The following is a 144,179-nucleotide window of genomic DNA, read 5'->3' on the forward strand; positions in this document are numbered from 1 at the left end:
ACAATCACCACCTCCGCTCGACGATCCTCGCTGCTCCAAGCCGTCTAGGTGGCGGCAACCACCAAGAGTAACAAGCGAAACCCGCAGCGAAACACGATCACTAAGTGCCTCTAGATGCAATCACTCAAGCAATGCACTTGGATCACTCCCAATCTCACTATGATGATGAATCAATGATGTAGATGAGTGGGAGTCCTTTTGCTAGGCTCACAAGGTTGCTATGTCAATGAAAATGTGCCAAAGATTTGAGCCACAGCCGGCCATGGGGCTATAAATAGAGCCCCCATCAAATAGAGCCGTTATACCCCCTTCACTAGGCAAAACGCGCTCTGACCGGACGCTCCGGTCATACTGACCGGACGCTGGCCCTCAGCGTCCGGTCGCCCGATGGATGCCACGCGTCACCAGCTTCCAACGCTGTTCATCAGATTCCAACGGCTACGAAGCTGACCGGACGCTCCGGTCAAAACTGACCAAACGCTGAAGCCCCAGCGTCTGGTTGTTTCTAGTAAGCTCCCCGAGGCATGTTTTTTCCGACCGGACACAGACCAGCATCCGGTGCTCAACCCTACCCACTGTGCCATCTGACAGCTCGACCGGACACAGCCTTTCAGTGTCCGGTCGCTGAGTGACCCAGCGTCCAGTCAGTAGACTGACGCCAGCATCATTTCGACCAACTCCATTTCAACTCTAACTTCTTCACCCTTGCTCAACTGTGCCAACCACCAAGAATTTTGCATCCGGCGCAATAGAAAATAGACATATCATTTTTCCAAAAGCGCCGAATCCCACCTCGCAAGCCCGACGGGAGGGAGAGAGGGACTTTGATAACCGCATTCTGATACGAGTTTCACCCCTCTTAATAGTACGGCTATCAAACCTAAATGTGATCACACTCTCTAAGTGTCTTGATCACCAAAATAAAATAGCTCCTATGGTTTATACCTTTGCCTTGAGCTTTTTGTTTTTCTCTTTCTTCATTTCAAGTTTAAGCCCTTGATCATCGTCATGCCATCACCATTGTCATGCTATGATCTTCATTAGCTTCTTCTACTTGAAGTGTGCTACCTATGTCATGATCACTTGATAAACTAGGTTAGCACTTAGGGTTTCATCAATTCACCAAAACCAAACTAGAGCTTTCAATTTCCCCCTTTTTGGTAATTGATGACAACCCTTACACAAAGATATGAATTGAAATTCAATTGAATCCATGTTGCTTGCCCAAGCATATTTACTATGTGTAAAAGGATATGGACAAGTTTCATGAACCCTAAGTGGTAGCAATTGCTCCCCCTACATATGTGCTAAGAGTTTGGATTGAAGCTTGCACATATGCTTAGATAGGAAATGTAGGAGTCAATGTCTACCATATGATGCTAAGGTATAAAAGATGGACCTTTGAAGCGTGATACCAATCGGAGTGCACCAATATACCATCCTTAGCATCATGGTTAGCTCAATACCACTTAGAAATATTTGGAAGTGAAATCACTAGATATCCTATACATGCTAGTTTGCATTTCATCATTCAAACCTACACCTAGCATACATCACACAAGCATGGATATTATAAATATGGAACTTATGCCATGCAAGCAAATATATGAAATGCACGTTCAAATGCACCATACAAGTTCATGAGCTTGCTCCTCCTACTTGTGTGCTCAAAATTTTAGTTGATCCCTTTCCTTTGTTTCTCTTATCCCCTTTATCTTTGTTTCTCTCCCCCTTTGTCGTCAATGACCACAAAGGTTCTAAATAGACTTACTTGTAGGGTCAAGATTATCAATGTCAATCAATGGGGTGAGGGTCATTTTCCCAAATTTGGTTCAATTCTAGATTATTTCCCAAAGATATTTAACTCGGTTTGATCCAAGGACAAGCTTCTTCACACCTCCAAATAAGGGTTATCTTGTACCATGTTGAGTTAAACACTTATAGTTCATTTTCTAGATTAAACACTAGGTTTACAAGCCCATAAACATGTCATATGCTATCACTAGATCAAATCAAGCATAGAAGCAATAGTGATACCATATAGACATCAAAATCATTTGATTTTCATGAATGAGCCTAATAAGATAGAACCATTTGCAAGATCCTAATGAGATTGAAAATATGACTAAATGCACTAAACATGTCCTTAGCAAGGATGTATGTCATGCCAATCAACTTTTACCTTAGATTGCTCGAAGGAGAGGCATGTCATATGAGTGGGGGTGCATCAACACATATTTGAGAAATCTAATATGTTCAACTCATTCCTTAGCTTGCAAAACCTTTTCTCATCCAATGGCTTGGTGAATATATCGGCAAGTTGATCTTCGATGCCTACACTCTCAATGCAAATGTCCCCTTTTTATTGGTGATCTCTTATGAAATGATGGCGAACATCAATGTGCTTTGTTCTTGCATGTTGCACCGGATTGTTTGTCAACTTGATTGCACTCTCATTGTCACATAGCAATGGCACCTTTTTGAACTTGATTCCAAAATCACTCAAAGTGGTCTTCATCCAAAGTATTTGTGCACAACAACTACCGGCGGATATGTATTCGGCTTCGGCGGTTGATAATGCAACACTATTTTGCTTCTTTGATGATCATGAAACAAGTGATCTTCCCAATAATTGACATGTGCTCGATGTGCTCTTCCTTTCAACCTTGCATCCCGCATAATCCGAGTCGGAGTAACCAACTAGCTCAAACTTTGCTCCTTTGGGATACCACAAACCAACATTTGGTGTATGCTTCAAGTACCTCAATATCCTCTTTGTAGCCTTCAAATGACTTTCTCTTGGTGAGGCTTGAAATCTTGCACACATGCATATACTAAACATGACATCCGGCCTTGACGCGGTCACATAGAGTAGGCTTCCAATCATAGACCGATACAACTTTTGATCCACCATGTTTCCACTTGCATCACTATCCAAGTTGCCATTAGTTCCCATTGGTGTGCTAATGACTTTGCTATCAATTATTCTAAACTTCTTGATCATGTCCTTGATGTACTTGCCTTGACTCACAAATGTACCATTCTTCAATTGCTTGATTTAAAGGCCAAGGAAGTAACTCAACTCTCCAATCATGGACATCTCAAATTCATTAGCCATCATCTTACCAAACTCATCACAAAATTCTTGATTGGTTGATCCAAATATGATATTATCAACATATATTTGCAACACAAATAGATCTTTTCCAATCTTCTTGATGAAAAGAGTGGTGTCAACCTTGCCCATAGTGAACCCTTTAGAGAGTAGGAAGTCCCTCAATCTCTCATACCATGCTCTAGGTGCTTGCTTCAAGCCATACAATGCTTTCTTTAACTTGTACACATAGTTGGGCTTCTTATCATCTTCAAAACCGGGAGGTTGCTCAACATATACTTCTTCATTGATATAACCATTGAGAAATGCACTCTTGACATCCATTTGATAGAGCTTGATGTTGTGGGCACAAGCATAGGCTAGCAAGATTCTAATTGCTTCCAATCTAGCAACCGGGGCATAGGTTTCTCCAAAGTCAAAGCGTCCGGTCGCCCGATGGATGCCACGCGTCACCAGCTTCCAACGCTGTTCATCAGATTCCAACGGCTACGAAGCTGACCGGACGCTCCGGTCAAAACTGACCAAACGCTGAAGCCCCAGCGTCTGGTTGTTTCTAGTAAGCTCCCCGAGGCATGTTTTTCCGACCGGACACAGACCAGCATCCGGTGCTCAACCCTACCCACTGTGCCATCTGACAGCTCGACCGGACACAGCCTTTCAGTGTCCGGTCGCTGAGTGACCCAGCGTCCAGTCAGTAGACTGACGCCAGCATCATTTCGACCAACTCCATTTCAACTCTAACTTCTTCACCCTTGCTCAACTGTGCCAACCACCAAGAATTTTGCATCCGGCGCAATAGAAAATAGACATATCATTTTTCCAAAAGCGCCGAATCCCACCTCGCAAGCCCGACGGGAGGGAGAGAGGGACTTTGATAACCGCATTCTGATACGAGTTTCACCCCTCTTAATAGTACGGCTATCAAACCTAAATGTGATCACACTCTCTAAGTGTCTTGATCACCAAAATAAAATAGCTCCTATGGTTTATACCTTTGCCTTGAGCTTTTTGTTTTTCTCTTTCTTCATTTCAAGTTTAAGCCCTTGATCATCGTCATGCCATCACCATTGTCATGCTATGATCTTCATTAGCTTCTTCTACTTGAAGTGTGCTACCTATGTCATGATCACTTGATAAACTAGGTTAGCACTTAGGGTTTCATCAATTCACCAAAACCAAACTAGAGCTTTCAATTTCCCCCCTTTTTGGTAATTGATGACAACCCTTACACAAAGATATGAATTGAAATTCAATTGAATCCATGTTGCTTGCCCAAGCATATTTACTATGTGTAAAAGGATATGGACAAGTTTCATGAACCCTAAGTGGTAGCAATTGCTCCCCCTACATATGTGCTAAGAGTTTGGATTGAAGCTTGCACATATGCTTAGATAGGAAATGTAGGAGTCAATGTCTACCATATGATGCTAAGGTATAAAAGATGGACCTTTGAAGCGTGATACCAATCGGAGTGCACCAATATACCATCCTTAGCATCATGGTTAGCTCAATACCACTTAGAAATATTTGGAAGTGAAATCACTAGATATCCTATACATGCTAGTTTGCATTTCATCATTCAAACCTACACCTAGCATACATCACACAAGCATGGATATTATAAATATGGAACTTATGCCATGCAAGCAAATATATGAAATGCACGTTCAAATGCACCATACAAGTTCATGAGCTTGCTCCTCCTACTTGTGTGCTCAAAATTTTAGTTGATCCCTTTCCTTTGTTTCTCTTATCCCCTTTATCTTTGTTTCTCTCCCCCTTTGTCAGTCAATGACCACAAAGGTTCTAAATAGACTTACTTGTAGGGTCAAGATTATCAATGTCAATCAATGGGGTGAGGGTCATTTTCCCAAATTTGGTTCAATTCTAGATTATTTCCCAAAGATATTTAACTCGGTTTGATCCAAGGACAAGCTTCTTCACACCTCCAAATAAGGGTTATCTTGTACCATGTTGAGTTAAACACTTATAGTTCATTTTCTAGATTAAACACTAGGTTTACAAGCCCATAAACATGTCATATGCTATCACTAGATCAAATCAAGCATAGAAGCAATAGTGATACCATATAGACATCAAAATCATTTGATTTTCATGAATGAGCCTAATAAGATAGAACCATTTGCAAGATCCTAATGAGATTGAAAATATGACTAAATGCACTAAACATGTCCTTAGCAAGGATGTATGTCATGCCAATCAACTTTTACCTTAGATTGCTCGAAGGAGAGGCATGTCATATGAGTGGGGGTGCATCAACACATATTTGAGAAATCTAATATGTTCAACTCATTCCTTAGCTTGCAAAACCTTTTCTCATCCAATGGCTTGGTGAATATATCGGCAAGTTGATCTTCGATGCCTACACTCTCAATGCAAATGTCCCCTTTTTATTGGTGATCTCTTATGAAATGATGGCGAACATCAATGTGCTTTGTTCTTGCATGTTGCACCGGATTGTTTGTCAACTTGATTGCACTCTCATTGTCACATAGCAATGGCACCTTTTTGAACTTGATTCCAAAATCACTCAAAGTGGTCCTTCATCCAAAGTATTTGTGCACAACAACTACCGGCGGATATGTATTCGGCTTCGGCGGTTGATAATGCAACACTATTTTGCTTCTTTGATGATCATGAAACAAGTGATCTTCCCAATAATTGACATGTGCTCGATGTGCTCTTCCTTTCAACCTTGCATCCCGCATAATCCGAGTCGGAGTAACCAACTAGCTCAAACTTTGCTCCTTTGGGATACCACAAACCAACATTTGGTGTATGCTTCAAGTACCTCAATATCCTCTTTGTAGCCTTCAAATGACTTTCTCTTGGTGAGGCTTGAAATCTTGCACACATGCATATACTAAACATGACATCCGGCCTTGACTGCGGTCACATAGAGTAGGCTTCCAATCATAGACCGATACAACTTTTGATCCACCATGTTTCCACTTGCATCACTATCCAAGTTGCCATTAGGTTCCCATTGGTGTGCTAATGACTTTGCTATCAATTATTCTAAACTTCTTGATCATGTCCTTGATGTACTTGCCTTGACTCACAAATGTACCATTCTTCAATTGCTTGATTTAAAGGCCAAGGAAGTAACTCAACTCTCCAATCATGGACATCTCAAATTCATTAGCCATCATCTTACCAAACTCATCACAAAATTCTTGATTGGTTGATCCAAATATGATATTATCAACATATATTTGCAACACAAATAGATCTTTTCCAATCTTCTTGATGAAAAGAGTGGTGTCAACCTTGCCCATAGTGAACCCTTTAGAGAGTAGGAAGTCCCTCAATCTCTCATACCATGCTCTAGGTGCTTGCTTCAAGCCATACAATGCTTTCTTTAACTTGTACACATAGTTGGGCTTCTTATCATCTTCAAAACCGGGAGGTTGCTCAACATATACTTCTTCATTGATATAACCATTGAGAAATGCACTCTTGACATCCATTTGATAGAGCTTGATGTTGTGGGCACAAGCATAGGCTAGCAAGATTCTAATTGCTTCCAATCTAGCAACCGGGGCATAGGTTTCTCCAAAGTCAAGACCTTCAACTTGTGTATAGCCTTGTGCTACCAATCTTGCTTTATTCCTTACAACTATCCCATCTTGATCTTGCTTGTTTCTAAAGACCCATTTGGTTCCAATCCCATTGTGCCCCTTTGGTCTTTCTACCAATTCCCATACTTGATTTCTTATGAAGTTATTCAATTCTTCATGCATAGCATTCACCCAATCAACATCCTTCAAAGCTTCATCTATCTTCTTTGGTTCAATGGATGACACAAAAGAGAAGTGTTCACAAAATGATGCTAATCTTGATCTTGTTTGTACACCTCTTGAGATATCACCAATGATTGTATCCAAAGGATGATCTCTTGCAATACTTGTTGGTTGAAGGATTGGAACTTGATTGCTTGCACTTGCTTAGATCATTTGGTTGAGATGATGTACTAGCCATTGATCTTGATCAATATCATGAGAGTCACTTGCACTAGCTTGATTTGTATCATTTTGCACATTAGAGTTGGAGAGCACTTGCACTTGATCATCTTCATCATCAATCACTTGCCTAGGCCTCAATTCACCAATATCCATGTTCTTCATGGCATTTGAAAGTTGAATGCCTCTAACATCTTCTAAGTTCCCATTCTCTTCTTATGAACCCTTGGTTTCATCAAATTCAACATCATGAACTTCCTCAAGAGTACCACTATCCAAATTCCAAACTCTATATGCTTTGCTTATGGTGGAATAACCAAGTAGGAATCCTTCATCACATTTCTTATCAAACTTGCCCAATCTTGTGCCTTTCTTCAAGATATAGCATTTGCAACCAAAGACCCGAAAATATGCAATGTTGGGCTTTCTACCATTCAAGAGCTCATATGGTGTCTTCTCTTTCAATCGGTGACAATAGAGGCGGTTGCTACAATAGCAAGCCGTGTTGATAGCTTCGGCCCAAAAGATTGACTCACATTGTACTCACTAAGCATAGACCTTGCCATATCAATGAGTGTTCTATTCTTTCTCTCAACAAGGCCATTTGATTGAGGTGTGTACTTGGCCGAGAATTGATGTCTAATTCCAAATTCATCACACAACTCATCAATTCTAGTGTTCTTAAACTCACTACCATTGTCACTTCTAACTCTCTTGATGGTTGTTTCAAATTCATTGTGAATGCCTTTGACAAATGATTTGAATGTTGCAAATACATCACTTTTGTCCACTAGAAAGAATACCCATGTGTATCTAGTGTAATCATCCACTATCACAAATCCATATTTGTTACCACCAATGCTAGTGTATTGTGTTGGCCCTAAACAAATCCATGTGCAATAACTCAAATGCTTTACTAGTGCTCATCATGCTTTTCTTAGGATGGGTGTTTCCAACTTGTTTGCCGGCTTGACAAGAACTACAAAGCTTATCCTTTTCAAACACAACATCTTTCAAGCCTTTAACTAAGTCATGCTTAATCAATCTATTCAATTGTTTCATTCCAACATGACCAAGCCTTCTATGCCATAACCAACCCATGCTAGACTTAGTGAACAAGCATGTAGATAATCTAGCTTCACTAGCATTGAAATCAACCAAGTATAGATTCTCATATCTAAAGCCTTTGAAGATCAAGTTAGAGCCATCTACACTTATGATCTCTACATCATCTATTCCAAATATGCATTTGAATCCAAGATCACACAATTGAGCTACGGATAGCAAATTGAAGTTCAAGCTCTCTACTAGCAACACATTGGATATGCTCATGTCATTGGATATTAGCAATCTTACCAAGCCCTTTGACCTTGCCTTTGCCATTGTCACCAAATGTGATACTATCATAGCCATCATTGCCATTGGTGTTGATTGAGTTGAACATTCTTAGCATCACCGGTCATGTGTTGAGTGCACCCACTATCAAGAACCCAATGCCTTCCTCCGGCTTTGTAATTGACCTACAAAAGAAGATCAATTCTTTTTAGGTACCCAAACTTGCTTGGGTCCTTGAAGGTTAGTAACCAAGCTCTTTGGCACCCAAATGGCTTTCTTCTTTGAGCCCATCCATGGTTTGCCAATGAACTTAGCCTTCACACCATTTGTACCCTTAACAAGCATATAGGAAGAATTAAGCTTAATGGAGGATACATTAGCATTTTTGCTTTTGTTGGTGCATTCATGCTCTCTATGACCAACTTGCTTGCAACTAGTGCAAAACCGACCATTGTTCTTCACAAAACTTGTCTTGTGAGGAGCAAAGGCCGCCTTGCCTTTCTTGGGGGTATAGCCCAATCCCTCTTTGTAGAGAGAAGCTCTTTGGCTACCCAAGGCCATAAGCAAGCGGTCCTCACCACCATAAGCCTTAGCCAAGGTGTGAGTGAGCTTAGTTACCTCCTTCTTGAGGTTCTCATTCTCAACCACTAGTGAGGTATCACAAGTGTGACCATCACTACTAGATGAGGTAGAAGTGGAAGTGCTACAAGAAGGGTTAGTTGGAGGAACAATGATAGGCATAGATAGTGATGTATCAATTAAATCACAAGTTAAACCTACATCACAAGTTTCAACATGCTTCTTTTTATCTTGTTCATTAAGCAAAGTGGAATGAGCTTTTTCAAGCTTTTTGTGAGCCTTGCCAAGCTTCTCATGGGCATCCTCTTGCCTCTCATGAGATGCATTGAGCTCATCAAATGCTTGCTTAAGGGCTTTTAGTTCCTTTCGCAAGCTTTTGCATTCCTTTCTTGAGATGTCAAAGTGTTCTCTAGCATCTTCTAGCATGTCAATTAATTCATCTTTTGTAGGTTCATCATCATCATTATCACTATCACTATCATGTTCACTATCACTTCCATCATCACAAGTTTGTACCTTAGTGGCCTTAGCCATGAAGCATGATGGAGAGTCGAAGAGAGAAGGCTTCTCATTGATTGCTATACTTGCAAGAACCTTCTTCTTGGTGGTCTTGTGATCATCACTATCATCATCATCATCACTTGAGGAAGCATCACTATCCCAAGTGACCACATATGATCCACCCTTCTTCTTCTTGAAGAATGTCTTGTCCTTCTTCTCCTTCTTTTCTTTCTTGTCCTTCTTCTTGTTCTTCTTGTCATCATCATTGTCGCTATTATATGGGCATTGAGCAACAAGATGATCTTTGCTTCCACACTTGAAGCATCTTCTTGACTCATCTTTGTTCTTGGATGAAGACTTCTTTCTTCTTGCACGGTAGCCTTTCTTTACCATGAACTTGCCAAACCTCTTGACAAAGAGAGCCATCTTCTCATCATCACTATCATCCCATGAATCATCATCCTCACTTGATGTTTCTTGCTTTGCTTTGCCCTTGGATGATGTGGCCTTGAATGCCACGCTCTTCTTCTTGTCATCCTTCTTCTCATCTTTCTTCTCCCTCTTTTCTTCCTTCTCATCATCATCTCTATAAGCATCATCGGTCATGATATCTCCCAAGATTTGATTTGGTGTCATTGTGTTCAAACCACTCCTCACTAGCAAGGTGACCAACATTTTAAATCTCCTGGGCAAACATCTCAAGAACTTGTTTGAGAAGTCCTTGTCCTCTATGTTCTCACCAAGTGCTTTGAGATCATTTACAATCACCTCCATTCGGTGGAACATGTCCGGCACACTCTCATCCTCCTTCATCTTGAAGCTTGCAAACTTTTCTTTGAGGATGTATGCCTTTGCACCCTTCACGGCTTGAGTACCTTCAAATGATTCTTCCAACTTCTTCCAAGCCTCATGTGCCATCTCAATATTTTTGATTTGCTCAAATGTTCTTGCATCAATTGCATCATGAATGGCACTTAGAGCAATATCATTGTTTTGGAGAAGTACTTCTTCGGCGGCGGTGGGATTTTCCGGATTACCAATCTCAATTTTGGTTTCTACCACCTTCCACACCTTTCTATTGATTGACTTGATATGTGTGGCCATCTTTGACTTCCAATAAGAATAATTTGAGCCATCAAATTAGGGGTGGCTTCTTGGTGTTGTTGATTTGAGCCATTTTAACACCGAAGGTTGTTAAGCCTCAAATAACGGTGACCTCAGCTCCGATACCACTTGAAAGGTTCCTAATGGCTAGAGGGGGGTGAATAGCCTAATAAAAATTTCTACAACAACACTTAACCAAATGGTTAGACAATTATGAGGCGAAGCGAGTGTTGCGCTAGCCTACTCAAAATGCAAGCCACCTACCACAATTCTAGTTTAGATAGTGTCAATTCACACAAGATCAATGACACTACCCTATGTTAGTGTGCTCTCAAAGGCTAACTAAAGAGCCACACCAACCAAGCATGCAAGCTCTCACAACTAGCTACACTAAAGAGCTTGTCAACTAGTTTGCGGTAAAGTAAAGAGAGTGATCAAGAGGGTTATACCGCCGTGTAGATGAATGAACCAATCAATCACGAAGATGAATAATAATGATGACCAATCACCTCGGAATCAATAATGAAGACAATGATTTTTACCGAGGTTCACTTGCTTGCCGGCAAGCTAGTCCTCGTTGTGGCGATTCACTCACTTGGAGGTTCACGCGCTAATTGGCTTCACACGCCAAACCCTCAATAGGGTGCCGCACAACCAACACAAGATGAGGATCACACAAGCCACGAGCAATCCACTAGAGTACCTTTTGGCGCTCCGCCGAGGAAAGGTCAAGAACCCCTCTCAATCACCACGATCGGAGCCAGAGACAATCACCACCTCCGCTCGACGATCCTCGCTGCTCCAAGCCGTCTAGGTGGCGGCAACCACCAAGAGTAACAAGCGAAACCCGCAGCGAAACACGATCACTAAGTGCCTCTAGATGCAATCACTCAAGCAATGCACTTGGATCACTCCCAATCTCACTATGATGATGAATCAATGATGTAGATGAGTGGGAGTCCTTTTGCTAGGCTCACAAGGTTGCTATGTCAATGAAAATGTGCCAAAGATTTGAGCCACAGCCGGCCATGGGGCTATAAATAGAGCCCCCATCAAATAGAGCCGTTATACCCCCTTCACTGGGCAAAACGCGCTCTGACCGGACGCTCCGGTCATACTGACTGGACACTGGCCCTCAGCGTCCGGTCGCCCGATGGACGCCACGCGTCACCAGCTTCAAACGCTGTTCGTTAGATTCCAACGGCTACAAAGCTGACCGGACGCTCCGGTCAAAACTGACCGGACGCTGAAGCCACAGCGTCCGGTCGTTTCCAGTAAGCTCCCCGAGGCATGTTTTTCCGACCGGACGCAGACCAGCGTCCGGTGCTCAACCCTACCCACTGTGCCGTCTGACAGCTCGACCGGACGCAGCCTTTCAGCGTCCGGTCGCTGAGTGACCCAGCGTCCGGTCAGTAGATCGACGCCAGCATTATTTCGACCAACTCCATTTCAACTCTAACTTCTTCACCCTTGCTCAACTGTGCCAACCACCAAGAATTTTGCATCCGGCGCAATAGAAAATAGACATTTCATTTTTCCAAAAGCGCCGAATCCCGCCTCGCAAGCTCGGCGGGAGGGAGAGAGGGACCCAAACCCATCTCAACCCTGCAAACACCTTGTGCACATGTGTTAGCATATTTTCACAAATGTTATCAAGGGTGTTAGCACTCCACTAGATCCTAAATGCATATGCAATAAGTTAGAGCATCTAGTGGCACTTTGATAACCGCATTCGATACGAGTTTCACCCCTCTTAATAGTACGGCTATCAAACCTAAATGTGATCACACTCTATAAGTGTCTTGATCACCAAAATAAAATAGCTCCTATGGTTTATACCTTTGCCTTGAGCTTTTTGTTTTTCTCTTTCTTCATTTCAAGTTTAAGCCCTTGATCATCGTCATGCCATCACCATTGTCATGCTATGATCTTCATTAGCTTCTTCTACTTGAAGTGTGCTACCTATGTCATGATCACTTGATAAACTAGGTTAGCACTTAGGGTTTCATCAATTCACCAAAACCAAACTAGAGCTTTCACCTGGTTGTCCTTATATAGAGTTCGGGGCCAGGACATGTACAAAGAAGAAGGTTCTCCGAACAGAGGGGTCGTGAGCCTAAGGGAGGGGCTTAGCTAACTTGGCTTCCAAGCTATGCAGTCTTGTGGAGCACATCAGGGCGTGGTTGCCATCATGGTCTTGTGCCTACGTCGCGGTAAGGTGTGGCGTGGTGCTACTATGTCGGCCGTTGCGGCACTGTAGGCATGGTGGTGGTTCGCCAGTCGTCCTGCGCGACGTGGTCTTTGTCGTGGCCTTCATCATTGCCTCCTGTTCTCCTGGGGGCGTCACACAAGAGTTGGTAGCTGCTCTCCGGGTCGACGATCTCCTGGTTAGCTTGTGGAGTCAGTGGCCATGACCCCGTGCTTCGGAATCTTGGCTCCCGTTGGCTTGGATGGCTTCTAAGTCGAGGCCTCCATCGTGGATGTCATCCCGTAGTGGGTAGAATCGTACATATATCTTGTTGGACCGTATTTGAACGGTGGGTCGCCGTACTGGGCGTCACCGTTGTGCCGTGTTGTCTTGTCTATGCTGCGTGGCGCAGGGATGGCGTCTGACCGGACCGAGGTGACTGCTATCCCATCGGTCCTTGCGGAGTCAGTGTGGCATGTCCGCTCTGATCAGAGCGGACGCGCTTGGCGGAGCTCGACCTCTCTCCGTTCCTCCCGGGGGTCGGGACGGCGGAGAGGTCGTGGATCCTTGTGCAGCGTGCGGCTAAGCTAGAAGGGGGAGGTCGTGGCTGACCCGTCCTTAGCCTGGTCCGCCTGACTTAGCTGAGCCTCAATCGTTTGGGCTTTCGCTAGTTGGTGTGTCGTGGACCGCTCGGTCTGCTAACTAATCGGTGTCTTGAGACACCTGGGATCATAACCCCGATAATAAGATTATTGATTCTTCACAGAAAAAAAAAAAAAGAAGGTTTTCAATAGGTAACGGGTGATGATCATCACGAGCTGAGCCGATCGATTGCATGCGTACACCCGGTACCCAAGGGAGTATGATCGCAAAGCAGGTGCTCCCGATGGATGGAGGTCGTACGTTTCATTTTATATATGATATATTTGCTTTATCGTGGATCCCTTGCCTTATGCGAAAGATCTCTTTAACAGTTACTAGTAAGATATTATGTCACTTTCTAGATAGTATCGAATCCTTTGGCGGTTGGCACACCGTGATGGGCCTTCTATCAACTTGGCCCTTTCCTCATGGTTGATTTATTTCCGAGAAGCTGGCTAGAGTTTCTGCACGAACTGTTCTATCAATTTGAGATGACTCTGGGCTTTCATGTATCCAACTCAATATATATGTGTTGGGCTAAATTTCACACTCATCCACCATAACACACATGGATTGAGATAGATAGACAAACAAGACCTTACTGAACCATGACAAGGAATATGTAACAATGACACGAGATATTTTACACGGCAATGCGTGGTCCATTTACTTCTCTCCACGAAAATGACCGATATCTTTGAATCCCCACGCACGTCTCCTCTCGTCCTATCCTATTAGTCGTGTACTTCTTGACATGCGCTGCTGGTAAAAAAAACTGACACGTTGTGCTCCTCATGTATGTACACCCTACCCAGCCAAGTTGATGTGGTACATCCGTGTGCGGCACGCGCACTCTGCAAAAAACAAAAAAAAAACCTAACACGCTAGCATGGACGGCCCAATGTGCGCCTTAGGATGGCCTGGCCCAAGACTGGCATAGGATGGGTAAGGCCCATCGGGCCACGCCAAGGGCCCTTCCAACCCTACACGACCGGCAGAGCTTAACCATGTTGTGCCAATAAGGCGAATAGAGATGTGCGGTAGTATAACCTATAAAATTGTTTATATACGGGTTTGCGAGTTAGCCCACTCACGTCTCAAATGGCGAGCCGAACCGCCTCATCGTGTCAAGGAGCGGTGGTAGTGGCAGAAGAGAAATCGATGAGGCGCTCCTCCCTGCGCCCCCGCTACCCCTTGCCACACAATCACAAGTCTACGAGCACCCTCTAACGCCCCATCCGCAAGCTCAGGAGATTGATCCTCGCGTAGACAAGGATCGGCACCCTCCCCCCCCCCCCCCCCACACACACACACACACCCACACACCCACCACGGCATAAGATTGTGGCACCACTCCCGCGTCGCCGCCAAAGCGGGGCATGCTCGAAAACCTCGCTCTCTGGCTCCTTCGCCACGCTCCACTCTGATGATCCCACCCCGACATACCCCACCCAGCACCAGCAGCTAGGCTCAGCTCGCGCCACCCACACCCGATGCTCAAGCCCCTGTGACTCCTCCCACAGCTACATGCTCCCCAAGCTCGAGGCCATGTGCTGGTTGGTTTCCCAAGCGTGGTGGCTGGCTAGAGGAGTACTCTCTCCACCCAAAAATAAAATGTCATTCCCACTCTTCAGGAAGATAAACATTTTAACTTTGACCAAATTCATATAAGAAAGTATTGATATTTATGGTATACAATTAGTATCATTAGATAAATCATTCAATATTTTTTTAAAAATCAATTTATTTGAATATACAAATATTGCTAACATTTTCTATAAATCTAGTTATATTTAAAAAAATTTGATCGGCACGAATAAATGAGACGGAGGGAGTACTGGGCTGCCCACTGCAAGATTTGATGCCTCGTGGTCGGTTGTAGAAGGCAGGGTCCAGTCAAGGCGGTGCCAAAGCCTGGCCGATCTGACACCTTGGATGCGATGAATCCGAAAAGTCCAGGTAACATTTTGACCGAAACGGTAGAGGAATCCCCTACATTTTTTATGCTTTTTCATTAAAAGAAAGAATGATATTTACATGCACAAAATTACAAGGCAGCTAGGCCCAAAAAGAAAAACAACTTATACAATGTAGCTATCTCTCCAAAGATAGGTAACATGGCAGTTTTGAATATGGAGAGTGCCAATTTTACATGGTCTGTTGGACTTGCCCAGCTTTTTTGGGTGTGCTCATTTTAAAGAAAAGCTAAATTAGTAATTTTAGAACTTTTTTTAGCCAATCTCTTAGACTTTCTCTGAACTCTCAAAATAGTTTAAATACCGTATGATCTATTTAGTAGGAGTGGTTTTTCAAGGTGGTTTTATTATTCCATGATTTTTTTTAAAACACTTGAATAAGGTTTTTAAATTGTGAAAAATCAAAATAAATTTTAGACTTTTTTGCATTCATGTTGGTTCCATCTCGTGTTTACGTTGTTGTTGAAAGTTTGGGAATACGTTTAGACTTTAATTAAAACCGTTTGGTAACTTTCATTTTTTTTTTTTGATATTTTCCTAGAGCTAAATCTAATTGTTGGAAACTTTTAGATATAATTTTATGATTTCTAAATTTTTGTTTGCATTTTTTTGTCCAAGTAAATATCTTGAATTTTTGTTCATGTTTTTAGAAACTTCGAGATTATTTTTGTGGTTTATAAGGGTTTATAAGCCTTACTTGAGGCCTTTTTTAAATTTAAAATTACAAAACCACTTCTAATAACCAAAGTAGCTAGGGAGGTATCTTAAACGGTTTTGAGATTGTGAGAGTTCGGGGAGATAGTTTGCCCGGTTTTAGTGTCGAGTTGAGAGTTGAGCAAGGAGTTAGCCCGCAAGGCGTGAGGGACTGTGGTTAGGTTTGGTCGTGAATTGAACAGGGAACTAGGGATTGATTGATAATGCTACTAGGATTTTAGGGAATATACATGTGCCGACGTTTAAAGAGGTCATGCCCACGCCGAGCCTCCGGCCGAGACAAGCCACACATTGCACATTATCTTGTGCTTATACTCCCTTCATTCCAAATTATAAGTCGCTTTATTTGATTATTATTTTTTTTTGTACTTTGATTTTACTATGTATCTATATATAACATATGTCTAGATACATGGCAAATTCTATGTACCAAAAATGACTTATAATTTGAAAAAAAAATACTTTTCTTCAGGTGTCCACACCGTAATCAAAATCACAAGTACAAAACTAAGGGCCATATTCGCTACAGTTCCTTGCAAAGGAAACCAAATAACCACCCACGCCCACACCGCACGTACCAGACACACAAACGGACCTCGAGCCCTTGAATGGACCTTGCTGAGGCTCGTTGGAGCTGGGAAAGACACAACTAGGTCACGTTCTTTCATCGCCCAAAAATAGTGATGGAAACCGATAAAAACAAACCTCATCTTGGAGACTGACGCCCTGTGAGTCCAGCATAGAAGTATCAGCCGATGATCCATGCGACAGACCGGAAAGTGGCCTCGTGGAAGAACGGAAGTCCCTAGTGTCGTCAAATTTCTTTCAGTTTGAGTGTGTCTTCAGAAATAGAGATTATAATAAGGCGGCCCATGCTTTGGCGGCTTCGGGTTATGAGTGTGTCGAGGGAGTTGAGATTTTCTCTACCTCAGTTCCGTGTGATGTTCATGTAATTGTTGCTGCCGATTCTTTAGCAGCTGAGTAATGGAAGTCACAGGTTAAAAAATACAAGGTACCAAAACATTCAAAATATATCATGAATTATAAGAGATTATAAGTGAATTAATTCCTCTACTTATTTGTTACAGTCAACACGCCCTAGTTACATGTGTATCTATCATTGAAGTCTATTATCAACCCAACCATCTGGCTCAAAATACGCGGTAAGCAAAATATCTTCTTAGGTTAAGTAAGGATTATATCCATCATTTCCTTTATCTCATAGTCTGTCCTATATAATTTCTATGATAACATTATATTTTTGTCTGCTGGCACCTTGAGGTACAAGCAGAGCAGAAGTTCGAGAGCAATAAAATAGCATGACTATATGTGTGTAGCAAGACAGAAGCATCCATTTCAAACAATATTTCACTTGCCTACCGTCAAATCAGCATGCACGATAAAGCAAAATCATTGTTCTTATAATAAATTTATTGTTATGATAGGCATAGATTCGTAAAATATACATCCAGAGTTGACCAATGTCACCACCCATTTCATCATCCTACTGTCTAGACTCCAATCTAATCCAATCCTTATCAGAGGCCCTTGCCAAGTCCCCTGACATAGACATGTTTAATATTTCAATTAGCATCTTGCTTCCATGATTGCAGATTATAAAAAGCACAAAACCAAGTGTATCATAAAAAGATGGGTTTTCCCCAATCAGAATTAGATGGCAGAAACAAAAGTTTCGATTTCCAGCCACAAAAATATTGAAACTACGCCTAAGACCTATCTAGCACGTACAATTCTTGGTATAGATGCCCAATATCATGGCAGGAAACAAGTTGAACTAGTAGCCGGCGTGTCATCTTGGGCCACCAGCGGTGAGCTCAAACCTTTTCGGCGGGAGCCTCGACGACGTCACGCCGGCAAAGCGGGCAGGTAGCATGAGAGCGCAGCCACAGGTCGATGCACTCGACGTGGAATAGGTGCCCGCACGCCGGCAGCAACCGCACCGTCTCCCCGTCCCGCACCACGGCGAGGCAGATGGCGCACTGCGCCCACCCGGCGCCAGCGGCGGCGCCGGCGCCCCTCCGGTAGGCGAGCATGGGGATCGCCGACAGCGCGGACGGCGCCAGCCCGCACCGGCTTCTGCCGTTGGCAGCGGTGGCTCCGGCGCCGTTCGCGGCGACGGCGGCGGCCGCGTACCCGTTGGCGAAGGCGCGGCGGAAGCAGATGGCCACCGTGAGGACGATGAGGGCGGAGGCGGAGGCGAGGCAGACGAGCACCACCGTGTCGCACACCCGGTAGCTGCCGCCGCCGGCGGCAGCAGCTTCCATCGCGTCCGCCGGGGCGCCGGTGGGACAGTAGGACGACATGGCCGGGCAGCTGGGTGCTTTGTGGTCTCGTTGGTTGGTGAGGCGCCGCAGTCAGGGCCACCGCGAATCGCCCTGGTGGCCTGGGTTTAGTAGACACGGGCTTTAACTTTTGAGGGTTTGATGTGGCTTTTTTTTCTCCAAAACACGGACAGTTACCCGTTTCCTGTTTTTTTTTCAACTAACGGGCACTCGGGCAGGAGCGGTGCCCACCGTTTTTTAAAGAAAAAAAAAGCCCATGTTAATAAAATGAAAATACTCCCTCCATCCCTAATTATAAGTCATTCCAATTTTTCTTGAAAAGTGAAAACATTGACCAAATTTATATAATAAAATAATAATATTTATGATGCTAAATAAGTATCATTGTTTTTTTTCATAAATTATATTTTCATACTATACCTATTTGATGTCATAAATCTTTGTAATTCTCTTAATAACTTTGCTCAAACTTGAGATGATTTGACTTTCCAAAAAAGTTAGAATGATTTATAATTTGCAACGGAGGGAGTACTTGGCAAGGGCGTCCGGACGATCAACTTTCTGTCGGTCCGACGTTGCATCCAGTGTTAACAAGTTTCATCACTTGAGCTTCTCAGCCCAAACACACATGCTGATTCACTCGCTCGTTGTCCACCGTGAGGGCTCGCTTGTTGTGTCGCCGCCTCCACCCACGTCCTTCCTCATCGTCGTGCCCATCCATCTTTCTCCTTCACCTAGTCGTTCTGTACGCTGCCACCTCTACCCGCATATCTTCTTTGTCGTCATGTCCGCGCATCTTCCTTCTCGGTGATCCCACCAACCTCTGCTACCTTCCATGAATGGCCTTATAAAGTATGCTCTGCACCTCACTCTTCGGCTCCGGGGACTCAATTGCTGCTATCCTCGTGCTCCAAGTCTAACAACTTGTGCTGCTCGCCTGCTCCGAGAGGCCCAAATCCACACCCTCCTCTTTGGATCTCTTGGGCTAAGGTTGCTTGCCAAATGATTTTTGGATGTTGCATTTGTTACTTTTCTATGTTGCATCAGAAGATTTCTTATATTTCTGTGACAAATAATTCACATGTTTCACTAGATGATCTCTTATGTTGGCGCAACAAAACTAACATAGTTACGTAAATGTTTGGTGTTGTAGTAAGCGATGATTTTTCATATTGATTAGAGATGTCTCATCTCCTTTATTTCTCATGTTGATTAGAGATGCCTCATCTCCTAATTTATTTTCATGTTGCAGTAACTAGTTGTTGGATGTGTTGCACTTTATTGACTTTCCATGTTGCAACAAACAAACTGAGATCTTTGAATTGATAATTCCTCATATTGCAGCAACAAAACTGAGATGTTCCACTATATAACGATTGATGTTGCAGGAACATATGGTCTTTCCTATAGATTAAGGATGTCTCATCTCCTTTATTTTAATGTTGCAGTCATTGAATGTTGAATGTTGCACTTCATTGATTTCCTATGTTGCAGCAACAGATTGAGATGTTTCAATAGATCATTTCTCATGCTGCAACAACAAAACTAAGATGTTCCACTACATGATGTTTAATATTGTGGTAATATATGATTTCTCTTCTGATTTGAGATGTTTCATCCCTTTTTTATTGAAGTAATTGATTATTTGATGCTACATTTCGTTAAATCTATGATTTGAAAAAGATTTCCAGAGGGCTTTTTATTTAATCTCTTGTGGAAGTTATTGTTGCACCTTTGACTTGCGTTGCTTCTTCAAGTGACGTGTAGTTGGCCAACAATGTTGTCCTCATATAGATGAGTTAAAGAGACATAAGCGACTATACGGATATGCAAAGCACAGTATTAAAAAGAAATTAATAATTAATGGGGGCACCTATGGGGAAAACTTTTTTGTACAGTGGATGTACTAAACGTCTGATGTATGTGCTATGTCTGGACGTCCGAGTGGTAGCATTACCAAAGCTCTACACATATAAGGGTACACAAGAGATTTTGAACCCTTACAATAGTAATTGCATTAAACAAAGCAACAGGAAAACTAGAGAAAACGCAAGATAAAAAAGATGGTTCAATTCACTCCGTGAATTAGTCGCTGAATTTGAAAGTCTCCCTCAAACTTCAATACTAGACAATATACACATATGAACTTTTAAAACCAGACAAAATGCCCCTTTCACCATTTCAAAGTGGTTTCTTGGGTGGTTTTGCTGACGCGGCAATGCAGCCCACATGTCATTTGGTCTCTCTTTCTCTTATATAAAAAACATAACTTTTTCATAAGAAGATGTATGAATACATACTTTATATTTTAATTTACCAAACTTATTTGATTTTTTTATTTTTTCCAATAACCTCGGATGTTAACATAGTCTATATCAAAGTTGTATTTTTCAATAAGATCTACAACTTTGTAGTTTACAGTTTTTTATTTAAAATCATTTACAAGTGCAAATAATCATTTTAAGTTCTCTAATTTTGAATTTAATTTGTTTTGATTTTTCGAACAACCTCATATGTTGACGTGGCCTACATCAAAGTTGTAGCTCTCAACATGATCTATAAGTTTGTAGTTGATAATATTTTTATCTGCGTACCATGTTCTTGCCTACCCTGTATGTTGTTGATGACTTCATACACTGTTTGATTTTTACGGTTGAAAACTCTATAATTTCGTTCCCTCCATACCGCCCTAATTGTTAGGATTACTGGGGATTTTGTCCTACACCTAACAATGAAAGGCCACTTAAAGGACAATGAGTATGCTACACTAGCATAAATAAATCTACTTTGTTCAACCAAGATATCATGCAAGTAGGAGATGATAGATTGTTATTACTAGAAGAGCAACATAGTGAAAGAATGATTGGAGCAGCTCGGTCCAACGTTGTGCGTCAATGTAGTGGAACATGATCGTCAAAATATCTCTATATCTATGATCCTTGAAACATGATCATCAATCAATACAAGTTCTTGTCTATAAAATCTTTATTGTCCTGCATAATGGCATAAGACTGGGGATCTTTTGAATAAAACTATAAAAACAAAGGGCTTCACGAATAAGTCACATACTTGCCAAAAAATGTAAAAATGATAATTCAAGGTTGAATAACACTTTATTCGAAACACATAAACATAACACGCCATACAATCATCTCCCACTCACATTGTAGTCAATCATGTAAGTATCTAATGCCTATTGCACTTGTGTCGTGTTTCTCATGCTTTGGTCATAGAAGAAGCTTCATCAATGTATCAACGACATTCAAATCCATGTGCACCCTACAAATATTCACATCACCTATATCATTGATCTCACGAATAAGGTGACATCACTGAAGTATGTGTTTAGACTTCTGCTATGACCTTGGCTCCTTAGGTTGTGTGATGGCACCACTATTTTCACAATAGAATTCCAAAGGGCTTGGTGCACTAGGAATGTTATCCAACTTAGAAACAAATATTATGGTCCAAACAACCTCCTTGGCAACTTTCGAAGTTGCGATGTACTCGTCCTCCCTGCTGGTATAATTAAATACCATCTCTAGCATGGAACTTTCCTAGCTTGCCCCAAATCCATTGAGGTAGAACACAAAATCAGATTGCTACTTGTTATCATCTCTATCGGTCCGGAAGCTACCATCGATGTAACCACTTACAAACTCAACCTCATATCCACAAATCAGGAACATATCCTTAGTCCTTCATAAGTACTTTAGGATATTCTTTATAGCTACTCGGTGAGCTACACCGGGGTTAGATTGGTACTTGCCTATGTTGACGATGATTTTGTCAACATTTTGGATGGTCAAAAATGTCACAAAAGTGTCACATATGAAAGGACATAAGCCAACCATGAATGATTTTGGTTCAAATAACTTTGTTCTACATGTGCATGCTCTCTATTTGAATATAGGTACAAAGTGGATGAAAAATCAAGCTTGGGGGCCCAACTTGACACGTTGGGTGACCACCCAAGTATGGCCAATTGACCATCCAAATACATCATGATGATGGGCAATGCTTCTAGAAGCTACATGCAAAAGATGGGCCTAACTGGCAAAAATTGACACGCCAGCTGACGATCATATTTTGGCCAAATCAGCTTAACTTTGGTATGGAGTGAGGTAACATTGTCCCCGCCAAGAAGGTGTGGCCCACTTGTCATAGGGCTAGCATAGGGGGGTCGGCTAACCCTCAAACTTCCACCAAACCACTTCATACCCACTCAAGATCAAGAGGAGAGGCCACACAAGCAAGGGGGTGGCCCACCTGTTATAGAGATCCTACCTTTTCTATTCAAGGTACTTGGAGATTCCATTTTCTGATAAAAATGTCATAAAACCATAGTGTCACATACTCCTCAATGGTGAGAAATTTCCTACCAAAGCCAAATGATATGTTTATACATGCTCAAAACCTTCTACTTATGCTACTTGTACTTGTGTTGAGTTTAGTCAAACCTTGTTGACCCTTGTTGAGAATTTTGTCATGTTCCCAAGATCATGATCACGTACATGCCACTTATACATGATGCTTATACACTAGAAGTACACAAAAACATGCCTTTCACATCCATCAAATAAATGCTCCAATGTTCCTATAGTGTGATCTCTCTCTAAAAAGTTCTTGCAAAAGAGACATGGGCTATGGAAAAAAAATGTAAAAAAAGAAAATGGACGTGTAAAAGTCCAAGCATAGAAAAATGATGAATGAGCAAAAGAAGGCTCATGAATTAAAAAATGAGAAAAAAAAGGATAGCCATGTCTCAAAACAATCATAAGTTATAAAGAGAGAGATCATGCTTGCTAAGGAGTAAAATAAAGTTTATCATCATGTTCCACACATGCACATCTTGATCTAGGATTATGATATTTTTCTCCTTGGATCCTTGTTTTGACTTTTCAATATATGCAATGTAAGTATGCTATCATGTTTATCCCTACCCAAGCTCCACATAAACCTTTTAGAAATAGGAAGAAGCAAAAGAAGACAAAACAATGCTATGCCTTGATAAGGAATCATACACCATTGAGTGATATGAGAGTACCATTTGAGGAGTATAAGTGAACTATGCCTTTTCTGGTGAAAACTTTGAAAAAAAAACTCGTTACTAAGATGTGAGTTTGGGAGGATGATTTTTGCTTCAAAACTGTTCCACTTTTCAACCGCTCAAGGATATATATTAGCCAATGCCAAATATCCTACTCGTAAAATGTTCGTGCTACGATGTGTATCGTTTGGGCTCACATTGGTGGTTCTTAGTATCTTATATGTATCTGAGAAATGTGTAAAAAGAAGCTTGATTAGCCTAGCTTACAATACAAAAATAGTGAAAAACATTTAACAGAGGCAGTAGAGAATTAAAATATTTCAAATGTAAAAAACATTAATAGATGCAGCAGAACTGGAAGACGAGATACCCATCTTTAAAAATACAAAATCACCGTCTCTGTTAATTGTTCATGTAGTAGTGATTACGCATTTTAGAAAAGAAAAAAAAAACTCCATCGAACTAGGTAGGTTCATCTCTTTAAAAGCGGCCTAGCTGAAACCCACTGAAACGTAGCCGGTTTCTCAAACCCACTGAAGATAAAAATGCAACCGTTGGTTGGTAGCCGCCTTTCCACATCCTACACTCTTGGCCACTGTCCAAAACTGATCTATCTGTGCTGTGAGTGTCGACCGCCACGTAGGCTCCTACGTCCTTAGTTCTGTCTCCATCGTATAAAATAGGTCTCCGCGGCGTGACATCCAACCTCCAACGTGCAGCGAATTGAAACCTCAGACTAAGTTATTCTGTAGCCAGCTACAGGATAGTAGTTGAGAGGCTATTCAGTAGCCAGCTACAAAATAAGTTATTCTGTAGCCACTTCCATTTACTATAATTTTATATACTAATTTACTATAATGTCAATACATATTTACGATAGTTGGGTTACTGTAACACATGGGGATATTTACCATAACGTTATATTAAACCACTTAGTAAGGAATTACTATAATCTCGTAAATTAACATAGTAATTATCATAACTCAAAGTGGCTACAGAATAAGTTATTCTGTAGCCAGCTACAGGATAGTAGTTATATATATATATATATATATATATATGTATGTATGTATATGTATATATGTATATATATATATATGGCTAAAGAATAAGTTATTTTATAGCCAGCTACGGGTATATATATATATATATATATATATATATATATATATATATATATATATATATATATATATATATATAACGTTATGATAAATATCTCCATGTGTTATACTAATCCAACTATCATAAATATGTAGTGACATTATCATAAATTAATATATAAAATTATCGTAAATGGAGGTGACTATAGACTAACTTATTTTGTTGCTGGCTACTAAATATACTTCATATATATATATATATATATATATATATATATATATATATATATATATATATATATATATATATATATATATATATAGAACTACTATTCTGTAGTTGGCCATAGAATAACTTATTCTGTAGCCACTTTGAGTTACGATAATTACTATGTTAATTTACAGTAACTCCTTACTAAGTGGTTTACTATAACATTATGGTAAATATTCTCATGTGTTATAGTAACCCAACTATTGTAAATATGTATTGACATTATGGTAAATTAGTATATAAAATTATGGTAAATAGAGGTGGCTACAGAATAACTTATTTTGTAGCCGGCTGCTGAATAGCCTCTCCCTATATATATATATATATATATATATTTGGAAATTATACTCCGTCGTCAGTATTGAGTTGCTTGTTGTATTGACTCCATGTCCACATAGTTTATCCCTGTTTACTGTCGTCGGTCTCTCTTTTTAACTTAACACCACTACCGAGTTGGCAATCAATTTGACATCTGGTAAAAGAAATACCTACAACAGCTATTTGCAAACAAATTAAGATCAGCTTTCTGGAATCGATATTTGTTTCACGCCAGAGTGGAATAGTACAAAATGTAGGAAAACTACTCTAGCCAAACGCGGGGGAAGCCACTTTAATTATCGTTTACCGGCAAGAGTCTCCAATTTGCTTTAGGGGCCGTTCAATTGGACGAATTGAAATTTACTTAATAAATTATACTAGTTGGTTTAAAATTTGATATTCCATAACTTTTCATAGTTTGCAAATAAGTCTATCTCAAATTTATAGTGTAGGAGATGAAAATTAATTTCTATATATCACCATTCTATATTTCTACTTTGCAACTTAATAACACGATCTTCAACTCGTTCTCCTACAGTAGAAATGCAACATATAAGTATTTCTCTCCATCTCTCGTATAGTAAACAATAGTATACAAATATAATCCATATATACAACTATATTAGATTAATTAATATGTGTCTAAATTATTATTATTAAAATAAATTTAACTTCAAGAATCAAACGGGACCTTAGCTTTGTTACTGGCAACATGAAGAACAGACGTAACTAAAATTACAGCAGATACATACGACTACTGCACTGTGAAATGCATTTCGTGTTTATGGATGGATGGACAGATATCCAAAAAAAAAAAAAAACATGACAATCGTGTTGAAGAAGAAAGAACAAGCCCATGCCTACCTGGGAATTGAAATCATTGCAACAGAAGAGGTCTTCGTCCACAATCTTGTTCATTTCTAGTACTCCCTCTATACTAAAAAAATGAAGTCATTTTAAACAAGGCTTTGATTAAACATTGAAAATATAAATCATGAATAACTTTTAAGTTGTTGAGTTTGGAAATGTGAAAACCATATGTATAGATTTGTCTTAAAAAATACTTTCACAAAAATTTACATATATCACTTTTTGATAAATATCTTTATAAAAATAAGTAGTCAAAGTTATACTTTGGAGACCGTGTCGCTATCTAAAACGACTTTATTTTTAAGTATGGAGGGAGTACGTGCTAATTAACATCGTCATCTATCAATGCCACAGAAAAGAGAAAAGAAAAAGAAATCATCACCAGCATCTACAAAATTTGCTCAGTAGCTTGACAAAAAAATACAGATAGATAAATCCAGGTTGCATATGGCAGACAAGATAATGTCCGAAATTCTAAAAATTATAACCACAAACAGGATAACGCAACATGGCACGTTTCATGTTTCAAGATATTCTTAACTAACTGAATCGTTTGCCCTTTGGCTATGTTCGCTTATATTATAATCCGTATTTTTTAGCTTGTTTTTTTAGTCGGAACATTATTTTTTTTTTGCCTCTCATCTGGGTACAGCTGTAGCATCTGTTCGTCAGTGTTTTTCTCTCACAACAAATTAGTTGGAACAGTATTTTAGTTTATTTTTTCAGCGAAGCGAACGGAGCAAATGGGAAAGACCTCCAGTTATTTAGTAGCTGAATGCATGCACAATTTGGGCACGGCTCTAGCTGCCCAAAAGGACATCTGGGGAGAACACATATACTTCACATAAATGAAATGAAAATGACCAAGATGTTGTCATGTTGAACTAGTCCTGCACAGTTGAGACTTGAGAACTTTCCGTGGATCATTAATTTGTACCACATCCTGATATCGATGTCGTGGCTTATGACTTATGAAGGTAACACTAGATATTTCCTCGTGCAGATTTTTTTTTTTTTTTACATTGAGCAGAACTGCAGAGTTATATATATACTCCTATTTCACATCAGTCAGTAGTTTTCAGCTTCACTCTTTTTTACCGCTGGAGACTTTTACTTGCACACAGCAGTGGTGACTGGTGAGAGACCATGAGCAGCAGCGGCAGCAGCTCATGGGTTGCTGCTCCTTGTGGATAGGCATCACGTTATTGTCCACTTGCTATGGATGCCCCTAGCCCAGTTCTGCCTAAATCCCATGTCCCCATCATCACTCAAATAATTTTGCTCCGTCTCTTCGGTTTCTTGCAATCTTTGGCAAATCTGAACAATTCCACAAGTCAACTTCAAAAGGACGAAGAATCCGGAGGCGCCGCCGCAGGTATGTGTTGGTACACAGAAATACGGAAACCTGCTGATGACTACAACAGTTCACTGTTTATAATGACAAAATGGAAGTACTGAGGGCCATAATGACCCCCTGAGTGGCTGGTTTGCTCGACAAATAAAGAGAGTTTGGTTCGTTAGTCGCTCCTAAAATTTATGTCACATCAAATATTTAGATACTAATAAGGAGCATTAAATATAGATTAATTATAAAACCAATTACATAGATGGAGGCTAATTTGCGAGACGATTTTTTAAGCCTAATTAATCTGTCATCAGCCCATGTTTACTGTAGCACAGCGTTGTTAAATCATGGACTACTTAGGTTTAAAAGATTTATCTCGTAAATTAGTCGCACTAAGTTACCATGCCTAGGTAAATGGATGTAGGTATCAATGATAGGTCAATCTTTAGCTCCAAATCCATGTGCCCTTTTTCCAGATCCAAATGACCAAATCCGTGTGCTGCTCAGTGCTCACTGCCACTCCAATCGCCGAACCGCACCATTCGTGGCAACAAAAGCCCGCCCTCTCTCATCAGCAGCCTGTCTCCATCCATGAGCAGTGAGAAGCACATGATGAAGCACACCAAACCACAGTTAATTAATCACATAATCCTCACTCTAATCGCTGATATGATCACAATCCACAGCTATACAAACCTCCTGACCATTCCAGACCACCAATTCGAACCCCACCATTACTCCCCAAATCCCATAACAATTCCCTGCTGGCACCAACCCGGCGACCAGCAGAGGCAGAGCTTACCCAAGAAACGCGCGCCACGACGCCCTGCTTTTGCTCTGCCTTGGCATCCCTCATCTGGTAGCTGACAGCCAACTAATGAGCGTCATGTCCACTGTGGACGCGTCGCCGGGGACTCCGCCGCCGTCGCCGCCACCGGGCCACCGTGGGTGCTGCACCTCCGGCGCGACGCTGGAGCTGGTGGGCGCGTTCACGGCGGTGTGCCTGGTGCTGTACGGGGTGATCCTGTACATGAACTACCTCTACGTGCGCTGGAGCGGCCGCGACGGCGTGCACCGGACGGACTCCGGCGCGGGGCTGCCCGCAAGGAAGAGGCCCGCGGGAGGGATAGACAAGGTGGCGCTGGCGGCCATGCCGGTGCTCAGGTTCAAGGCGGACGCGCACGGCGGCGGCGGGGACTCGCCTATGGAGTGCGCGGTGTGCCTGAGCGCCATGCAGGACGGGGACGCGGTGCGCGCGCTGCCCGGATGCCGGCACGCGTTCCACGTCGCCTGCGTCGACGCCTGGCTCTGCGCGCGCGCAACCTGCCCCGTCTGCCGCGCGCGCCCCGCGCTCCCGCCGCCGCAGCAGGCGCCCAAGGCTGGCGCCAAGGTGCCGGGGTCCTCCGGCCGGCAGCCGGACCTGGAGAGCCAAGTGTAGCCCCCGCGCGCGCCACGGCGAACTGCAAAGGTAGGTAGCTTGTAGCTGTTGCTTTCTGTTCCAGCCTTCTTCTTGGAAGTGAGTGAGTGATTAGATAGATACCCTCTAAGTACATAATTTTGGTGTTAATCTCTGTCCATTGGGACGGACAAGGACAATGTCTGTACCGTGTCATGTAATTCCGCTTGTGCATTCTTTGACAGTGAAAACCTTCTATGCAATCACTCTGCACGGTACTGCCAATTCGCATTTTAGAACAGTTTTTTTTTTTTTTGAAGGTCCTGCAGTATTTTGCATCGCATTGGAACTTGTTGCTCAGCTCAGTTTCTGTGTCAAGCTCTCATGTGAAAAAGAACAGTATGTGAAGCTTTGCTATGACTTGCTGTATTTCTCTCTGGGTTCCAGAAAGCATCCTGATCAATGGTTGTTCACTTATTCCCCAAACCTTTTCTGAACTATCTATATACAATTGGCCCCAGAGATGTGGTTTCATGAATCTTTTACTCAGATCCCATTATTCTTCAATCAAAGTATCAAACCCTTGGAACCATGAACTGACTCAGCACTGTCAACTGCGCAATCATGCGGCCTAATTAACCCAAGCAGTTAGCTTGCTGATCCAATGCCGGGCTGAAGGGGACATTGCAATACTATGTGCTGATGAAATTTTTTAGTACCACGTTCGCTTCTTGTGGCCAGGATCGATTAGATTGAGGCATCAGCAGCCAGCAGCGACATCAAATGCTTGTTTTTACCTAGTGTACGGCATAGGATACTCTTGAGCCATTATCGACAAAACAGCCTTTGTACGTACCAAGGACATTTCATCGTTGAATAATGGATCCGGGACTATCCTATTGCTCTCGGTTAGCCTACGCCAAACACATCTTTTTTTTTAACTAAATTACAGTATTATGTTTTGCAAGTTCGTCCAATTGTTTCGATAGGTACATTTCCTCGAGTCGTACTGCACTACCCAATCCGATATTTTTACAACTACGGATGGTAGTTGATGTGAATTAAATGAACAACAAGTTGCAGGAACGTACTAGACGTACTATATATTCTCTGTACAAAAAATCATAAAAGAAAAATAGGCATCAATTTGTAGTACTGATGAAGCAAAGGCATCAATTTGTAATAGAGATGGAGCAAAAATATGCACCAATTGTGCTTGAGGGAAGAACTACTCAAAAACCTTTGGCAGAATAGGTACCACGAACTAAGCTAGGCCTTGGGTTTAAAAAGATATATTGCCAAATATAGTAAAACCTAGTAGCTACCTAGATTTGAGTCTCTAAGCTGTCTCCAACAGGAGACCCAAACCTAAAATGGGTCTCCAACAGAACACCTATAGCCTCCAACAGAATACCTATATGGAAGACCCATTTTTGGTGTCATGAGAGGTATAACTCAAATCTAAGTATCCTCTCTCCTGGAGACCCATTTGCAGAAAGAGTTCTCTTTTGGTTCTTGTTGTTGGAGAAGACAAAAAATAGGTATTGAACCCTTTGCCTGTAGCGCTACCCAAACGTGGAATTGGTCTTGTATTTTGGGTAACGGTTGTTGGAGACCGTCACTTGATTCATGCACTTAAATTTTTGGCTAATTCTCTTTTAATAGTATACGACGTATCCATCAATGTAAGATTGTCAATCTTAAGATCTGATCACCCGATCTCCCGCATCTATATATGTATTATTCTATACTCATGTTGGAAAAGAAACATATTTCGGAGTACTATTCTGAATATCTTCTTTTTGCAATACAATGATCTACATATAGGATAAAAAAGCCCTCTGGGGATACAAATGGCTACTTAAGGTAGCTCTCTTGCATTGCTACTTACACCGTACCACCCAAATACAACCATACATTGCTGCGCAATAGCTCAATAGCTTCAGCCGCACGGCAATGCATGGTGAAGCGTCATAGAATACCTTATCTTCTTATCCTGTGGTGATTTAACTCAACTGTTTACCCATTTTTATTGAAAAGTACAAGAGAGTCTTCAAGCAGTAGCAGCTGAGTATTAAACGAGGCTGGAAATTATACTCACAGAAGTGTGACATCCCACCCATCCACGAGCACAAAGTGGACAAGAACCCAACTGACTGGAGACTGGTCGGCGTACTCCTAGTGCGCCCTAAAATTAACAGAGGGAGGAAGGAAATAAAGAAGTGTAATTCATACAATTAAGATGGACTTCTGCCTAAATACATACACCTCACATGCGACGTTAATCAAACAACTATAAAATTTCCCGAGTAGGCATTTATCAGTGCATAAATGGTAGGCCTAATCTAAACTCACTGTACCACAGTCCAAAATTAAAATCGAATATGGTTCGTTAAAAATACCAAAATACCGTTAGAAGGTCAGAAGGTAAAGATTTCTGATGGATGGTCTATCTTCATTTCTCGTTTTCTCAACAGAACGTCGGTCGATGGTGGGTAAATGTTAATATTAGGGTCGAGTAATCTGTCGGCACATATGGCTTGGGCTTGACCAGCCCAATTCATGCCTAATTTTCAGAGAAGTCCACTCATTAGACCAAACCCTAGCAGATCAAAACTTTACCTCCCCAATTTTTCCCTCACCAGTTGCCACAACTCCCTTTCTTGTTTTTACCTAGTGTACGGCATAGGATACTCTTGAGCCATTATAGACAAAACAGCCTTTGTACGCACCAAGGATATTTCATTGTTGAATAATGGATCCGAGACTATCCTATTGCTCGGTTAGCCTACGCCAAACACATCTTTTTTTCTGATTACAATATTATATGTTTTGCATGTTCGTCGAAATTGTTTCAATAGGTACATTACTCAAGTTGTACTGTACTACCTAATCCGATATTTTTACAACAACGGATGGCAGTTGACGTGAATTAAATCAACAACATGTAGCAGGAACGTACCAGACGCACTATATATTCTCTGTACAAAAAATAATAACAGAAAAATAGGTATCAATTTGTAATACTGATGAAGCAAAGGCATCAATTTGTAATACTGATGGAGAAAAAATATGCACCAATTTTGCTTAAGTGGGAAGAACTACTCAAAAATCTTGGTAGAATAGGTATCACGAACTAAGCTACGCCTTGGGTTATTGCCAAATATGGTAAAACCTAGCTACCTAGATTTGAGTCTCTAACTTGTAAAGGCACTTACATTTTTGGCTAATTCTCTTTTTAACAGTAAATGATGTGTCCATCAATGTTGAGATTATATATGTCGTTGTCAATCTTAAGATGTCGCATCTATATCTGTAATATTCTGTACTCGTGTGGAAAAGAAACATATTTTGGAGTACTATTCTGATATCTTATTTTTGCAATACAATGATCTTCATTTTTAGATAATGGAAACAAGTTCTGGCCTCTACCATCTTGGGATGTTACACAATCCAATGATCTATATATAGGATAAAAAGCCCTCTGGGTCTCTTGGAAGTTTTTCTCTGTTCTTGAGTCGATCTAAAACTTATTTGAATGAACCAATCTAGGTTTTAAAGGAACTAGTAGAGTGCCCATGCTAACGTTACGGCAGCATTTCAAGGATGCACATGAAAACAACCAAGTGACGATATTGTTTTCATTGTTTAAGTTTCACACAATTGTTTGTAATAGACAACAAACGGTAGTGCGCCCGTGCCAATGCTACAGTAAATATAAACCAAGATAAAATTTGTAAAAAAACGAAAATCAGATTCATTAGATTCACGTTTCGTATATCTAGTTATACAAACAGGAGAAACATTTAAATCCGGAAACACTCATGTATATCACTAGCAAGTTCAAGTCATGAAATTGCAAGCCTAGGCCAATCATAATGCATCAAGGCAATAATAAATTAATAAGTCATATCTCACCTTAACCATCTAATTTCTGATTTGCTTAAGTAGGTCATGGGGTTCTCCAGGGATAATATCTTTACATTCATTTTGCACTACACTTCAAGATGTCCACTCGTTTTAGAGAGGCACAAAGGTGGCACAATATCATTTTCTCAAATGTCCACTCGTTTTAGAGAGGCACAAAGGATTTTCCTGTAAATGAAACAGGTAAACTTTTCAGAAACACATCCAAATATTTGTCTTTTCTGTGAAAAGCATCGGAAGACATTTCTTATGCAACAAGACAGGGAGATATGATAAATCGGGACCAACCTTTTTAGGTCATCCACAGACTTTTTCATGTGTTCCACAGATTTGAGAGCATCCTCATCGTCACTTTCACCAGATTTTCCATTGTTGCTTGTCCAATCTTCATCACCTTCGTCTTGCATTTCAGATTCTGAGCCTTCATCCTCTGACTCAGCATGTTCATCATCCTCCTCACTTTCTGAGTAATCCTCCCCATAATCCTACCAATCAGGTGAAATGTGAGGTTTGCAAAGTTGCATCATGCCTTTATACTTTGTGAAAATGCAGTATCTTACATACTTCCTCTGTCCTATAATATAGTGCATTCTAGGAATTTTAGAATAAATTAAGACAGAACATAAAAGACGCATATACTCTTATTTTATTTCCTAATCAGACACTATCATCAACGTGATTGATGGTGATTGGTTGATAAATGAAAATTATTTAATGCAAAACTGGTTTTTGTCCTCTAGAATGTATTATATTTGAGAACAAATTATGAATGCTAGAATGCACCATGTTACAGGACCAAGGGAGTATGGTGCAAGAACGCTGCTATCCAGAACCAACAGCGGCACGTGCAACTCATGTGCAAGAGATCTTACAAATCTCCCCCCGGAAAACTCAGTTCCTGCATTAAACAAATTTCACAACCCAAGCATTTATAGCAACACTAAGTATCTTCATCCTAACTGCTTTATACCTAGAGAATTTTGGAGCAATATCCACCCTCATGAGGATCACTGCTATACAAACGATTTTTCAAGTCACTGTCCAAACATTAATCGAGACGGTCACAGAATCCAACCGCCTCGGTAAATGCATGGGGATTTTTGGAGGCGGAAGTTACCGCCTCGCAAAATGCATTTACCGAGACGGATATTTGATTTACAGAGGCGGTCAAAATTGTCCGCCTCGGTAAATCAATTTATCAAGGTGGTAAAAAATGTCCACCCCAGTAAATCAATTTACGGAGACGGTTAAAAATGTTAGCCTCGGTAAATCAATTTACGGAGGCGGGTGTCTTAAGATGTCTACCTCCGTAAATAGTTGCGTCAAAAAATTTAACGTTTTCTTATGAACTCGGGTGAAGACAAACTTTATATCAAAATTATAGCCCTCGACGTGATCTACAACTTTGTAGTTAAAAGGTTTTTGATTTGAAATTGTTTATGGTCCCAAAATTTTGTTGTAAGGTTATAGATTTTTAAATTTGAAATTAAATTATCAAACAACCTCAGATGTTGACATGGTCTATAAGAAAGTTATAGTTCTCGATACAATCTTCAACTTTGTAGTTGAATTTTTTTATTTAAAGTCGTTTAGAGTCCCAAATATTTGTTCTAAGTTTATAAATTTTGAAATTCAAAATTTAGAATTCCTAAACAATTTCAAATGTTCACACAGTTAATATCAAAGTTGTAGTGGCCGACCTGAGCTACATGTTTGCTGTTGACAAGTGTTTTATTTGAAGTCGTTTAGAGTTTCAAAGATGTGTTTTAAATTCACATATTTTTTATATTAAATTTTTTGAATTTTTCAAACAATCTCAGATGGAGATACATCCTATACCAAAGTTGTAGTACTTGATAAGATTTAAAACTTTGTAGTTAAAAGTTTTTTTCCTTTGAGTACATAGTAGCCAAAATATCTACTATAAAATTACGAAATATTGATATAAAAGAAAAACATATTATATATAGACATGGATGAGTGTGTGGTGCAGTGGTAGAGACGCTCTATAGTAGAGCGCTAGGTCGGGGATTCGATCCCTAGAAGATGCAAATGGCCAGGTCGTGGGTTTGATTCCCAGAAGTCCGCCCCTTAATCTAGGTTTTCTGGAGATTATTAACGGATGTCCACCTCGATAAATGCCGTTAACCGACGCCCGATTAACAGAGGCGGGCAATACAACCGCCTCCGTTAATACAGAGGCCTTTAAATGGAGGCGGTTGCAATGCCTACCTACGTTAACCAAAAATGCCCGCCTCCAGAAAATTTTATGTACCAATGGATTCCAAACGTGAGCCATACTCTGATGTGACACCCTTCTGCATTCAAAAGGGAACAAACACACACTCTCTGGTTGTCGGCCCACTAATGTTAGCTTTTTTTTTTGACCGAATCGGAGGGGAGTCCCCTACCTAATTTTTTTTTGCTTTTCAATTAAATGAAAGAATGAACAGTACAAAAGTAAGAAATACAAGGCATCCAGGCCCAAACAAAAAAACAAGAGTACATTAGGTGTAACTATCTCTCCACAAACTAAGTAGGTGCTGCCTGGTTGGCTTGGCTTTTGTACACAAGGCCAAGTTCCTCCCTGAATCTTCTTTTCCAGGTATTAATATTGGCTTGTTCATTATCGAATATGACACCATTCCTAGTGATCCAGATGATCCAACAGGCAGTGATGAAAATTTCTCTAAATATGATACTTCCAAAGTCTTCTCTGGCTTGTATTACCATGTCAAGTGGCTGCATGCTCAGGTTCCAATTAATTGGAATGGTGCTCCAACAAGTCTGACTAAAGGGGCACTGGAAGAAGAGATGAAAACATGTTTCCTCTTCCCCTGTACTGCATAAGACACAGTTATATTCATCAAGGTGCATATTTTTTCTCCTTAGTAGGTTTCTGGAGTTCAATCTATCTCTAAGCAGCAGCCAGAAGAAGAACTTGTGTTTTCCCAAGTTATCTGATGCCCATAGCCATGAGAAAAGAGGTGAAGCCTCAGAATGAACCTGCATAGATTTGTAAGCTTTTTTGCTGCCGTAATTGGAGGGCCCCCAGCAGTAGCTCCAGACATCATCTTGTTCTTCTGCAAAATCAAAATCTTGTATCTGGTTTGCAATTTCTTCTAGCTGATCGGCAGCCATCTGTGACAGTGGAAGACTAAAAAGTCGGTTTTCCTCTTGTTCAATGAAGAACTGAACTGAGCATTTGGGTTTTTTGGCAAATGAGTATAGCTGTGGGAATAGGTCTTTTAGAGCTTGATCTTGGCCTGTCCAAATCTGTGACCAGAACAGTACAGTGTCACCACTGTTGGGTTTACAGATGGCCATTGCCTGGTATTTGGCAAAGAGGCCCATGATCTCTTTCCACCAGAAGGAGCCCACAGGACTTCTAGCCTGGGGTGGTGTTTGCTTGTTAGCATATAGCTTGGACCAGGTTAATTTGACCCATGGTATGTCACTCTTGTTGAAAAATTTGTCTAGGAATTTGAGGAGGAGTGCAGTGTTCTGATCCTTGATGTCAATAATTCCTAGTCCCCCCTGCTCTTTGGACATACAAGCTGTCTCCCAAGCAACTAGACAGGTGCCCTTTCTATTGATGTCTCCTTTGCTCCAAAGACAATGTTTCCTGTAGATGTCTATCTACTTAATTACTTGTGGTGGCAACTTGAGGCTGCACATGTAAAAAGTGGGGAGAGCAGAAAAGACTGAATTCACAAGGATGAGTCTACCATTGTAGGACAAGAATTTGCTTATACCTGACAGTTTTTTTTTCAATCCTGTTGAGTAAAGGTGAGAACTCTTGTATGCTGGGTTTTGTTGTGCCAAGGGGGAGGCCAAGATAAGTGAAAGGCATGTTTCCAACCCTGCAACCAAAGGTTCTGGCAAGATGAGTGGCCCTGTCATCAGACATGTTTATTGGCACCAGAAAAGATTTTCCAAAGTTTACATGCAGACCAGTTGAATCAGAGAAGGGTCTCAACAGTCCTTTTAGGTTGAAAAGGGTTCTTGCATCGCCTGGGAGTACAAGGAGGGTGTCATCAGCATACTGTATGATAGGGAATTCTCCTCCAAATTCATCACTTAGGGGGTGTTTGATCACTTTGTCCTGCCAAGTTCTGTTAATAATTGACTGAAGCAGGTCGGCTGCTAATACAAACAGGAGAGGGGACAGTGGGTCACCTTGTCTCACCTCCCTCAAGCATTTGAAACTTTTTCCAGGTATGCCATTTAACAAGACTGATGAGCTGCCTGTGCTTAAAATGTTGTGGATCCAATTGATCCACCTCTCTGAGAAACCTTTTTTTCTCATAACTTGTAGGATCATTTGATGTTCCAATTTATCAAAAGCTTTCTCAAAGTCAAGCTTGAGAATAACTACTTCCTTCTTGGATTTGTGACAAAGGTGTAGGAATTGGAAGGACCAGGCTAGGCAGTCCTGGATGGTTCTGCCTTTAATAAAACCATATTGGTTTTCATGTACCAGCTTTGGGATGACTGATTGCAGTCTTGTTGAGAGTAACTTTGTGATGCATTTTAGACTGTAGTTCAGAAGGGAGATAGGCCTGAAATCATCAACTGTCTCTAGATTGTCCTTTTTGGGGATTAGAGCTATGATTGAGGAGTTTATACTTCTAAGGTCAATATTGGAACTGTAGAAGTCCTGGAAGAGTCTGGTGAAGTCACCTTTTATGATATCCCAGCATTTTTTTAATGAATGTGCCATTGAATCCATCTGGTCCTGGGGCATGACTGTTGGGAAGACTTTTGATGACTAAGTCAATTTCTTGTTGACTGAACTCTGAATCCAAATCCTCCAAATTATGCTCTGTTAGAATTGAGCTGAGATCATAGGATATGCTGGTGAACTCGGTACAACCCAACCTTTCTTTGTAGGCTGCCCAGAGAAGGTTGGCTTTCTGATCATGATCTGTAATATGATTTCCTTCTGAATTTCTGATGCTGACAATGAAATTTCTCTTATGTGATAAGGTTCCCATGGTGTGGAAAAAATTTGAGTTTTCATCCCCTAGGGTGACCCATCTTACAGTGTTTCTTTGCTTCCAATAGGCTCTCTTTGACTCTAGAAGTGAAGCTAGATGTGACTTGACAAGGCTTCTAAAAGCAGCTTCTAGTCTTGAAAGAGGTCTCTGGTCTACAAGACCATCCATGAGAAGCAGAACCCAATTGCTGTTATATATGAGCTTGTTCAAATTGGAGATGCCTTTGCTCCATTTTCTTAACCCAGCTCTTACATGCTTGAGCTCGGAGGATAGGTTCTGGGCTGCATTTGCAAAGACTGGTGAGTTGTTCTAGTGAAGAGTTACATTGTCCAAGAAGCCAGGGTGTTCCACCCAATAATTTTCAAATCTGAAGAGTTTTGACTTGGGTATGTCACTGCCTATGTGGATCACATAGGGAATATGATTTTAGGTTGGCCTTGATAAAGGTTGAACATGGGTTGCAGGATATGTCAGAATCCAAGTTGATGAAGTGAAAACCCAGTCAAGTTTGACCAAGAGAGGGTCAGATTGCATATTGCTCCATGTCAATTCCCTACCACTGAAGGGAATTTCAACTAGGTCTAGGTCTGATATCAGTTCATTGAACATATACATCTCTGTTGAATCATCACCAAGTTTATTTCTGTTTTCAGGTACTCTGATCAGGTTGAAATCACCACCCAAGATCCAGTCATCAAATTCAGTGGTGTCAAAATTCATCAACCAAGTAACAAAACCTTGCTTCTGTGAGGGATTTGATGGGCCATATATGTTGCTGACATGGAAGGATTTATTGTTTAACCTGCTGGTGAAATTAACAGTGACAGCATAAGAATTGACATGGGTGATAGCACCATCAAACAAGCTACTATTCCAGATAGTGATCAAGCCCCCAAAAGCACCAATGGAAGGAGAGTATGCAAATTTGTCTAGATTTCTGGGGCAGAACTTTTTGATATAAAAAGAATCAAAAGTTTCTTTTTTAGTTTCTTGTAAGCAGACTATTTGGCATGCACTTTCTGAAATCTTGTCTCTGATTGCATCCCATTTTACCTGGGAATTGATCCCCCTTACATTCCAGAATAAGACTTTTGTACATCTGTTGTTATCCATATATAACAAAAGAGCTTGGGATCAAAGTGTCTGTGCAACCAAGTGCCAGACCAGTAACCACTTGTGTGTTCATCCAGTGACTGTTAAACAACATAAGCATACACAGAGCAACTGAAAACAAGATAAATAAACAAGGAACTTGGCACTGAAGACTGACAACACTAATTGGAGAAAAAGACACAAGCAAATAGGGATAAAAAACATAGGACTGATAGATTAACTTAGATTGTTCATGATAAGCAAAGTAGCTCCTAGGGATGCTAAGGCACCAGGTTTGTCGATACATCATTTTACTTATCATCCAGTACAGGCACTGGGAACAGGAGCTAAATAGCCATCTAACAAAAGATAGAGGGTGCACTGTCAGCAAGACAGTCACACCAAGGATCCCTTCTTGCTTTCTATTCATCGTTGTTGTCTTTGTTCAGGAGGGCATCCGAGACACTCTCTGGCTGAATCTGGAGAAAACCTCTTGCAATGCCTTCCATGATCTCAACAGAAAGGTGTGGGGCAGCTTCGGTGGCTGCTGGTGGGATGACAGCAAGCGGCATGGGCTCTGTCTCCTCCATGGTTTCTTCAGCTTCTTTGGCCTTCTGAGCACTCTCTACATTCTTGTACCCTTGAAGCTTCTCAGAGATTCTCTTGCTGCGCCTCAGAAAATTGTCGTCCAGTTTCTCCTTGACTTTCAGTGTTTTCTTCCTTCTTGGTGTCATGAACACAGGTGGGGGGAGTCAAGGATCTGGATGTCAGTCTCTTCTTCAGGTTCTTCAGCATCAGCAGCAACAGTTTCAGTCTCTGCAAAGGCTTCACTCCCTGCAGCCTCAACATTCTCAATGTCCATGTAGTCTCTGGCAATTTTCTCCAAAGCATCATCTCCTAGCTGTGGGTATAGGATGAAAGCCAAATGGATGAGAAGGTGATTATCATTAAAGTATGATGGTATTGGAGTGCCATGATCAATGTTAAGTAAGGAGAGACTACTGAAAGGAAAGGACGAAGGACTGATAGGGATAAAGTTCAGTACCTGCTTAAGAAGGGATGGCACCACAGTAATCAGAGGATCCTCAGGATTTCTAGGAGCAGAGGGTCCAATGATGACTGATCTGAGAGTTGGCATTGGTGCATTCACTGCAGCACTGAACACTGGGAATTTGACAGAGCTTGGGATCTGAACTTCTTGTCCTCTGATCTTAACTGTCTGCACTAAACTTTCAGCAGCAATCTGTTTACCTTTCTAAACTTCAGTTGTTTCTGGCACAGGGTCCATGGGGGCCAACTGTTCCTCCCACCTGCTATGCCCGGCACCGTCAACCTGCATGGCAGAGGCAACATTGGACACCACCGGGGTAGTTTCTGAGCTTTCCAGATGATCTGAACCAGCCCAACGAGGGGGCTGAGGTGGGATCGGGTGCAGAGGACCTACAGTGGCAAAACCTTCTTCATCTCTGGGTGCAAAGACACTGTTAGTTTTCAGCACATAGCAAGGCAGGGTCCAGGATCGTCCCTTCTGGGGTAAGCCGGCATTGATCTTGACTGAGTCTGGAATTTTTGCATTGTCATTCAGATACACCTTAGCAACGACCCTAGCTAGATTGTTCGACTCGTGCCAATACACAAGAATCCCAAACCCTGAAACAGCTTTAGCAATAATTGGTCCATTTTTCAAATCCTCTGGGAACCCAACTAACATGACCCAGGCCTCACGATCTAAATCATAGCTGCGCACATTGTCACCCTCATCATGTTTGATCACAGTCATTGAGCAGTTGCCAAAACTAAAGACTGGCCCAAGGAACTTCTCGCGCTCTAAAGCAGTGTTGAAACGAACATAGGCGTCACCAAGGGGGCAGGGCTGAATCTCTGCTACACGCACCCGGTGCATCTCCTCAAAGAATGCACGGAGAGCGGAGTCCAGACTTGCGAAGTCGTCCTTGTGGACTGGCGGCTGCAGCTTCACGATCGCCAGGTCTTCATCGTGCAAGCTGTAGCAGCCAGCCACGTACACCTCATGTCGGAGCGGCGGACGGGACACCGGGTCTTGCAGGGTGAAGCCGCGGGGCACGTGTGGGCGCGGATCGACGGCCCAGTTCGCCATAGGAGCGAGGGGGGGGGGGGGGGGGGGGGGGGGGGGGGGGGGAGGGCGAAGTGGTGGACGGTGAAGCAGGGGCGGAACAGCCGAGAGAGGCAGCACCGTCAGAATGAATAGGCATGAGCTTTGTCCCTTCAACTTCCCCGATGGAAACAGGCCGAAAACTTCGCCTGAGTTAGGCGTTAACTTCGCCTGGGTCAGGCGTTAACTTCGCCTGAGTTATGGCTGGCTTCAAAGCCGGTTTTTTCGGCCGCCAGCGAAGAACACGCTTGGCGGAACCTTGTCCAGGGCCATGATGCACCAGGGATCCAGGAGAAGAACGAGAATCTTTGAGAAAAGATTGAGGGCTCTTGACAAAGTTTTTCTGATAGTCATGCGGATAATGAAGACGGAGGAACACTGGTTTTTTATGAACTGAGGGGCAAGCTTTGCTCAAAACAGGAGGGGAAGAACGAACGACTTCCACGAAACTTTTTTTGGATTTAGCTTTAGAACCTACTGTGGTCCATTCCGCCTCCTGTTCTAAACACCAAAGAGCATGATCACGGCGCCAATTTGGGCCACCGCCTCCCCAAAGGAAAAAAGATGGATGGCAAATTGCTTGCAAGAGAAAGTTTTCAGCTTGTAGATCATAAATCCAACTTCTTTGCAAGAGACTGAGAATCAAAACATCCATCCAGAGAGGTGGACAGCATTGAAATCCTCAGCAGTACCTCCAACAGAGGCTTGAAGGAGAAGGCCGACTGAATCTTCATTCAGTCGAATGGCAGAGCGCCCAAAGCTAGCAACAAGGACAACGCCGATGCGGATTGGGAGGGGAGGGGACTCACCGAGCGCCTGAAGCGCTGGGACACCAGCCTAGCGAAGTCAGCCCCTGGATCAAAGCATAGATCCGAGAGGCCGGCCATGGACGACGACGGCGATCAGAGGGCTTCATCGTCGGCGAGGGGGGTGGAGTAGAGCCGGGGGAGGGAGGGAGGGAGGTGGGAGGAGAGCCAGTCCGGTGTAGGCAAAATTAAGTAGCCACACTAATGTTAGCTTGCTTCAAACAAAACGTCGAACAGATGAGGTGGGCGTCTCACTTGGCATAGTAGGGAAAATTCTGCCACGAGAGCGAGTGAGTGTGGCGACAGAAACGGATTGACGACAAGGAGGCAAAATTATTATCACTGAAGGCCTGAGGATAAGTACTAGCAAGAAGCAGAACTATGCATGCGGACATGCAGATGTGTGACAGTAACAAGTGCGTACCGAGGCTGGAGGGAGCGGGGATATATAGTTTTTAATAAGTTTTTCTAATATCGAGTTCTTAGGTCAGAGTTTTTCTATGTTCAGAGTTTTTCTATGTCAAGTTTTTTTGGTATTGCAGATTTATCTTCTCTTCATCCTCTCCGACGACGGCGAGAGGACAGGGTTGAATCATTTTCTCTATGGTGGCTCTGTTGAAGATGAGGGTGACAACGACGGCGTCAGCAATTTCACCGGCACGACGACATGGGGACTTTTCTTTTCGGATAGCGACATCAAGGCGGAGGTGACGTCGCCACCATGTTCTCCGATCCCTCTTCATTTTGTTGTGGTTAGATCTGGCCATAATGAAGGACTAGGGAGAATAAGTTTCAGAACCGTCTTTCTCATTCTTCGGCGGCAGAAAGAAGAAGTTTCTCAACTCCGCCTACAGAGATGTTGGCCATCGTTCGTTGGACATCTATTTTTAGGCCTGTTGCCAAGTGTTTGCCTGAGTGGTCATCCATACGAAGTGTCAAAAAGGTTTGGTTTGGAGATTTGGAGCTATTTACAGTGTGAGTATAATTTAGATGAACGTGTTATGTACCCAATTATTATCTAATATAATTGTTCTTTGGTCGCAAACAAAAATACTATCTCTGGAATTTCATGCAAGGCAAGGAGGGGCCGGAGCTCATGATGGCCTCTACGTGGCTCCGCCAGTGCTTCAGCCACACGGCAATGGTGATAGAATACCTTATCGGAGCTCATGATGGCCTCTACGTGGCTCCGCCAGTGCTTCAGCCACACGGCAATGGTGATAGAATACCTTATCGGAGCTCATGATGGCCTCTACGTGGCTCCGCCAGTGCTTCAGCCACACGGCAATGGTGATAGAATACCTTATCTTCTTATCCTGTGGTGATTTAACTCAACCGTTTACCTACTTCTATTGAGAAGTACAAGACAGTCTTCTAGCAGGTGAGTATTAAACGAGGCTGGAAACTCACAGAAGTGTGACATCCCATCCATCCATGGGCACAAAGTGGACAAAAAACCAACTGACTGGAGATTGGTCGAAGTAGTGCGCCCTAACACAGGAAGGAAATAAAGAAGTGTAATTTATGCAATTAAGATGGACTTCTGCCTAAATACTTACACCTCACATGCGCCTTTTATATATCCTCGCTTGTGTTATCAATCAAACAACTGTAAAATTTCTAGAGTAGACATTTGTCACTGCATAAATGGCAGGCCCAATCTAAACTCATTATACCCAAAGTCGAAAATTAAAATCGAATGTGGTTCGTTAAAAATACCAAATTACCGTTAGAAGGTCGGAAGGTAAAGATTTCTAATGGACGGTTGATCGTCATTTGTCGTTATCTCAACAGAACGTCAGTTGGTATTTTTATTTTGCTTTTCAGTTGAACAGTTGGTCGGTACATATGGATTGGGCTTGCTTGGGCTTGACCAGCCCAGTTTGTGCATAGTTTTCAGAGGAGTCCACTCACCAAACCCTAGCACATCAAAAGTTTACCTCCGCAATTTTTCCCTCACCCATTGCCATAACTCCCTTTCTTTTCTTCCTCTCTTGCACACCCACTGCAATAGTGATGTCATGCATTTCGTGGTACGCAGTGCGCTCGCCCGACCTTGTCGCCGCGAGCTCATCCACCACGGCTACTATGCGCTCGCTGATCGCTGCAGCCGCCCGCCTGCCATCTCCACAATGTGCTTGCCCACCCCACCCCCAATCTGGCCATCCCCACAGTGTACTCTAGTGTGCCAACTATACTCATTCAACTATACCATCACCAATAGGTGGCTCCACACTTAGGACAAAGCTATTAATGATATGAAAGTAACAAACGATTCAAATGTTTGTCTTTTAATTAATTTTTAATTGCCTCTATTTAACATATGCCTAAGACGAATACTATAGCAAAAAATAATTTTAAGAGGCACTGCACTTCATTTACAGGTGGGAAAATGTCATCTCTATTAATGCATAGGCATAGGCACCTCATGAGTAAAATAGCCTTTGTAAATGGATTTACCGAGGCTATGGGCTAAAGAGGCCCACCTCTCAAAACTCATCTATTTTTAGATGCGGGCCTCATAAGCACCCACTCACAAAAAAAAGTTTAAGCCCATATAAGCATTCCAACCCTAAGAGCCTCACATAGTCCAACGATCCTTGATCCTTATGTTCTATGTTGCCTCCTACTACCTCTATGGTGCCCTCTCTTCACCTCCCGCGACCTCCACTCAGGAACCGCCCTCCACTCCACACCTACCCTCTCATTCACCACTCCCTTTCCCACCCCAGATCTACAATAGGGGCCTCGAGAACATCGTGGAGGAGGCCCCAATTTCCAAATGAAGCCATGGAGGAGAAAGACCCGATCGACTGAGGGTAGTGTCGCCACCATGGCTCTGAGATTCAGTGGGTTCAGCCATGCCTCTATTGCGATCTATCGGCTACACCTTCTTCAAGATTCGTCTGCATTTGTTCCTCTCCACCAGCCGCACCTTCTACTAGATCTATTGGCCTAGGGGTGATGTGCACAAGCTGGTGGAAATAAGCGTCCTATTTACTGATCTAATGAAGAGGCGCAAGTGAGATCATGATGAGAGTCTGCGCGTCCCATCTCCCTGCCACCGTGCACGGTGCGCTCATCATCAAGCCGAGAAGACTTATAAAACTAACTTGACAACAGCAAACGTAAGATCATTAGTACACTTGTTTATACAACTATGACCACAATAGCATATGACAAGGCATTTGTCGTGTTTAGTTCGTACTAAATTATTCTGCTCAAAGAGAATGCCAGCTGTAGTGATTTAATCACCCATTACTGAGAGGTCCACATCATTTTCCTTTGAAACTTGATGATTATCTACAATGTGTTTCTCCCAAAATAGAGTTTTTGGATATTTGGAAATGGTCTACATCTTTATGGTGATTACCATTCTTCACCATTTATTGACTTAGGCTGAAAAACACTCTCCACTATGCTTCTAGCTAATAGAGTATTGTAGCAGTAATACCTAGCTAATAATTACCAGATTTATTCTCAACTTAATCATGTATTGACTTAGGCTGAAAAACATGATGAACTTCTTATGAAGAATCATCATAAGTGCCTTGTTGGTTTGATGCCTCTTCCTGAGGTTCATGATCTACATAATAATGTTCAGAATAACAAAAAGTTGAATGAATCATTTCCAAGGAACAAATCCGGTAAATGCAAACACAACAAAAGGCAAAGATCTAATTCACAAAAGTGAAAGAAGGACAATGTGAAATCTAGAAATGACACCAAATGTCATAGATGTGGTGATTACTAACATTTTGCCAAATATTATCGTGCTCCTAAGCACCTTGTTGCTTTCTACCAAAAGTCCCAAAAATTTGCAAAATCGGTAGGAGAAACAACATATGAGGCACACTTCAATCTTGCTTCTGAGGCTATTCAGGAAGTGGGTTGTTCCAACCAGGCTCAAAAAGGAATCAGAGAACAACAGTGCTCTTCATGTGGAAGAGAACCTACCATGGATGAATGACATGGTTATTGACTTTGCTTCTAGTGACATGTTTGGAGATAGTGTAATCTCGATCCTTAGTTGATATGACACTTGATACATGTTATAATAATTAAAATTGTACAAACTCATTGTTGTTTTGAGTGGTACCAACCCATTATCCTTGAGAGTTGTACACACTTATCAATGTTGTTGTTAAGTTGTGCAAACTCATAGGTATTCTAATGTTGTACTCATGTACTTGATGTTCGATATATTGTGTATGTATAATTATATATGTTACATAAGGGTTTGATTAAATTCTTGTTTTACATATATAGGTCTGTTTTGATGTCAATCATAAGAAGTTATGCCTTGTACTACAAGTTCTATACTTATGGAGATGAAATATTTCCATGCTCTTAAGAAAACAGAAGGAAATATTATGACCATCATTGGATGCAATGCATTGAATAGTTAGTTCAGGTAGACCCATTATCACTCTCCCTATAGGTGCACAAATAATGATAGAGTATGCCTTGTTGTATCCTGATTCGACTTGCACCCTATTAAGTTATAGAGACATCTATAAGAATGGTTTCCATGTGAAAACATATGAGGACAATAAAGAGGAATTTCTTATCTTAATTGAGCTCACTGGATATGGCTGAAAGGATCAAGATGCCCAAGAGGGGGATGAATTGGGCTAATTCTAAATTTTTACAATAATTAAGCCCTACACTTAGCCCATTTCACCCCTTGTGTCTAAAAAGTGATTATATTGTTCTCCCAAAGTTTTGCACCCTAGGTTCCAATCCTACTCTAGCAAGGCAATTCTAGGAATGTAAAGACATAAAATGAATTGCTCAAATGTAAATACTCAAAGTAAAGAGAGGGAAAGGAACACGGCGATGTTTTCCCAAGGTATTGGAGAGTCGTCACTCCCCACTAGTTCTCGTTAGAGCACCCGCGTAAGGGTGTAGCTCTCCCTTGATCCGCGCAAGGATCAAGTGCTCTCTATGGGCTGATTCTTTGACACTCTGTCATAGTGAATCGCCCACAACCGCTCACAACTTGACTTAGGTCATCTACAAGCTTCGTCGGATGATCACCAAGCTCCTAATCACCACCGAGCCGTCTAGGTGATGGCGATCACCAAGAGTAACAAGCATAAACTCTCACTTGACCAAGACAAGCCTAATGAGTAAGGTGGATGCACACTTGCTACTCCCTATGCGCTAATGAGGTTCTTAATCTTGGATTATCAAATCCCAATCACCCCCACTAGGCTCTTGCTCTCCCTTTGCACTCCAAAAGGTGTTTTTCAGCTGAACAAATGGGCAAGAGACCTCCCATGGATGAGTGGAGTAAGTATTTATACCCTCTCATTCAAAACATAACGTTTGGAGGCTGAGTTATCACTCTGCGGGCTGACCGGACACTCTAGTCAGGGTGGCCGGACGCTTCGGTCAGTTGTACCCGCCACTGTGTCAGAGAGAGCCGTTAAGCTCTGGTCGGACTATGACCTGCGTTCGGTCAGCACCCACCGGACGTGTCCGGTCATCAAAAACCCTCTCTGGAACCTTACTGATGTTGACCGAACGCTGGCACCCAAAGTCCGATCACTTCTCTGTTCAGCATCCGGTCCGTGGTTAACAGCTTGTCCACGCTGCTATAGATATGGCTAGCGTCGTGTCCGATGAGCACTGATGTCCAGCGTCCGGTCGCACTCTAACAGCTGCTGCCGATCAAATGAACTGACCAGACTCTCCAAGCTGTGTCTGGTCACAACCAAACCAGCGTCCGGTCAGTCATTTGACTCTCCATTCACTTCTAATTCAAAATTCTTTGTGAATGAAGTTGACTTCTATCGATCTTAGGGCTATTCCAGAGCTACCTAGTGCTAAGTTTGATAAGTGCGCACCACACCTAATCCATTAGACTCACCTAGGTTAAGCTACTAGTGCATACCCCCCTTAATAGTACGGCCAAAGAAAAAATAAAGTCCTAAACTACTCTAAGTGTCTTTCCAACATCAAACGACACTTAGAACTAGTCCGTCCTTAACCTTGTCGTCCATCCTTTAAAAACCAAAATGATTTCCATTGACAGGGGCATGACAAACATGATTGCCCAATCAATTCCCATTACCATGACCTAGCTCAAATTGTCTCTATAAAACACACATTAGTCATAGTAATCTCGTATCGTCATTAATCACCGAAACCCAACTGGGGGCCTAGATGCTTTCAATGGCAAACAAGTTTTTGAAAAAAAAAAATCTTTCACTAGGTCTCGATTATACTATACAAACATTAAGCCCATACCACTTGTTGCTTATAAGATAATTTTCCAACATGTCGATGCATTCCAAACTTGGCATGATCGATTTGGGCACCCTAGAACTGGGACGATGAGCAAAATTATCGGCTATTCCATTAGTCATGCTATAAAAAATATAAAATTCCCACTATCTAAGGATTTTTGTTCCACTGCTTTTGCAGTTGTAAAATTGATTTTAAGACCATCATATCTTAAAATCAAAGCTAAACCACTCTGCCATCATGTACTTCGTAGTTTTGATAGACGCATCCCCACTAGATGGTCTCACATGTGCCTTTTGTCCATACACAACCATGCCTTTTCTAAAATGATGTCCTAACTTATGAAGTTGAAGGTACATTATTCTAAACATCGGATTCAGGGCCTGCTTGGTTGGCATCCAAAATTTGTCATGCCAAAGATTTGGCAAGCCAAAAGTTGAGCAAAAACATTGCCATAGATTTAGCAAGCCAATTAAGAGTTTGGCAAGTTTTGGTAGCAAACTAAATACTAGCCAAAATCATGGCTTGCCAAATCATTGGCATAACAAATTTTGGAAGCAAACTAATCATACCCTCAATTTATCCAAATGGATAATGTTGCTGAATTCATAGCATGTCCTAACGTGCGCACACTCACCCCTATAAACGCACGCACGTAAGCCTTACCCTTATGATCATAAGTCACCACAGGCGTCTCACTGTCAACGGAAACATCGCGTACCACTGAAAGCACAACGCCAATTAAATTCTAGAATATTTGTTCCCATGGGGAGTCGAACGCGGGATCTGATGTGCTACAGAGGCTCTTATAACTATTAGGCTATAGACCCTTTCGCATAAAACCATAGTTTCTTGATTCTCCTTTTTTGAATTTATCATCCAAACAAGTCCTAACATTTATGACATTAGATAAGTATAATTAAATTAATCATATAATACATTTTCATAGTACTATTAGCTATTTGGAATCATAATGACTGATACTATTATTATATTCTATATATTTAGTCAAACCGTAAATAGACTTATACTAGATCTAGAGGCCTTTGGAACACATGAATTCTTTTAGGGTCATATATGAATTTCGCATAAATCATTTGAATTTCATATTAGTAAAATAAAGTTAAAAATCCCACATTCTAAAAGATCTAGAATTGCATTTTCTTTTTTAATTGAAGGAGTATTTGCTCGTCCAAGAGAGAGGTGATGATTGGGTATGAGGTTTTAGAATTTGTCTTGTCACTTTTGCGCAAAAAAAAAGAATTTGTCTTTCACTGACGGGCGACGGGCATCAATCAGCATCAGCGCCAATCAGTCAGTCACGTGCAGCCGGGCGCGCCCAAATTTGGCGCAAATCCTCGGAAGTCTGGCCGACAGCGGGCAGAAAAATTTGGAACCTTCCCCAGCGTCCGGCCGAGCCCGCGAGGCAGCTGGCGCCGCACCAAAAAAAAACAGGAAACTTTGCAGCCTCTCCCTCTCTCGCTCTAGCCCGGGAACCCATACCTTCGTCGAATCCAAATCTGGAAAGCACACACCCTCCGCATCTAATCCATGGCTTCCCTCCCTCCCTCGCAAAACTCTTCTCTCCAAGCTCAAAATTTCAGAGCCATGGCGGGCGGCATGTCTTCCTCCACCACCCACCCTTGACCCATTACAAATACAACCAGCGAGCACCACCTCCTGCTCAGTGCTCAGGCGCTCAGCCATCCCGTCCCTCTCCTTCTCCACGACAGATCTCCTCCCTCCTCGCTTCCACCTTCCACCTACACCCAACCTCCGTCCGCATCTCAGAGGCATCCATCCCAGATGGCCGTTCTCAGTCTCGGCTGCGGCAGCGACGACAAGGAGAACGCGCCGCCGCCGTCCGCCGCGCGCGGCATCGCCGTCAAGCGCCAGACGATGAAGAGACCGGGCGGGGGCAGCAAGGCGCCGCGGCGGCGGCCGCCCCTCCGCGACATCACCCGGCTCTTCGTCACCGCCCCGTGCCCGCCTCCGTCGACGGCCGTCCTGCTGGCGCGCTCTGACGCGGCGCTGCCGGAGGCCGTGCGCCCGGGCGCTGGTGGCGCTTCGGACGGGGTCACCGTGAAACGGGGAAGCCACTCGCTCAGGATGGGGTTCAGATAGCTGCGCCGCCGGGGCCGGGAGATGGCAAAATGGCGCACCATTCTTTGATTATTTTTTTCTCATAATTTCTTTCAAAAAAAATATTTTTTCTCATAAAGATCTTGCTGGATGCCCAGCGGATCCAATTCCTTGGTTATTGTTGTCATACATAGATTGGAATAGGATTAGAGCAGGCGAGGCGAATTCATAAAGCTGAAACGGATTCTATTGAGTTTGGTTCATTGGTTCTTGACTGCTCTGTGCTTCATTTCTGTCCCTGCGACGGCGAGCTGTTTGATTGATGCATGGAGCGCGCTGCTGCGCTGCTTTCGATCCACTCAGTGTGAAACTGTTCCTTGAACGCGCTTCTAAAATTAGTAACTGAACCTGTGTTTGATCATGTGACTAAAATTTACGAATTATCATAAAGGTGTCGCATGTGGTGTTTGGATACTAATAAAAAATAAATTACAGAATCCACAAGACGTATTTATTAAGCCTAATTAATCCGTCATTAACATATATTTACTGTAGCACCACGTTGTCAAATCATGGGCTAATTAGGCTTAAAAGATTCGTCTCGCAAATTAGTCGCAAACTGTGCAATTAGTTTTGTAATTAGTCTATATTTAATACTCCATGCATGTGTCCAAATATCCGATGGGATAACGACTAAAGTTTAGAAGGATAAACCAAACACCCCCTAAATCTGATGTCTGAACAGGATACTCAATTTATGGATCTTTTTCAGCGGCAGGCAGGTGTCTACTGTCTATTCTCATTAACGGGTGAAATTGCTTTGGTAGAGTAGGGTGCAAAATCACGTCAACTGAACCTATATATGACCATGTAGCCCAAACCTGTCGGCCCGGCCTAAGGCCCGCTTTTTGGCCCAGCCCAAGCATGGCCCGGGCTGGCCCTGCACGGAGGAGCAGGCCGTGCCTGGGCCTTACCCCAGGCACATGGGGCGGCACGACACGACCTGCTACAGAACAGGAGGCCCGCTAGCGGCTTGGCCTCCCTCCCCCCCCCCCCCCTCGCCCGTAAAATGGCCAAAGGCCCAACAACAGCCCAGCAGGCCAACCCTAACCCCACCGCCTACCCTCTCCCTCCCCCGCCACCGCACTCTGGTCTCTCTCGGCTCTCGCCCAGTCCCTCGCCTCGCCTCCTCCCCGCTCTCGCTCGCTCCCTCTCTTCTTCGCGACTCGCCGGCGGGGTGTGCCGCCGCGGGCTCCTCTCCTCATGCCGCCACCTCCCAGTCTCCCACCTCCACTCCAACCCGCCACCGCACTCCCTACCGCTCGCGGTCGCGAGTCGGCATCGCGACTCACTCGCCACATCGCCTCCCCGCCCCACTCTCTCTCCCGCACGACTCGCCTCCCTGTCGGCCACCGCACTCTCCTGACTCGCCTCCGCGGCCCCCAGCGTCGAGCCACCGACGGTGGCTACCGCCTCCTCACCGCCCCGCACTGCCGCCGACGGTGGTCACCTCCTCCTCATCGCCACGCGCTGCTCCTCCTCCCTATGCCTCCTCTGCGCGGATCCGGCCTCCTCATCACTCATCCTCCGTGGATCCAGCCAAGTTGAGGTGCGGAGAGGTCGGGGATGGAGAGGTCGCGTCGTCCACGGCCTTCGCAACGACGCCAGCCTGGCTGGCCTCCCCCTCTCTAGCTCTCTCTCTCTCTCTCTCTCTCAGTGACTTGGTGTAGTGGGCCTTGGGCCGGCCCGACACGCTGGATTAGCCGTGCTTCTCGGGCTGGCCCAGCAGGCCGTGCCTGGGCCATCGGCCAGGCACGAAGCCCATGGCGGCACGGCCCGCAGGGCACGTCGTGCCTTGTCGGCCCGACCCCCATCGGGCCGTGCCGGCCCGTTGCCGTGCCATGCTAGGCCGGGCCGGGCCGTTGGACATCTATGGCCTGAACCATTTAACAGAGAGAATTCTAGTTATAAGCAGCTAATTTAACAGGGATGTCTCATGATCTTCAACTGCAAATGCAACACCGGGGAAAAAACATGAGATTGAGCGACCAAAAAGAAACCATTTTTTCAGGGAAAAAAGGAGAGCAGAACTTCTAATAGCAAGATATTTTCTATATTATTTGATTCAGCTAGCGAGCTGGTCACATCTAAATTACTAGCAAGCAATTCTTCTTGGCTTTATTTTGAATTTATGCCATTTTCACTTTTTTTGGAAAAGCCTTTTCACATCTAAATCACAATAGCGGTATTATACTCCGTCTCATGCAGTGTCATGTAAGATATTTTATGATATGAAGGGAAAAAAGAGATGAGAGAGAGAAAGACATCGTTGTTTCATGAAACAATCGTCTCATGAGCTAACAGCCTGTTCGGCAGGCCGTAAACGATCGTGGATTATTTACTGCTGGCTGGTTTGGTGTGAGAGAAAAATACTGTTCCAGCTTATAATCCACGATCGTATACGAGCAAACGAACATGCTGTTAATTTTGGATTATAAGACAACTATTGTAACAGTGTATGAGTTATTACTGTCATGCAACTCACAACTTTATTTTTATTCTATGCATGAATTAAAGAATTATGGGTAAATAAGAGACAACTTAAAAGACAATCATCGTATATGTTATTATCTATTATTAAGTCGTCTTAAAATTACATGACACTACATGAGACCACCAACGAGACAGTGTACCTAGGGAGTTCAGCTCCCACTTCTCTAGTTTATTGACAATCTTGCCAAATGTTAACTCCAAAAACGGCTTTGAAAGAAAAGCTGTAATGGGAAGGAGGCGTTTTTTTACCATAAAGGTAAAGTCACTTAAAAATATGGCTTCTCTAACTCTAACCTAGGTAAAGCTGGTGCCAAATATGGACCTATTGGATCTGACGCGGTTGACAAACTAGGCTCGTCAGCTAGAATTAATTTTAACCACAGTTAGCGGAGCTATAGCAAGAAATGCTAAATTATCTGTGCAAACGGACAACAAATTAGTATCAGCATCAGTAGTACCTAAATTTCAGCGAAATGAACAGGGCCAAAATCCTAAAAACGGTCTACAATCTGAGTTTCCTTGATTGATTTCTTTCTCATTTTGTCAAACAAATTTTCAATTCTTTTTATTTATGGTGCATGATGTACCTTTTTTAGTCAGATTTGGGTAGAGGCCCCTGCTAGAGCGTCAAAATTTCATTGGTCAAACAAAAATATTGGAATTTGGAAATAACTATACAAATATAGAGAAAAGAATAAAATAGTTTATCGATCGAGACTAAAAAAATTGTTCACACAAGTCGTCTACAAACCCACGGAGAAAACAAGGGCATATATGGGCCTCCTCGGTATGTAGAAATGGGTCATAGTTGTTCTAGGACAAGATCGTGGCCCTATTCATCCTGTTCGCTTAATCGTTTCTGTGGCTTATAAGCTGACTGATGCTGTTTTGTTGTGAGAGAAAAACACTGTATCATAGCTGATAAGCATAGCTGATACGATCAAGCGAACAGAATGAACCTCCTTTTATAGGATGCTTTGTACAAATCGAGCGGTGGATGGGCTGAGATAGGTCGGACCAGATGTGCACGGGATTCTTGCAGAACTGCAGGGGCCAAAATCCACACACAACTCACAATTCCACTCCCCCCCCCCCCCAGTGGAGTTGCATGGAACAATTCCATAAAAAAAATCTAGAGCAGCTCTATAAAAAACCTTATACGCTCTAGGAAAACCAGAGAGGACCAAAATCCACTTTGGTTGATGATTCAGACTATCGATGAGTGTTCGCGCGAAATGCTTTTCCGTTTCTTGCACCCCATAGGCGCCAGAGAATGGTAAGCATGATAGAGGACCATAGCCTGGTGTTAAGGGTGTGGGTGATGCAGAGGCTCCAGATTCCATCATCAATAATCGTTCCAACTACGGGAGGCCCTAGCACGGTCTAGAGTGTGGAGATGGAATTGAACTCAAATAACACATGATGCATGTCTTCGATGTTGTTGTTGCACCTACGAAACTTGTCGTCAACAAGAACCACTGCCGGATACAGGAACTTTGTCGAGTGCCAGGGGCACTCGGCGAAGCCCCAAAAACACTCGGCAAAGGGTTTGCCGAGTGTTACACTCGGCAAACGACACTCGGCAAGCCATTTTACGGCAAACACTAGTTTGCCGAGTGTTTTTTGCCGTGCACTCGGCAAACATGTTCGGCAGAAAAAAATTGCCACCACCGGCCGCCGCCCACCACGGTCGCCGCCTCCTCCAGCGCCTAGATCCACCACCACGCCGCCGCCAGCACACTCACGCCCAGATCCGCGCTGCTGCCCCTGCACGTGGCCAGGAGCGGCCACCTTGCCCGTGGATCTGACCACCACGGTCGTAGATCCGCCTGGAGAAGCCGCTGGAGGTGCTCCTCGGCTAGATCCGCCGCCGTTGGAGGTGGTCCTCGGCCAGATCCGTCGCCGAGCTCGAGGGAGAGGGAGGATCCGCCGCCGCTGGAGGTGCTCCTTGGCCAGATCCGCCACAGAGCTCGAGGGAGAGGGAGGATCCGCCACCGGGGTACGCCACCGCCCGCACCTGCGAGAGGGAGGCCGCGTCGCCCCACGTGATGCCGCCACGGGTGGGCCACCACGCTGAGGATCCGTCGGGACCTGGCCTGGATCCACGCTGCCCTGCCATGGATCCACCCGACCTCGGCATGGATCTGCGCCGCCGAGCGCTGTGAGGGCCGCTCCGCCATGATCCACGCCGGAGGGAGGAGAGAGGACGCCGCTACGGAGGGGAGGGGAGGGGGCGGCGTCGGGAGAGGGGGAGGGGAGGGGGCGGCGAGAGAGAGAGAGAGGGACAGGAGGGGGTGGCGGGGCAGCGCAAGGAGAGGGGGAGGGGAGGGGCGGCGGGAGAGAGAGGGAGGGGAGGGGGCGGCGGGGCGACGCTGGGAGAGGGGGAGGGGAGGGGGCGGCGGGAGAGAGAGAGAGGGAGGGGAGGGGGCGGCGCCGGGAGAGAGAGGGGAGGGGGCGGTGGGAGTGCTTTTATAACGTGCTGACTTTGCCGAGTGTCGGATCGAGGACACTCGGCAAAGCTGTCTTTGTCGAGTGTCAGATTACGACACTCGGTAAACTAATCTTTGTCGAGTGTCTAGGGTTTGGGACACTCGGCAAATATATATTTTTTATTTTCTTTTTTTCATAACGTGTTTTTTCTTTTTTGTTCGATGTACTTTGAAAATACCTTGTCAAATTGACTCAATAATATATATATATATATATATATATATATGATTTTTCTACGAATATAATTCTATTATTTTATGCAGTTACAATTCAAATTTAATTTATATCAATTAAAATTCTATAATTTGCATTTAATAAATTAAAATTATCAAACGAATCCAAAAAATTATCAAAATTTCACATGAAACAATCTATGTTCTCTATTGCCTATACAAAAAGTTTTAAAGTCAAACCCCAATTCGACCGTCACTTTGACTCCAAATCTTACCGATTTCTTCTCAATGCTACGATTCTTCTTCTATGATGCTTCGGTTTGTAAACATCGTACGTGACAAGTTGTGCGAAACCTTCCCAATTTTTTTACCACAGCATCCACATATGATATCATCATATCATGACAAATCTCATGATTTTCAGACTTCGTTTGTTTTTTTAGAATTTAAAAACCGTTTGGCCACACGTTCATGGTCGTGTTTTCTGAACAAGATGTTCGAAATTTCTTTTCATTTTCCGAGTGACACCTCACACTAGACTCAATAACATGAATATCATTTTTCTAGTCATTTTATTTTATTATTTGAATCACTTACAGTTCAAATTTGACTTATACGAAAAAATTCCTAGAAATACAATAAATTAATTAAGTATAGCAAAAAGATCCACAAATATACTAAATTTTAACATGAAATACCACATGTTGTATGTTGAGAGTAGAAAAAGTTTCAAGGTCAAAAGAGAAAAAAAATAAAATTATTTTATCGAGTGCCAGACAATTACACACGACAAACATATTTCTTTGCCGAGTGCCAGACAATTACACTCGGCAAACATATTTCTTTGCCGAGTGCCTATATTTGTCGAGTGTTTTCTTTCTAGTTTGTCGAGTGTCTGTCTTTGCCGAGTGTTTTTTGCATCGTTTGCCTAATGCATTTATTTTGCCGAGTGTTTTCTTCGCAGCACTCGGTAAAAAGGCTTGTTTACCGAGTGTCCGAGGAAATACACTCGGCAAATACACCCAGACACTCGGCAAAAGGCTTGTTTCTGGTAGTGAACGTTCTTGTAGAAGAGGTTGGCGGGTGCTCAGTATATCCTTGAACTACAACGGGAGAAAATTTTAACCGTGTTTGTGAATACTGACTCCCAAATCATTTTGTTCTAGGGATCTATCTCTCCTGAGCTTGGAGAGCAGTGTTCGCGTCTCGTCTTGAAACGCTTACCGGTGAGCAGCAACTGACTGAGGTAACTAGAGCCATCGAGGTAAACACCCTGCAAGGAAAGTAGGAGATCTGCATGCTCCGAGTGAGCAACACCAGTTAGCCGAGCACGTAAGTACAAATCAAACCCGCTCTGCAAAGAAAAATAGGAGATTTGCATGCTCCGAGCAAGCAACACCCAATTAGCCGAGTACGTAAGTACAAAACAAACCCGCTCTGGAAAACTTCACTACTGAGACGTCAGGTCAGGTGTGAGATGACAATGAGGCCATCAGGAAGCCAATGATCTTTCCAAAAGGAAGCAATGACCCTATTGTGGACTTCTACTTTGGTGATGGAGCGGAAGGTATCTAGTTCGTTGTCAATCACACTCCAAAGGTATCTAAATCATCAAAAGGTAAGTGAAATCTCAGCAGCCATCGAAAGGTTAGTAAAATCTCGGCAGCCATTCTTTCCAAAGAGCAGGCTCGCTCGAAAAAAATTTGTCAATAAATGTTACGAGGGGATAGATAGTCAGCTTATTCGCTTGTTAGTTTCGGCCAGCCCAAACCAGCTAGCCAGCAGTATTTTTTTCTCATAATAAACCAGCACCAGCCAGCCCAAACCAGCCCAGAAACCTACCAACAAACAGGCCGAGTTAGATAGAGATAGAAAAAGAAATAAAGAGAGTCGTAGATTTAATTAACCATGGTGAGTCGCTGATAGAGTATCTTGCGAATTCCTTTGTGAATTGTGATTATATAACAGCTGGTTATAATTAGGGTACCCATGTTAAGATATTTATTATTTACTGATGATGATGAACCCGATTAATCCCTTACCTACTGAATGAATACCGATACACGCCGCGCCAGACGCAGAGCACGCGCGTGTGTGCCACAGCCTCGAACATGTGGTGCTCGCACCTCGCAGGCCCGTCGCTGCGCATCAACCAATCACCGGCCCCCTCTCTCTCCACCCGGCACCCGGACCCGGGGCAAAGATATAGTCATATAGGCACCAGCGAGTGAGCACCAGCCGTCTTGCCCGACCCCGACCGACCCTCAGCTGCTGCAGCCATGGCGACCTCCGCGGCGCTCTCCACCGCCGCCAACCCCCACCCAGGTGAGCCAGCAACTTCCTTCTTCTGCCGCGGGGCGCTTCCCTCTCCTGGCCTTGACCCTTGTCTCATGAGTTTGGCCGAGGAGAAACAGAGTCTCTGTCCATGGCGTTACTACTTACTAGCCGTTCAATCTTGCCCACCAAAGTTGCATCTGAATCGCATATGATGTCCGTGCCTGCAATGGCAGCTCTGCCGGTCCCGCGCTTCGCTGGGCAAGCCGGTGAAGGGGCTTGGCCTGGGCATGGGCCGCGAGCGCGCCCAGCGGAGCATCACGTGCCAGGCGGCGAGCAGCATCCCCGCCGACCGCGTCCCCGACATGGAGAAGCGGAAGCTGATGAACCTCCTCCTCCTCCTCGGCGCCATCTCGCTGCCCACCGTCGGCATGGTCGTCCCCTACGGCGCCTTCTTCGTCCCCGCCGGGTGAGTCGTGTCGTCTCACGTACCCATGCATCAACAGCTAGCTAGTAGCGGCTCACTATATATCGTACATGTTACCGGCCGGCCAGCCGGCCAGCAACTAACGAATAGTACTCCGGCCCGTTGATTTTGCACGCAGCTCCGGGAACGCCGGCGGCGGGACCTACGCCAAGGACAAGCTGGGCAACTACATCACGGTGGAGGAGTGGCTCAAGACGCACGGTCCCAACGACCGCACGCTCGCGCAGGGGCTCAAGGTCAGTCATCCACCGCCACGCCATCGTCGTCGTCGCCTGCAGGCAGGCATGCCTGTTGTGTTAGTGTTGATGCTCACGGCCGGCGTGTTTGTGTGCGCCGCCGCCGCGTGCGCGCTTGCAGGGTGACCCCACGTACCTGGTGGTGGAGCAGGACAAGACGCTGGCCACCTACGGGATCAACGCCGTGTGCACTCACCTCGGCTGCGTCGTGCCGTGGAACGGCGCCGAGAACAAGTTCATCTGCCCCTGCCACGGATCCCAGTACATATGAGCTATGTATGCTTCGAGCTCATTGGCTTGTGTTCTCCGAGGGCGTCGTTGCTATAAATTCACTTGCTTCTTGCCTCCAAATTATATATATGTACACACACTGTACGAAACAAGAACAGCTGTTTCTCATCTCTTCATATATAACCTTTTGAACACTCTGAAATCTGCTGGAGTGGAATATGGACTCTCTCTGCCATCAGCTGAAAGTGATCAGCAGGGCATCACCACCTAAGCCTGGCATTCCTACACTCATTTCAATATGCCCGACGGGACAACCAGTATTTTCGATACATGTTACAAGTTCCTCATCTCCTGTCCCCCTTTTGGCAAATCAGTTTTTGTCTTTTTTGTCCAATATAAACAGTGCAACACTGACGGGTACAGAAACTTTTTATATAGACACCTCCGATTTTCTAACAGAGGCGGACGATGTTAGAAACCGTCTCTAACTAGGGTGGGGAGCACTGTAGCTCACGAACGGCACCTGGAAACTAATTTTTTAGTGGTGGTTTCTTAAGAAATGGCCCCCTAAAGACATCTTCATTTTTAGGGACGGTCATCATAAGAGAACTGCCCTTAAAAATAGGATTTTCAAGGTGGTTGTCTAAACCGAACCACTTCCTCTAGAAAAAAACAGATTTTTAGGGGTGATGTTACTAAGAGAACCGTGTCTGAAAATGATTAACAAGGGTGGGTCTCTTAGTCAACTGGTCCTAAAAAGAACTCTCTATAAATACCCTTCTTCCTCCCTGTGACTATAGCAGGTCATGCTGACTTATAGCTGTTCATGTTAGTGTTGAGTTCACTTGGAGGTGAGAAATTGGCAAAATAGAGGGGGGGGGGAGGTTTTGCCCTTAGAATCTTTGGAGTTGGGTTTAAAAGGTAAGTTTATGTCATCCCTAAAATCTTTTTAAAGTTTACTTTTACATTTCTTTCACTATTTTTTTTCTTATCTAGAGAGGCATGGTTGTTAATTTTCCTATCTTGTTAGCAATTTAGACCTATTTTTTGTCCAACTAACTTGTATGTAGTAGGCTCATATCAATCTCTAGTTAGTTCGTCAATATTTCTCTTTCTCCATAAATATAGAAGTTTTTAGATCTAGATCTAGACCAATTTATGCCAAAACTGCAGTTCATTCTTTCACTAGTTATATATGAATGATATATATCTTGATGCAATTTCGTTAAAGAACACAGATGGACAGGTCATGAATGTTCACGAAATGAAGGCATGAAGTCTCTTATATACATTATCTGAATAAATTTATTGAAGCCGCTAAAAGCCACACCTTGCTTAAGAAGACAAAGGATGTATATTGTCCTTGCTTATATATATATATATATATATATATATATATATATATATATATATATATATATATAGAACTACTGCCCTGTAGCTGGCTACAAAATAATTTATTCTGTAGCCACTTTGAGTTACTTTAATTACTATGTTAATTTATGAGATTATAGTAACTCCTTACTAAGTGGTTTACTATAACGTTATGGTAAATATCTCTATGTGTTATAGTAACTCAACTATCGTAAATATGTATAGACATTATCGTAAACTAGTATATAAAATTATCGTAAATAGAGGTGGCTATAGAATAACTTATTTTGTAGCTGGCTACTGAATATACTATATATATACTGGTCCATTCCGGCGTACCACTCCTGTTTTTATTTATTTTATGTATTTATTAATTTACTGAATTGTTACATATATAAATATTTTTCAATGTGAGAAATAACACCATAGATAAATATTGCTCATTTATCCAATAAAAGAAAACACACATGACATAGATGCTAGGCTGGCATGCTAGTTTTTGTTGCGCCTTTGCCCTACAGGTACTTATAACTATATTCAATATGATTAATCTGCGGCCACATGTCCACCAAAGGACGAATACACGTCCACGTCAACACCAGGCTTCGCCTACTGTTGGGCAAGATATACTCGAGCATCGATAGTATAGGGTAAACTCAATTGAGTATTCATTTTATGTCTGTGAATAGTGATGAGCTCCAAGATCTGAGAGTTCTGATCCAGTCCTTTGAGTTAACTGATGAAATTGATATAAGGGTTTTCTGTTGGGGAAACTCTCTTTATAAGGCTGCCAGTCTTTACAAGCTAGCTTTCCTCACTATGCAATCCCCAGCTACTTTTGGGTTGGTTTGGAAATCCAAGGTAACTCCGAGAGTTAAAGTTCTTTGCATGTTTTATCTTGCTCGATAGGCTTAACACGAAGAATATGCTAGCAAGAAGGAATTTCAATGTGCAGCCCAACAACCTTTGTGTCCTCTGTCATGATGGAAAAGAAGAGACCATTGATCATTTGTTTTTTGAGTGCTGCTTTGCCAGGAGATGTTGAAATAAGTTGAGGGTTAATTGGGTGGATGATCCTGATCTTCATAAGAAAATTGTGCAGAGTAGGAGGGCAGCGAACATGTCATTCTTTATGGAAATCTTCCTCGTTGGAATTTGGAAGCTCAGGAACCGTTTAGTTTTTGACGGTTTACAGGCCACCTTTGGTAGGTGGCTTCACAACTTCAAAGAAGAAGCTTCACTTCAATCAAACCGCATTGGGGAATCTGATAGGCTGTTAGTTCGCCTCTGGCTGGACACTCTGTAATATCTAGTGCTACGCTTTGTATAGCTCCTTCTGTATAGCTTTTTCTTTTTCTCTTTGCCTGTTGCCTTTTGATGTAAGTATTCCCTTCCCTGTGCTCTGGGTGTTTTCGCCCTTGTTTTGGTTTTATAAAAGCTCTCTTTATCACCGTGGGGAACTCCCCCACGGTTTTTGCGTCAAAAAAAGAGGTATTTATATAGGTCCTAACCTTCGTTTCCTATACAAAACCCCTCTTTCATTCAGGGGCAAATTGACCATTATATCTTCGAATAAGTGTCTTACACATCTCAAATGATTCCCAAAAGAGAAGCTGGCGGTAAGGCTTCATGTCTTGAAGACAAGTTGCTCTTCCCTTTCTTGTTTTTGACTTTGCTTGGCAGCGAAGTGTGTTAAACGGCTTCGTCCTTCGACCGACGACGAAATGAATCGGTGGCTTCGTCTCTTGCTTTTTGTCTTCATGTTCGAAAGAAGTCATACTTCTATCTTCGCTTTCTCTTCTTTGCTTCTCCAAGCGAAGGTACTTCTAAAAGCATTAACAATGAAATCATTAGTTTTAGGACGAAGCGCTGGGGACTTGCGTTTGTCTGAGGTCAAATCCCCAACACCTACCTCCTGTTCCACTTCCAACAAGCAAGCAAGGCAAATGCCCAAAGCTCCATGGTGTTCTCTCGAGTTGTTGAGCAAATCTAGAGAGGCAAATGATTTTGGAGAGAAAAGGCAATAGAAGAACGGGCTGCTCCTCTCAGCGCTACGACACGGTTCGGTGGCCATCGTGCTTCCTGAAGGACCATGGTGGAGCGCGACGAATGGGACCTCAACCTCTACAGCTCCTTCAAGGCTTCAACAACACTCGACACATCAACAGTACCTATATTAACGGATTAGCCGAGATGACTGGAATCATTGAGATGGTCGGAATCACCTGAGATTGTTGCCAGTGTGCGATGCACCTCTTAGTGTGCCGGTTTGTTTGCTGGTAAGAGGTATTCTGGTCATTCTGTCCGATACCGGAACAGAATTGATAACTATGGTCACTTCTCCTTGTAATGGCATTATAGTAATCTATTTTCTTACTCTTCTATAAGAATCTTTTGATGAAGGGTTCTCCTCTGTATTCATTAGTATTCCCTAAGAAATGAATTGTTTTTGTAGTGTTATTAGCGTGTGCGCAACCATAAAACACTACTATAAATCTAAGGGACTTGCTAGAGCCCGGACGTTCGATCCGGGGCGTTAGCGTCGGATGGTGCTTCCGCATACCAACGTTTTCCTAAACGCTAAACGGTAAACAATCGGTCACCTACCGTTTAGCCATTATTTGGGCAAAATGTCCCATTAAATGGCTAAACGGCCAATTAAACGGGGTAAACGGGTGATTAAACGGAAACGGTGCACCACCGTGTAGCGTTTACACGGTGTTTAAACGGGCTAAATGACCGTTTAGGCGAACAGTGCCGCATACACACGTAGATCCCTCACCCTGCACCAATCCCGCTCCGGAGGCCATGTCTGTCCATATGGAACTCCCGTGCTTGGGCCCCACGCACGCAACTCGCTTGCCCATGCCCACGCATGCACGGGGAGCACTCTGAAACCCACTCTGTTTCTCATGCCTACATGCATGCAACAGCAACACAAGCAGGCGGCGCGGTGACCCACGGCGGCTCATTAGCAGCAGCAGGCAGGCAGCTATGGCTAGCCACTGTCCGCCAGCTAGCACCGCCATTGTAACATTTGCTCTCCCGAGATTTACTTTTGAAACATCCAAATGAAACACTTGTAATATACGTCTAAAACAGATGAAACACTTGAAACATGTGTGTATAGCCATAGCAACATGTGCAACACTAGATCTACTTTTACAATATCCAGATGAAACATTTGCAACATACGTCTGAAACAGATGAAACACTTGAAACGTGCATTTGAAACATGCGTGTATAGCCATTGCAACATGTGCAACACTAAGATTTACTTTTAAAACATCTAGATGAAACATTTGCAACATACGTCGGAAATATATGAAACACTTGAAACATGTGCTTAAAGCATGCGTGTATAGCCATTGCAACATGTGCAACACCAAGATTTACTTTTGAAACATTCAAATGAAACATTTGCAACATACGTCAAAAACACCTGGAACACTTGAAACATAGTCTTGCAACATGCGTATTTTGTCATTGCAACATATGTAACATTCTAAATCTACTATTTGCAACATCTAGATAAAACACTTGAAGCAAAAGTCTGAAACATTTGAAACACAGCGTTCGCCGCGCGGCCGCTGCTTACCTGGTGGTGAACTACGGTAGATCAGCGAGGAGGACAGGGAGCGTATGGAGGCTGCCCTGGGGGGGCACTACAGTGTCAACGGCGAGGCCCAGCCGAGCAAGGGCCTGAGGAGGGCCGCCGCCTAGAGGGCCTAGTGAGGAGCATCATCTCCCAGGCCACCGCGATGTTGTGGGCTCGCTCTAGCACCCTCGCTACCGCCGACATCACGTATCCCATCGGAGCCGTCCGGCCGAGCTGCGACGGGGTGGGGGGGGGGGACGAACACGATAGTATGTGTGTGGGTGGGTGAAAGGTCCTAATGGCTAGAGGGGGGTGAATAGCCTAATAAAAATTTCTACAACAACACTTAGTAAACCGGTTAGACAATTATGAGGCGAAGCGAGTGTTGCGCTAGCTTACTAAAGTTGCAAGCCACCTACCACAATTCAAGTTTATATAGTTTCTATCAACACAATAGCTATGTCACTACACCAAGTTAGTGTGCTCTCAAAAAAACTAACTAAAGAGCCATACTAACCAAACTAACAAGCTCTCACAACTAGCTACACTAAAGAGCTTGACAACTAGTTTACGGTAATATAGAGAGAGTGAGCAAGATGGTTATACCGCCGTATCGAGGAAGGAGCCAATCAATCATAAAAATAAAGACCAATCACCTTGGAATCAAATGATGACACAATGATTTTTTACCGAGGTTCACTTGCTTGCCGGCAAGCTAGTCCTCGTTGTGGCGATTCACTCACTTGGAGGTTCACGCGCTAATTGACATCATACGCCAAACCCTCAATAGGGTGCCGCACAACCAACACAAGATGAGGATCACACAAGCCACGAGTAATTCACTAGAGTACCTTTTGACTCTCCGTCGTAGAAAGGTCAAGAACCCCTCACAATCACCACGTTTGGAGTCGGAGACAATCATCAACCTTCGCTCGATGATCCTCACTGCTCCAAGCCGTCTAGGTGACGGCAACCACCAAAAGTAACAAGCGAATTCCGCAGCGAAACACAAACACCAAGTGCCTCTAGATGCAAACATTCAAGCAATGCACTTAGATTCACTCCCAATCTCACAAAGATGTTGAATCTATGATGGAGATGAGTGTGAGGGCTTTAGCTAAGCTCACAAGATTGCTATGTCAATGCAAATGGCCTAGAGAGTGAGCTTGAGCCGGTCATGGGGCTTAAATAGAAGCCCCATGAAATAGAGCCGTTGTACCCCTTCACTGGACACAACAGGGGGTGATCAGACGCTCCGATTAGATCGACCGGACGCACCTTGCCAGCGTCCGGTCAACGGATGGCCGCCACGTTATCCCTTTCTTCAAATACTGAGCGCCCGATCCCAACGGTCAAGTGATGACCAGACGCAGTATAGTGCCACGACTGGACGCAGGACCCCAGCGTCCGGTCACTTTCAGTAAGGTTCTAGCTGCGACCGGACGCATTAGTTGGATCACGACCGGACGCAGGACCCCAGCGTCCGGTCACTTTCAGTAAGCCTCCACACGCGATCGGACGCATCCGGTTACGTCTGACCGGACCCACCCAGCGTCCGGTCACTCACTGACCCTTCTGTGCGCTTCCACGTCAGCAGGACCGGACGCACCCAGCCAGCGTCTGGTCACAAAGTGACTCGGCGTTCGGTGCACTATATGAAATCCTGTCTTTTATTTACAGGGCGCCGGTGGCACCGTCGGACGGACACTCCGCTGGTGAAGTTTCTTACCCTTGCTCAAATGTGCCAACCACTAAGTGTATCACCTTGTGCACATGTGTGTTAGCATATTTTCACAAATATTTTCAAGGGTGTTAGCACTGCACTAGATCCTAAATGCATATGCAATGAGTTAGAGCATATAGTGGCACTTTGATAAACGTATTTTGCTATGAGTTTCACCCATCTTAATAGTATGGCTATCGATCCTAAATGTGATCACACTCACTAAGTGTCTCGATCACCAAAACAAAAATGGCTCTTACCACTTATACCTTTGTCTTGAGCCTTTTATTTTTCTCTTTCTTCTTTTTAAGTCCAAGCACTTGATTATCACCATGGCATCGCCAACGTCATGTTATAATCTTTATTTGCTTCACCACTTAGAATGTGCTACCTATCTCATGATCACTTGATAAACTAAGTTAACACTTAGGGTTTCATCAATTCACCAAAATAAAACTAGAGCTTTCAGTGGGGGAGAAGATGAGGCACGCGGTGCGGTGCAGGATGGAGCACGATCCGGGAATGGGGAGCCAAGCGTCGCGGACGAGCACACGCATCGTGGGAAGCGGCGGTAGCGGTGAGGCGGAGTGTGGGCGCGGCGGTGATTTGAGAATGCGTACGGTCACGGCAACGATTCGTGAGAAAAGTGAACGGATATTTTTTTAATCTTTTTAGCAACACGAGCGACCGTGTGATTGATAGTTTTGGGCCGTTTGGGCGGGCGAGGCCCACCAACGTGGACTCAGACATCTTACCCACGGCTTACGGTTTTTTTCTGGAGGCCAACGCAACCACGTGCGAGATAAATTACCTAGTTAACTAGAGGATCCTTGCAAGAGATGAGTGGCTTGGTTGAGCTTGACCATATATTAAAGCCATATTTCGGTCAATTAGTCAGGTGCATAAAATTTAGAAAAATACATAAAAGACATTTATAAATCTCAAAAGAAGCCATTTTAATGTGTCACTCCTCGTTATTATACGGGAGGGTGTTCGAGCGAGCTTTGTTTTCGGAACGGGTCTCCAAATTTCTATTCTGGCCGGTGACCGCGGCCATGGGACACGTGCGGATACCCATTGGATTCCATGTTTCCAACGGCCAGGATTACACGTCCGCCTTCCCTACTGCGGCATTTCCCTCTCCGAGCCGTGCCGTCGGCCAAAACCGACGCGCGCCTGGCGCCGCCACCCGCCCACTGACCGCACGGCCGCGCCACTGCAAAAAATATGAAACTTTCCTAGGGTTCTTCGCGAAACCCTCGCCGCCCGCTCCCGAATCCCACCCAATCCGGTGGGGTCCGGAATCAGGGTTTATGCATGGCATCGACCCCGCCCGGCAATGCCGACGGCGGGCAGGAGGCGGCAGCGGGCCCCGCGCCGGTCGCCGCCTCCGCCACCCCCTCCGCCCCACCCAGATCGAGGTGGGCGTCGGAGATCAAGGTGTACTCCCGCAAGCACCCTCGCAAAAATCCTAAACCCCCTCCTCTGGAACCCGCCCCCAATCCGAATCCCCTCTCGGAAACCCTATCCTCGGTTCGTGGGTCCATTCGCTGCCCGGAGGCTGGGGCCGCTGCGCGGCCCGATCCGGCGGCTCAGAGTTCCACTCAGCCTCCGTTCCCTGATCCGGCGACGCCGAGTTCCGCTCCCCCTCCGCTCCCCGCCCTGGCGGCCCCGATCTCCTCTTCTCCTGTTCCTGCTCAGCCTCCCGCACTGGCGTTGCCTGTGGAACACACTCCCGCCTCGGGTGACATTTCCTCTTCTCCTGTTCCTGCTCCGCCTCCCGCACCGGCGTTGACAGGGGAATACACTCCCGCCTCAGGTGACATTTCCCCGGGGCTTAACCGGGACGGGAGTGCTGTTCCCAATGGCCATGACAACGGCTGGGCGGTTGTCGCTGCTGAGAAGGCGCAGAAGCGCAGGGCCAGGAGTGAGCTGCGGCGGCAGCTTGCGTCAGAGCTTGACCAGGTGCGTGTGCTCTCCAAGCGGTTGAAGGTGGCTGCTGACGCCTTGGCGCAAGAGGATTCAATGGCCTTGCCCCAGGCTATGGTGCTGCTGCCATCACAGGTGGTGGATGCTGGCTCTATGCGATCACAGTTTTCGCCAACAGGTCCGGTGACGCCCTTACCTGCCCGGGATATGTTTGCCCCTGCCCGCTCGCTGCTGCAGCGGGCACCACTAACTGTGTCAGTGGTTCACACAGAAGCCTATGAGAAGGACAAGTGGACACCTAAGGCAAATCAGTTGTACCGAAACTCAGAATTTTTGCTTGCCAAGGATAAGTTCCCACCTGCAGATCCTCATGGACGCAAGAAATCGAAGCACCACAAGAAGAAGCGCTGGACCTTAGAATCTCATGGTGCAGACTTTGACGCTGAGCGGAGGCTATACTCTCACGCATTCAAGAAATCTTCGTCTCTCTTGAGTCGGCTAATGAAGCACAAATTTGCATGGGTGTTCAACAAGCCTGTTGATCCAGTTGCACTTGGTTTGCATGACTATTTTGTAATCATCCAGCACCCGATGGATCTTGGAACGATAAGAGGACGACTCAGCCATGGGCAGTACCGGAACCCAAAGGAGTTTGCTGAGGATGTGCGGCTCACTTTTCAGAATGCCATGACATATAACCCCAAGGGGCAGGATGTTCATTTCATGGCTGGACAGTTGTTAGGAATCTTTGAGGCACAGTGGCCAGAGATCGAAGCCGAGGTTGATTATCTTGCATCATGTCCTCCACTGCCAAAGAAGTTTCCACCACCCCCTATTGACTTGCGTTTCCTTGAGAGGTCAAATTCTGTAAAACACCATGTGCCGTTGGACTCCAATTCACGGCCCATAAGCCATACTCCCACTTACAGTGCCCGCACACCATCAATGAAGAAACCAAGGGCAAAGGATCCGAATAAGAGAAACATGACAGTGGATGAGAAGCGTAAACTTAGTGATAACCTCCAAAACTTGCCACCAGAGAAGCTTGACGCAGTTGTGCAGCTCATTAAGAACAAGAATTTGTCAGTTATGCAGCATGATGATGAGATTGAGGTTGAAATTGATAGCATGGATGCTGAGACACTTTGGGAACTTGATAGGTTTGTGGCTAATTACAAGAAGAACCTGAGCAAGCAAAAGCGAAGGGCAGAGCGTGCATTGCTTGCAAGACAAGATGCAGAGTTGCGTGCACAGGATTCTGTGCAACAAATACCAGTATGAGCATTCAATCATTATTAAGTATATGCAGTAGTATAATTGTATTCAAAGCTATCATTGGTGCTGAATGTTACAATCTCATCTCATTGCAGACTCAAGAGCCTAATGTTTGTAAAAAATCTCCGAAGCAAAGTAAGATAGGTTTGCTATATTTTGTATAATCATTTTAAAACCACATTGTAAGCAAGATGGTAATTTTTTTTTGTGTGTACCAAAGATTTGACAGTGGGCGAGCAATTGACATCTTCTGCGCCAGATCAAGCTAATAATAATGGACAAAATGCAATTAGTTCAAGCAGTTCAAGCAGCTCTAGCAGCGATTCAGGGTCATCTTCTAGTGGTAATATTTCGTCCTTTCATATTTGCTTTTGCCCTTTGTTTAATATTAACTTCTTTGGTACTTTAAATTAGTATATGGACCATTGAGAAAATTTCCTATTGCATCATATCCAAATCATTTAACATTCTTTTTTTTCTGGCAGACTCAGACAGTGATAGTTCTTCTACAGATGGGCCGAGTGCGGCCAATTCATCTTGAAATATAGGTAACTTCATCAGAATACTGTGTTCCCTTTTTTGCTACTGTAGCCAGCCAACTGTGTTGTTGATTGCTTTGTGAATAACTGTGGTTTATTGCATGGACATTAATTTGCATTTTACTATTTCCTTTCAGTAGAGTTCTTTTGTTCAATTTTATTGATTTTTAATCAAATGATATTGTTTTCATACAACAACAACAACAACAACAACAACAAAGCCTTGTCCCAAACAAGTTGGGGTAGGCTAGAGTTGAAACCCATCAGAAGCAATCAAGGTTCAGGCACGTGAATAGCTGTCTTCCAAGCACTCCTATCTAAGGCTAAGTCTTTGGGTATATTCCATCCTTTCAAGTCTCCTTTTATTGCCTCTACCCAAGTCAACTTCGGTCTTCCTCTGCCTCTCTTCACGTTACTATCCTGACTTAGGATTCCACTACGCACCGGTGCATCTGAAGGTCTCCGTTGCACATGTCCAAACCATCTCAACCGGTGTTGGACAAGCTTTTCTTCAATTGGCGCTACCCCTAATCTCTCACGTATATCATCGTTCCGAACTCGATCCCTTGTATGACCGCAAATCCAACGCAACATACGCATTTCCGCGACACTTAGCTGTTGAACATGTCGTCTTTTCGTAGACCAACATTCTGCACCATACAACATAGCAGGTCTAATCGCCGTCCTATAAAACTTGCCTTTTAGCTTCTGTGGTACCCTTTTGTCACATAGGACACCAGACGCTTGCCGCCACTTCATCCATCCTGCTTTGATTCTATGGCTAACATCTTCATCAATATCCCCGTCCCTCTGTAGCATTGATCCTCAATAATGTTGTTTTCATGTAAATTACATATTATTTCCAAGAACTTCAAGAGCAGTATGTGTTATTTAGGTGAATGGTTACTTTTGGCCCTCAACTTTGGCGCTGGTTTAGTTTAAACCCTGAACTCTAGATCTGTTTAATCATTATTCTGGAAATGTCAAAACTCAAAGCTGGTGCAACTAAGCATCCTTAACCTGAAGTCCTAAACCACATATATTCGTTTTCTACTTTTCTCTTTCTCTTTTGTTTTAGTTGGTGGCTTATGTTGGGTTTCAGCTCTAGCCTACCCCAATTTGGTTGGGATTTGACTTGTTGTTGTTGTTATGGAAAGTGCAATCATTCACATCTTTGGTCTCTTACATTAGGAAAATCTGTTTTTTTATACCAAAAGTTAAACCTAACCTTATTTTATACCAGCATGCATGCTGGAAATATTTACAGTATAATACAATGTTTTGTAAAAGAAGTTATAGCTAGCATCTGTTCACTTACCCTTGCATAGTTAAACTGACCAATCATAAGGCCATAGCATCTGATATGAATATACTGGAGAGCATATTGCCAGCTATTAGGTCAACCTGATGGTTATTTTCAAAATCAGTACAAGGAAAAGAAACCCTGATATGAACCTTGATTTCATGACCTGTATTTATGCTTCCATATTTTCTGAGTTACTTTTGCTCCCAGCACAGGACTTGAAATTTCTAAATAGAAATAGTAGACAATATGGTAGGAAAGTAGTTCTCACTTCTTTGCTCTAAACATTTCATGAAATGCAGTTTGTATTTTAATAAAGCCATGGTTGACTACCTTCATGGTTGCTGGATGAAATAGGACAAGGTTTTAGATTTCCTGTTGTTCTTAAGTCTTCCCAGGGTTCAGCCACATGGCCTCTTTGTTAGTCTTGTCTTGATAGCATGAGGAAGAAGCAAACCAACTGATCAAGGTTGAGTGGCATATACTTGGCCAGGCCTCACTTATAACTTGGTGGCAATGATCCACAAGACCATGTCCTATCTGGACACACTTGGTGAGCTTGGTATGAAACAAGGTGGAAAAGTAGATATTTGCTGTCCTAAACAAGGCCACTCCGATTTCTGTGGTGTCACATTTAGATCTTTACTTTGAATTGTTTGTCCTGCACTGAGTCACGATAATAAGTTTAAAATTACTTTCACCCTGTTCGCTTGATCGTATCAGCCATGCTTATCAGCCATGATACAGTGTTTTTCTCTCACAACAAAACAGCATCAGCCGGCTTATAAGCCACAGAAACGATCAAGCGGACAGGGTGTTTATTGTTTTGCTTCTCACCTTATGCTACCAGTTGTCTTAGAGCCTTGTCAGCTTCCTCTAGCACGTTGTGGCACTGGAATCTTACCCAGCTGCCTTTATCCATCACCCAGGCATTCAATTATGGCTTCCATCCTGGATTGCTACCTTGCAGCTTGAATATGACCCACATCTAACCATGGCACAAATGAAATGTTATGGTGCTGGATTTCAGATGTTTTAGATCTTTTTAGGAAAAGATTAGTTTCCATTGATTATGCTTCTATATATATTAGAAATTGGCAGATATGTTTTTGGAAAGGAACAGGAGTGTCATCTTATGGTAAAGGAAGACGATAAGAAATGTCATGGTCTATTATGGTAAAGGAACAGGAGTGTCACTGTTTATTATTTCCTCAATCTAAAGAGACATTTAGTGGATATTTATGTGTTTTCATTATCAAGCCATTACTTTCAACAAATGTTTGTGACAAAAAAAATCCAATTTTGCTTTGAATCAAGACACTTGGTTTATTTGTTTTAACCAGATGCCCCCATTAACAAGGCATATTTAGCGTCATTACATAATGATTTTGTTGTGTGCCCTTAATATGGGATTTGATCCTTTTGTCCTTTCTGTTAGTGAGTTAGAGAGGTCCTTCCTATTTTCGTGAGAGTAGTATCATATTGCTAGTTGTTAGTGTTATATAACTCAACAAGTATAAGTGTTGTAGAGGAACTGATTAGGTGATCAGTGTCTGCAAAGTTGCTTCTCTTATTTTTGCACCACCTGTTCTTTCGAAAGGAAGAAACAACGTATTTGATATTTTATATAAAAATCAACTATTCAATCTGGTACCCGAACTGTCATATAAGCTTATTAGGTTTCATCTTCAATTATATCTTGGCACTTGCTATAATTCTTTGTGCAATTTTCCTGAGAATGAATAATTAATTTTGTCATTGAATAGCCCCTTTCTTTCTCTACGGACAATTTATTTATTGAGGGGTTTATCCCCTTGTGGCCTGTGGACCACTCGTGTTGTCCATTTTAGGTTAGTCGAATTTTTAGTTAGGAAAGAAGTGGGTCTATACTAAATAGAAGTTAGTTGTCACATCTCACGCTCCAAGTACATCTAAAAAAATGCTGATTACTCACCACAATTTATCCATGCACAAAAGGTTATCCAAGTAGTTTGTCAGATTCTTTGGCATTGCTTGTTTTATATGATAATCTCCATGCCCCATGACCTATGCTTCATTCATTGAGTATCTGTGCATTAAAATGATTCATGGAGCCTATCTGCACAGGGATTTTGAGCTAGTAGCTCTGCTTTGTTTTACACAAATCTTCAAATGCTATTGTTATGTGAAGGTGATAGGATTTCGGATCCTACCGGCGATTGGTCGGAGGTTGTAAGGGTGAGAGATCGGGAATCGAGGCTTAAACCGCGATGGAGCACGGCGGGGCGCCGTGATCTCGCGAAGGGAGAGGGTGGCGGCACTACAGTACTGGCGCTACAGTGCCGCGGTACTGTTCACGGGAGAGAGAAGGCGGCTAGGGTTTCTCCCGGCTCCCTGAGGAAGCCGGAAACAATAATTGTTTCTGCTTACCAAATTAGTCCCTGATCACAAGTATTTATCTCGTCCATTGAAATATGAAAATAACCCCCTGATTCTATAGAAATTATCTAGACTTAGCCACTAATACCCTTTCGCCGGCCATAATGCATGCCGGTCATAACATCTCTCCCCGCCTGCGCAAACAGCTCGTCCTCGAGCTGAAAGTCGGGGAAGTGAACACGGAAATCCTCCAAGGGCTCCCAAGTAGCGTCGTCGTTCGGAAGCCCACGCCACTGGATCAACACATGCCAGACTCCATGGCGCTGCTGCGCCCGTAACGCCCGAGCCGGCTCCGGAGACAGCCGGCCATCGACGGTCGGCGGCAGCGCGCCTGGCAGTGATGGCGGCTCCCCCCGATGGCGCTTTAGGAGGCTCACATGAAAGACATTGTGGAGCCGGGCACCCTCAGGAAGCTCCAGGCGGTACGCAACAGCGCCCACGCGTTCCAGGACCCGGAACGGCCCGGCGTAACGCGGCCCGAGCTTGTGCTTGGCGCGGGGGTCCAGCGACTGCGTAGTGCGGTGAAGTAGGCGCAGCCAGACCCAATCGTCGACGGCGAACTCGATATCGCGGTGGCCAGCGTCGTAGTACTGCTTGGCGAGCTGCTGGGCCTGTAGTAGACGTTGACGAACCTCCGCGATAATCTCGTCGCGGCCACGGAGGAGGGCGTCAGCAACCTCCGTGCGCGCCGTCCCTGGCTGGTACGGCACCATGGGCGGTGGCGGGCGGCCGTAGACGACCTCGAACGGCGACGCGCGAAGGGCGGTGTGGAAGGAAGTATTATAACAATACTCCGCCCACGAGAGCCAGTCCACCCATGCGCGAGGACGATCACCTGTAACACAGCGCAAGTACATAGCAATCACTTTGTTAACCACCTCGGACTGGCCGTCAGTCTGTGGGTGGAACGCCGTACTGAGGCGCAACTTGACGCCCGCCATCCGGAAGAGATCACGCCAGACATGCCCGGTAAACACCGGATCCCGATCACTGACGATGGATGTGGGAAACCCGTGCAACCGGACGATGCCGTCGAAGAATGCCCGAGCGACGGAGGTGGCCGTATATGGGTGGCCCAGCGCAATGAAATGCGCATACTTCGAGAAGCGATCCACCACCGTCAAGATGACCGACTTGCCGCCCACCTTGGGGAGGCCCTCGATGAAATCCATGGAGACGTCCGCCCACACTTGGGACGGCACCTCCAAGGGCTGCAGCAGCCCGACAGGCCGTAGAGACTCCGTCTTGTTGCGCTGGCACACCTCACAGGACCGCACCCAGTCTTGCACCAGGGTGCGATCGCCGGGAACGAAGAAGTCGGAGCGAAGGCGGTGGAGTCTTCTGGACGCCCTCGTGGCCAGCGGAGTGGGCCAGCGAGAGCACCCGGTGGCGCAGATCGCCGTGGTCGGGCACGAAGACGCGGCGCCCGTGGAGAAGCAGCCCGGCGTCCGAGCGCCAGGGCGCCTGCAGCTCGCCGGCCGCCAACTGCTGTTGCAGCAGCTGCGCATCAGCCGCCGTCACCGTCGCGCGGCGGATGTCATCGATGAAGGCGAAGGAGGGGCCCGAGATGGCGCACGCACTGGCGCCCCCTTCCCCGCATGAGTCGGCCACTGACTCGGTGTCGCGGCGGGACAGGGCGTCAGCCACCGTGTTCAGCCGGCCAGAGCGGTATTCGACGGTGAAGTCGAACCCAAACAGCTTGCTGATCCATTGGTGCTGGGGTACCGTCGACAGGCGCTGGTCCAACAAAAACTTCAAACTGTAATGGTCAGTGCGGATGAGAAAATGACGACCCCAGAGGTACGGCCGCCAGTGGCGCACCGCTTGCACCAAACCAATCAATTCGCGCTCATACGCCGCCAGCTTCAAGTGACGAGCCGCGAAGGGACGGCTGAAGAAAGCGAGGGGGCCGGCACCCTGATGTAGGACGGCACCAAACCCCACGCCCGAAGCGTCGCAGTCCACCATGAACAACTGGTCGAAATCCGGCATTTGGAGGACCGGTCCGGTAGTGAGGGCGCACTTGAGCGCCTGGAACGCCTCCGCCGCCTCAGCGTCCCACACAAACGCGTCTCGCCGCAAGAGACGCGTAAGCGGGGCAGCGATGAGGCCGAAGTCCCGGATGAATTTCCGGTAGTAGCCGGCGAGCCCCAGGAACCCCCGGAGGGCCCGGGCGCCACGCGGAGGGGGCCATGCCGCGACGGCAGCCACCTTGTCGGCGTCCATAGCGACGCCCGCAGCAGAGATGACGTGGCCAAGGTAGGCCACCGACGTCGCGCCGAAGGAGCACTTCGAGCGCTTGAGGTGCAGGCGGTGAGCACGCAGCGCGTTGAGGACGATGGCGATGTGCTGCAGATGCTCCGCCCACGATGAGCTGTAGATTAGAATGTCGTCAAAGAAGACGAGCACAAACCTTCGCAGGAGCGGTCGGAGCACGTCATTCATGAGGGCCTGGAATGTCGCCGGAGCATCGGAGAGGCCAAAGGGCATCACCAGGAACTCGTAGTGCCCGTGGTGGGTGCGGAATGCCGTCTTGGCGATGTCGTCCGGGTGCATGCGCACCTGGTGGTAGCCCGAGCGCAGATCGAGCTTAGTGAAGAATTGAGCCCCATGGAGCTCGTCAAGCAGCTCGTCCACGACCGGGATCAGGAACTTGTCCTTGGACGTCTTGGCGTTGAGGGCGCGATAGTCGATGCAGAAACGCCACGAATTGTCCGCCTTGCGGACCAGCAGCACCGGGGTTGAAAACGGTGACGTGCTGGGCCGAATAATCCCCTGAGCCAGCATATCGCGACACTGGCGCTCCAGCTCATCCTTCTGGAGGTGCGGGTACCGGTACGGGCGCACTGCCACAGGCGTCGTCCCCGGAAGGAGATGGATGCGGTGGTCGTATGAGCGGGGAGGCGGAAGGCCCTGAGGCTCGGCGAAGATGGCGGCATGCTGCTGTAGGAGGCGGTCCAGCAGGGGCTGCTCGGAGACAGCCGCCACTGCCGCAGTGGGCGCCTGCGACGCCGCGTCGGTGGCGCCACCCTCACCGCGCCAGACGATGCGCCTGCCCTGGCGCCAGAACGATAGCGTCATCGCCTCGAAGTCCCACAGGAGAGGACCCAAGGTCTTCAGGAAGGCGACGCCGAGGATGAAGTCGAAGCACCCCAAGTTGAGGCCGACGCACGTGATGGCGAAGGACTCGGACCCGACGACGAGGGGTACGTTGCGCGCGATGCCCACACACGGAAGTCGATCTCCGTTGGCGACGGTTACGCGGAGCTGAGCACCCCCCGAGGCACAAAGACCCAGGCGGCGCATGGTGGCACTCTGAAGGTAGTTGTGGGTGGAGCCGGTGTCAAGAAGTGCTAGCAAGCGCACGCCCTTGATGGAGACCGGCAGCAGCATAGTGTTTTCCGTGCGGATGCCGGCCACCGCATGGAGGGACACCACCAAGGCGTTGGCTGCTGTAGGTTCGGCGGCCTGTTCCTCCTCCGCCGGATGAGGCTCATCAGCCGCCGCGTCGGCTGCCAGGAGGTCGTCGTCAATGTAATCATCAGCCTCCAAGTAGAAGAGCCGCGGGCACACATGGCCACGGACGTAGGGTTCGTCACAGTTGAAGCAAAGGCCCTGCCGGCGACGTTCAGCCATCTCCGCCGGGGAGAGACGACGGAAAGGGCGAGCGCCAGCCGCGGGCGCCTGCTGGGTGTTGGGCGCGGCCTGCGCGGCAGCCCCGGCCTGGCCGTGGCCTCCTCCAGGGGCGCGCGGCGGTGGCAGCAGCGCCTGCCGCTGCTGCGGCCGTGGTCCCCGGAAGGGGGCCGGAGGAGCGATCGCCACGGCGCGACGTTCAAATGCCCAGGCGAGGTACATAGCCGTCTGGAGATTCTGCGGATCGCGGAGCTCGACATCCACCTTGATGTGCTCGCGGAGACCACCCACGAACAGCTCCGCCTTCTGAGGTCCGGAGATGTTCCGAGAGTGGCAGAGTACCGCGTTGAAGCGCTGCGAGTACTCCTGAACCGTCGACAGGAAGGGCAGCCGCGCCAGCTCGGAGATACAAGTATTCCGCACGGCCGGCCCGAACTGGAGGTTGCACAAGGACCTGAAGCGATCCCACGGTGGCATGCCCTCATCTTGTTCCAGGGCGTAATACCACGTCTGTGCTGCGCCCTTAAGGTGGTAGGACGCGAGCCACGTCCGGTCGGACGCCAAGGTGCGCTGCCCGCGAAAAAACTGCTCACACTGATTGAGCCAGTTCAGCGGGTCCTCAGAGCCGTCATATGTGGCGAACTCCAGCTTGTAGAACTTCGGCGGTAGCCGGTCGGAGACGGTGTCGGCACCGGCAGCGGCCGCAGCTGCTGCTGCTGCGTCGGCCGAGGCAGACACTCCAGCGTCGGTTGCTGCCAGGGACGCCTCCGGGATGAGAGTGCCGTCCATGCCGCCGTAGAGGACGCCGGAGACCGACGGGGCGGCGTGGAACGCCGGCGTAGCTGTGCTGGCCGAGTATGGAAGGGACGGCTGCGGCGACGTGGACGTATAGATCGGGGCCGACGTGGCCATCGCCCACGTCGGGATCGGGGACGGCGAGCGAGGGAATTGGATTTGGTGGATGGGAACAGATGACGGGCGGGGTGGGGGGTGGTGGGACGGCGGCGGCGGCATGCCATACGGGTACGTGATCGCGAGGGTGGGCGTTGGCGCGGCCATGGACGGGGGTGGCGGCGGCATAGGGAAAAGGTGCGGAAGCGGCGGCTGTGGTGGTGACCGCTGGGCGTGGAGCAGGTCCTGGAGGACGCCCCGCACCTCCTCCATGGAGGCCTGCATGGCCGCCATGTTATGGCTCAGCCCGGCAATGGCCACCGAGGTCTGTTCCTGGGACAGGAGAACGACGGGGGCGCTCGCGCCCGCTGAGTGGGCGACGATCGCCCCAGAGGTCATGGGGACAGCGAGCGAGGTGGAGGGCGGTGGCGATGATGGGCGCGGCGGCGCGGACAGCGGAGGAAGCGAGGCCGAGGGCTGGGGACCTGACATCTCTGATACCAGGTTGATAGGATTTCGGATCCTACCGGCGATTGGTCGGAGGTTGTAAGGGTGAGAGATCGGGAATCGAGGCTTAAACCGCGATGGAGCACGGCGGGGCGCCGTGATCTCGCGAAGGGAGAGGGCGGCGGCGCTACAGTACCGGCGCTACAGCACCGTGGCACTGTTCACGGGAGAGAGAAGGCGGCTAGGGTTTCTCCCGGCTCCCTGAGGAAGCCGGAAACAATAATTGTTTCTGCTTACCAAATTAGTCCCTGATCACAAGTATTTATCTCGTCCATTGAAATATGAAAATAACCCCCTGATTCTATAGAAATTATCTAGACTTAGCCACTAATACCCTTTCGCCGGCCATAATGCATGCCGGTCATAACAGAAGGTTCCCGTTTTGGAATTTCAATCGATTGAGCATGGATTTGTGGCATATCATCGCCTTTTCAGGATCTGTTTTTTTTTGGACTCAATAGTGTTACTTAGACTTCCCTGCAAAATATTCTATTGCACAAATAGTTTACATGGAGCTTCCACATACCTTCTTTTCTTCTTCCAGTCTTCTTCCAGTTTTCCTCCCTCACTCCTTCCTTCAGGATCTGGCAGCACAGCACCTGGACTTGCCGCTCGCGGTCGATGCCTGCATGTGGAGCGCAAATGTGCAACACCCAGATGGAGTGTTGAGGGCCCTGGCACCCGTGGATCTGTGGCAGTGACTGGTGGGCGGCAACTGCGCCTGCGCTTTGCTTTGCTGGTGCCTGCTGCTCAGTTAGTCGGTGTGGTGGCGGCTAGTGTTAGGCGGACTTGGAGTCAGAGTTTCCCAGAGTTCCAGTAAAGGAGCGTGCGCTTATATATGAGGCAGGGCTGGTGGTCTAGCCGTCTGGGGGCACTGGGCCGATTCTAGTGGGCCATTGCCTATTCGGTCATATCGGTTACCTGAACAAAGAGACTGAGTACCTGATATAATTTCCGGTTTTTGTTCGAGGAAAAAAAATGCCCTGTTTTCAGCACAGGGCAACCAAAGGAACCGATGACTGAATTTTCTGTCTGTTTGGGTTCGGTCTTCGATCTTTGATTTTTTTGCCCAGGCCTATCTAGGAGTATAATACTCCATCTGTTTGATTTTACTGGGTGTGCTTCTTCCTTGGTTGCGCAAATATAGTGCGTAGTTTTAAATGCTTTCTACCAAAACACCCCTATTTACTTCCTGCTCACAACATTGATTTAATACTACTAGAAAGCAATTTGTTGCTACCGGGCAGTACGCATGCATGTGTGCATGCAACTAGTGCATACCCCCTGTTTGGCTGATGGTAATTAGGAATAACTAAGGGCACTTTAGTCAATTTAGCTACCTCGTTGATTGTTTTTTGCCCAGGGAAAATACACCATCTAATTCTGAACAAAGGGAGTAGAAGCCTGCATTAGGTTCAAGCAGTGGCAAATACACAACTATTTCCTGTTTGTATTGTCACATCTTTTTGCTAGTATTCCATTGTTAATGTAAAATTTTCTCGGAGTTATTTGTGTTCCAGGACTGATAATCTAGTCCTGCTTGCTCTATTGAACTGTTTGTGTTATTTTCATGAGTTGATTCCAACTGTAACCACAAATACTTTATGCTGGTTTTGCAGGTTCTGAAGTTCGTCAAGTTGACTAACTCAAGAATTGTATTCAGCATGACAATTCCTAGTTAGATTGTACATGTTTATCTTCTTGCTTAGGAAAGCTCCTAGGTAGTTGCTAATGCTAGGTTGTCAATGGAAGACAAGAAAAAGGTAATGTTTTTGATCTGGGTGTTTACTGACTGCTTGTGTGCTGGTGTAAGGCGGGCCTTCTTCCATCCATCCTGCCAAGCATATTTTGACTTTTATTGGCTAGAATTTGACAAAAGGCTGGTTTGGCATTAGTTCTTGCCTCTATCCCATATACTGATGAGCATGTTTCTTTTGGGTTTGTATGTGGCCGCCTCAAAATGTATCTGGCACTGAAGTAGGAAAATTGATGTAAGGAACCAAACAAACAGGCTTATTTTTTGCCCATAGTTGCATAGTTAGAGCACTTTATCTGCTGTGATTCAAAAATCCAAGAGGCTCATCAGTCCTTGAGATCGCCCGTGGTGTACTATGTTATTAGGCTTTTATGTATCTGGTGCATTTGAAATTTTGTGCATGAGGCTGAGAAGATATATGGTGTGAGATCTTTACTTCTATCTTATTTGATTCTTGAAATCTGAAGTTTCAACGGAAGTATACCGACACTTGGACTGCTCTATGTTGTTGAGTTGTATGCATGAATTGCTTGGAATGTGGACATATGCTTAGCAAAATTAAGAGTTTGACGACAGAAGCATCAAAGAACCGAAGCTGTGGACAGTTAATTTGGATAATAATGAGCCAATTGTTGGAACAGGGAATGTGGTCAAGTGTGATATGAGAGGGCAGAGGCTGGGGTACCCTCCGGTTCAAGTGATATCTGATGATAAATCTTTTTGGAACTTACTAGGTTCTGCAATTCAATTTTTAATTGATTGTAGTATGTGTAAGGTGCTATAGCGGGATGTTTTCTCCGCCGCAAGTACTTGTCTTGTGATGGATGTTTCCCCGTTCCCTATTAAACTTTGGTAGGGGGCGGGCGGATCTTGCCCTATCAAGCGAGGGCTAAATATAGTTGATGACATTTTTCCAGCTTCTTTCTGGAATTTTATTCCTACATCCTTTACCTTAATCTTTATGTTACAAGTTCCCAACAATCTTTTCATGAGCTTCAAATACTTTATTTGGGTTCATTATGTTCCAAAGTGTCCCGAATTTTTTTTCCAAATTTTTGGAGGTCTCGGAGTATTTTTCGTGGCTTAAATATTAATTCAGACCTTTTCTAGAATTGTTTTATTTACGAAATTAATTAATTCCGAAAATAAATAATATATCTCATTTTCCAACCAACTCTCCATGACCATATGCAATAATCCTAATAAATCTCAATGGCCCATGCATTTATTTACTAATGGGCTTTAATGATTATTTAGGTTCATTAGTAAACGTGGAGGGTGCAACATCAATTAGTACCATATTGCTAGTTGATGTAGACGTTGGGAGTTTTTCTCCCTATAAATATGTACCAATCCCTTGGGCAAAGCACACTAAAACTAACGTAAAGGGAGCCCCTAGTTTGAAAAATCCCTCGTGTAGTAAATTAGATTTTTCTCCTCTCGCCGTCGCCGTCGCCGTCGTCGCCGCACTGCCCAATGCTGTAGACCCGCCGTTGACCGCAAGAAGGTCCTAGGTGAGTTCGCCATCTTCTCCTCTTATTCCCTATGCTCTCGACTCGTCAAACCGTGGCCTCTAGGGCCAAAACCAAGCGCCCCGAGGAGCTTCTCGTCGCCGGTAATGGAGCTCCGCCGCGCCGGTGACTCTCTCTCCCCCTCCTTTTTAATCTGGGCTGTCCAGATTCAATCCAACGGTCCAAGATCGCCAGTACCCCTTAGCCGGGTTTATTTGCGAAAGAGCCCCTGCAGTTTCACGTAATATAACCCGTAGTCCATGGCGCACTTCCAGAATACGTTTTCCTATTCCGAAAATGTAGTTTCTTTCTAGTAGATTCAGAATACGTTTTCTCTTTTAGAAAGCGTAAAATCCCTCTGTTAGATTCAAAATACATTTTATTCATTTGAAAACGTAGTTTTTTTCGGTTGATCCAAAATACGCTTTCATCTATTTACAGTTTTGCCACTAGTCTAATTTAGGCCATAAAATCTTCGTTTTAACTCCGTTTTGATCCATTCAAGTTGCGTTAGATTCGTAATTGAGTAATCTACATGTTCATCCTATTGTTAAATATATTTTTCAACTTTTAAAATTTGAGGTTAAAATTTAATCTATTATTTTATTAAAGGAAATCTTATTTAGTTCATAACTTTTCTGTTATAGCTTCGATTAGCGTGCTTTTTCGCGTCTATGTGTTTATAGTAACATGTAGAACATCTTTAAAACCTTTTTACTTGCTGTTTCATATGTTTGATGTAATGTTCTAATTTAGTTCTATTGTTTGCTTTGTGTATGATTGCATGGATGCTTGTGTGGTGCTTCATGATCATGTCTAGTCGGTGAGCTTTGCGTTGGTGATATAAAAGAAGTTGGTGATCAAGAAGAAGTCCTTTGGATGTTACAATTCAATAGAAGAAGGATTTGCGTTTAAGGCAAGTATAACATGTGATCTTCCTTGTTGTCCTATTTACCTTTGAAAGGATCAAGATACCCAAGAGGGGGGAGGGGTGAATTGGGCTAATTCTAAATTTTCTTGCAATAATTAAATCCTACGGTTAGCCCAATTAACCCCTTGTGCCTAGAAAAGTGTTTCTATTAATCTAACGCACAAAGGACTTGCAACCAATGTTCCAAACTTACTCTAGCATGGCAATTCTATGAATGTAAAAACAAATATTGAATTGCTCAAAGTAAATATAGTGAGAGAGGAAAGCGGCGATGTTTTGCCGAGGCATCGGAGAGTCGCCACTCGCCACTAGTCCTCGTTAGAGCACTCGCGCAAGGGTGTAGCTCCCCCTTGATCCGCACAAGGATAAAGTGCTCTCTACGGGTTGATTCTTTGACACTCCGTCGCGGTGAATCACCCACAACCGCTCACAACTTGAGTTAGGTCACCCACAAGCTCCGCCGGATGATCACCAAGCTCCCAATCACCACCAAGCCGTCTAGGTGATGGCGATCACCAAGAGTAACAAGCATGAACTCTCAGTTGACCACGCGAAGCCTAATGAGAATGGTGGATGCACACTTTGCTACTCTTGATTCACTAATGAGGCTACTCTCTTGGATTCTCAAATCACAATCACCTCACTAGGACCTTGCTCTTCTTGGCACTCACAAACATGTTTCTCAACTGTTGGAATGAGTAAAAGTGACTCCACACACGAGTGGAGCTTCTATTTATAACAAGGACTGAAAAATGAACCGTTATGTGCCTCTGCGGGGTGACCGGACGTTCTGGTCATGTTGACCGGACGCTCCGGTCAGTTCAACCCGTACACTAGTGTTTAAGTGTTGACCGGACGCTGGAAGCGTCCGATCATCACTGACCAGACGCGTCCAGTTGCATTTAACCCTCACTGGAACCTTACTGTATTCGACCGGACGCTGAACCCCCAGGGTCCGGTCAGTACTGACCGGACACGTCCAATCACAGATATTCTCTTCTAGAACCTTACTAGAGTCGACCGGACGCTGGACCTCAGTGTCCGGTCACTCGACCACTCAGCGTCCGGTCATGCCAGACGCAATCTCCTTGATCAAATGAACTGATCGGACCCTATAGCCAGCGTTCGGTCCGACCGGAGCCAGTGTCCGATCAACATTTGACCCTCCATTCACTTCCAACTCTCGATCATATATGAATGAAGTTTGCTCCAAAGGATCTTAGGCATATGTAGGAGCTACCTAGCGCTAGTTTTAATGAGTGTGCACCACACCTAACTCACTAGACTCATCTAGGTCAAGCTACCCATCCATACCCTCCTTAATAGTACGGCCAAAGGAAAAACAAAGTCCTAAACTACTCTAAGTGTCTATCCAACTCCAATCGACACTTAGAACTAGTCATCCTTAACCTTGTCGTCCATCCTTTGAAAACCAAAACGATTTCCATCGTTGGGGCATGACCACCTTGATTGCCTAATTGATCTCCATTACTATGACCCAACTTAATTGCCTCTGCAAAACACACGTTAGTCATAGTAATTTTGTATTGTCATTAATCACCGAAACCCAACTAGGGGCCTAGATGCTTTCAATCTCCCCCTTTTTGGTGATTGATGACAATACCACCTCGAGTATGTGAAAGAGTGAGGTTTTTGACATGCTTGGTTTATATAAGCTTTTGTCAATAAAAACAAAATAGTTAGTCAAGCTTATATGACCCAAACCAACATAATGTACTCAACGGATATGAAATAAGCATGAGTACAAGTAATAAAGCTCATTTGCATCGAAGTAAAGCGTGGAAGCAAAAGCAAATGAGCATAACATAAGTGATATGACATATAAAGGAATTCAAAGTAGAGAGTACACATGTCATATATCAGAATCACGTAGATATCACTATCACATAGATATAATAGTATGCATGAAAGTAAACACACAAATGCATAATAGTAATAGTGTATCACACAAATAAAACTCCAAATGTATATAATAGACTAATAGCTAACTAGGCTCCCCCTAAAAGTCGCTCCCCATGAGTCTACATACTTGAACCCTCTCCTCCTTTGGCGTCAAACACCAAAACCTAAGGGTTGGTCGGCGGGGCTGCAGCGGACGAGCCGGGCGCTGAGGTACGAGGAGCAAGCTAGAACTAGGCGCCATCATCATCTGACCCTAAGCTCTGTACTGACTGACCCTCTATGGCTAGAAGCGTCGCTGAAGCGGTCTGTGTCTGAGCTGGGGTAGGTACAACCTATGATGCTGCTGGTACGTCTATCATAGGATCTGAAGATGCGACAGAAGAAGGGAGCCTCTGAGTAGTCACGGCGATGGGAGTTGCTGTTGAAGGACCAGCGGCATGCATATGTGGCGATGTGGGCATCCCTGTCAACTCGCTAAAAGATGCTCTAAGATTCCTGGAGACTGATGTGTCAGGCACAAATAGCGAGGGTGACTGATCCGGTGTGAAGCCTGTCTGAAGTGGTGTGAACTGCGGGGCTACCACTAGCAAGGATAACCACTGGGACACCTGTACCGTGGGAGAAGCAAACGGAGCTGGAGGCTATCCTTGACTCTGAAGCCCACTGGGCTGTACTGCTAGAGTCATCATAGTGGTGGTAGGCTGACCAATCTGGGGCGAAGGCTGTGGCTGTGGGGCCCCAATGGCTGTCACTACATGCTGCATGAATCCCAAAAGTTACTGCTACATGAGTAACTGCTGCTGATGCATCTGTTGCTGCTGCTGGAGGACCTGCTGCTGTTGCTCGAACTCGTCCTAACGAGCCTAAAACTATGCAAAGTTGGCAGCGGTCTCCTAAGCCTATCTAGCATGATCCTGCTGCATCCGCTCAAGTATAGCAATCAAAGCAGGGTCCATCTATAGTGCAGGTAGAGCGGAGCTAGAACTGCCGACATGTGCATCATGTCTGTGTGGAGACATATGAGGAATAGGCAGGTAGTCATCATCCGAACTATCACTAGACTCGCTCCTCTCCTCTTGAGCCTCAAGCTGCTCCTCCTCAGTAGCTACTATGTTCCTAATAATCTCGTCCTGCTAAGCTGCAGACTCTGGTATATCTGGACGACGGCGAGGCTGACTGGGTGCCTGTGGCGTGCTATGTCTGATCCTCTATGCCAGGTTATAAGCTGGAAACTCGGTGGTGGCACCTCTGTACTCTATAACCATCTCTGGTGACCTAACTGTCACTGCCTTGAGGATAATGAAAGTGATCCAGTGAGCATAGGGTAGCTGCCTACGACCCTTGAAGCCCTCAGCTATCGTGTCTTCCATCTCAGACAGAAGAAGATCCCAAACATCAAACACTGTCTGCTGCATCAAGGCGTTGAGAAGCCATAGCTGGATACATGTGAGGCCCTCCCTGTATCCCATCCTAGGAAGTAGTGTCCTCCTCATAATAGCCTCTAGAACTCAAGCAATCAGAGTAAGATCACTAGGGTTTCTGCATGAGCCCTCGCCAAACGGCTCCTTGAAGCAGTGTCGCACAAGATCTATAGGGGGCACCAAACCACCATGAAGACGCCTAGGTGGCTCTATCTGTCCATAACAGACCTCATGTAACCTGATGGGCTACTCCTATAGCCTCAGTATCTCCCTGACCCTCTAACTCATTAGTCGGTAGTCTCTGCCTCTGAATGCAAAGTGAATATATCTATGGTGCGGGTCAATATAGAGAGAAGCATAGAACTGACGAACCCAAGATGGAACATATAATCCTGTCCGCCCTATCAAATCTGTCAACCCCGGTAGATATGCAAGGTAGGGGCGAATGTGCTCTCCTGCTGCTGTGACTATAGCCTCAATGCTGCATACCCGCTGAGATCTGAAAACTGCTCCACTATTCAGATATGCATTGTAGAAATCTTCCTAGAGCGGTGTGTAGAATTCCTTAGATGCTCTCTCATCCCTCCTAGGTGGAAACCACACCTCGAAGTCCATGAACCTCAGCTACTACACCTGCTTGGCCGTGGTGGCCCTCAGGTCAAGATGGATCACTGGAGGCGGACCCTGTGATCGAGGCGGTGGATGTGATCCCCTCCGCTGTGTCGGTGGCCTTGGTAAGACTAGAACATGGGTACGACTAGAGCGGCGTAGCTATGGCTGGGGTGCTTGCTCAGTCTCCTCGGCCTCCTTAGCCTGCTCATCCTCCTGAGTCTGCTCTGTCAGCTCTGCTGGTGGGGGCTGCTGCTATGGCTCCTGCTGTGACTCCCCCTGAGGCTGAGGATCCACAATGGGAAGACGTCGTCCTGCCATCATGACAGTCCCAGGTGGACTACCATGAAGACGCTCAATATGCTCAAGTCTGCTCTATGCCTCTGGTGATAGATGATCTGCAATAACAAATCCACTATGTGCGCGTCCTCTCTCGACATGCTCTGTGGCCTCAGCGACTGCAACTGCTCTGGCTATCTCTGCATCAGGGTACTTGCGCTTCTTTGATGCAACCTTCTTCATCGCCTTGCCTTTAGGACCTATAGGCAGGCGAGGCGGAGGCCTTCGATCATCATCTCTTGAACCACCACCAACATTCTTGGTGCGAGCCATCTGATCTGACTAGAACCACTACCGCTGACAAGATCAACTGTCTATTGACACTTTCGAGGCTTGGCCTCGATCCATACTTGCGAGCTTGGCTCCGAGTTAACTGTCAACTACAACTGACACCTCAACGACACCGACTCGCTGCACGATGGAATAGATAGATATATGAATAAATATGATATTTCTAATAGATGCGAAACCCTAAGAGAGCAAGCAATGTAGGTATGAAATTGAAGCGACTGGCTTGCTACCTGACGAACCGATGATCTGAGAAGAGAAAAGCATCACACGAGGGAAACACTGAATCGGCTAGGGTTAGGGTTGAGCGGTGAATTGACAGCCCTGGATGCAATTGAAGTCAAAGCTTTAAAACCGATCTAGATCAAGAGCAAAGCAAGGTGGGTGCTAGGGCATGGCCTTACCGGCGTGGAGCAATGGGTGAGAACTTTGCAATGAATCTTAGCGGTGAGGGAGCATGGCAAGCGCGCATGAGAGGATGGTGGTGGAGCTTGGCGTGGTGGCTCAGTGGCGCACAGGAACAGCGCGGTGCTAGGGCAGGCGCGACAGAGCTTGCTACGCGGCAGCTGACAGTGAAGGCGTGACTTGGGGAGGCGCTGGCGGTGGCACACGGGCTCGGATGCACGGCTGCTAGGGCACGGGAGACGGCGCACAAGCACAGGAGGCGGCGATGTCGGCGGCTGAGAATAGGATGCGATGGATTAGGTTACTGCCACGACGATGATTTGGTTATAAAGTGGCCCCCACGTGAGTAGAAAAGGAAACGGATGAGAAGTCCAAAAAACACACGTTTTCTACTGACCGGACGCTCCAGTGGTAGCGACCGGACGCTACCACCCAGCGTTCGGTCGATTCCAGAGTGGTTCAATTCCTCTAGAATCATGACCAGATGCGTCCGGTGGACACCGACCGGATGCAGCCAGAGTCCGGTCAACTTAGCCTTCGTCTTCTTCACATGATCGGACACTGAGACGTCTTCTGACTAGACGCTGAAAGACAGAGTCCGGTCACTCCTTCGCAGCGAGTTCACCTCCTGTGAACTGACCGGACGCTGGACTTCAGAGTCCGGTCACTCTTTTCCAGCAAATCTTCAATGTTCCTTCGCGCTGCCTATTCCCAATCAAGTCCCAACTCAAATAAGATTCAAATAAACACCAATTATGACTGATGTGAGTGACCTCTCTCAAACCCTCATATTTTTCAAAATATTTTGCCTTAGACTATAATTCTTTTTAAGAAAGTAGGCAATAAGAGGGCAAATTGAACAAAACAACATTCATGCATATGCAATACTTGTAAGTAAATCTAGTTGCTTGTCAAGTTTGATCCAAGGTTAAGCTTCTTCACACGCTAGTCGACAATTATCTTAACCATGTTAGACGAGCCCTATATGCATTATAAAGCGTTAAACATGTTGTATATTACAATGAATGCAAGGGACAACACAAGCTCATCTTTTAGTGAAGTTACTAAAATCAAGTACATTGAGCTCATTCTGCAATCTACAAAATGTAGCCTCATCTAGTGGTTTAGTGAAGATATCCGCTAATTGATCTTTGGTTCTTACACCTTCTAGTGATATATCATTTTTAGCAACATGATCTCTTATAAAATGATGGTGGATATCTATGTGCTTGGTGCGAGAGTGTTGAACCGGATTATTTGCAAGTTTTACCGCACTTTCATTGTCGCACAAAAGAGGTACCTTTTCTAGAACTACACCATAGTCTAGCAAAGTTTGTTTCATGTATAATATTTGTGCACAACAAGCACCCGCGGCAATGTATTCCGCTTCAGCGGTGGACAAAGCCACACTATTTTGTTTCTTGGAAGACCAAGACACAAGTGATCTACCAAGCAAATGGCACCCTCCGGATGTGTTTTTTCTATCAACTTTGCAACCAGCATAATCCGAATCGGAATAGCCAACTAATTCAAATATAGCTCCTTTGGGATACCATAGGCCAATACTTGGTGTGTGCTTAAGATACCTAAGGATTCTTTTTATGGTAATTAAATGTGTTTCCTTAGGATTAGCTTGAAATCTAGAACACATACACACACTAAACATGATGTCGGGCCTAGATGCGGTTAAATATAACAAGCTACCAATCATAGAACGGTAGAGAGTTTGATCAACCAGGTTACCTCCCTCATCTAGGTCAAGATGTCCATTGGTAGGCATTGGTGTCTTGATTGACTTATATTCATCCATCTTGAATCTCTTGAGAAGATCTTTTGTGTATTTCTCTTGAGAGATGAAGATGCCTTCTTTCATTTGCTTGACTTGAAAACCAAGAAAGAATGTAAGCTCACCAATCATTGACATCTTGAACTCCTTTGACATCAATTCACCAAATTCTTTGCATGAGTCTTCATTTGATGATCCAAAGATGATATCATCAACATATACTTGACAAATGAAGATATGCCCATCAAGCTTCTTGGTGAATAGTATGGTGTCGACCTTCCCAATGGTGAAGCCCTTCTCAATGAGGAAGTCCCGAAGGCACTCATACCAAGCTCTTGGGGCTTGCTTAAGCCCATATAGTGCCTTGGACAACCTATAAACATGATTAGGATATCTAGGGTCTTTAAACTCGGGAGGTTGATCAACATAGACTAGTTCATTAATAAAGCCATTTAAAAATGCACTTTTCACATCCATTTGATATAGTTTCATTTCATGATGTGATGCATATGCAAGTAGGATACAGATGACTTCTAATCTCGCAACCGGTGCAAAGGTCTCTCCAAAATCTAAACCTTCAACTTGGGAGAACCCCTTTGTAACTAGTCTTGCCTTGTTCCTCACAACAACACCTTGATCATCTTGCTTGTTGCGGAACACCCACTTTATTCCAATGACTCTTGCACCTTTTGGTCGCTCTTCAAGAGTCCAAACTTCATTGCTAGTGAAGTTGTTCAACTCTTCATGCATGGCATTGATCCAATCTGAATCTTTAAGAGCTTCTTCTATCTTGGTAGGCTCATAGCAAGAGACAAAAGAGTGATGAGCAATAAATAAAGCAAGCTTTTGAGATCAAGTCATTACACCCTTTGATGGACTCCCTATGATGAGATCTTGTGGATGATCTTGTAGGAGAGGTGTATTTCTTCTATTGACCACTTGAGGAGGAGGTTGTGGAGCATCAACATCTTATGCTTGTACCACCATTTGCTCATGGGAGATATGAGTATCTTCATTTTCTACTCTCCCATCTTTTTCACCATCTTGTGGCACACTTGATGAAGAAGGTTGATCAATGACTCGTACATCATCTTCATCATCTTTTGGCTTGATGTCTCCCACCGGAATATTCTTCATAGCCTCCCTCAATGGTTCATCACCTACATCATCAAGATTCTCATGTGCTCCTTGAGAGCCGTTAAATTCATCAAATTCCACACCATATATTTCTTCAATCAAGCTGGTGGCATGATTAAATACTCTATATGCTTTGGACTTTGATGAGTAACCAACAAGAAAACCAATATCAGAACATCTTTGGAACTTCCCTAGGTGTTGCCTCTTTTTGTAGATGTAGCATTTGCAACCAAACACCCTAAAGAAGGAGACGTCCGGCTTCTTCCCATTGAGCAACTCATAAGGTGTCTTGCCAAGGAACTTTTGAAGGAATAGGCGGTTGGATGCATAACATGCGGTGTTGATTGCTTCTGCCCATAGAGCTTCGAGGGTGTTGTACTCATCAAGCATTGTTCTTGCAAGAGTGATCAATGTCCAGTTCTTCCTCTCAACTACACCATTTTGTTGAGGAGTATAAGTTGCGGAGACTTCATGTTTAATTTCAACTTCATCACAATAGGCTTCTATGTTTGTGTTGTCAAATTCTTTCCTATTGTCACTTCTAATCTTTTTGAGCTTCACTTCAAATTCATTTTGAGCTCTCTTGGCAAACTTCTTAAAGCATGATGCAACTTCGGATTTGTCATGAAGAAAGAATACCCATGTATACCTTGAATAGTCATCAACAATCACAAGACAATAAAGATTTCCTCCCAAACTCTTGTATGTTGTTGGTCCAAATAAATCCATGTGAAGGAGTTCTAGCACTCTTGTGGTTGACTATGAAGCTTTGGTTGGATGAGTATTTGCAACTTGCTTGCTGGCTTGACATGCACTACAAAGCTTGTCCTTCTCAAACTTCACATCCTTCAACCCTCTCACCAAATCATTCTTCATAAGCTTCTTGATGAGCTCATCTCAACATGAGCAAGTCTTCTATGCCATAGCCACCCAAGTGTTGTTTTGGTGAATAGGCAAGTCTTCAAATTTGCATCTTCGGAGGTGAAGTCCACTAGATATAAGTTGTTGTATCTAAATCCATTGAATATCACTTGATTATCATCTACCTTGGATACAACAACCTCCTTCTCGATGAACAAGCATTGGAAGCCAAGATCACACAATTGTCCAACAGATAGCAAGTTAAAGCTCAATGAAGCAACATAAAGCACATTGGAGATGAAATGATCATTTGATATTGCCACTTTGCCCAATCCTTTAACCTTGCCCTTTGAGTTATCTCCAAATATAATTCTCTCTTGTCCATCTACCTCTTCATCTAGTGAGGTGAACATACGAGGATCACCGGTCATATGTTGAGTGCAACCACTATCAATAACCCAATGACTTCCATCGGTCTTGTAGTTCACCTACACACAAGAGATTCAAGCTTTAGGAACCCAAACTTGTTGAGGACCCTTACCTTCTCAACAAGTGACTTAGCCACCCAAATCTTCTTAGGCCTATTCTTGTTAGGGGGTCCTAAGAACATAACTTTCATCTTTCCACTAGAATCCTTTCTAAGCATGTAGTGAGCATTGAAGGCAAAGGGTCTAGCATGCTTGGACAAGGGTTGTGGCGGTAGAGTTTGGCACTCATGAGCAAAGTGGCCTTCTTGTCTACACTCAAAACATCTCTTTGGCTTTGGCTTTGGCTTTGATTGTTGTTGTTGAACTTGAGCCTTCTTCTTCTCTACACTCGCCACATATCCAATGCCACTTCTATCCATCTTCATGATGGTGTTCATGAGTAGCTCACTTTGGAGATGCTTGCCTCTTGCAAACTTGCTCAATCCCATTTTGAGATGCTCTTTCTCCATCTTGAGCTTCTTGTTCTCTTCCTTGAGAACATCATTGTTCTTCTCTTCCTTGAGCTTCTTGTTCTCTTCTTTGAGCTTCTCATTCTCAAGGATCAACTCTTCATCATGATCAAGAGTTTCTAGCACAATGGTGTTGTGGCTTTTTCATCTCTTCAAGATCTTTCATGAGCTTTTCATTTGCATTCTTGAGCTTGACATATTCATCATAGTCATTGCACTCAACCACTTTCTTGCCTTTGCCACTAGATCCTTGCTCAATGCTCTCATCAATTAAATCATCATATGATATAGCTATATCAATCTTAACAACATGGTTAGTAGCATCATGTGGCTCATTTGGTAAAAATTCTTGAGCAATAACAAGAGTATCATAATTGATCTTTAGAGTTGTATATTCATCTTTTAGTTTGTTGTGGCTAGTGATGAGCTCATTGTGCACCCACTCAAGTTTATCATGTTTATCTTTAAGCTCTTTCTTAGAAGATTTGAGCTCCTTGAGTTTGGCTGATATAGCATCATTTGTTTCTTTAAGCTCAATATTAGCCTTTTCCAATGTATCGCATTTTGCTAAAAGTGAATCATTTTTAGCATCTAGCTTTTCATTTTTAGCTCTACCCTTTCTAATGATCTTAGTGTATTGTTTTAATATTTTAACAAGATCATCATAGGAAGGTGATTCATCATCACTATCACTATCACTATCATCATCACTAGCATGTTCATCACCACTACTATCATCATCATTTGATACCTTGCGTTCACCCTTGGCCATAAGGCATAGGTGTGTAGAGGATGATAGCGATGGTGGCGGTGAAGATGATAAGTAAATAGCAATGGCGGCCACCTTCTCATTGTCACTTTCATCATCGGATGATCCACTAGATGAATCAATGTCCGTGAGCTAATCATCGACGATGTAAGCCTTTCCACTCTTCTTCTTCTTGTGGAAGTCCTTCTGCTTGCCATCTCTTTTCTTGTATGGCTTGTTCTTTTTCTTCTCATCTTCATCTTCATTGCTTGCGTCATCTTTCTTGCCCTTGTTCTTGTTCTTGAACTTGTCTTTCTTGGGCTTTGTGCATTGATGAGCTAGATGGCCAAGTTCGCCACAATTGTAGCAATCCATCTCGGAGATTGGCTTTCTTCTTGAGCTTGTGAAGAACTTCTTCTTCTTGCCATCGAACTTGATGCCACTCTTGTTGAGCTTCTTTAGTATCTTGGCGATCTTCTTCACCATGAGAGCAAGGCTTTCATCATCAACTTCATCTTCACTTGAGCTTTCATACTCAAGTCTTGCCTTGCCCTTCTCTTGGCTAGCTTTGAATGCTAAGTCTTTGTCTTTCTTCTTGGTAGAGGATGGGCCATCTTATGGCGTGATGTGCATGTACATTTCATGAGCATTGATCTTTCCTAAGATTTGTGTTGGTGTAGCGGCAGAAAGATCACCTTGATGTAGCATGGTCACAATATGCCCATATTTGTTAATGGGGAGGACACTCAAGATCTTTCTCACAACATCGGATGGTGACATTTGAGTAAGTCTAAGCCCATTGACTTCCTCTACAAGAATATTCAAACATGAATACATCTCATTAGCACATTCTTTGGGAAGCATCTCAAATGAATTTAGCTTTTTAATTACAAGATGATAGCATTCCTCACGCTCACTCTTGGTTCCCTCATGGAGCGCACAAACATCTGACCATAGTGCATGGGCGTCTTTATAGTTCCTTACGCGGTTGAACACATCTTTGCAAAGGCCTCTAAAGATAGCGTTTCGAGACTTTGCATTCCACTTTTCATAATTAACCTCATCACCTTGTAAGTGTAGTAGCATCCTAAGGTTTTGGAAAGCCTTGTGAGGTAGCTCTAAGTATACCAACGTCTAGAGCTTCTAAGTACGCCTCCATGCGGATTTTCCAATATGGAAAGTCATCTCCCTCAAAAATAGGAAGATGTCCATCCCCATGAGATATCTTGCTCTAAGCAATTAAGCTTAAAAACATGAGCACGAGGCTCTGATACCAATTGAAAGGATCAAGATGCCCAAAAAAAGGGGTGAATTGGACTAATTCTAAATTTTCTGGCAATAATTAAATCCTACGGTTAGCCTAATTAACCCCTTATGCCTAGAAAAGTGTTTCTATTAATTTAACGCACAAAGGACTTGTAACCTATGTTCCAAACTTACTCTAGCATGGCAATTCTATGAATGTAAAAACAAATATTGAATTGCTCAAAGTAAATGCTCAAAGTAAATGCTCAAAGTAAATAGAGTGAGAGAGGAACGCGGCGATGTTTTGCTGAGGTATCGGAGAGTCGCCACTCCCCACTAGTCCTCGTTGGAGCACCCGCGCAAGGGTGTAGCTCCCTCTTGATCCGCGCAAGGATAAAGTGCTCTCTATGGGTTGATTCTTCGATACTCCATCACGGTGAATCACCCACAACCGCTCACAACTTGAGTTAGGTCACCCACAAGCTCCGCCGGATGATCACCAAGCTCCCAATCACCACCAAGCTGTCTAGGTGATGGCGATCACCAAGAGTAACAAGCACGAACTCTCACTTGACCATGCGAAGCCTAATGAGAACGGTGGATGCACACTTTGCTACTCTTGATTCACTAATGAGGCTACTCTCTTGGATTCTCAAATCACAATCACCTCACTAGGACCTTACTCTTCTTGGCACTCACAAACGTGTTTCTCAGCTGTTGGAATGAGCAAAAGTACCCCCACACACGAGTAGAGGTTCTATTTATAACACCGGCTGAAAAACGAACCGTTATGTGCTTCTGCGGGGTGACCGGACGCTCCAGTCAACTTGACCGGACGTTCTGGTCAGTTCAATCCGCACACCAGTGATTAAGTGTTGACCGAACGCTGGCAGCGTCCGATCATCACTAACCGGACACGTCCGGTCGTATTAAACCCTCACTGGAACCTTACTGTACTTGACCGGACGCTGAACCCCCAGGGTCCGGTCAGTACTGACCGAACGCATCCAGTCGCAGATATTCTCTTCTGGAACCTTACTGGAGTCAACCAGACGCTAGACCACAGCGTCTGGTCACTCGACCACTCAGTGTCCGATCACGCCAGACGCAATCTCCTTGATCAAATGAACTGACCGGACCCTGCAGCCAGCGTCCGACCTGACCAGAGCCAGCGTCCGGTCAGTATTTGACCCTCCATTCACTTCCAACTCTTGATCATATGTGAATGAAGTTTGCTCCAAAGGATCTTAGGCATATGTAGGAGCTACCTAGTGCTAGTTTTAATGAGTGTGCACCACACCTAACTCACTAGACTCATCTAGGTCAAGCTACCCATCCATACCCCCCTTAATAGTACGGCCAAAGGAAAAACAAAGTCCTAAACTACTCTAAGTGTCTCTCCAACTCCAATTGACACTTAAAACTAGTCATCCTTAACCTTGTCGTCCATCCTTTGAAAACCGAAATGATTTACATCATAGGGGCATGACCACCTTGATTGCCCAATTGATCTTCATTACTATGACCTAACTTAATTGCCTCTGCAAAACACACGTTAGTCATAGTAATCTTGTATTGTCATTAATCACCGAAACCCAACTAGGGGCCTAGATGCTTTCAACCTTAATATCATTTTAATCTTATGCATGTGTCTACCTTGGCAACCATAGTAATTTTCCTAGCTATTTGATATCCTGGATTCCTTGATTCCTATGGGTTATTGCATTGGGTAGTATGATGCTAGTGCTCAACTAAAGCCATGATCTTATAACTTGACTAATGGTATATGCAATAAACATTAAAATATGCTTTTTAGCAACATAGAACAAGGGGGTTAGAGCATTGGGCTATTTTATGGTGCTCTAGATTCCTTTCCATAAGGACTTATCTGTAAGCAAACATCCGGGACTTACAGTACAACTGTGAGGGCTATATGGCTCTGGCTTTAGCTCAGTATGAGGACCTTTTCTAGCTTGTTAGTGGTTACCTTTATGGCGTAAGAGGGGCTCTGACATGTATGATTTCAGCCTACCAAGAGGGTGCACTTTGGTTTCTTGTATTTTGTTAGTCACTCCTTGGAGGGGGTTCATGCTTCTTGATGGGGAAACCTTAGCAACCCTAACTTGTTAGACGAACCTTTGAAAGGCTTCATAGTGAACCCTGTCGATCTTCCTTGGTAGTGGGTCAAGAGGTTGGCTGCCTCGGGCGAAACGGTAAATCACGACTCATAGTGAAAGTGTATAACCTCTACAGAGTGTAAAACTGGTATATCAGCCGTACTCACAGTCACGAGTGGCGATGATGAAGATGCACACTAATGATTACTGTTTTATGCTGTTAATTATTCATGTTTACCTGATCATGTGTTTGTATGGGCTTGTGAATAAATTTGTTGCCACCCAATTGCTAAAAGATGACTCATTAAAAGCTAATCGTAGTTAACTAGTGTTAGTCTTTTGAGCCTCATGAACCCTATGTTATATTTGTTGAGTACGACATGTACTTACGCTTGCTTTACTTTTTAAATCTTTGAAAAAATCCCGAATGGTACCAGATTGCTAGTCTAGAGGAGTTAGGCTTGTGATCAACTAGTCAGTTGTCCCTGTGGATTGGAGTCTTCACCCGAAGATCGGAGTTGTCTTACCGCTGTTTGCTGTCTAAGGTTATATCCTTTATACTAAGTACATTATATATTGAGCATTGTCTTTTGATATTATCCTTATTTGTAGCTATATGTGAGATTTGACTTTCTGAGCTCACATATGGTGCGTATCTGGTTTTGTTCTTAAAACCGGGTGCTACAGTGGTAAACCTAATAAAAACTATACAAGGAGGGGTAAATTGTACCAAGGAGTTGCAGAGATCAAAAATAGAAAAAAACATATAACAACCATATCAACACAGTAGCATGGTTGTACTTGATTGACTACCTTTTCATTTCTGTTTTCACATTATAGTTGGTTGTAATAGAATATCAAATGAACTATATGTCCATTCAAAGGGGTTTAGGCGATAAACCAAAATCAAATTGATAAAAAGCTCTGGGCAACTGAATATAATCATTTGGTGTTGTTTCAATGATTAAAAACCCTAGTAAATTATCATATGAATGGTGCATATCTGGTTAGTGGGCAATGACCCCATCACGTCCTCTTGGTATATCTATAGTGGACAAAAGAGAGACAAAATTAAAGATGGCATAAGATAAATACTAAGTCAACTAATACAGACTGAAAAATGGGAACAATTGACTTGTCTGTTCGCCATATGCATTCACATTCTTTTGCTCAGTGAACAAGTATGTATCACTGTTAACACTGGATTTTGGTCGATTCTGGAAGATGACAGGTAGACCCACATGCGGGAAGAAGGGTGTTCGGCAAACAACGCAAGCGGTCGGCTAAATGCTTGTGCGGTCGGTTATTCTAGAAGGCGGTAACTCCATTCGGGAAAACAGAAGATGGCAGGCAAGACCGATCGGAAAGATGAGAGTTGTATTAATAAAGGAATCTATAAGTTTAGGGTAAGGAATCGTAAGTTTCCAAGTTTGTTTAGAAGTTCCTTTGTAAATCGTAGTCCTTTAGGACTCACATTTTGTCTAGGGTATAAATGTTGACCCTCGACCATTGTAAGAAGGGTACACAACCAAATCAATACAACCGGCCCCGTGCCAACTTTCGAGTCCTCTTGTCGTGTCGTCGAGTTCTTCGAGAGGAATCATCGATCCGTCGACCTCCGTAAGTTCCGACAACCTTGTTATCATGTTTAGTATCATGCGGTGGATTTAGACATGGTGCAAGCAGTCTTGTTTGTTTTCAATGGTCGTGCGGCGGATCTTTGCTTGACAATCAAGAAGTCTTTGCTTATGCTTCGTTTATGAGTAGATACCGTGCGGCAGGCGTTTACTCATATGCTTAGTGAAGGCGAGATAGTTATCGGCTCTATATTAGATATGGCAAATCTAAATAGATTCATTAAGTTATCCAGTGTTGCATGTTTTAAACCTCTTATATATTTGTAACACACTTCTGCCCAATCTAGATTGATATTGTTTGGACTTCTTTCTCTTGTGGTTTTACTCGTGCTTCAACGATCATTGTCTATTCTTATATTACCCTTGCAAAATAGATAACATGCTCATAGTGGCCGAATTGTCTTAATCTAGATTGTCACATGTTGCGGGTTCATGCATGTTAATCACGTTTAAGCTTTAACGAAACTAGGTATCGTGCGGCAGATGCAGGTTTTAGTTTAGTTTAATCGCTTTTATTTGTACGTTCCTTCTTCATGGATCCCAATTCGGTTGGATTGCCGAGCTTGGTTATGCATTAACTCATAATTAATTTCACTTGTTCAAACGTGTCTTCCCATGCACATGCATTCGGCAATTAGGTTTTTACGTGCATTTACCTTACGATTAGCTGAATGGTTTATGAATTTGTTGGCAGACAGCTCTCTATAGCCGTATGTCGTTGTAAGTGGCTTCAGGGCCGTACATGTGGAACTGTCCGGTATTACCCGACATGTTCCGGTTTGACATTTAATTGTTTTATCCCTTGTTAGTTTTCAGGTCAAACTGACTGGCACGCTTCCGGATCACGAAACACCCAGGAACCCAATTGAAGCCACGCTTTTCGGCTTGCTATGTGTGAGGCACAGTACGTCACATTTTGTGTCAACACACTTTTTGGCACGCCCGGTGGGACAGTCTGCTAGTTCAAGATGGCATCTGAGATCAACAATGATCATGTTCTGGACGTAAGCATGGCAGAATTGCCAGATAATTACAAGGATTTAGTGCTACAAGCATGTGAGCAATACCAACGGAAGTGTTTGATGTCTTTTTCCAAAAACAAGAGCAATAAAGTGTTTCAAAAGCAGTCAATGCCAAGGGTTCTTCTTCCGCATCAAACTGATTACACTGAAGAGGAAGATGCTCAGAAGATGGCAGCCCTGATCTATAAAGCCATGGGAGAAACCATGACAAACCATCACACAGCTTTTCTGAATACCTTTCGGGCAATCATGATCAGTACTTTTGGTCCAATGGTTGATAAATACTTCGAAGAAAATGTTGGACCACTCAATGGGCCGACGCTTTTCAATGTTTCAAAGCATCAAGAGAGGCCTGTTGGAAAAGAAGTAGCGTCGCCTTCAAATATAGGTGGATTGACTCATACTGAAAAGCAATCACATCCCACCTATGGCCAGGTGACATTTGGTACCACAGGGGAAGTGCCACCTTCGGCTTATAGAGTTTCTCCAATATCAAACAGATTGCAAAAGAATATGTATGGTGATGGGTATCAAGAATTTACTGATTACAGTGCTATCAATGCTATGCCAAATCCAGGGTATAGAAGTGTTTCAGGATTGCCTTCTGGAGTGCAAGTACAAGGAAATCAGGATCCAGGCATTGATGTTTTGATGCACAGGATGGCCGATATGATGCAAAATTAGTTCGGCTTGAAGCCAAAGAATCAATCCTATTCATACAAGTCTCCTTATCCAGAATGGTACAACAGAGTGGCGTTACCTCCAAGGGTGAAGCCTCCGACAGATTTAACTAAGTTTTCTGGTCAAGATGATACTAGTACCATAGAGCACGTCAGTCGATACTTAATGCAGCTTGGAGAAGCTGCTTCAGATGAAGCTTGGAGAATTCGATATTTTCCTTTGTCTCTTACAGGACCAGCTTTCACATGGTTCACGTCTCTACCAGCTCATTCTATTGGTACGTGGGCAGAACTAGAACAGAAGTTTCATTCATATTTCTATACGGGTACTAATGAGAAGAAGTTAGTTGATCTCATGAGTCTGAGGATGAGAACAAATGAGACACCATTGGAATATCTTCGCAGATTTAGGGAGACCAAGAATATGTGTTATTCTTTAAATTTACCAGATGATCAACTACCTGGAATAGCTATAGCAGGAATGTTACCGAATATCAGGGAGAAGTTGTTCGGTTTGGAGTTTGATGATCTTGGCCAACTTGCACAGCGTTTAGCAGCTATGAGTAACCAAGCCCAAGGATTTAGGAGAGATAATCGCTTTCAGAAGAACAATGCCACTAATGAGGTGTATCAAGGTTTTCTGGATGAAGCGACTGAGTATATTGATGAAGATGAGATAGCTGCAGCTGAGTTAAATTGGGCAAAGGAACCCACTCAAGTTAGTCAACGCTGGTTGAAGCAATAAAAAGGGACCTATGATTTTGATGTTACTAAGGCAGATAGACTTTTTGCATTGTTGATAAAGGAAGGGCGCATCAAGCTGCCAGAAGGACATCCTATGCTACGTCCTGAAGGAGTGAAAGACAAAAAGTATTGTGGTTTCCATAACACTAATTCTCATTCTATTAATGATTGCCGAGTATTCAGAATACGAATCCAGAAAGCTATCCAAGAGGGACATTTGAGGTTTGATGGTAAGATGAAAATTGATGATCAGCCTTTTCCACAAAATATGATTTCTTTCTCTGTGAATATGGTCTCTGCCAATGATCTCAAGGGTAAAGGCAAGGTGAAGGTGTTGACTTCTGATAGAGCAAAGGAGAGTGGTGCTGTTGACCCGGATCGGCAAGTCACCAGTAAAGAGCTGCAGCAACGAATTCGGTTTCAGAATAGCCGAACCGAAAAAGGTCAAACTTCCGAACCCAGAGTTACATCACGTATTTTGCTAAACAAGTGGCAGAGGGAACAAGAGAAGGAATACTGTAAGAAGCATTGGTTTATGGGAGAACGCCGGAGGTATGAGGAAGAAGTATACCGAAGGGAGCAAGAAAAATACATGACAGAACAGGAGCAGTCTCATTGGGGTTGTTCGTTCTTTAGGCATTGTTGGAATGAAGGTTTGAGGTTGCCTGCAAGAAATAATTGTCCGGAGTGTAGTGTTCAGTACTCCGAGTATAGGCAATCTCGAGTCAACCGCCGTCCCATCTATGAAAGACTTGGAACAAAGGTTCCTGAAGATGATCGGCGCTTAAAGATAGGTGGCTTTGAGACTCAGCAAAGGAAAAGAGTTGCAGGTTCGGGTTGGATTCATAATAGAGTGCATGATGAGGAAGCTGACTTCTATAAATACGTATGGCAAAAAGGACAGTGGTGTCCTCCAGGCCTGAGGAAAAGTCAGAAAAGAAGAGTGCAACGGTTGAGGAATAGGGAGCTAGAATTGGAAGTTGCCGAAACAAAGCAAATATGGCGTCCTAAAAAGAAGCCTGATGGATGTGGTCCTTCGGCTAATGCTTGCATGGCTTTCTTCCTCCCATCAGAGTTTATAGCTCCCGAAAGCCAAGATGTCCAAGAAGAGGTGTACTCTGATTTTGATGAAAGTGAATGTCAGGATTTGATGGCTCAGCTTGTATTAACACAGCAGGCTGTTTTTGATAAACCAATCAAGAATCGTCACTTGAGACCACTCTATTTAAAGGGATATGTCAATGGCAAGCCTTTAACTAAGATGTTTGTCGATGGAGGGGCTGCTATCAATATCATGCCTTATACTACCTTCAGGAAACTTGGGATGACTAATGAAGAATTGTTGAAAACTGACATGGTGCTCAGAGACTTTGCTGGCAATCCTTCCGATACCCGAGGTGCTATCCATGTCGAGTTGACCATTGGATCGAAAACTCTGATTACTACCTTTTTTGTCATTGATGGCAAGGGGGCATATAGTCTACTCTTGGGCAGAGATTGGATCCATGCTAATTGCTGCATTCCTTCAACCATGCATCAAATCCTCATTCAATGGATTGGAGATGATGTTGAAATTGTACATGCTGATGATTCGGTAAGTGTTGCTGCTACAGAGTCTACCTATTAGGAATATGAAGGCGTTGATTGTTTCTCCGGAAAAGTGTGGAAAGAAGGTCCTGTGAATGTTTTCAGCGAGGACCAATAGCCGATCCAAGCAGTCGGCTCTCATAGTAATTTTTAATGGGAAATCCTGTCGATGGCAACAAAGGAAAGTTGGGACGTGGTTTTATGTCGGCTGATAAATTGGAAGAAATTGATGTTGGTGATGATTCTAAGCCAAGACCGATGTATATTAGTGCAAAGTTAGACCCAGAATATAAATCAAAGTTGATAAACCTGTTGAAAGAGTTTAAAGATTGTTTTGCTTGGGATTATACGGAAATGCCTGGATTGGATCATTCCATTGTTGAGCATCGATTACCCATTAAACCTGGATTTCGTCCTTACAAACAACCTCCACGGAAGATATACAAAGAGGAGGTATTAGCCGATGTAAAGAAGGAAGTTGAAAGATTAATAGAAGCAAACTTCATTCGGCCATGCAAGTATGCAGAGTGGATTTCAAATATAGTACCGGTATACAAGAAAAATGGAAAAATGAGAGTTTGTATAGATTTCAGAAATCTTAATAAGGCAACTCCCATGGATGGTTACCCAATGCCAGTTGCCGATTTGCTGGTAGATGCAGCAGCAGGTTATGAGGTCATTAGTTTTATGGATGGTAATGCTGGCTATAATCAAATTTTTATGGCAATAGAAGATATTTCGAAAACAGCTTTCAGATGTCCTGGTCATATTGGTTTGTTCGAGTGGATAGTCATGACGTTTGGGTTAAAGAATGCCGGTGCAACTTATCAAAGAGCTATGAATTATATTTTTCACGAGCTGATCGGCAAGATTGTAGAAATCTACATCAATGATGTAGTAGTCAAGTCTAGAAATCATGAAAGACATTTAGCCGATTTAAGAAAGACTCTGGAGTGTACAAGAAAGCATGGCTTGAAGATGAATCCAAACAAATGTGCCTTTGGAGTTTCGGCTGGTGAGTTTTTGGGATTTTTAGTTCATAAAGGAGGAATTGAAGTTGGTAAGAAGAGCATGGAAGCAATAGACAAAGTTGTGCCGCCAACTAATCTCACAGAATTGCAATCATTGTTAGGCAAAATCAACTTTGTAAGAAGATTCATATCCAATCTTTCAGAAAGAGTTTTACCCTTTTCCCCTTTATTGAAGCTCAAGAAAGATCAAAAATTTGTATGGGGTGACATACAACAAAAGGCTTTTGATGAGATCAAACAATATATGAAAGCACCACCTGTGCTGGTACCTCCACAACTTGACAAGCCTTTTAAGTTGTATGTGGCGGCCGATAGCCTAACGATAGGATCGGCCCTTATGCAAGAGTTTGAAGGAAAAGAAAGAGTCATAGCTTATCTTAGCCGAAAGTTGTTAGACCCGGAAACAAGGTATTCGGCTGCAGAAAAACTTTGCTTATGTGTATATTACTCATGTACCAAATCTCAACACTATTTGTTGAATTCCGAATGTGTGGTGGTTTCTAGTTTTGATGTAATCAAGCATATGTTATCAATGCCGATTTTGAATGGAAGAATTGGCAAATGGATTTTAGCGTTGTCGGAATTTAATTTAAGATATGAATCGGCAAAGGCGGTAAAGGGTCAAATTATTGCCGATTTTATTACCCAACATCGGGATCTTTCTGTTGAAGTGGTAAGCATTGTGCCTTGGGCTTTGTTCTTCGATGGATCATCTTGTGACAAAGGTGGTGGTGCTGGTATTCTCTTGATTTCCCCACAAGGAAAGACTTTTGAATACGCGGTTCCTATTGAATTTCATGTTACTAATAATCAGGCAGAGTATGAAGCATTGATTAGAGGGCTTCGACTTCTTATAGAAGTAAAGGCCGCTGCTGTTGAAATCTTTGGGGATTCTGAGTTGGTGATTAATCAATTGAATGGTCAGTATGAATGCAAGAACAATGTGTTAAGAGAATATTATGAGGAATGTAGAGAACTTTTGAAGAATTTTCTGGTAGTAACCTTGCATCATGTCCCTAGAGAGTGCAATGAAGAAGCAAATAAGTTAGCTCAAGCTGCTTCTGGATATCGAGAGAATCGGGAGATTTTTGCTATAGAAGAAGATGTTTTAAATACTGATCAAGTAGATGGTGATTGGAGATACGAAGTTACCAATTATCTGAAAAATCCATCTCAAAAGGTTTCCCGAAAACTCAGGTACAAAGCTCTCAAATTTGTGTTTCTTGATGATCAGTTATATTACAAGTCCATCGATGGAGTATTGCTCAAATGCTTAAGTCAAGAAGAAGCCAAGAAAGTGATGTATGAGGTTCACGAAGGATTGTGTGGTGCACATCAGTCAGCTTATTGGATGAAGTGGATAATTAGGAGAACTGGTTATTTTTGGCCAACTATGTTGGAAGATTGTTTTGAATATTACAAAGGGTGTCACAATTGTCAGAAATTCGGCAATATTCAAAAGGTTCCAGCGTCTGCTATGAATCCTATAATCAAGCCTTGGCCGTTCAAAGGATGGGGTATAGATTTAATTGGTCAGATCAATCCTCCTTCTAGTAAGGGACACAAATTTGTACTCTTGGCCACAGATTATTTTACCAAGTGGGTTGAAGCTATCTCTTTGAAGAAGGTAACGTCAGAGAATATGATCAGTTTTGTTAAGGAACATATAGTTTACAGATTTGGGATTCCTCAGACTATAACAACTGATCAAGGAACTCAATTTACTTCTTCAGAATTTTGTGACTTTGCCAAAAGTATGGGGATTAAGTTGTATAATTCTTCTCCCTATTATGCACAAGCTAATGGTCAGGCAGAAGCATCAAATAAGATTATGATTAAAATTATCCAGAAGAAGATTGATGAAAAACCAAGGAAATGGCACTTGGTTCTTAATGAAGCATTGTGGGCTTACCGAATGGCTTGTCATGGGTCCACTCAAACGTCTCCCTATGAACTGGTTTATGGACATCATGCTGTGTTACCATGGGAACTGCGGTCAGGATCAAGGCGAGTTATTTTACAGAAAGAATTAGCAGAAGAAAACTATAAGAATCTGATGATGGATGAGTTGGAAGATTTACATTTGATTCGTCTTAAGGCATTAGAAAATATTGAGAAAAATAAATTACGCGTCGCCAAGTATTATAACAAAAGGGTTAGGCTGAAGCAATTCGCAAAAGGAGATTTGGTGTGGAAAACTGTATTGCCGGTTGGAACAAAGGATAGAGCATTCGGCAAATGGTCTCCAAATTGGGAAGGTCCTTTCCGAATAGTAGAGTGTATACCTGGCAATGCATACATATTGAAGACTTTATTTGGGGAAGAGTTTACCAGAGCTATCAATGGAAGATTTATTAAGAAATACTATCCCAGTGTTGAGGTTGGTTCGTGAATGTAGATCAGAAAAACGACAAGGAAAAAATTGCCTTTAGCCTAAAAATCAGATACAAGACTGAGAATAGCCAATATCATTCATATCGCCTTTAGCACAAAATAGCCGATGCAGTTTGCATCGCCTCTAGCACAAAAAATGTTTGTCTGAAACTGGGTTGTTTTCAGCATTTTTTCTGACAGTCGCAAGTGGAATTTTACCGAAAAGAATCAAAGAAGTAAATATTATTCCAAAAGACGAGATTGTTTATAAAGTTCATCCTAATACAAACTACTCCTCAAATAACTTGTTGAGGACGGATTGGGGGTTTGTGATTTTGGCAAGGGCAGCAGCATGATCGTCGTAGGCCTCCAGACGCTCATCGATGTCGTCGACTTCGTCCGGGCGTCCTCCAACGAAGCCAACTGGCTGGGAGGAGTAGTCCTCGTTGGTTTGGGAGGTCATTGCCGCCAGCCCGAGAGAAGCGCCGAGGTGCACACCTTGGATGACGGCCTAATCAATGCGGCCGTCCACAGCATCAAGGCGTGCCTCGGATGTCTCCCCCTGAGCATTCACCTTGTCGGCAATCTTGTTCGCCGCCATCTTCAAGCGGTCATTCTCCACGGAAAGAGCTGGGCATGAAAGAAGAAATGGGTCGGCAAGCAAAGGAAGTCAGGATGATAAAACTAAGTGAGGATATCAAACCGGTGATGGCGTCGCAGAATTGTTTCCGCTGATCCTCCCATTCGGCTTGATCGATGCCGAACTTCTTGGATACGTCGCCTAGCTCCTCCCGAGCTTCGTCCCTCTCCTGGAGAAACTTGAGCGCCTCCTCGTGAGAGTATGGATGGTGTGCATCTGCTGGCTCTGCCGAACCCCAAGGGTTGGAATGGTAAGAGCTTGAGGAGCTGGAAGATCCAGAGGATCCGGATGATGGAGTTCCCGGTTGAGTTGCCGACACTGGAGGAAGGAGATGGTATTGGCTGGAGCTGATGACTCTTATCCTGATGAATGAGGAAGGGGAAATCAGAATTAATAGATGAACGAGGAGATTGCAAAGGGGGCAAAGAACCGAATCATACCCACGACGCCGGCAGCGCGATGCTCTGCTTCCTTCAGCCTCTCCGTCGGCAGGACGCTTGCCACGGTTGCCACTGTTCGTCATTTGCTTTGGTGGAGGTTAGGGTTTCCTTCTGGAATGAATCGAATGAAGGAAGTGGAAGAGACGGATATGAGAACGCTGAGGCAAAGATAGTGATGAAGGCCAATGGAAAGGTCTATTTATAAGCCGAAGCGAAAGATCATGACGAATTCCACGGGGTTGTGGGGCGAGAATCCCGAACGGCGGAGTAGGTTTGTTCCCTTTCGGCTGGGCCGTTACTGGACTGGGCCAGGCCTGAGTTAAGTCAAACGTCGCTTGAATATCTCCATGATTTATTGGAGCCAACATTGTTCGGCTATACCCTCACAGTATTTGGATTGGATTCGTTCGGTTATCGGAAGAATGGAGACAATCGGCTACATTCTAATCGAGTAATTTAAGGGAAAATGGCCGATTGCTTTTTTCCGAACGAATGAAAATAAGTGAACATAAAGTTGTTTAATCAAGGAAAAAAGGGTATCACACTTAAAGTTTATTACAAGCCTGATGTCTACTGGTTCAGAAGATGATTGATTGCTTCTATGGCCTCGGTCCTGATTCGGCTAACATTATCTAGCACTTTTTGATCTTCATCTTCGGAACTCTGGATGCTGGATAACTTATTTTTGATCTGCTGGTCTTCTTTGATGGTCGAAGCTATCTTTAGTGAAGTTGCTTCTATGTTCTTCGGCAGATTGGCTATATGAGCCCTGTGAGACTGAATTTTGGCATTCAGTTCGGCTAGTTGAGCTTCTAGTCTGATTTTTTTCATCCTCCATGGATTTCAGTTCAGGCTCCAAAGTTGCCAAGGAATTTCTCGTAGTCTGGATATGAGAGTGAAGATCTTTAATCTCCAGCTTTTTCAAAGATCTATCCTTCTGCAGAGCGGCCCTCGAAGATATGTTCTTGGTTGCCCTTCTCACCATAGCAAAGTGATCATCAAGATGGGCTACAGATTCTAGGGGAGCCTTGAGAGCAGATGGGATATCTTGATCAATGAGTTCAAGGAGGTCTTTTATCTGGTCTGCATCCTGAACCAGACTAATGGTATCCTTATTCAGCAGAATAATCACTTCTTTTAGTCGAGCCTGATTCTCCAGTGATAAAGTTTGATGAGAAGTGATCTCTTCACCTTTCTCAATAATGTAGTCCTCAATAGAGAAGGAGTAACTGGTGGTCGGTTTAGTGATGTTCTTCTAGACAAAGAGGAAGAAAGAAGGTGTTAGCCGATTGGGTAATTTTGCTAAAATATAGTATGAGACAAGGCATTACCTGTTGGGCTGATTGGTCATCAGGATGGGTTATACCCTGGCTTGCTGGAGGACTTGATTGAAGGTTCAGAAGAGATGGGTCTGGAGATTGATCAGGAGAAGTTTCCCTTGCCAGTTCATCTAAGATCTCATCTATTCTCAGTAAAGTAAATGATAATGAGCATAAGAGATAGATGTTGTTAAAGAGAAAGGAGAGGAGAATTGGTTGAACAGTGTTACCTATAGTCTCATCAGGTTTATGAGCCTTTGAACCTTCAGCTTCATGGGTCTCTGAAGTTTCGCTATCATGGATTTCTTCATCTTCAGTAGAAACTTCAGGGGTTGGTTCTGCAGGCGCTGAGGTATTACCCAGTATGGGAATTTCGACTTGTGGCTGCAATGGAAGAAGTGAGTGTAGAGGTAGTCAGGCTTACTGCTAAATAAGATGGTTGAACTGATAAGAAAACAAAAGGTTCATGCCTTAAGGGATGATCTGGCTTTCTTGGTCCTTGGTTTCTTAGGTAAGAGGAAACTTTCAGGTGTTTTCCTTTTGCTTTTTCCTCTGGAAGATGCAGCAGTTAAAGTAGCGGGAGTTCTCATGAGTGCCTTTAGAGGTGCTGAATCCAAAGTTGCAGAAGTTTTCATGAATTCCTTTAAGTTTGGAGCATCAAACCCCAGAGCAGGTTTGGGGCCAGCCGGATAGTACTGAATTGCTTTGGCAGGGGGAGTAAACTCAAGATCCTGTGCATGACCAGATGTTAAAATAAGAAATGGATTCAAGAATAAGAAATGATGGGTATAGTGAAATTACCTCACTGTCAGAAGCAAAATCGGGTTGCAAGTTTTTGCATAAAGAATGAACTGATATATTGAAGATATGAGCATGCCATTCTTGCCACCAAGAGACAAAGAGAGGGTGAGCAGCATCTATTAGCCCAAATGGAGATGGTTCGTATATTGGTAATTCCCATCCTAATTCAAAGACCTTCTTGGCTTCCATTCCTTCTGTTAGTACTTCCCTTGATTTTATGATTGTTGAGAAGAGGAATTTTGGAGGCAGTTGGCCGCATCCTAATTGTCTGGCCACCATGTTTGGATAATAGAATTCATAGGTGGATTGTACTAATCTCCCATGATGAAATTCGGCTGGCAAAGTGCAAGGTTTGATAAAGGAGTTGAAAATCTCTGTGGATTCTTGGCCTGAACAACCAATTTCATAGCTAAACTTGCAGGGCAAAGTCAGATCTTCATTCTCTCTGTAAGGAAACCAGAGCACATTGCCGAATCCTTTGAAAAATAGCTTGAAGAGATGACCAATGTCTATATCAATGCTTATAGATGCTGCTGCTTCCCCATAAGTCTGACAAGCCTTAACCTTTGCTGTGCTACCTTCAGCATAGTTGACTGAGGGGAAACTTAGGTTGAAGAGGCTCACAGGGGTTATCTGATGCATATATAGTTGGAGCCACATTTGAATTAGCCACCAGGGACCATTTACACAAGAAATTTCTCCACCGTGGCGCATCTGAAGGGTGATCTGATGCATCATATGATAAGCAGACCCTAAAAGATATTTGCCTAATGGGATCTAGGTGCCTGCAGCTAAGTCTTCAGCCATTACCATGTGATTCAGGGTTGGTTCATTGGATTTTCCACAGAAGATGAATCTGCATAGCCACATATTCATGAAGGCTTTCAACTCTTTGTCAGAAACGGTGCCAGATGCATTCATATAGTTCTGGATATGTTTGATCCATCCACATCCAGAACTGACGGCTCTTTGATTACTCTTGCTCTTGTACTTATAAGGATATACTGGCAATGACACATTCAAACCAGTCATCATGAATACGTCGGCTAGAGTGATGGTCATAATACCATGACCAAAGATAAAGGCATTGGTGGCGTCAGACCAAAAGTGAGAAGCTGCTATCAGAAGGGAATCATTCCTGGGTGTCTCTGCTAAAGATAACTCCAGACAATGACTGATGTCCTGACTTTCCTAGTGGCTGCTGCTCTTCTCCAACATTCTCCTGTACCAGTTACGCCATCCGATGATTGGGGGAAATGGCCAATTCTTGAATGTGTTTGGCCATCGGTTTGGTGAGGTAATCCCAGACTTGAAAGGAATTCTTTGGGTTTCCTTCTCAATGATTTCAGAAGGGTCAGGATTTCCCATTGGGCCAAGGAAATAGGAGTCGGGGTTGGCAGCATAAGGGATCAAAATTTGGCTCTTGTACTCCTTTAGAAGATGATTGAAATCAGAGGGGAGTAAATCAAAAGAGGAGCGGAAGGATGAGATGAAAGTTGCCGAATATAAATGAAGTTTACCTCTGGAATTTCGTCCTGGGTCACCATTGAAGATTGGAAGGAGGTCCGAGGTTGCGCTGAAAGCTTGAATTTTTGGGCAGCGGCTGCGGTTTTGAACGGTGATGACCTAGGAGGATGAAAGAGCTTGTGGTCAATTTCAGAATAAAACAACTTTTATCCCGAAATTGAGGGGGCATGTGTTAACACTGGATTTTGGTCGATTCTGGAAGATGACAGGTAGACCCACATGCGGGAAGAAGGGTGTTCGGCAAACAACGCAAGCGGTCGGCTAAATGCTTGTGCGGTCGGTTATTCTGGAAGGCGGTAACTCCATTCGGGAAAACAGAAGATGGCAGGCAAGACCGATCGGAAAGATGAGAGTTGTATTAATAAAGGAATCTATAAGTTTAGGGTAAGGAATCGTAAGTTTCCAAGTTTGTTTAGAAGTTCCTTTGTAAATCGTAGTCCTTTAGGACTCACATTTTGTCTAGGGTATAAATGTTGACCCTCGACCATTGTAAGAAGGGTACACAACCAAATCAATACAACCGGCCCCGTGCCAACTTTCGAGTCCTCTTGTCGTGTCATCGAGTTCTTCGAGAGGAATCATCGATCCGTCAACCTCCGTAAGTTCCAACAACCTTGTTATCATGTTTAGTATCATGCGGTGGATTTAGACATGGTGCAAGCAGTCTTGTTTGTTTTCAATGGTCGTGCGGCGGATCTTTGCTTGACAATCAAGAAGTCTTTGCTTATGCTTCGTTTATGAGTAGATACCGTGCGGCAGGCGTTTACTCATATGCTTAGTGAAGGCGAGATAGTTATCGGCTCTATATTAGATATGGCAAATCTAAATAGATTCATTAAGTTATCCAGTGTTGCATGTTTTAAACCTCTTATATATTTGTAACACACTTCTGCCCAATCTAGATTGATATTGTTCGGACTTCTTTCTCTTATGGTTTTACTCGTGCTTCAACGATCATTGTCTATTCTTATATTACCCTTGCAAAATAGATAACATGCTCATAGTGGCCGAATTGTCTTAATCTAGATTGTCACATGTTGCGGGTTCATGCATGTTAATCACGTTTAAGCTTTAACGAAACTAGGTATCGTGCGGCAGATGCAGGTTTTAGTTTAGTTTAATCGCTTTTATTTGTACGTTCCTTCTTCATGGATCCCAATTCGGTTGGATTGCCGAGCTTGGTTATGCATTAACTCATAATTAATTTCACTTGTTCAAACGTGTCTTCCCATGCACATGCATTCGGCAATTAGGTTTTTACGTGCATTTACCTTACGATTAGCTGAATGGTTTATGAATTTGTTGGCAGACAGCTCTCTATAGCCGTATGTCGTTGTAAGTGGCTTCAGGGCCGTACATGTGGAACTGTCCGGTATTACCCGACATGTTCCGGTTTGACATTTAATTGTTTTATCCCTTGTTAGTTTTCAGGTCAAACTGACTGGCACGCTTCCGGATCACGAAACACCCGGGAACCCAATTGAAGCCACGCTTTTCGGCTTGCTGTGTGTGAGGCACAGTACGTCACATTTTGTGTCAACAATCACTGAATTGATTATCACATAAAGCACATGATGGATAAACCGAGGGTAGTGATTTATCATCTACACACTGGAATGTTAAGAGATCATCCAGAATACCATAGTATGAATAAGACGAGTCAAACCCTTGCTGCAAAGCAACATCAGAAAAGTAAACATCATCTGAAGAAGGAATCCAATATAACCATTTGCATTCTCCAGCTGCTGCTCACCATATGTGGAATCAAACCTCATTTGTGACAAAAAAAGAAAAAAATAAAATAAAAAGAAATAGAGCTATCACCTGTTTAAACAAATTAAGATCTTAGACAATAAGCTAGAAGTTCTGAATACTTGAATAATGTGTCGACACCCTCAAAATTGTCAATGCCAGGTCAATCGATGTAGTTTAGATCATTATCTCCATAAGTGGGGCTATCCTGTGGAGCACTGTGTTTATTGAGAATGGATGAACCATTGCTCAATTCGTACTGACAGGAGTTTCAGTTATCTGTTGGATATCTGGTTTCAGTGATTGTATTTCCTTATCTCGACGGCAAGGAATTGGAGCCATTTTTTGTTAGATAATCTACTACATCCTTGTGTGAACACACAATAAGGGAATGGGGCGCCAAAAAGGCTCTCTACTATGGCACTGTAGCCACTATAGAAGGTAGACGCCGAACGGCTCACCTGCCTCACTGTAGCCACAGCAGAGACAGGCGCAGAAGTCAGTCCTGCTGTGTTATCTAGTCATTATAGCAACATGGTAGCTATACTAATACTAGATAGATAGAGTTGTATAAATAGTTTGCCACTACAACTCAGTAAAGAGAGTTCAGATTTACCATCTCCTATATAAGGCTCCGGCCAACGCTGGTGTCTCTGGCTGTGTGTGTATACTCTGTTCTCTCTCCCTTCTTCTACCTCCAGCCATAGTGTGTGGTTGGACAACATCTGTCGTGGTCGGCCGTGCTCGGCAAGACTGGTGAGTGGTCGACTCACCTAAGCCGATGATCTTTTGGGCTAACAAGTGGTATCGGAGCCGTACAAATGCCATTACCGGACTAACAGCTGGCGAGGACAGACGGTTTGGAAATGGGCGACAGCAGTGGCACTGCTGTGGCTGCCCAGCCGCGATAGGAGGTCGTTGTTTGTATGGTGTGGGAGGTCAGCAGCACCAGTTGGCCAACGCTGACTTGCACCAACTATGAAGAGTGGTCGGTGACCATGAAGGTCAAGCTTAGAGCCCGATGGCTCTGGAATGCTATTGATAAAGGCACCGAAAATGAGGAAGATGACATGTTAGCGTTGGAGGCTATCCTCGCTGCTGTACCGGTGGAGTACAGGGAGCCGTTGGGGGCGAAGAGCTCTACTAAGGAGGTGTGGGAGGCTATTGCAGCGATGCGCATCGGTTCTGATCACGCAAAGAAGGCGATGGCCTAGCTTCTGAAGTAGGAGTGCGCCAATCTCAAGTTCAAGGATGGTGAAACGGTGGAGGATTTCTCCCTCCACCTGCAGACGCTCAATAGCAAGCTGAAGAGCCATGACATCACCATCGATGAAGAGGAGGCGGTCTCCAAGTACCTCCACTCCGTGCCGGCAAAGTACATTTAGATCGCTCTCTCCATAGAGACAATTCTGGACTTGTCCACCCTCACCATCAAGGATGTGACAGGCCATCTACGGGCGGTGGACGAGCACCTAGAGCAGGCGACAGCAATGAAGGACAGCGACAAACCGCTACTGATAGAGGAGGAGTGGGCTGCTCGAAGGAACTTCAGGGTAGCCTCCTCCAGCCACAACGGCGATGGCAAGCGCCGCGGCAAGCCTTCTTTGGAGAAGAAGAAGCAGCTCGACCCCAACACCTGCCGGCGCTATGGAAAGACATGCCATTGGGCATGGGAGTACCCAAATAGCAAGCAGGAGAAGAAGGCTAAGGCTCATCTGGCGCAAGCTGGTGATGATGATGAGGCCACTATCCTAATGGCAGCGTTCTATGCACTGCACGACATTGAGGCCGAGGAGAAGGAAGAGGTGACATTGGTGGAAGGACCTAGGAAGGCCTTGAAGGCTATCAACCTCGACAAATTGCACGCCCAAGTCCACCTTGGACATGTGGGCACAGACCAGGAGCAGCGGTGGTATCTGGACTCTGGTGCCAACAACCAAATGATAGGCTCCAAGGCAGCCTTCTCTGAGCTCGACGACAATGTTACTGGTACGGTGAAGTTTGGTGATGGCTCAAGGGTGGTAATCCAAGGGCGTGACACCATCATCTTTAGGTGCTAGAACGGGGAGCATCATGCACTAATGGATGTATATTACATCCTACAGCTGCATTCAAGCATCATTAGCATTGGTTAGTTCAATGAGCGCGGTAGTGAGGTACTGATCAAGGACAGAGTCCTTAGGATCAGGGGCCAGGAGTAGCGACTTCTTGCCAAGGTGAAGAGGTCCCTGAACTAGTTGTACCTGCTCAACCTAAAGGTAGAGCAGCCGATGTGCCTAGTGGCAAGGCACACCAAAGAACCGTGGCTGTGGCATGCCCGGTTCAGACATCTCAGCTTCGACGCGCTTGGTTGGTTGAAGAAGATGGTCCGAGGGCTACCCCACATTGAGCACGAAGGTGAGCTATGTGACAGCTGCCTGGCCAGGAAGCAGAGGAGGCTACCATTCCAAAATGTGGCCAAGTATCACGTGGAGATGCTCTTGAGCTCATCCACGGTGACCTCTATGGGCCGATCATGCCAGCCACAAACGGTGGTCAGCGGTACTTCATCCTGCTCGTGGATGATTGCAGTCACTACATGTGGCTGCAACTCCTGACGAGCAAGGACAAAGCGGCGATGGCGATCAAGAAGTTCAAGATGCGCGCGGAGGCCGAAAGCGGCAAGAAGCTCCGTGTGCTGAGGATTGATCGCGGTGGTGAATTCACTTCGGTGGAGTTTGCTATGTACTACGCAGATTAGGGTATGGTGTGCCACCACACTGCACCGTACTCGCCACAACAGAATGGCATGATGGAGTGGCGGAACCAGACGGTGGTCGGCATGGCTCAATCTATGATGAAGGCCAAAGGCATGCCGGCAAGATTCTAAGGTGAGGCAGTGACCACGGTGGTATTCATCCTCAACCACGCTCCCACCAAGGCCCTGAAGGGCAAGACACCGTTCAAAGCTTGGCATGCACGTAAGCCGAGTGTGTCCTTCGTCCGGACATTTGACTACATCAGCCACGTTAGGAAGACGAAGCTGGTCCTAACCAAACTGGAGGATAGGAGCACACCAATGGTGTTCCTAGGCTACACAGAGGGTACCGAGGTGTATCGGCTCTACGACCCACGTGGAGACAAGGTACTTGTCTCGTGCAACATCTTGTTCAACGAGAAGGAGGCTTGGGACTAGAACAGTCCGAGCATGGGGAACTGGTGGCTTCACTAGCACCTTCATCGTCGAGCACTTGGTCATCCATGGTGGTGGAGACGCTGGGGAAGAGGTGTCGAGCACTCTGAGAGGGGTGCCGAGCACTCCAGCAACAGAGCCAAGCACTCCTAGGGCGGTGCCGAGCACTTTAGGAGGGGTGCCGAGCACTCAGGGAGGAATGCCGAGCACACCAGGAGTGGTGCCGGTAGGTCCTGTAGTGGTAGCAAACACTCCAGGACGGGTGCCGAGCACTCCCGTAGCAGAGCCGAGTAGTCTTGCAGTGGTGCCGACCACTACAAGACTAGTGTCAAGCACTCTGGGAGGGGTGTAGACCACTCTAGGAGTGGTGACGAGCTATCCTTGAGTAGTGATGAGCACTGCAACCAGGGTGCTGAGCACTCCAGGTGCTATGCCGAGCACTCCAGCGGAACAGGGAACTCCATCAACACTGATCAAGTTCACCTCACCTCCAAGTGACATCACTGAGTTCGTGGATGCCTTCCACGAAGGTGAGGAGGTGCAGTTCCATAGGCTGGACGGCATCGTCGGTGGCATAGGGCCCTCAAGCATAGTGGGTAGGCTGTTCAATGACCCAGAGCTGCTGCTCATCAGTGTAGAGGAACCACCCATGTTTGCGCTAGCCGAGCATGATGGAAACTGGTGACGGGCGATGCTAAAGGAGATGAAGGCGATCGAGGAAAATGAGACATGGGAGCTCGTCGACCACCTCTAGGATGCCATCCGATCAGCCTAAAGTGGGTGTACAAGGTCAAGAGGGACGAGCTCGGCGCCATTGTCAAGCACAAGACGCTCCTCGTCGCCCGAGGCTTTATTTAGCGTGAGGGCATCGACTTCGAGGAAGTCTTTGCGCCAGTAGCGCATTTGGAGTCTGTTCGTTTGCTACTAGCCTTGGTAGCAGCAAAGGACTAGCGCGTCCATCACTTGGATGTTAAATCGGCCTTCCTCAATGACGAGCTGGTGGAGACGGTCTTCGTCAGACAACCTCTAGGTTTTGCCATCAAGGGAGCGGAGCACAAAGTGCTCCGACTAGCGACTACACAAGGCACTCTACGAGCTATGACAGGCCCCACGAGCATGGAACGCCAAGCTTGATGCCACACTGGGCGAGCTTGGGTTCCAACGGTGCACAACTGAGCATGCGCTCTACACACGGCAATGGGGGAAGGAGGAGCTCGTCGTCGACGTGTATGTGGATGACTTGATCGTCATCGGCGCGCGTGCGGACGACATCGATAGCTTCAAGCATGAGATGGTGGCTCGTTTTTGAATGAGCGATCTTGGTGCACTCTCCTACTACCTCAACATCGAGGTGAGACAGGGGAAGGAGGAACTCACGCTCGGTTAGAGCGCGTATGCCTCGAAGTTGTTGGAGTGGAGCGGCATGGCTAAGTGCAAGCCATGCGTGACTCCGATATGGAGGAGTGACTGAAGCTGACGAAGGCCAGTACCGCGGCGAAGGTAGATGCAACACTCTACCGGAGTATCGTCGATGGTCTACGCTACCTAGTCCACACGAGGCCAGACATTGCATTCGTCATGGGCTACGTCAGTTGCTTCATGGAGGATCCCAGAGAGGATCACTGGGCTACGGTAAAGCGGCTACTGCGCTACGTCAAGGGGACGGTGGATCAAGGGATCATCTTCCCCAAGATCGGCAGGAGTAGGCTGCAGCTCACCGTGTTCAGCGATGTAGAGATGGCGGGGGACATCAATGGATGATGGAGCACCTCTAGCGTGCTCGTCTTCCTCGGGTCGACTCCAATTTCATGGCTGTCGTTGAAACAGAAGGTGGTGGCGCTGTCTACGTGTGAGGCAGAGTACGTAGCGGTGGCCATAATGGTGTGCCAAGTTGTGTGGCTGTGCTGGCTGCTGGGCGAGCTGACCGGTACGGAAGCTCACCCACCAGCACTGATGGTGGACAACCAGCCCGCCCTCGCCCTCGCGAAGAATCTGGTTCTCCACGACTGGAGCAAACACATCGACGTGAAGTTCCACTTCCTCAGGGACTGTGTCGATGGAGGGCAGATCGTCATCGAGTTCGTCGAAACTGGTCGACAACTCGCGGACGTCCTCACGAAGCCGCTCGGACGTCTTCGACTCACGGAGCTGAAGGAGATGATCGGCATGGAGGGGGTACAAGGGATAGCAGTAGGATTAGGGGAAGAATTGTTAGATAATCTACTGCTTCTTTGTGTGAACACACAGCAAGGGAAGGCGGCGTCGAAAAAGCTCCCTGCTGTGGCACTGTAGCCGCTGTAGAAGGCAGGCGTCGAACGGCTCACCTGCCTCATTGTAGCCACAGGAGGGACATGCGTAAAAGTTAGTCCTGCTGTGTTATCTTGTCACTGTAACAGCATGACAGCTGTACTATGACTAGATGTATAGAGTTGTATAAATAGTTTGCCACTCAACATCAGTAAAGAGAGTTCAGATTTGCCATCTCCTATACAGGGCTCCGGCCAACGCTGGTGTCTCTGGCTGTGTGTGTATACTCTGTTCTCCCTCTCTTCTTCTACCTTCAGCCATAGTGTGTGGTCGGACAACATGTGTCGTAGTCGGCCGTGCTCGGCAAGACTGGTGAGTGGCCGACTCACCTGAGCCGGTGATCTTGTGAGCTAACATTTTTGCGGTCCCCTATGCAGTCACCGGCACCGTTTATATTCTGGAATACTATCAAGTTCTCACATTGGATGTTCTCTAAATCACTTTTCTGTGAATCTGGGTTATTTGTTCCTGGCACCTTGGATTTTCTCACTGGCAACTGCATGCTTCAACTTCTTACTACTAGTGACACCAGGATCCTCAGCTTCAATTTCATGTTCGTTATATTATGGTGGGCAAACTCATCAGTGAATTTACCTTCAAACTATAAATACACCAAAACAAGCTTATGAGTTTTAGAGAATCGCTCTTTATGCAATTATATGCATCCAGTGAGTTAAGTCAATTAAATTGTATAGAGCCATGGAAAGACTCGCTCCTATATAAAGGGGCAGATGAGATGAATGGGCCATCAGCTTGGAAAGAGGGGAGACTTGGATCCCTGCAGGCTACTGATCACACTAAAACGTGGCAGAACTTTTTATACCGAGCTTTCAGATTGTACTTGCAGCAAGTTGCCTTTGTCAATAGAGACAAATTTATCACTGCTGATCCGAAGTATCTTGTAGAGCTAATGCTTTAAAATATTCAACATTTTTTTGGTAGTTTAGTTTATCATTGTGTAAACCATCATGGTTGGATCTTCAAGTTCTTCCTCTCCAGTTTACATTGAATCTTACTTTGGATAGTGCTTTGTTTTCACGGCTCCTATTTGAACTGAAGATATATTACTGCTGTTTTCACTGGAACGTGAATCAGCACAACTCATAGTGATGGGGACAGTACAAAATCAGCAACCAAATATTGAAAGAAAAAATTGCATACATTATGCCCATTTGATAAAACCCATTGAGAGCATTGAAGGGACCATGACGCCTAAGAGGAGAGGGGGGGGGGGGGGGGGGGGGGGAGGAGAAGGGTGAATTGGGCAACTTAAAATCTACTTATGAAAGTTCCTTGCCTAATGTACAAGGGTTACTGCAGGCCATTAAGGATGAGTGCACTCTTTGGTGCATGCCAGGAGCATCTACACTTAGTTTTTTTCTTCTATCTTGGTCACTCTCTCGAGCATCTTAGGTGCTGGGGTCTTGGGTCTCTTTGAGTGTTTGTGTGTTTTTTGGCTGGGTTTCTTTCCCTAGCCCTTTGTACTCTTGTTCTTTCCATCTTAATAAAATGACAACACAGCTCTCCTGCGTCGTTCGAGAATTTTTTTCCACTTAGTAAAAACCTATGTAATAAAGTAATCTATCTAGATATGCAACAATATTTTACTAGGTGTGTTGCTATCTCTACTGTAAAAGAGTTTTGCACTCTAAATTCCAAACATATCACTAGCCCATGAAACGAAGCTAGAAAAGTAAAGCACACAACCTAATTATATAATATAAATGTGAAAGCTAAAGGATAGAGATGCAAACTCCTGTCGACGACTCTGACATTTTACCTGAGGTATCAAGAAGCTCCTCGCTTCCTCGCAAGGGCCAAGCTCCTGGTTGGGTAACTCCATGGATAGCCCTAGGCCTTCCTCACGTGCAAGTGGGTTTTCGAGATGGCCCCACCTGGATCGCTCCCTGCCATCTTCACTATCGAGCTACCAGCCAAAACGTTGTTGGCCTCTTCCCCTCCGGTACATGGTCGCGTCCACACCACAAACGTGTTTGGTGTGGTCTCGCAAGATTACATGCCCCTTCAAGTACAATAATGGTGCGCGCAAGCACCGAGTGATAAGAGGTATACAAACCCCACTAAACACTAGGCCTAAATCTACAGCAAATGCCTAGGTACTTCGCAAAGCACCTACTCTAATCACCAAATTAAAAACTTAAGCACTTTGGTGGCTAGAGCAACTAGAGATGAGCCTCAACTCACACTACTCTTCCTTGAGCTCCACACACCTCCATTTGGCCATCCAAGAGAGTATATATAGCCCCAAATCAAGAATATAGCCGTTGGACCCTGCTGCATCTTTCTGTGCAGTCACCAAATTGGTCCAGTGGGGTTACCAGACTAATTCGGTGCCTATCCCATAGCTAAACATTGGAACTAGCTATTGCCAACCGTTGGGTATTGTTCATGGCATATGGTCCGGTACTGATCAACGGATCAATGTAGTGCCTTCTTTTCATCTTTGGAACCTCTCTGGTGGCCACCGTTATAGTCCGGTGCTCCTTCTCTGTTCACACTAGACCAATCAGGTGAGTGCAACACTCCTCTAGTGAACACTTCCAGCGCATAGTCCGGTGCTTTTGTCACTGCCACCATTGGACTAGTATGGTGCCTTCTGGACGCCTGCATTTAGGGTTTTAACCCTATAGTCCGGTGTCCCTAGGGCGACATCTTTGGACCAATCCGGTGCATGCAAACATCATGCACTGGACTCCGTTTCTTCATGTTGAATGAGAAAACTAGTGCTTAGGTCAAGCTATTCTATCTTTCAACCACCCATGACAAAGGAAAAATCCATAGCCCCATAAAGGGCTAAGGTAATATGAGTGAGTTTTCAACATTCTAATTTTTTCACTCAAGGAAGAATATGTTTGTTGTACACATGGTACTCTTGAAATGTAAACATGGAAGCAACTCCTGATCCATGGAGGCTAAGTTTTAGTCTGCTCGCGACAAGCAAAGGTTAAGCTTTGGCGAGCTTGTTGATGGTGAAAATGATATGGTTTTACATCTTGAAAACATCTTCAACATGCATCAAAATAAAAAGAAATGAACATGTCATGAGCATATTTTAACAAATAACAAGTTCCACTTGTATTGGAGTACTTTCACTACATGAAGCAAGAAATTAAGCAAGTGGGGCCAAACCCTAGGATCGAATGACCCTAGGGGGTTTAGCTGATCCCACCAAGTGGGCCGCACTACCCTCAATCTTGGTGAAGCCATGAAACACACTCACAAGTGATTTCCATCCCTAGATTCACTTTGTGTTTCCTCTAGACGGCTTACACACACTTCACATGGATTGAATGTCCCACCACTCATGTACTGAAGATGTCCAAGTGGCCCCACAACACATACCAATGCGAGGAAGGACCAAGCCCCCCACCTTGGGAGGGGGCACCTATCATAGGGGGGAGGGGTCACCGGACCCCCCATCTCCTCCATTGGTGCTCAAGTTTATCCACCACCATCCTTTGGTCAACATGCAAAGAAGCACAAGTGTGAGGGATCTCCACCCTTCATCTTATGGTGGTTTGATCCAAGGATGAGGTGAAGATCACTTGGATTCATTGGCCCACATCCATCAAAATAGGGGATGCCCCCTCACTTCCAATGCATGAACACCACTCCAAGAAGTATAGGGCTCCACTACTACCTTTGTATCTAGTAGGATAGTTTAGTGTGGGAGTTAGAGTGAGTAGTGAGCTAGTCTCGGATTTCTTGAGTTAGACTTCTAGGGAGTCTAGTGTAACTCTTGTATCCTTTCCCTTTCTAGTAAGACTTTATCTTGTTCAATATATTTACCTTCTCTACTTTGCTTAGTGTTTAACATACCTTTGGTTGTGTTGTAGTGGTTATCAGTATAGGCATAGTTGTATGCTTGCTAAGTTGAGTAGTATCACTCTTGCTCCCAGGCACTGCCCTTCAACCGGTGCTCTAGTTGATTTGTGTGTACACAACTAGAGTAGTGAGATATAGTGTAGACGTGGTGTTTAGACTATACTTTGCCACCATGTGGCAACAACCCTATCTGATCCTTGTATTCCACCATGTGGTTTGAGCAAGTTATTAAATAGTAAGACTGCCCCTACTAGGAGTAGTGGCACTGTTATATCTATTGCCATTGGTCATCTAGTTGTCCTCATGTTCAAGAACTCTGTCTTGCTGCTATAACTTGTCTAGCTAAGTTAGAACCATAGAAGTAGAGATAGATCTTAGGAAATCTTTGCTCACTTGTTGTCCTCCCACCTAGCTATACCTTGTATCTTTGTGTGAGTTATCTCTGTCTTTGGTGTCATCACTACCGTATCTATTTATCTATTACCCCCATTATAATTTGATAGCTAAGTTGTGGTATAACTAAGGTCACTCATTTATTATTATTCCTAGCCACCACTTTCCTTGTGGATTAAATAAATAACAATACCTTTGAATGCTCCTTAGTGAAGTGCTACAATGGTATTCTGTGCGCTTACGGAATATTCTACTCAAGCATAAGAAATACCAATATTAGACAACTTTACTTCTTGTATAAATGCTTTTAAAACCAACTACCACTACTACAGATTGATATATCGCTATAGCCATTTTCTCCACCATAGCGATAGAAGCGACGGTGTGATACTTCCACCATCGGTTGGAACGATAGCGAGGCCTCTTAGGACTGAAACCGACAATTCAGACTTCTACCACTGACGGGTTAATGATAGATGCGGCAGTGGTATTAGGGTTGGATTTTCTCCATCGCATGAAAAGCCAGGAGGACTGGGATACACATTTTGCCCGCTGACCCTAAAGTAGCGTTTGGTCAACCGGCGGTAAATTCAGCGTGAGTGTTCAATTGCCTCAACTTCCAAGGCCATTAAATCACCATTACTTCCACGGCCTGAAGCCTATGAGCCACGTACCCACTGCTCTACATATACTTCACACCTAGTGCCCTTTGAAATAACCCCTCTTCTTCATCCATCACCCCTTCTCTTTCAATCTACAAAGAAAATGTAGGACAAACCCATCAAGTTTCCAAGCAGCCCATCGTCCAGCAAGGATGAATTGCCTTCCCACCACTCCTCCGAGGAGAACATCTCCTCCTCTGACTAGATGTCTGATTATAGTCCTCCATGGAGCTCCAAGAAGGAGGACCTAGAGGAGGAGGATGACGAGGACGAGGACGCCGCCACCGCCACCGACGATGACGATGATGACTCCGACGACGACTCCGACTTTGACTCGCCTCCTCCCAAGCGAGTGAGGCTTAAGTAGTTTATAGTTAGTATAAGTAGTTTTAATAGTTTAGGTTAGTTATTATGCTTTTGAACGAGTACAATCATATACTCGTCCAAATTGTTTCTATATGTTAGATATATATAATGAATCAATAAAAAAATTCTATTCGCGCCGATTTGATCTCTTCAATGCCACCTTTTTTATATGAAATGCAAAGCAAGTTCTTTCTAATACTACTTCCAAAATGCCAGTGCACGGATTTGATCTCTCAACGAATTTTTCATTATATATATGAATGAATGAAAAGGAAAAAAACTATCATGTATGGTTGCGATTGTTTCTAGGAGAATCTAAAAGCAGTTAACTACTTACAATAGCGATATTATAGCGTTGGATTAGCATGGCAATGGTTGATTTAATATGGACACTGTTTAACTTATCCTGTGCCATCCGTTCTCACTATCGATCAATCTATACCATCCGTTTGGCAACAAACCTAGAAGAGCCCAGCCCGTTCCCAACTCCCCTTGGGCCCTAGCGGCGCCTTAGCAGTAGTTCGACCAACTAAAAATGCCCAATACTAATCCATTAGTTCTCCCCACCTGTTGTTGCTTCATCTTCATTCTCTCCACCCGTTGCTTCATCTTCATTTTGACTCGTCGCTTGTACTTGCCCTACCTCGACCACCTTGCATTGTCATCATGGACAATGCCATGTGAAGGTTTGATGGATTCGGTCGCCCCGCTGTTTGCATTTGGTTCCAATTGGTTTTGGGTTCGGTATCAGTTTTGTTTATATTAGAAATTTCTTCATTGCAATAGATGTCTTACTTCGGAAGAAGACATTTCAATGTGATCAACCTTGCATTTTGGCGGCTAGGGGTGGCACAAGAACTCCAGATGATGTTGTTTGCTACTTGGGCATGGAGCATTCACCCAGACCGACTGTTGATTGTTTAAGCCGCTGTTCATCGCCTTCTTAAACCACAAAATTTGATGAATCGTTCAAGACCCTATTTGTGGAGAGATTTTTGTGCTTTGCCGGACTGGACAGGAAGTAGACATACTTTATAGATACAATGTTAACATGGATGGAGATGCTATCATCTTTGTTATGGTTCACTACCTCTAGGTTTCGGGACCGCATCAACCAATTGAGTACCTTAGCAACTGCCTACCCATCCAACATTAATTCTTAGAATTTGTGAAACTTTTATGTTAATGAAGTTTATATGTACTGATGAAACCTCTCGATTAGTATGTAGTAGGTGAATACCCCGCATGTTGCCACGGAAATTGCTGATGATCTGTAATAAAATTACTTGTACAAAGGGATCAACAATTATAAGTTAATGTTAGTGGATGACGTGGCACGCTGATGTGGACAACTAAATGCATGTTAGTGGATGATGTGTCTTGTTGACATGTAGATCATAATTGCAAATGCTAGTTGGTCATAAATGCATCCGATAGTGGACTGATTAGGTGGACAGCTTGCATGTTAGAGAAATAGCTAGTGGGGTTTAGCTTTATAGAGTTTATAGATGAGTACTGCATAATCGTTGAACTATTACTTTGGTTAAAATGTTAATTGAATCAGTTGGTATTGATTGTGATCCACGTGTACACCTCTATGTAAGTACAGAGGATCCAAAACATGCCTTCTACAGGCGGATAGTACCCCAAACTGCCGGTGACACAACATTTCATCTTGGTGGGAGTGCGAGGGTTTTCAAGGACGTTTGGGTGCCTTGGTGGGGGCACAAGCATAGACAAAAGAACAGAGTGTGCAACACTTTAAACCTTGACTTCTCCATGGCTACATCTAGCTCTAACTCCTCATAGTGGTCGACACCATCCCAGGGCGCCGTCGTGAGAAGAACACCGACTTCTAGCGGAGGAGGCTAAAATGGGAGGGGGTCGCCCATCCTGTGCCATGTCAAGAACCACCCCTATGCATAACAGCCACTACTTTGGTGTCGCTGTGGCTTGAAGATGACTCGATGGATTTCGTGGAGTGATGGAAACCCAGGACGTCGGTACCATAGATGCTGCAGGGAAAATAATGTAACTTGATTTCTTTCTGGTTCATTCTGTTTTTGCAATGCAAATGCTGAAATCTCACTGTACTTATGGTAATTTGGTTTTTTCATAGTCTGACTTAGATTGTGGGTTTTATGAGTGGTATGATCCCCATATGGAAAATATCTGAGGACTTTGATTTTGGATTTACGTAACAAAATTTGGAAGATGAAAGAGGAGGCCAATTTTAGAACAAATGAAGAACAGCTACAGGAGGTGGAAGAGATTATGCCACAGATTGAAGAAATGACCAGGGTTCCAACAAAGATGATAGAAGATTTCATAGCTTTGAGAAAGAAATGTGCTTCTTGTTCTTCTTTCACCTATTTTGTACTTACCTTAGTTCTTGGCATGTTCATTGGCAAGTTGCTTAGTTCATCACCGTAGTAGATTTAAGTATCAATTTATGTGTCGGACTAAAATCTTTTACTTTTGTACAACTATTGTTGAACTCAATGCAAGGTGATTAAGCAGGTGTTCAATTTATTGAACTGTAAATGCTAGTACATCCAAGTATCGATTGATGTGTTGGAGGCATCCTACTTCCTAAACGCTGGTCTCTGGTATAGGGGCAACCAATTTATCAAACTATATACACTCTCCTATGGTCCTACTACACCTTCCTCCCATCCATTTCCCACTCTACTCCCTTGCTCTATTTCATCCTGCTAGCATTGGATGAAAGGCAACCTCTCTGCTCACTGCTGCTTCATCTCTAGCCTTGCCGACACACAAATCTTCACCTCACCATTCCTGCTTCTCTGCTCCATCTGGATCTAAGGTAATTGCACTAGATCTGCTTCTTCATTGGATTCTATATTCCTTTATATTGCTCTTTCGTGCTCTGTGCTCCTTCACCTTCAACCTAGCTATAGTAATTTTCTTGGATCTATAGATGAAAATGCATCTTATTGTTCTAGAGTTTGTGGCCTTTTATCTCCGTGGAGTGCAGCTTGTGGGCCTTATTGTCCTTAGTATTGGTTCACCGAATCAGTGCTTTGTGAACAAAGTCGATGAGCTAAATGAAAGTGTACCAATGGATGTGGACATGGTTGTAGTGGTCAAGGCTCGGGATGACATGGAGATTAAAAATGATCCCATGGGGGTCAACAACGATCTGTAGGATCTTATGGAGATTCACAATGATCCCATGGAGGTCGACTAGGATCTGCATGGAGAATGATTAATTATGCAACCAATGATGTACATATGAAGGCCTTTTAACTTTTGCATAGTGTTGGCCTAATTAGTATCTGCATTTTAGCTTTTAGCATGCTTGTTAGCTTGGTAGTGTCGACCTACTTATTCGGTATGAATGTATGGAACTCAAGTTAGATTCCTTTCAATCTAAGAGTACTAGTATTGTGCTTTCATTATGTTTTCTAAATGTGCAGTTTGGCTTTCTTTCAATGTAAATATGTGTGCCTTATTATTCATCATCGAACTCAAGTTGGCTTCCTTTCAATCTGAGTACTGGAATTGTGCTTTTCTTAGTTTTATAGGTGTGCAGTTTTGCTTTGTTTCAATGCCAAACGTTAAAATTGTGTGCCTTACTATTCATCACCATATCATACGGAGGTCTTTGGCTAGTACTAGGAACCAGCCACTGGTGATGGTACTATGCATTCACCGCCACTTAGTTGCAAAATTTTCAATCCTGTGTTTGAACCCTCCCATGTGGAACTGATGAAAGTTTGATTCCCGCGTGTCATAAAAGTTATGCAGAGAGCAAGCAACCCGTACCCCAACATCCCCCTCCCCCTTTGCCCCCTCCCTTCCCCCCATACACATTGATTTTCTTGTTCTCATTGCTATTGTTTGTCATTGCCTCTCCTACTCATCACCACTGCTAAGCTCTTGCTCCATGTCGGTGCACATCACCGGCTTGACCGCACAGATCCACCGACGAGTGAGCTGCTGCTATCACAGGTGTTGCCACTCTTGCTCACCACCGCCAGATCCAAAGGCAAGTGTAATAAGGCCTTACTTGCATCACTGTCCCTTCTCCTCGAAACTCATCTCCTGACTTATATTTATTGATGCAATTCCATGGCAGGGCAGCCTCATCTCTTTGGCTGGTGGTGTCCTTCCAAATGAAGGAGGCCCCCAACATGAGGAACACAGTGGATAACCTCTCAGATGATGTGCTTGCCGATATCTTCCGCTACCTCCCCACCCGGTCCTTGTGCTGCTACTTTGTTCAATATTATTCTGTGTATGTATAGGCTAATTTTGTCTTGTTAACTAAAGGAATGGTATGTTCAATATTATTAATTCTACTGCATTGTTCAGGATGTGGTTTAGAGATGAAGAAGAGGGGTTCCATGGTGCATTGGCTACCAATCCGAAGGATGCACTAATTATATTCATTTGTGCCTAGCAAGCAGGAGTGCCACATGGGAGGAGCACAACTATGTTGTTTCGTTATGTTACTATGTAGAGAGCAGTACCTTTAGTTTGCAATTTATGTACCGCTTGTGTTAGGACATCAGTTGTGAAAGATATTATGGCAAGTGTCCATTGTTATTGTACTATTATATCTATATGCTTTGTGTTCAGTAAGCAATTAAGGGCCATTTATTGTTTTGTTATCACCACCACCGTTGGTGGTGCAAACGTCCAACACCGTCTCTGTACGTATTATGCGGTAGGGATCAAAAGTGTATCACCGCCGAATCATTTAGTAACCCGACACCGACTAAACGATCATTAAAGCTGGATCGTGGTGCAAGGTGATGGTGACCATGACTGTAACACCCCTGGTGTTTAGCTTCCACATTTGCACTGCATTTCATGAACATGAGCATCATGCATCCCTTCGTGAACTTATATCACATGAAACATGATTTCAAAACATTACAACATGTTGTATATTTCATGTGTGTTGTCTCTTTTATGAAATGTAAAGTGTGCAACATGTGCCACTCACTTAGTGAAACAAGATTAGTTAATACTATGCAACAAGATCATGAAACATGTGAAATATGACTATGAAACATTTGCAACATTTCTTGTGTTTTTCATTGTTTTAGTACATACCTTGATTGATTCTTGTGTGACCAATGCATGGTGTGGCTAGAAATGCTTGTAAGTAACTTAGTTACACATAGAATGTCTTTTGGAACATTGCTCATGTTGGTCACTTTGACTAATTAGGTTTCCAAGTCATGGTTTGACCAAATTTGACCCCTGAACCCTTTTGTTTGACTGTTTAAAAAGTATGGCTTAGGATGTTTGCATGTCTGAGCAACCTAAAGCAAAGATGTAGAGAATTATGTAAGGAACAAAAGTTATTTTATGGCCATCTCATGAAAATGTGCACAACATGCTCAAAAATGGCTCACAAGTCAGTTTTGAGGGCTATTTGGAAACTCAGAAAATTTCTAAGTCAAAAACCAGTTTTCAGTTTCTTTGGCTCGACTTTGGGGATGATTTTACTCCTGATTCTTTGGGAATTAGGTCTTGGTCTTTTTATATAAATTGTAGGCTATATGTAGGGCTACAACTTTCATGTATGTGGTTTTCACTGATTCTCCATGGTTTAGGATATCAAGCACTGTTAAGTGACGCTGTCAGGCTGATCGTTTTCACTGAATCGATGCTACAGTAGTCCGACCGGTTACAGAACCTCACCGCCGCGTGGCGCCGCGCGTCGCCGACGGCTTGACCGGCCAGGCCATGTCGAGCCTGAGCTCGGCATTTGAAACCATAGCACGCCACCAAGAGCCCCCCCTATGCCTCATTCATTTCCTTGCTTCCTTGCCTCTCCTCCGCAGCCGAAGCAGCGGAGCCACCGCTCCTCCATTGCCGCCGAGAGCTTCGGCAAGCTCCCACACACTCACCACCGTGAAAACGCGCACTACACCTTCATCGAAGCTCCGCCGAGATCTCCTCTTGATCGTCATCATCTCCGAGCGGTCAATCGACCTCAGGTGAGGCCGCTGCCAGCGTTCCCGCGCCGTCGCACCCTCGCCGGAGCTGAGGCCGCCGTGGTCGGGGTAGCTAGGAACCCTCCCTGCCTCTTCTCTTTGCTGAGTTAGCACGGTGGCGACTTCCTGTTGCTCATGCCATGCTTGGTTGAGCCAGCCGTGGCTTGTCATCGCCGGCAGCTCACGCCGGAGCTTTGTCGTGCCGCCATCATCGACGACAAGCTCCCTCCGCTAGGTCATAGCTCTAGCTTGTAGCACCAATCGAACCCCCTCAGCACGGAGATCACGTTGGTACACTTGATTTCACCGGAGGAGCCACCGCCGGTGAGCCTCGCCGTGTGCCGCGCCGTCGCGTGCGCCTCCTCTGTCTCATCTCGCTGACCGGTGGGTCCGGCTGACAGCCGGGTCCCACTCGTCAATGACTGTGTGTTTCTAAGGATAGCTCAAAAATGCAGTTTTGAATGCTGATTTGATATTTTTGTATCTCCTATTTTGTAGATCCAAATTGGATGGTTCCAATTTTGTTAGGCTCACATTTAGGTCTAGTATTTAAGAAAAATATGTCTTGAACACATTATGTAGAAATTTTGGATGAATTAAATAGGAACTTGAAAAGTGTTTTTGAATGCATGCAAACTTGTTTAAATCATATCTTGAGTTTCTGTGATCCAAAAATTATGAAATTTTGTGGGTAAGCTAGTCTTGTATGGTAGAAACTCTGGTTAAAATTTGAGAGTCATTGCATGTGTAGTTTTTGAGTTATAGATTTTTGCTTTTATCATTGTAGATAATTGGGTGAATTTTAGTAAATTATTTATGAATCCATTGACCATGAAATTTGTTGGAGAGTATCCTAGTACCCTAAGGATGCTAGGAAAAATATGAAATCTGTTTCTTGACACTTTTCACTAAGGTTTCCTAATTATGCCATTTTAAGCCATTCTGCCTTACCATTTTTGTGTAGGCTGTTGTACTTACTAAAATAGTGTGAAATTTTTATGATAGTCTACTTAGGGCATGTAGGGTCTACTGTAATTTTTGTAGATTTAATGGTGTAGCTTTCATATATGTTTACTATTTCCTATAATTAATTAAATAAATTAAGAAAGGTATTAGAGGAAATGTTTTGGGAATGAACACCCTACTTTCTGGTGTTCTTGTGATATATGTGACATGTGAGTAGATTTAGTGTTGTCCAATTATATGTTTACCTCATGAGTTACTAAGTATTTCGTTTGCATTATATCCCTCTGGACAGATCTGGGGACTTTAGAAAGCTCCCCATGATATTTTGGTTTTCTGTGATTGTAATGAATACAAGAGTTGTAGATAATCTATGTATCTAGATCCTGTCAAAATTTGAGGGCATTTGGCCCAGTAGTTTAGAAACTACAGCTGTTTAAAGTTAGGTTCCAGTCTTTGCTTATTCTCTGCCTTGTGAGGACAGAGTTCGGTTGATTTATGAGTTCGACCTGGTAAAGGTTTGAATCATGCTTTGAGGTCTGAAAATGTATTGTAGACAATTTTATAAGCTTTCCAGATTGTCTTATTGCATATCATTTGGATTTATAAATCTCCAGTTATGGCTAGTTTACTGTACCGCTACATAGTCTCCATTTGGTTGTAATACAAATGCTTGAGTGTATGCTTGTGCAATGTTCTCATTGATTGTTTAGGGGTTAGCCTAACTTGAGAATATGCTTAGGTGCAGGTGCTAGGTCATTAACGGAAGATGAGCAATTATACCTTAGGTTGTATAAACGTGGTAAGTGAAAGTGATTTGAATAGGGCTTAAGTTGGAATATGCAAACTACAGCGAACATGTGCACTCCCCGAGCATCCCCGACATTCGTTCATGTGCATCCATGATATTTATCTTGTGCATTCATGCAATAGGTGTGCCGGAGGGAGTGACATTGCTGGAGTTCGAGGGAGCCAACCAGGAGGAGGAACCCGAGGTGCAGGAAGCCGACGAAGCAGTCGCCGTGGAGGAATTGCCCGAGTGCCCTGACCACCAGCCTTCCTCATTCCTAAAAGGCAAGCCCCAGAGCATATTAAGCCTCCCATGTTTTTACAAATACATTGAGTATCTTTTATTATTGATGATGCATTAAGTATAGGAATTGGTTGGAACCAATTGCTGCATTATATATCCTTCCTTGTCCAGATATTGCACTGGAATCCTATTTAAGTTCAGGAACGGGTTAAATGCTTAGCCATGCTTAGTGCGGTAGAAGTCAGGTGATTTCTTGTCACCTATGAGCTTTAGGATGAGGTGGATCACGGTTGGCTATATTTGCTATCGTGGAAAAGAACCATGTGAATAATGAATTAAGACCAGATGGGGTCTTGTGTAGGTTTGAACATAGTGACTCCGTCTGGGTCATTTAAGGACCGATACGCTGTACGTCCTCATGTCATGTTGAATGCAGCCTAACACTTAGCTGGCCGGATAAGTCGTTCCGACCGCGAAGCCTAGTAGCTCGACTCAGGCCGGGGACATGAGCAGTGGCGACATTCTAGAGGTAGTAAGGATGCGCGGAGAGCCATTGGCATAAGTGCAAGGCGGGTTAGAGTCCCGAACAACCTTGGCAGAGTGGTTCTCTGATAATGTCGATCTGTTTGGACTCGTGACTCCTGAATCGTACCAAAGGTGACTTGTTGCGACCCGGACGGGGGAAGTAGGGTTTGTGTTTAGGAATATCCCTCTAGCTGGATAGGAATCGATTTGAATTGCCGTCTCTTCCGGATAGTGAGAACTTGACTGAGCAGCGGCAATGTAGATTCAATTAATTTAACGATATGATTAAAGGAATGATGATAAGGTTGCCACCATGAATACCTGATATGGTTATTAATGTTTGCACCCTAATAAAATGATTGCTTTGTACAGGTGCTAATATAGATGACAGGTTAATGGCTAAAAAGTTACTGCTAGTTTAGGTTAAGAGTTGATCATTATTACTTATGCGTTTCTGCAAAAAGAAAGTGTCAGCCAGCTCCACTACATTAAGATATGCATAATCCTTGGTGTCATTTGTTTGGTTTTTGATGGGTAAGTCTAGCTGAGTACATTCCCGTACTCAGGGTTTATTCCCTCTTGTTGCAGATGACCTTCTATATCAGGGATTCTGCAAGTATTGTCTCCACCCAGCGGGTGATGAAGACTAGATCATGGGCATGATCTCTTTTCTCTTATTTGAATGCTTTTGCGATCTGTGATCAGCAAACCAGTATGTGTATTTGAACTCGGTGTGTAAGTTAAACTATTTGCTTCCGCATGTTTACAAGACTTGTTTTATAATAACAATGACTCTGTGATGATGTAACCTATTTGCGAACGTATGCGAAATGTTGTAACGTACGATATATTATGTTGAATTACTGTGATGTTGGTTGTATGCAAGTTGGTTTGAAATCCTTCGAGATTTCGGTTGACTACCGGGTTTATATGGGCTCAAGTTCGAGAATTTGATCATTTCAGCGATTATTTTTGTACTTGTGCTCTTATAAATTGGTCGGTTCTGTGACAGCTGGTATCGGAGCTAGATTCAACATTAAACATGTCTTACGGCTATTTAAAACAAAAGCTTTTGTTGTAAAAATAGTTTTCAAACTTATAATTATATATATAAGTGTTCAAAACTCAAAATTTTTATGGTATACTGGTGATCACATCCCTTATAGCCCACTTAAGGACTTCTAGGTGGCTTATATATAATTACTAACTTGGGGGAATTGATTGTCTCTATTTCGTCGTCCATGCGGCGTGATATTGCATGGATGCCATTCGTTTGAATGGTAATGTATGGATCAATTGCCTCTACGCTAAGGTAAGAGTGAGTTGTGAGAGCATGACCATCCAACCGTCGGTCTAGGGGAGAGCTAGTTGTGGTTACTGGAGTATTTACATGTTGCATACATGTATATATGAAAGTACTTAATTGTGGGTACATTTGTCGGGTAGTTTGGATGCCGAAGTATATATATCGGGGGATGTATATATGGAAAGTATCTTAGTATTGCTTGTGTAATTAGCATTATATGTTGTTGGGTTGGGCTGCAATGAAGTTTTTCTGCAGGTATGCTAACAATGCACCGTGTAGATCGACTAGTTACCGCTAATTGAGAGAACGTATGTATGCCACCGTATATTCCGCTAAAGCTTAAATTTTCTTAGGTTTCTGAGGACGTACGGAATGAGCATGCATCATATTCACTCATGACATTCATATTGCATTACTCCCTCCCTTATAATTGCTTAGCCCATGTATAAAGCGCAATCTCTCAGCAAAAAGTTGAGGAGATTCACGGTATTGCAAATTATCGTCTGCATCTGTGGGATCAAACCTCACTATTGAGAGAGATGAGGCTGCATAAGAATTGGATCATGTGACCCATCACAGAGATGCTTCTTTAGAGTTAGAAGAAGAGGAATACCCAGAAGAAGTCCAAGGTGTCTCCGATGTGGACAGTGATCACTTCGACGAGTAGTTCATTAGCAAGTCTCACTAGTTAAGCTTTTGCAGTCATACTTGTAATGTACTTTAATTCGCTCCCTTCGGGATGCATAATGTTATGGTGAAGTTTAAAACTTGTCATGTTGGAATGCACTGCATATGGCGCTAGTAATCTACTTGATGATGTGGTGATTGGAGAATGAATTATTGCCTCTGTTTATTGTATGAAGTTTTCATTCTCTTTAGTAAATACAGTTTGGCATGATTATATTGTTCCTCTCCAATGTGCTGACATCATCAATAATTACTGGTTGCGCATTGTGTAGATGCCTCATACTCGTTCCACCGGTGCGAGTGATGATGATGATCTTCCGCCACCACCACCCACACCAACAGAACTAATAGCAATGCTTGCGAAAGGACAATGCACTATGGCCGAGGCCCTCCGTACGATTGCGAATCGTGATGGCCGTGGTCCACGCCAAGGACCGGATCCAAATCAATAGAGTGATTTCAAGGATTTCCTTGACACGAAACCCCCAATCTTCAAGGAGGCTGAGGAGCCTCTACAAGCTGATGAGTGGTTGAATACTCTCGAGCAGAAGTTCCGTCTGCTCCGCTTGACTAAGGTGCTAAAAACTGAGTACGCATCGCACCAACTTCATGGGCCTGCTGGCATCTGGTGGAGTCATCATCGGTCCACTATGCCTGCTAATGCCCAAATCACTTGGGATCAGTTCAAGTCTGCTTTTAGGGGAAATTACATTCCTCCTGGTCTTATGGCGATCAAACATACAGAGTTCATGAAGCTGACTCAGGGAACAAGAGCCTGAACGAATACCTGCAAGCTTTCAACAACCTTGTAAGGTATGCCACCGAGTTTGTGGACATCGAGGCTAAGAAGATTGCTAGCTTCAAGCGGGGACTTAGCCCCAAACTGATGAAGACCATGGGAAATTGCAAGTGCGCTCATTTTAATGAGTTTGTGAGTGATGCTTTATCGCAAGAGAACAACAATGTTGTATATGCGGCTTCGAAAAGTCATAAGAGGGCCTATGAGGCGGGTGCCTCACAATCTAAGGCTCCCGTCGCACAAAGGACTCCATTCCATCCTCCAGCATCAGCCGCCAAGTTTCACCCACCGCAGAAGAAGAATCCCGCCAAGACTGGGTTTCACAAGGCATTTACAGTTGCTCTTCCCAAGGGCACTACCAGTCAGGGCAGTTCCAGGGCTCCACCAAGCAACATGCCATGCTGGAACTGCAACAAGACAGGCCACTGGGCAAGGGAATGCCCTTACCCTAAGAAGAATAATTACCAGGGTGGCCGTCAGGGACAAGTGAACCACACTAATATTACTGAGATTCCTTCAGGAGAGGTAGTGACTGCCGGTAAGTTTCTGATTGACCAACACCCCGCAGTTGTACTATTTGATTCAGGTGCTTTGCATTCCTTCATTAGTCCATCATTTGCATCCAAGTTTATGCAGAAAACATATACTGTTGAGGGTGAGGGTTATTGTATAAGGGCTGCCTAGTGGTATTATCCCAACCAAGCTGGTAGTTGGGGATGTACAAATTGTGATAGAGGGGCGAAGTTATCAGGTTGATCTGGTAATTTTACCGGGGCTAGGTATCGATGTGATATTGGGAATGAACTGGATGAGCCGTCATGGAGTGCTTATCGATACATCAACTAGGGTAGTTATGCTCAGAGATCCTAGCAATCAGGAGGGTTTTCTAGTATAGTTACCCTAGGGACATCAATCTTTCTTGCATGACCAATGCAGGTGCAAGCAAAGTCTCTAGCAGTATCCCTGTCGTGTGTGACTTTTCGGATGTTTTCCTCGATGATTTGCCTGGATTGCCCCCGGATCGAGAAGTAGAATTCAAGATAGAGTTGCTTCCTGGTACAGCTCCCATCTCTAGAAGGCCATATAGAATGCCTCCCAATGAACTAGCTGAACTTAAGACCCAGTTGAATGAACTGCTAAAGAAAGGCCTTATCCGCCCTAGTTCATCTCCGTGGGGGTGCCCAGCCATCTTTGTGAAGAAGAAGGATCAATCTCTATGCATGTGTGTAGATTATAGACCCTTGAATGCAGTTACAATCAAGAATAAGTACCCTCTGCCACGCATAGATATCTTATTTGATCAGTTGTCTAAGGCAAAAGTCTTTTCCAAGATTGATTTGAGATCTAGGGTATCATCAAATCAAAATTCAGCCTGAGGATGTCCCAAAAACCGCATTCTCTACAAGATATGGTCTATATGAGTACCTGGTTATGTCTTTTGGATTGACCAATGCCCCCGCACATTTTATGTATCTGATGAATTCAGTGTTTATGCCTGAGTTGGACTAAATTTGTGGTGGTATTTATAGATGATATCCTGGTCTATTCTGAGAATGAAGAAGATCATGTTGAACTATTTGCCGGTGGTTCTTACTAGATTGCGAGAACACCAGCTGTATGCAAAGTTCAGCAAATGTGAATTTTGGCTTCGTGAGGTACCTTTTCTTGGACACGTGTTGTCCGATGGTGGAATTATGGTTGATCCCACCAAGGTGCAAGAAGTATTGAACTAGAAGGCTCCCATCTCGGTGCACTGAGGTTCGGAGTTTTCTAGGGTTGGCTGGCTATTATCGTCGCTTCATCCTGGATTTCTCTAAAATAGCCAAGCCTATGACTCGATTGCTGCAAAAAGACATGAAGTTTGTCTAGACTCCTGAGTGTGATGCGGCTTTCCATACCCTGCGAACTCTTCTAACATCGGCTCCGGTTTTGGCACAACCGGATATCGAGAAACCTTTTGATGTGTTCTGTGATGCATCAGGTATTGGGTTAGGAGGTGTTCTTATGCAAGAGGGTAGAGTCATTGCTTATACCTCTTGCCAACTTCGGAAGCATGAAGTGAATTATCCAATGCATGACTTGGAACTCGCTGCAGTTGTTCATGCTTTGAAGGCCTAGAGACATTATCTACTTGGCAATGTGTGCAACATCTACACTGATCATAAAAGTCTCAAGTACATCTTCACTCAACCAGAGTTAAATATGCGTCAGAGAAGATGGCTCAAGTTGATCAAAGGATTATAACCTTCAAGTGCACTATCACCCTGGCAAGGCAAACGTCGTCAGCGGATGCCTTAAGCAGAAAGTCTCATTGCCACTCATTGATTGAGAGTGATGTCCATTTGTCAAAGCTCCTTCATCCTGCAGTCCTACACAACATCACTGTCAGTTGTACTCTATAGAGTCGAATTATCGAGCTACAGAAGATAGATGCAGGTGTGTTTCACATCAAGCGCAAGATGAAAGAGCAAGAACCAAACAATTTTCGAGTAGATGAGGAAGGCGTGTTATGGTTCAAGGATCGGTTGGTAGTTCCAAAGGATAGAGAGCTTAGAAACCAAATCATATCTGAAGCTCATTCCTCTAAACTATCTATTCATCCTGGTAGTAGTAAAATGTATCATGATTTAAAGCCCTCGATTTTGGTGGACCAAAATGAAGAAGGAGATAGCCGCTTATGTGGCTAGGTGTGACACTTGTTGTCGGGTCAAGGCGGTACACATGAAAGCTGGATTACTTCAGCCACTCTCTATTCCAGGTTGGAAATGGGAAGAGATAAGTATGGATTTTATAGTTGGACTCCCTACCACTCAGAGGAATTTTAACTCAATTTGGGTAATTGTGGACCGACTGACCAAGTCGGCACACTTCATTCCGGTCCGCATAGACTTTCGTCCAACCGACTATGCAGAGTTGTACTTCAACCAGATAGTCCAACTTCATGGGATCCCTCGTACTATTGTCTCGGATAGAGGACCATAGTTCACTGCTCGCTTTTGGGAGCACTTACATGGATTATTAGGGACTAAGCTCGTAAGAAGTTCTGCCTATCATCCGCAAACCAATGGACAAACTGAATGGGTGAATCAAATCTTAGAAGATATGTTGAGAGCTTGTGTCATCTCGGCTAAGGGCTCATGGGAAAAATGGTTACCCCTAGCTGAATTCTCGTACAATAATAGTTATCAAGAGAGCATAAAGATGGCACCGTTTGAAGCTTTGTATGGCCGGAAGTGTAGAACCCCGTTGAACTGGGTAGAAGCCGGTGAAAGGAGATATTATGGAATTGATTTCGTTCAAGAAGCCGAAGAACAAGTTCCGTACTATCCAAACCCACGTGGCCGCAGCTCAAGCTAGGCAGAAAAGTTATGCTGATCGACGTAGAAAACCTATTGAATTTGAGGTTGGAGACTTCATTTATCTAAAAGTCTCACCTATGAAAAGTGTCCAACGCTTTGGTGTGAAGCGAAAGCTTGCGCCAAGATACGTTGGTCCGTTTGAAATCATTGGACAAAGTGGTAAAGTGGCGTACAAGATTCAATTACCTCCTGAGATGAGTGCTATCTTCAATGTCTTTCATGTATCCCAATTGAAGAAATGTCTTCGTGTCCCTGAAGAGAGAGTTCCATTGGGGGATATCGAGTTAAAATCTGATTTGACCTTTGAAGAAAAGTTGGTTCGAGTGATTGACACTCATGAGCGAGTGACTCGGAGTCGGGTAGTCAAGTTCTATAAAGTCATGTGGAGCAATCAGGGTAGTGAACGCGATGCAACGTGGGAAAGGGAAGACTATTTGAGAGATGGTTATAAGGAATTCTATCAACACTGGTACGCTTTTCAAATCTTCGGGATGAGATTTTTATAAGGGGGGAGGGCTGTAACACCCTGGTGTTTAGCTTCCACATTTGCACTGCATTTCATGAACATGAGCATCATGCATCCCTTCGTGAACTTATATCACATGAAACATGATTTCGAAACATTGCAACATGTTGTATATTTCATGTGTGTTGTCTCTTTTATGAAATGTAAAGTGTGCAACACTTGAGTGCAACATGTGCCACTCACTTAGTGAAACAAGATTAGTTAATACTATGCAACAAGATCATGAAACATGTGAAATATGACTATGAAACATTTGCAACATTTCTTGTGTTTTTCATTATTTCAGTACATACCTTGATTGATTCTTGTGTGACCAATGCATGGTGTGGCTAGAAATGCTTGTAAGTAACTTAGTTACACATAGAATGTCTTTTGGAACATTGCTCATGTTGGTCACTTTGACTAATTAGGTTTCCAAGTCATGGTTTGACCAAATTTGACCCCTGAACCCTTTTGTTTGACTGTTTAAAAAGTGTGGCTTAGGATGTTTGCATGTCTGAGCAACCTAAAGCAAAGATGTAGATAATTATGTAAGGAACAAAAGTTATTTTATGGCCATCTCATGAAAATGTGCACAACATGCTCAAAAATGGCCCACAAGTCAGTTTTGAGGGCTATTTGGAAACTCAGAAATTTCTAAGTCAAAAACCAGTTTTCAGTTTCTTTGGCTCGACTTTGGGGATGATTTTACTCCTGATTCTTTGGGAATTAGGTCTTGGTCTTTTTATATAAATTGTAGGCTATATGTAGGGCTACAACTTTCATGTATGTGGTTTTCACTGATTCTCCACTGGTTTAGGATATCAAGCACTGTTAAGTGACGCTGTTAGGCTGATCGTTTTCACTGAATCGATGCTACAGTAGTCCGACCGGTTACAGAACCTCACCGCCGCGTGGCGCCACGTGTCATCCGACAGCCTGACTGGCCAGGCCACGTTGGGCCTGAGCTCGGCATTTGAAACCACAGCACGCCACCAAGAGCCCCCCCTGTGCCTCATTCATTTCCTTGCTTCCTTGCCTCTCCTCCGCAGCCGAAGCAGTGGAACCACCGCTCCTCCATTGCCTCCAAGAGCTTTGGCAAGCTCTCGCACACTCACCACCATGAAAATGCGCACTACACCTTCATTAAAGCTCCGCCGAGATCTCCTCTTGCTCGTCATCATCTCCGAGCGGTCAATCGACCTCAGGTGAGGCCGCTGCCAGTGTTCCCGCGCCGTCGCACCCTCGCCGGAGCTGAGGCCGCCGTGGTTGGGGTAGCTAGGAACCCTCCCTGCCTCTTCTCTTTGCTGAGTTAGCATGGTGGCGACTTCCTGTTGCTCGTGCCGTGCTCGGTTGAGCCAGCCGTGGCTTGCCGTCGCCGGCAGCTCACGCCGGAGCTTTGCCGTGCCGCCATCACCGGCGACAAGCTCCCTCCGCTAGGTCATAGCTCTAGCTTGTAGCACCAGTCGAACCCCCTCAGCACGGAGATCACGTTGGTACACTTGATTTCGCCAGAGGAGCCACCGCCGGTGAGCCTCGCCATGTGCCGTGCCGTCGCGTGCGCCTCCTCTGTCTCGTCTCGCTGACCGATGGGTCCGGCTGACAGCCGGGTCCCACTCGTCAATGACTGTGTGTTTCTAAGGATAGCTCAAAAATGCAGTTTTGAATGCTGATTTGATATTTTTGTATCTCCTATTTTGTAGATCCAAATTGGATGGTTCCAATTTTGTTAGGCTCACATTTAGGTCTAGTATTTAAGAAAAATATGTCTTGAACACATTATGTAGAAATTTTGGATGAATTAAATAGGAACTTGAAAAGTGTTTTTGAATGCATGCAAACTTGTTTAAATCATATCTTGAGTTTCTGTGATCCAAAAATTATGAAATTTTGTGGGTAAGCTAGTCTTGTATGGTAGAAACTCTGGTTAAAATTTGAGAGTCATTGCATGTGTAGTTTTTGAGTTATAGATTTTGCTTTTATCATTGTAGATAATTGGGTGAATTTTAGTAAATTATTTATGAATCCATTGACCATGAAATTTGTTGGAGAGTATCCTAGTACCCTAAGGATGCTAGGAAAATATGAAATCTGTTTCTTGACACTTTTCACTAAGGTTTCCTAATTATGCCATTTTAAGCCATTCTGCCTTACCATTTTTGTGTAGGCTGTTGTACTTACTAAAATAGTGTGAAATTTTTATGATAGTCTACTTAGGGCATGTAGGGTCTACTGTAATTTTTGTAGATTTAATGGTGTAGCTTTCATATATGTTTACTATTTCCTATAATTAATTAAATAAATTAAGAAAGGTATTAGAGGAAATGTTTTGGGAATGAACACCCTACTTTCTGGTGTTCTTGTGATATGTGTGACATGTGAGTAGATTTAGTGTTGTCCAATTATATGTTTACCTCATGAGTTACTAAGTACTTCGTTTGCATTATGTCCCTCTAGACAGATCTAGGGACTTTAGAAAGCTCCCCATGATATTTTGGTTTTCTGTGATTGTAATGAATACAAGAGTTGTAGATAATCTATGTATCTAGCTCCTGTCAAAATTTGAGGGCATTTGGCCCAGTAGTTTAGAAACTACAGCTGTTTAAAGTTAGGTTCCAGTCTTTGCTTATTCTCTGCCTTGTGAGGATAGAGTTCGGTTGATTTATGAGTTTGACCTGGTAAAGGTTTGAATCATGCTTTAAGGTCTGAAAATGTATTGTAGACAATTTTATAAGCTTTCCAGATTGTCTTGTTGCATATCATTTGGATTTATCAATCTCCAGTTATGGCTAGTTTACTGTACCGCTACATAGTCTCCATTTGGTTGTAATACAAATGCTTGAGTGTATGCTTGTGCAATGTTCTCATTGATTGTTTAGGGGTTAGCCTAACTTGAGAATATGCTTAGGTGCAGGTGCTAGGTCATTAATGGAAGATGAGCAATTATAGCTTAGGTTGTATAAACGTGGTAAGTGAAAGTGATTTGAATAGGGCTTAAGTTGGAATATGCAAACTACAGCGAACATGTGCATTCCCCGAGCATCCCCGACATTCGTTCATGTGCATCCATGATATTTATCTTGCGCATTCATGCAATAGGTGTGCCGGAGGGAGTGACGTTGCTGTAGTTCGAGGGAGCCAACCAGGAGGAGGAACTCGAGGTGCAGGAAGCCGACAAAGCAGTCGCCACGGAGGAATTGCCCGAGTGCCCTGACCACCAGCCTTCCTCGTTCCTGAAAGGCAAGCCCCGGAGCATATTAAGCCTCCCATGTTTTTACAAATACATTGAGTATCTTTTATTATTGATGATGCATTAAGTATAGGAATTGGTTGGAACCAATTGCTGCATTATATATCCTTCCTTGTCCAGATATCGCACTGGAATCCTATTTAAGTTTAGGAACGGGTTAAATGCTTAGCCATGCTTAGTGCGGGAGAAGTCAGGTGATTTCCTGTCACCTGCGAGCTTTAGGATGAGGTGGATCACGGTTGGCTATATTTGCTATCGTGGAAAAGAACCATGTGAATAATGAATTAAGACCGGACGGGGTCTTGTGTAGGTTTGAACATAGTGACTCCGTCTGTGTCGTTTAAGGACCGATACGCTGTACGTCCTCATGTCATGTTGAACGCAGCCTAACACTTAGCTGGCCGGATAAGTCGTTCCGACCATGAAGCCTAGTAGCTCGACTCAGGCCAGGGACGCGAGCAGTGGCGACATTCTGGAGGTAGTAAGGATGTGCGGAGAGCCATTGGCATAAGTCCAAGGCGGGTTAGAGTCCCGAACAACCTTGGTAGAGTGGTTCTCTGAGAATGTCGATCTGTTCGGACTCGCAACTCCTGAATCGTACCAAAGGTGACTTGTTGCGACCCTGACAGGGGGAAGCAGGGTTTGTGTTTAGGAATACCCCTCCAGCTGGATAGGAATCGATTCGAATCGCTGTCTCTCCCAGATAGTGAGAACTTGACTGAGCAGCGACAACGTAGATTCAATTAATTTAACGATATGGTTAAAGGGATGATGATAAGGTTGCCACCATGAATACCTGATATGGTTATTAATGTTTGCACCCTAATAAAATGATTGCTTAGTACAAGTGCTAATATAGATGACAGGTTAATGGCTAAAAAGTTACTGCTAGTTCAGGTTAAGAGTTGATCATATTACTTATGCGTTTCTACAAAAAGAAAGTGTCAGCCAGCTCCACTACATTAAGCTATGCATAATCCTTGGTGTCATTTGTTTGGTTTTCGACGTGTAAGTCTAGCTGAGTACATTCCCATACTCAGGGTTTATTCCCTCTTGTTGCAGATGACCTTCTATATCAGGGATTCTGCAAGTATTGTCTCCACCCAGCGGGTGATGAAGACTAGATCATGGGCATGATCTCTTTTCTCTTATCTGAATGCTTTTGCGGTCTGTGATCAGCAAACCAATATGTGTATTTGAACTCAGTGTGTGAGTTAAACTTTTTGCTTCCACATGTTTACAAGACTTGTTTTGTAATAACAATGACTCTGTGATGATGTAACCTATTTGCGAACGTATGCGAAATGTTGTAACGTACGATATGTTATGTTGAATTACTGTGATCTTGGTTGTATGCAAGTTGGTTTGAAATCCTTCGAGATTTCGGTTGACTACCGGGTTTATATGGGCTCAAGTTCGAGAATTGATCGTTTCGGCGATTGTTTTTGTACTTGTGCTCTTATAAATTGGTCGGTTCTGTGACAATGACCTTTGTACTGGCGGTTCATACGCTAAAGCGACAGTGGTGTTAACCTCTACATAGATGTTTTGGCCATCGAAGTGATAGTGAAGCCACACCGTAGATAGTCAGGTCAAAGTATAAGGTGATGGTGCTGGTGACCACTACACAGGTGGTTGATGTGCCCACACGATGGTGATGATAGCCTTGACACAGGTGGATCGTTTGCCACTGTGGTGGTGTTAGTGTATACCCATAGAGGGTCATGCTCCAATACGATGGAAGTAAGGACCTTATCACAGACAGATGATAGGCCAATACGACAGTGTAGTCTACACCACAGTTGGTCTTAGATGACGATGGTGATGGCTATGACCATCACTGTCGACAACTTACTGATGAGGCCAAAATTGGACTACAATGGGGGTTATGACACGGCTGTGAAAGGTCCGAGTGTAGTAGTGTACATTCCTCCCTACAAGCTTAAATGTGAATCCTTGCTACTACATGGGTAAGTCTTGCTGAGTACAATCATGTACTAACTTATCTGTTGTTTAAGTTTTGCAGGTATAGTTGCCTAGCGTATGGGTTCTTCTATGCACCCAAATACTCTAAGGACCCGGACTGGTAGATGATTGCTCTGCATGGTGTAGGTCTATGGACATGCACACACGTAGATATGCATCAAAACTATGTTCTTTAAGTTGAATAATTTTGCTAGACTCTGTGTGTCATGTGATGGTTAAGTATGGAACAACCGGTTGTAAACCTAAATACTATTTTAATTTGTGATGTGAACTTGATGTGAGTTGTAATGTGAACCTACCTACACTGATCATGCATGAAGGTCAGATAATAGTCTATATGGGTAGTACACTAGGATGATTAGTCTAGTTGGAGGATCTAGCTAAGTGAAGCCAATGGAAGGCTACTTAGTTAGATTACCAGCTCGAACAAGAGGTGATCCTGACAACTTGTATTATTGATGCTCCACATTTGATATCGTATTTGTACATGGTATATAAATGATTCCATTTCAATGTTAAGTGTTGAGTCCATTAAATCTAGTGTTCTATGCTTGAGATTCCATTTCTTTGCGATGTTCAATCTATCATGTCAGTTATATGATATTTGCGATGTTCAATCTATCATGTCAGTTATATGATATTTGTCACTACTATAGAAAGTCAATTCACCGCTGGGACCTTCACCAACGGTTTTGAGATAACCGGCAGTGATACGTATCACCATCGGCTTATGACCTATGGGGCCCCTCCTGGCTGAATAACCAGTGGCGATGAACGCTTTTGCCGCCGGCTCGGCGTATCATCCGGCGGTGAACACAATATTGACCTTTACCACCATATCATCCACCGAACCGGCGGTAAAGGGGTTTTCATCGCTGGCTGCTCATCCTATGTCCGACGCCGAAGAAACTGGTAGAGGTAACAATACTTTTACCACTGGCGCCAAGATGGCCATGTGTGCTATAGTAAGATTCGGCGGTGAAGCAACCATTGTTTGAATGGACACGTTGGGTAAACTGCCAGGCGAGGCAAGAATTGATGTCTACTGATGAACTCCTCTGGTAGGATGCTACATTTACCATTCCATGGGCAAGGATGAGATGAACTTTTTTGCTGTCCATGTTATATGCCATGATGGTTCTTTTCCCTCAATAAAGAAAATCAAATTCCATTCTAGGTGAACTACAATCGCGGAGGCAGCAGCGTCGAGCAAGACTAAGTCAATTTTAGGTCTAGTTTTTAGTACTAGTAGGCTAGCCTAGAAATACAATATGGTGGGTGCATTGTAGTACCAAACAAATAATTCAATTTGCAAAGAAAACAAAGAGCACACTAGTTTAGCTGAAATAATAACAACATCCATCATTAAGGAAATTAACATGTCCATAAACAAGCAAACAACATTGGTCCTTTTAAAATACATGACAGAGAGATACATCAAATGCAACTTTATTTACTGCTTTGCTAATGAATCCAAGAACAAGAGAACATAAGGAAGATAGTATGGTCTATAGATGAACTCTTTTTTAACGATATGTCTACCATATCGAAAGAAACGGGCAAGGATGACATGCACTCTTATGCAGTCCGTGTCATATGCGATGATTGTTCCATCCTCCCCAGCAAAGAAAATCATATTCTATTCTAGGTGAACAGTAATCACTATGGTACTCGGAAGCCCAATCCACGCCACCAAATCTAATATTAATCCTTCCAAATAGGATCCCCATGCAGACCGTATGCTTCAATGTCCAATTATTA

At 44.2% G+C, this 144,179-nt stretch overlaps 6 protein-coding genes and 2 pseudogenes across 7 annotated transcripts; 4 read left to right on the top strand and 4 right to left on the bottom strand.

Moving 5' to 3' along the window:
- Positions 1-16,624: 16,624 nt before the first annotated feature.
- On the bottom strand, positions 16,625-18,522 carry LOC136471555 (RING-H2 finger protein ATL74-like). The gene is made up of 4 exons (XM_066469300.1): positions 17,979-18,522; positions 17,065-17,114; positions 16,843-16,942; positions 16,625-16,771 (listed from the first exon to the last, which is right to left on the bottom strand). Exons 1-4 carry the CDS (start codon positions 18,459-18,461, stop codon positions 16,661-16,663), a joined length of 744 nt encoding a protein of 247 aa, XP_066325397.1. The 5' UTR covers positions 18,462-18,522; the 3' UTR covers positions 16,625-16,660.
- Positions 18,523-27,988: 9,466 nt separating this feature from the next.
- LOC136471558 (RING-H2 finger protein ATL80-like) lies at positions 27,989-29,327 on the top strand (annotated as a pseudogene).
- A 3,475-nt stretch (positions 29,328-32,802) lies between these two features.
- LOC136471560 (uncharacterized) lies at positions 32,803-42,053 on the bottom strand. The gene is made up of 3 exons (XM_066469307.1): positions 41,753-42,053; positions 33,009-33,205; positions 32,803-32,888 (listed from the first exon to the last, which is right to left on the bottom strand). Exons 1-3 carry the CDS (start codon positions 41,828-41,830, stop codon positions 32,849-32,851), a joined length of 315 nt encoding a protein of 104 aa, XP_066325404.1. The 5' UTR covers positions 41,831-42,053; the 3' UTR covers positions 32,803-32,848.
- On the bottom strand, positions 38,989-40,929 carry LOC136471559 (uncharacterized). 2 transcript variants are annotated; one of them, XM_066469306.1, is made up of 3 exons: positions 40,257-40,929; positions 39,858-40,145; positions 38,989-39,713 (listed from the first exon to the last, which is right to left on the bottom strand). In XM_066469306.1, exons 1-2 carry the CDS (start codon positions 40,926-40,928, stop codon positions 40,068-40,070), a joined length of 750 nt encoding a protein of 249 aa, XP_066325403.1. In that variant the 5' UTR covers position 40,929; the 3' UTR covers positions 38,989-39,713; positions 39,858-40,067. The 2 variants fall into 2 exon arrangements, with proteins under 2 accessions (XP_066325403.1, XP_066325402.1); XM_066469305.1 differs by having other exon boundaries at positions 38,990-39,713; positions 39,858-40,929.
- A 15,438-nt stretch (positions 42,054-57,491) lies between the features above and the next one.
- LOC136471561 (cytochrome b6-f complex iron-sulfur subunit, chloroplastic-like) lies at positions 57,492-58,729 on the top strand. The gene is made up of 4 exons (XM_066469308.1): positions 57,492-57,624; positions 57,810-58,042; positions 58,179-58,296; positions 58,418-58,729. Exons 2-4 carry the CDS (start codon positions 57,864-57,866, stop codon positions 58,565-58,567), a joined length of 447 nt encoding a protein of 148 aa, XP_066325405.1. The 5' UTR covers positions 57,492-57,624; positions 57,810-57,863; the 3' UTR covers positions 58,568-58,729.
- A 7,671-nt stretch (positions 58,730-66,400) lies between these two features.
- LOC136471562 (transcription factor GTE4-like) lies at positions 66,401-79,903 on the top strand. The gene is made up of 5 exons (XM_066469309.1): positions 66,401-68,426; positions 68,522-68,561; positions 68,647-68,769; positions 68,912-68,974; positions 79,337-79,903. The coding sequence occupies exons 1-4, from the start codon at positions 66,540-66,542 to the stop codon at positions 68,965-68,967; spliced, it is 2,106 nt and encodes a 701-aa protein (XP_066325406.1). The 5' UTR covers positions 66,401-66,539; the 3' UTR covers positions 68,968-68,974; positions 79,337-79,903.
- Positions 77,281-77,760, top strand: LOC136468847 (uncharacterized). Its single transcript, XM_066467263.1, has one exon. The coding sequence runs from the start codon at positions 77,281-77,283 to the stop codon at positions 77,758-77,760; it is 480 nt and encodes a 159-aa protein (XP_066323360.1).
- A 7,942-nt stretch (positions 79,904-87,845) lies between the features above and the next one.
- On the bottom strand, positions 87,846-118,606 carry LOC136468848 (uncharacterized; annotated as a pseudogene).
- Between the last annotated feature and the right edge of the window lie 25,573 nt (positions 118,607-144,179).

The sequence above is a fragment of the Miscanthus floridulus genome, chromosome 8 (assembly GCF_019320115.1).
Source record: "Miscanthus floridulus cultivar M001 chromosome 8, ASM1932011v1, whole genome shotgun sequence".
Lineage (NCBI taxonomy): Eukaryota > Viridiplantae > Streptophyta > Magnoliopsida > Poales > Poaceae > Miscanthus > Miscanthus floridulus.

Excerpts from the sequence above, each read along its gene's own strand:
- LOC136471559 (XM_066469305.1), bottom strand. The coding sequence starts at position 40,928 with ATGGCGAACTGGGCCGTCGATCCGCGCCCACACGTGCCCCGCGGCTTC.
- LOC136471561 (XM_066469308.1), top strand. The coding sequence starts at position 57,864 with ATGGGCCGCGAGCGCGCCCAGCGGAGCATCACGTGCCAGGCGGCGAGC. Across the intron at positions 58,043-58,178 it reads GCCTTCTTCGTCCCCGCCGG|CTCCGGGAACGCCGGCGGCG; the intron begins GTGAGTCGTGTC and ends TTTTGCACGCAG. Across the intron at positions 58,297-58,417 it reads CGCTCGCGCAGGGGCTCAAG|GGTGACCCCACGTACCTGGT; the intron begins GTCAGTCATCCA and ends GCGCGCTTGCAG.
- LOC136471562 (XM_066469309.1), top strand. The coding sequence starts at position 66,540 with ATGGCATCGACCCCGCCCGGCAATGCCGACGGCGGGCAGGAGGCGGCA. Across the intron at positions 68,427-68,521 it reads ATTCTGTGCAACAAATACCA|ACTCAAGAGCCTAATGTTTG; the intron begins GTATGAGCATTC and ends ATCTCATTGCAG. Across the intron at positions 68,562-68,646 it reads TAAAAAATCTCCGAAGCAAA|ATTTGACAGTGGGCGAGCAA; the intron begins GTAAGATAGGTT and ends TGTGTACCAAAG.
- LOC136468847 (XM_066467263.1), top strand. The coding sequence starts at position 77,281 with ATGGGAACAGATGACGGGCGGGGTGGGGGGTGGTGGGACGGCGGCGGC.
- LOC136471555 (XM_066469300.1), bottom strand. The coding sequence starts at position 18,461 with ATGTCGTCCTACTGTCCCACCGGCGCCCCGGCGGACGCGATGGAAGCT. Across the intron at positions 16,943-17,064 it reads GAACATCACACGGAACTGAG|GGACTTCCGTTCTTCCACGA; the intron begins GTAGAGAAAATC and ends TGACGACACTAG. Across the intron at positions 16,772-16,842 it reads GCGTCAGTCTCCAAGATGAG|CTCCAACGAGCCTCAGCAAG; the intron begins GTTTGTTTTTAT and ends TGTCTTTCCCAG.
- LOC136471560 (XM_066469307.1), bottom strand. The coding sequence starts at position 41,830 with ATGGCCGGCCTCTCGGATCTATGCTTTGATCCAGGGGCTGACTTCGCT. Across the intron at positions 33,206-41,752 it reads CCCAGCGCTTCAGGCGCTCG|GATTATGGGGAGGATTACTC; the intron begins GTGAGTCCCCTC and ends CCTGATTGGTAG. Across the intron at positions 32,889-33,008 it reads TCTGTGGATGACCTAAAAAG|GAAAATCCTTTGTGCCTCTC; the intron begins GTTGGTCCCGAT and ends TTTCATTTACAG.